Source organism: Polypterus senegalus, chromosome 1 (genome assembly GCF_016835505.1).
Source record: "Polypterus senegalus isolate Bchr_013 chromosome 1, ASM1683550v1, whole genome shotgun sequence".
In the NCBI taxonomy this organism is placed as follows: domain Eukaryota; kingdom Metazoa; phylum Chordata; class Cladistia; order Polypteriformes; family Polypteridae; genus Polypterus; species Polypterus senegalus.
This window is the reverse complement of record NC_053154.1, coordinates 259,329,025-259,473,203: the sequence shown is the minus strand read 5'-3', so window position 1 is coordinate 259,473,203 and position 144,179 is coordinate 259,329,025. Positions and strand designations below refer to the sequence as shown.

Below are 144,179 nucleotides of genomic sequence, written 5' to 3'. Positions count from 1 at the left end.
GTTAGGTCAGAGTTTCTGAGTTGCCTTTTTCTATTACCTTAGTAAGCTCATTTTGAAGTAGCAATCAACATTAATTACAATTCCTTAAATATTCAATGCACTCACCACAAAACATAATGCTACAGAAATCCTAATATTAAAACATCACAACACACTAGATGATCATGCATTTAAAGTAAAGCTGTTGCTTACATAGAATTTGCCAAAACACGAATGAACTGCTCAATTGTGAAACTCTGTTCTTTTTTAAGACAAAATGAATGAAACAGTGAGACAAATTTGCCAACAACATACAACAGGTAGAACGTTCTTTTTAAATGGTTTAAAATATCTTATTCCCTGTTTGGACTGTTCACTTTAGAGTTAAACACATAAAAGACACCTGCAAGTAAAAATGTTTCGGTTCCTGTAGATTTTATGTTCTTTTCAGAAATAAAGATGAGCAAGGCCTGTCATGCTGGTGATGTTTATTGCAACTGCTAAATTCCTTGTCTTATCTATACAATAGCTGCAAGACAGAAGTTTTATTTCTCAAATGACATTGTTTCGTTACTTCACTGTAGATTATCACCACATAAATGTACTTACTAATGAGCAATTAATGGTGCAACGAACACTTCAAATACTGGACATATCAATTTAATTAAAGCTTGTTGCTAATTTGCTTGTCTCATACATTTTAAAGACCTCCCACTGGATCTAGAAAAGGACCAGTAAATTGTAACTGTATTAGGATATTTTAGTTAAAATAAAAGCTGCACAATTTGTCTTCAAAGAACAAAATATAAGTTTAAACTATACACGAAACCTATAGAATGTATGTGCTGCAACTAAAGTCAATGTTGCTAACACAGAGCTATACTAAAATGTCTCTTTTATGTTGTCAATATGTTCTCATCAAACTCATATCTGTTTACTCTGTGTGCACAATAGTTCAAAAGCGTAGAGCTGCAACACTAAACAACTGAAGTGTTTAAGTTTTGTAATTCCAAGTATATTTGTTTGTGAGCAATGTAAATGACTTTGATTCCTCTTTAAGGTGAGCCTTGCAACTCAACAGACAGAACGGTAATGAAGAAGATGCACACCAAATCCAATAAGCCTGTCATAAAAACTGCCATAAGAATTTAAATGCTGTAATTAAAGTACTGACATAAACTCGAGCTGCTATCAGATGTCATAAAAGAATGTTAAGTAATGGACAAACACATGGCATCTTAGTGCCCAAACAAATCTAATTATTAGATGGGCTACAAGGCTAACAATTTTATATTAGAGCTGATAATGAAACTATCAAAATAGTCTGTCATAAAAATCAGAAAGAAGTGTGATTCTAAATCAGCCTAGTATGACTTTGGATATTTGCATGAGCAGCCCTGCAATGGACTATAGCCTTATCCAAGTTTATTCCCTACCTTCCCAGTGCTGATGAGATATGATCAAGCACCCACAAGTATTAATGGATTGAGTAAGTTTGAAAGTATTTATGTATGTATGTAAAATAAAATTTAAATAATTCAATGTAAAATAAGCAAAAAAATAGGTCTTGGAAGGCAATTGTCTGCCGTGTGTCTCTTTTCAAAATAAGATTAAGGTTTGAGAATTAGTTTATGTAAAGAAGATGCAATGAATTCTGTCTTAAGTCCAGAAATCAGCTCATGATGTCAATAGCATATTTATAACTCGGCCTTTGACCCTGTCACCTATAAGTATTAGAAACTCCTGCTTATAGAAGAAGTGGATTTGGCCATAAACTGCACATTGATTTATTGACTTAATTAATTTAATGCAACTGACAGCACTGAACACAAAGCAGCAATCAATCCTTAAGGGGTCACCAGTCCCTCACTAGGCACACTGAGTCACAAAAACATCCCCATGGTTACTCACACTGGCTTATTTTTGCAGTTGACAAATAACCTGCATGTTTTTAGAATTAAAGAGGAAAACTTAAGGACCTGCAGAAAAAAAACAAATTTCAATGATTATATGTATTACTATTCCACACTGATAATTGTGAATTTCCCCTTGGGATTAATAAAGTATCTATCTATCTATCTAATTTAAATAAAACTACTACAGAAAAAACAAGAATACGTTTGTACTAATTGTACCATTTCACCACTTAAATTAAATGGATTTCTTGTTGTACACTTTTAATTAATACAACTTATGATTCTTACAGCAGCAGGTTAAGTGACTTGCTTGAGGCCCATTTATGCCATTAATTACCAATATCTAGAACTGAATCCAGTTTGATGGCCTGGTTTCGGGTGTTATCCATTAGAATCAAGAAAAACAAAGAAGACTGTACTTGTGCCCTGACAAAACCAAATGCAGGAGACAGATAATTATTCACCTACCTTCATGCAAGATGTGGGATAAATTACTACTGTGTTAATTATAATTTCCACTGCTTTTTCTACTCTTGCTTTAGTTCTTATTTTTCTCTGCACTCTTTCTCACTGTGTATAATGCCTGTTTTTTCTGTCTTCAGTAATACCTATACACTTTCCCTTTACCGATAAATGCTTCCAAGTCTCATTTATTTTCATTATCTGCATAAACTACAATAAGTGTTTGCACTTTGTCTGCGGACTAGTGCAAGTATGACTCCAAGTCACAAAAAAAAAAAAATCATACATTACACAAAACAAACATCCACCAAAATACATTTATAAACTAATAAGTTAGTGTTTAAAAACTTCAGAGCATCAATGCTGACTGTACAGGTTTGTCATTAGAATGGCTATAGCATGAAAAAAATAAGTGAGAATGTAATCACCATTAGCTTTCTCAAAGTGTCCTAACAATTATGGGCTTGATTTATGGAAAAGGAACAAAGCAAACTACAAGAGTGGTTCCAAGCTCAGTTGCAGGCAAAGAAAAACAGTAGCAGAAATGAAACAAAAAGAGAAGTAGAATTATTAGGCTGCGGAAGGACATAAATCTACAATATTCTGCTCTCATTTCCAAGCTACTGGACTCAATACCCTGGTTAGAGCAATTTTTCTAGGGAATAAGGAGGAACTGGGATATGAACTTACAGTCCCAGTTTAAAGGTCATGTTCAAATCAAAAAGCTGCTGGGACTGGATCTGACCCATTATTGTTAAAAAAATAAATATTACATTTTTTTATTACTGCCTATACTCATACGCTTAGGTTTTCTGAAGGGAAATAGTGAGCTTGTGTGTACCTTTAGCCTGCTTCTTTATTTAAATCCAAAGGTGTATAAAGGCCAAGAAACTTCAATGTGTGAATGCCATTTTACTCACTTAGGAGACTTCAACCAAAAAATAGATTTAAAAAATGATGTACTTGCTGAATTGGACAAAAGTTTATTAAATCTTCAGATGCAATAAAATTACTAATATCAGTATATACTCTGAGTCACTACATCACCATAGATGCATCAGGACAGAATTAGGATTTTCCCAGATTTCAACTTTATTAAATTTAATAGAAACAAATAGTATGTTTTAGATAAAATAATAAATATATTATATACAAATTCAAAAAGATCAAATTGAAGCCGTGAAGGGTGCCTTGTGATAAGGGCATAGAAGTACTCTCACATTTGTGAGGTCACATTTGGAATATTATTACAGGTTTTCGTTTCATTATTGCATAAAGGACAAAACAATGTAAGAAAAATTACAGAGAAGAGCTAATGAACTAGAACTACAAACGATGTCTTTCCAAAAATGATCAAAGGAGTTAAAAGTCACCAATTGCTTTGACCCATATATCTTTGGTGGAAGTGTAAAGTTGCAGCACACTGAGAGAACAGACAATGGGGCTAGACGAGGGGAGAATATTCTGCACAAACAGCAATCAGACAATTATTCAAATACAGCAGTATTATTGCAGCATTAATAACTGTGCCATTATGATGCTCTGTTCATAAATCAGTGAATTATAAATACAAAGATCAAGTTATCATCAAGGCATGTACACGTAACAGATATTCAAATGGAAGCCATCGTCTATTCCAAAATCTATGCCTAAGAGTTATGATAATACTCAGATCACCAAAATAATGCTCCCAAAAAGGCATGCAGCAGTGTATTTACTTAACCTCAACACAGAGGAGACAGTGGACAACTGACACGACCCATGATCACTGATGTGCGACTGAAAAGGTTTGAAAAAATCATGTCTGTGGAACAGACCACTGAGGGGAATATTGAAAGAAAGGTACATGAAACCTTCAGAAGCTTGCCTGCTTCATCAAAAAAAAGACATTATGACAGGCAGTCTGCAAAAATTAAAATTGGTGCATTGTAGTTCCCAGAGTTAAAAAACTAGTTTCACTAATTACATACGCTTTTTAGTTTGTTCATTGTTAGTGTTAAAAATCACTAAAAAAGGAAGGAATGGATACAAATCAAATATATACACACACACGTATACTCTAGATCATAATACACTCATGAATGTCATAACAGGTAAGCAAAGTAACTCCGGGCAAGTCACTTAATCTGCATTAGTTCAACAGGTAATATAAAATAAAATATTTTGTCAGATATATTATCCTAATAGATTTCCAGTAAACTTCAATTTTTTGAACTCATTTTCAACTTGACTTTAATGTCACATTCTTCTCCACAAGGATGATACAATGAAATGTACCGTATATAACAAGTATTTTATATCTTAAAATTTTTTGAAAATGTTTCCCCATATGTATAGATTTTCTCTTTTCATGAATTCAAATTTACCTCTACATGCACACAGTAAGCTGGTGTGTGCATGTTTTACTCTTAAAGGGTGGCATGTACCATAGAAGCTACCAACAGTAACAAAGATTGTATCTCCTATCCCATCTTGACAAAGATTTCCACTAAACCTCAGGAGAGGGTGACATTTTACTCATAAGGAATGATGTTCTCAACAAAAGTTGCTATATAACAAATATTGCATTCATATACACACACCAAGCAAATTATTAAGACCGCTATACTAATACAGAGTAGGGCATTTTTTTGCTCTCAAAGCAGCCTCAGTTCTTTGTGGCATGGGTTCTACAAGATGTTGGAAACATTCTTTTGAGATTCAGGCCCATGCTGACATGATGGCATCACTCTGTTTCTGTGGATATGTCAGCTGCACATTCATACTGTGATTATCCAATTCTGTCAAATCCCAAAGGTACCCTATTGGATTTGAATCTGATGATTGGGAAGGAACTGAAGAACATTGAACTCAGTATCATGTTCAAGAAAACAGTTTCAAATTGCATTTGCTTTGTGATGTGGTGTATTATCATGCAGGAAGTAGCTATTAAAGGATGAGTAAACTGTGGCCACGAAGGGATGTATATTGTGAGGAGTAATGTTCAAATAGGCTATGATATACTAATGGGCTCAAACTAACTGTGCCAAGAAAACATTGTCTGCATCATAATACCACCTCCACAAGCCTGAACTGTTGGCACAGGTTGGGTACATAGATTTCAGCTGTTGATGCCAAGTTCTGACCCTGTCACCTGTGCGCCTCAGCAGAATTTGTGATTCATCAGACCAGGCTACATTTTTGTAGTGTTCAGCTATCATGTTTTGGGAATCTGTGCCCACTGCTGCCTCAGCTTTCAGTTCTTGGCTGAAAGGAGTTGAACCCAACGTGGTCTTCTGTTGTTGTAGCCTGTCTACCTCAAGGTTCAATATGTTATACATTCCGATTACTTTTCTGGCTCATTACAGGTGTACAGAGTTGTTATGTAAGTTACCATAGCCTTTCTGTCAGCCTGAACCAGTCTGCCAGTTCTCCTGTGACCTCTCTCCTTAACAAGTCACTTCTGTCCACACCATTCTGATTAAACTCTACAGACAATTGTGCATGAAAATCCCAGGAGATCAACAGTTACCAAAATACTAAAACCAGACTGTCTGGCACCACAGTCACAGTCGAAATCACTGAGATCTCATTTTTCCTTATTCTAGGCTTTGAAGTGAACATTAACTGAAGCTCCTTACCCTTATCTGCATGATTTCATGCATTGCACTGCAGCCACATGATTGGCTGATTAGATAACTGCATGCATAAGCAGATGTACAGTCTTCCTGATAATCTGTTCAATTCCATTCACACATTAATTTTCTCATTTTCTAAGCTCAAATTGTACACTACAGTATGGACACACATCAACACATTTTATCCAGAATGGGTGATGTTCACAATAAACAAAAATATAAAAAATTTTATATGCAGAACATCTTTTTGATATAAAAAATAGTCACATATCAATTTTCATGTTTGCTGAAATAAAAGTTCTCTCTGCAAGTACTACGGGGAGCACATTCTACTCATAAGGGGTAATTATTATACCAATGAAAATAAATACTATTTTAACTGTACCAGAAAGCCAGCAGATTTAAAGTCATTCGTTAAGTTCCTTAAACATTTCTTCGTTAAAGGTATAAAGGGAGCCAGAGCCCTATCATTTTGTATATGGCATGGCAGCAGACAAAATCAAAAGATGCTTGCGTCCCCTCCCACAATAATCCAAAAGCACGCTACCTATCTGTCAATGACGGGAGGCTTGAAACCCCAAGCAATGACAAAAAAAAAAGTAAGAAAGTACTGTATAGACAGCACCGCAAAAGCGAATTCAAACGGGATCAAGATGTCGACAAACTCAAACTATCCTGCCACCTTTACCAGACTCAGGAAGATACACAGTACCGTAGTTTAAGGAATCGTCATGCGCTTCAGTTTCCAATTTCGAGTTACTCGAGGTAACTTTTCAAAGACCAGATGGCCGAGAGAAGGATGCTACTAAGCTCCACGTTTAACTCTCCGGTCGCCTTGGTGGTTGACCGCAGCAGTCAGTCCTGCCCAGTAGGACTAAGCAGACTGCTGGAAAAGCGCCAGCTCCATTCCTCTTCAGATTGTAGCCGCTATTTAAGCGCACTGCTTTGCACAATTCCACTACAAGAACTTCTTGTAAACTCTGTTAGACACAATAAAGAAAATGTGTATTACAGTACAGCGTTCTGAGGACAGTAACTACACGTCTGGGCTGATGCGCGAAGAAAAGGTGAACAAAGCGCGAACTCCTCGAGAAGTAAGCGGCCAGGCGGTCACCACTGAGCGACGAGAATTCTTTCAACTTTACTCAGCGTCGAAGCGCCACCTAAGCGTTCTCCTCTCTCGCGAATAAACAGCGCACGACGCACCACATTCCGGGCAAGGGCGGGGCGGTTAAGCATTGCTGTTGTATCACGACATTAAACGCATCGGTTCATATCACTTACCTGCGTGGAGGTGCGGATTAAATGCTAATCCTTTCCGTTAAAAATTCTTGCAAAAATCCAACGACTGCCATCCCGTCTACACTGCCGAGTAGTGAAGTCGCTCACGGGCGCATGCGCGCTACCCGCCGGAGGAAAAAGATGTCTGGCATCTCGTGGACTATACCGGTGTTTTTTTGCGCTGACTGTCATAAACGGTTGTTTTCTTCCTGCATTTGCGGATTCTCATTTTTTTTTTCAAAATCTGGAACGCCCCATTTGGTTTGCCACATCTAACGCTCTTTCTTATCGTGCTTATTACATTAAACGAGCGTGTGTAGTTTTCTGTCAGACATCGGATCGCTTATCTTATTTCCGTGATTTACTTTATCAACATAGCGGCGACACGAAGTGTATTATGACTAAATTTAAAGTAATGTAGGAACCAGGTCTGGACTTGATGACATTCGAACACGAAGTACACACACACATTAGTACAGGAAACCTTGCTTTTGTGATTTGGGGAAGAAAGTGCAAACACCGCAGAGGGTCCTGGACAGAAGTCAGCACCACTAACCAGTAGACAGCCTGCCTCCTGGGGTGAGACGCGAGATCTTAAATATCGCATTACACTGTTAAATAGATTGTGATCGCATGTAAAGATCCTTTTCTTAAGTTAACAGGAGCATGTCGAAATGTCAGTACATATGCAGCTTAGGGGCAAAAGTCATTTTCAAAACCTGATTACAGATACTTCATATTTACATTTACATTTATTTGCTCAGCTGCCGCTTTTATCCAAAGGGACGTAAGAGAGGTCAAGTAACATCAGCCTTAAAGCTCAAAACAAAATATAAGCTAGTTACATTTCTCAGATTTACAAAACCTAATAGCTTTTACCTAGAAATTCACCAAGCATAGAGCCTTAAAATGCTTCTTGAACACATTGAAGAAGTCAGAGTTTCTCATTCCACCAGCTAGGAGCTACAGTACATATAAAAAGAGTCTGGACTGAGATTTGATACCACGCAGAGGTGGCATCCTCAGATGCTGTACATCAGCAGGCCTGAGTGGTCCAGCACCCGATCTCACAAGTGTCTCAATTTATATAGATGCAGACCTACTGACTGCTGTAGACAAGCATCAAGTATTTGAACTTAATCAGTGCCACTACAGGAAGTCAGTGTAGTGGTCTGAAGAGAGGAGTGACATGTACCTGCCTTGACTAGTTGAATACCAGACATGCTCCAGCATTTTGAATCATCTGCAGCAGTTTGTTGACACATGCCAGTGCTCCTGTTAGTAGAGAGTTGCAGTAGTCCAGCCATGACAAGACTAGAGCCTGGACCAAGAGTTGTGTGCATACTTCGTCAGATACAGTATGATCTTGTGGATATTGTACAGAGTGAATCTGCAAAATTGAGAGTAACAACGTGGTCCTTGAAGGACAGCTGGTCATCAATCACCACCCCAAAGCTATGTACCAGCTTGGCAGATGTCAATGATAATGAGCCATGTTGAACAGAGAAGGGGTGCTGAATTGACAGACAAGCATCAATAACAAGAAGGTCCTTCTTCGCCAGATTGAGCTAGATATGGTACTCCTTCACATTTTGCATTTATCTGTTTATCCCTTCAGGATTATTTTGGGCAATGTACATCAGGAGGGTCCCAGTACCATAGATAGCACAAGGAAGATTGCAGTCTTCATTGGAAAATGTTGTCAGTCCATCCACACAAAGTCTCACTTGAACAAATTTTGTGTTGAGGTGTCTGTCATGGGTCTGCAAAATTTAATTAATAAAAATGGTTTAAATTGTGAAGTTACTTTGATTTGCATTTATTAACACAAAAAATAATTCAAATGTTTTCATCATGCGACATTAAAGTACAAAACTGAAAAAAATAATTACAATTTAACAAATTACACAAAATATTCATGTGTAGAATATTATGCTACATCAATTTAACAGGACAAAATTTAGTCCATTTAATATTTTTAAACATTATCCTGTTAAATTGATATATAACTTCATTAGTTGTTGTTACTCCTTAGTTTTCTTGATCCAAAACTTGGTTTGTACAGTTTTTCTGGCACATCCCTATAAATCATCTAGCAGTAGCCCACCATCCTACTGACATCCCAACATCCCTGGTACCTTCTTTACTTGTCCTTAAAGTCCTGATGGAATGTTCTGCCCTGCTCTTGCCTCACCGCTTCAAGATTTTCAGAGAAAAAGTCCAAATGTAAATTAAAAAAAAATGAACTCCAAAACTAATGTTACCACCCATTCCCTTAAACTTAACTCACAACACTTTTAAATTTCTTTATTGTTACTTTAAAACTTAGAAAAGACTGCTATGAATGATACCCAAGCCTCTTGTTTGAGGTCATTCATCAATACCATCTAATTCTGTATCAGAAATCAGTTCTTTAATATCAAGTCAGGCATAAATACATAACACAGGCTCCAACCTTTGATAGGGATTTGACAAACTCATTTATTGGACCAAGCTTAATATGAAGCAGTGGTAGCAGCACTTTACCTGGATCCACCCAGCTAGTCCGATGATGATTTGGGCAACAAGCTGTAGCTTTTTAGTAGCTGACCATTCCTTCCAATCCCAGCATAAATTCTTGGCTCTGATGTTCTACTCAAAGAGAAAATGGGAATTTTTTTTTTATGTCCTGCCTGCTGACCCAGTATGATACACACAATTTCCAGGTCCCAACATATGATGTGACCTTATTGTCAAATAAAATAACTGTATTGTTTTGAACATAGATTTTTTTTTATATTAAGTAAGACTAAACTCAAACAAAATATCACTGAAATAAAATACTGATAATTAATTAGTTTTACGGTGGGCTGACGCCCTGCCCAGGGATTTGTTCCTGCCTTGGGCCCTGTGTTGGCCTGGATTGGCTCCAGCAGACCCCCGTGACCCTGTGTTAGGATATAGTGGGTTGGATAATGGATGGATGAAATAATTAGTTATAGTGCAAAAACAATTAACAACTAAAATGTAATTTTGTAAAAAAAAAAAAAAAAGTTTTCATTTTTGAATTCAGTGCCCAAAAATATATAAAAATCACATGAAATAATCAAAACACTTTTTTCAATGTATACCACATAGCACAAGTTGCTTCAGAAAATAACATGATACTGCATCTCAAAGCAGCAAGGTGATAAAGCACAATACAGTACAAGTTCATTTAAACATATGATAGATTAAAAGAGCAATAGTCCAATTATCCTATTCATTTTTGTTCCTTTGTCTTTTGGGCGACAAGGTGGCACAGTGGTTAGCTCAGCAGCCTCACTACTCAAGAATGCCAAGTTCAGCTCCTAGACACCACCTATGTTGAGCTTTCATGTTCTATTGGTTTTCCTCAGGGTACACTGGTTTTTCTCCCACGTCAGAAAAATGTGTCTATTACATTATACGACCGTTCTAAAATGTGATCATGTATAGTGATGGACTGGCACCATGTACACCTGGGGTGTCATCCTTGGATCCTGGAGCACCACAATGGCTACAGGTTTTCATTCCTTCCACTTTGTTATTTATCAGGTCATTTGTATTTCTAAGAGGACATATTTCTTTTGCCTTCAATTAATTGACATGCTTTTTAAAATTCAAAAACCTTAACCAATAATGAGATGAAAACAGAGGCAATAGATTATCAGATAACTCAGAGGTTGCAGACTTATTTCTTGTATGTGCTACCATTTCCACTCCAACCAATTTCAATTTAGAAGCCAATACTTACTGCTAATGAAACACCTTTTTTAATTCTATGGGTCCTTAGTGGGCTCATACAGGCAATTAAAAACTGTTGCTTTTTATTCTTTGAGAATACCACTCAATTCTTTGAAACAGGTGCAAATGGGATTAGGTTAGCTGGTAATTTTTTGCCATCCCATTATTGTTTGAGTACTGATTAAAGGAAAAAAAAGAAACAGTAAGTTCTATAATACTTGAAAAAAACATATATATTAAAACTGAAATAAAAATGTGTCCCACTACATCAGTAATTGGTTACAAATTAAGAAAGGAAATGGAACGGAACCCTGCAGCTGCTGCAGCCTTTCTTGATCTGAGTATAATTCACTTGCTCTACAGGACTGGTGTCTACGTTTCCCCTAGTACTTGGGGCATATTACATTTGCCTCCAAGACCATGAACTGAAAACGTGGGTTTAAAAATATAAAAATGGACCAGTGCTCTGCAAAAATGTTTGAATGCAACACTATTTTCCAATTAACACAACAAAAGAATGAAAAATATACCTTGAAATATACTGATAAATGCATCAATGTAGCCATCGGTTTATGAATGCACCTTTTCTTTTAGTGTTTTGGGGAGCGGAACCTTGTAATATATAATATATTTACTTCAGAGGTCAAGTGTACACTATGAGAAGTTGTAATGGTTTTAATAGCTGATAAAGGAAGCAAGGAAAACAAGAACTCCAGCTGATGCAGATCCTGTAGAAAATACAGACTTGGTGGTGGGGTGCTCCCTGAGGCAAATCAAAGTGTATGTCATTTCAGCCAAATGATCAAACAGGCTCTCCATGAAGAACCAACAATGCACTCCATGTCTTTAGTGGAATCAAACAGTGGCCTGTACTGGCATTGGCATTTCCCCCAATTCATTAGGAGGGTTTATTCAAATACCAGGACTACTTACTTGGTCAAAGTAGCAGTTGGTACCAAGTGCCACAACACAGTACCAAAAGGAAAGTTACAAATTAAGTTGGGATAACAAAAACTGGCAACTGTGATCAGCATATTTAGAATCTAGACATCTGAGTAACACTTTAGTTTAGGTACTGCAAACATGTATCTATTACTCATTTACAGTTATGTACCAAGACCTTAACAAAAGCTTCTTTTGGTCTTTATAAAACTTATAAAACATCAGCAGATAGGTTGTTCATTTCTGTGCAGTGTGGTATACTGTCATGATGGTAAAGTGAATTGTAAATAGGATTTACAGATCTTATACCTAAATATGCAATATCGAGATGCTTGTCTCAGTTATGCCACCTTTAACCCTTCCAAACTGACAATATTTTCGTAGGCCATATTGCAGGCACGAATAAACGCTTAATTTATGATTTGTAAGCATTATTAACACAAAAAAATAAGTATTTTTTACTGTCTTGTTACATAATAGTAAATGAGTAATAAATTAATTTTTGCAGTACCTAAACTAAAGTGCTACCGACATCTGGAATTGAGAGCTGGAAAAGGCCTGCAAGTCATAAAGTAAAATAAATTAGTTGAATATCCTAATATACTGTTAAGTGGTTTCTGTAAATGAACGGGCAGCTGTATACAGGATGCAATTAAGTATCACACACACATTAGCACACATTAATCAGTGAGAAAGTAAAATAAAAACAAGGATGAATGATGATTTTTATATTGTGCCTTTAAGTTAGCAGCCTTGTGTTTGTTGTGGATCATTCATGGCTGACACAGAACTCCACTAATAATTCATTACTCGGATACCAATCACATAGGCTATCATTCCCAGTCTCATCATGGCAAGTATCTTTGTCCTTCTTTGAGAAAAGTGACTGAGTCTTCTGTGACGATGCGGGTTCGCTGCATGCTCCCATCTTGCTTCCAGGAGCCCTTGAACCCGTCACCGTCAGTAATGTTACTGATGAGCTCGGCAGTAAGGAAACAACAATGGAGCAAAAGTGCAAAATGCTTTTATTTAAAAACAGCAAACAAAAACAAAGTGTCCAAATATATAGTGCAGTGATTTAAAAATCCTCAAATAAATAATTCAATAAAATGGGTGAAAGGTGGAGGTAAAAAAAAACACATAGAAAAATCCTTTAAAACGACAAGGTTTAAATGATGCTGGAAGCAGTCCCTTTAAAAATCCAAAGCCCGGTGTCCATTGCCTAGATACGTATATTAAGCTGGATTGATCCCAGACATATCTATCACCATTCTACAGACTTCTCCTTGTGGACGTGACCCCATGTGGAGGCACCACTCAGCTGTTTTTAATCTTAGACTAAAGAGTCTCCAAGACTTGGCTTCAGGAATGAATTCCCAGTACACTGTTCAGAATGAGTTTAGACTACATTTACTGAAAACCATTAAGAGGATCTTTGTTGTTCTGTTATAGAATTTGAAGTAGAGAGTTCTGGACACTTGGTAAAACAGAGATGCTTCATCATCTAATCATCACTTGGTTGTCAACTGGACAGACCTGAAGATTTAGATGGGTAGTGAGTGTGTGCTGGAGGCTGCCAGAAAATGCTTTGTTTTGTGATGAGTTTCATTCTTACCTCCAGATGAATTTCTCTTTCATCTCAGGATAAGTCAGGGACATGGAGGCAGCTTTAAAGAACTAAGACCATAAGGTGGTTGACTTCTATCATGGTGGCAATTCCTGATGAACTCCAATGGCGAGAAAAGCTTTAAAGTTTAAAAAGACACTTTCTGCACAGCATTATGGGAGCTTCAGATTTAACTAAGACAACAGCAGCTGGAGCAAAGCCCCATTCGTGAAAAGAGTTTGGTAAGACCATGAAAAATAATCTTACAGAGGCTTTTCCAAACCATTTGACAACTCAGAAAGGGAAGTTGAGGTGTTGAGATGTTACCAACCAGTAAAAGCTTTGTTTGTTGCCAGAATAGGTGTTGGAGAGGTCAGCAGGGGGTGCTTACCCCATGGACTGAATGTGGATCCAAATGCCCCAATGCAGTGTCCTTCTAATGAGCTATAAAATCAAGGTCCTGACTCTCTGTGGTCATAAAAGATCCCTGGCCATCTTTCATAAAGCGTAGGGTGTACCCCAATGTCCTGGCTAAATTGCCCACCACAACCTGGTCATTCTGACCTTTGAATCATCCCCAGTCTGTCTATTTGGCTAACTACCTCTCACACCTTCACCACCCAACAGCTAATGTGTGATGAACATACTGACTCAAAATGGCTGCTGCTGCATTAACCAAGTGGATACTGCACATTAGTGGTGGTTGCTATTGGATTGAATCCTACCTGGGAGGTAGAAAATTCCTTGTTAGTTGTGGTAATTATAACTCAAAGACACATGATATTCTATATGGTGTTCCAGAAGGCTCTATCCTGGGTCCGCTGCTCTTTTCAACTTACATGCTTCCATTAGGTCAGATTATCTGGGGGCACAACATGTATTTGTCAATAGCCCCTGCTGACCCCGACTCTGTTTTTTCACTAACATAATGTCTTGCTTGTGTTTCTAAATGGATGAATAGTATTTTTCTCAAGCTAAATAAAAAGAAAACAGAAATTTTAGTGATTGGCAATAATGGATCTAATGAGGTTATTAGAAATAAACTTGATGCATTAGGATTAAAAGACAAGATGGAGGTAAAGAATTTAGGGGTAACTATTGACTGTGACCTGAATTTTAAATCACATATTGATCAGATCACTAGGACAGCAATTTTTTACTTAAGTAATATAGCAAAAGTTAGACCTCTTATATCATTGTAAGATGCTGAGAAACTAGTTTACGCTTTTGTTTTCAGTCGACTAGATTACTGTAACGCATTCCTCTCAGGACTACCCAAAAAAGACATACATCGTTTGCAACTAGTGAAAAATGCAGCTACTAGAATCTTAACTAGGAAAACAAAATCCAAGCACATTTCTCCAGTTTTAATGTCACTACACTGGTTACCTCTGTCATTCAAAATTGACTTTAAAAGCCTTAAATAATCTCATTCCATCTTATATATTGGAATGTTTTACACCTTATATTCCAAATCGTAAACTTAGATCCTCAAATGAGTGTCTGCTTAGAATTCCAAGAGCTAAACTTAAAAGAAGCGGTGAGGCAGCCTTCTGCTGTTATGCACCTAAAATCTGGAATAGCCTGCCAATAGGAATTCGCCAGGCAAATACAGTGGAACACTTTAAAAAACTGCTAAAAACACATTACTTTAACATGGCTTTCTCATAACTTCATTTCAGTTTAATTCTGATGCTCTGTAAATCCAATTAATGGTGGCTCCAAAATCTGTACTAACCTTTACTTTCTCTTCTGTTCTTTTCCCGGTTTTCTGTGGTGGCGACCTACACCACCACCACCTTATCAAAGCACCATGATCTTTCTACATTGATGGATTAAAGGCCAGAAGTCCACATGACCATCATTATCAAGTCCTTCCATGAGAACCCTAAATACAATAAAGACAGATCATTTATGTTAGCTAGAATGCTCAGAGGGGGCTGGGTGGTCTCATGGTCTGTAACCCCTGCAGATTTTATTTTTTTCTCCAGCCGTCTGGAGTTTTTTTTTTTTCTGTCCTCCCTGGCCATCGGACCTTACTTTTATTCTATGTTAATGAGTTTTCTCTTATTTTTCTTATTTTGTCTTTTTTCATCAAGTAAAGCACTTTGAGCTACATTATTTGTATGAAAATGTGCTATATAAATAAATGTTGTTGTTATTATTTAGTGGCTCCTTACTTATCATGTCAAGGTCTTTGAGTAGTGAGAAAAGCACAATATAAATGTAAAGAATTACTATTATTATTGTTACTACTCGGACTGTGGTCAGCAATGTTGGGGAATCATTGACTTTGAATGGGGATATCATGAAGAGATGGAAAGAACACTTTGGCTAAGTCCTAAAGCTGTTGTATATACATTTAAATTTATTAGCTTAGCAGATACTTTTATCCAAAGGGACTTACAAGACAGTCAACATAATCGTGTATGGGGGATTGTTTGGGCACACGTATTACAGGACAAGGGTACAAAATTAATTTCCACAAATGAAGAGCTCAAAACAAAATATGAGCTAGTTACAATTCCCATATTTTAAAAACTTAACAGCTATCACTTAGAAATTCATTAAACAAAAAGTCTTCAAACGCTTGTTAAACACATTGAGCAAGGCAGAATCTTGAATGTAGACGAGCAGCTCATTCAACCAGCCAGGAGCTACACATGACTAGAGTCTGGACTGTGATTTGATATCATGCAGAGGTGGCATCACCAGACATTGTTCATCAGTGGATATGTATGGCCAAGAAGGAGCATAGGACCTTACAAGTGTCTCCATATATATATATACAGTAGGTGCAGTCTACTCTTTAGCCAGGTGTCACAACAGGAAGCAAATGCAGTTATCTGAAGAGTGGAGTGACATGGACCCGACTTGGCTGGTTGAACACCAGATGTACCGCTACATTTTGAATCATCTGCAGCAGCTTGGTGACACATGCCAGTGCTCCTGCCAGCAGAGAGCTGCAGTAGTCCACTCCTGACCAGACCAGAGTCTGAAGCAGAAGTTGTCCTGCATACCCTGTCAGATGTGGTCTGAACTTGTGGATACTGTCCAGACCAAATCTGCAAGAACAAGAGACCATAACAACATGGTCCTTGAAGCAACATAATCTGTCAATCACAACCCAAGGCTGCGTACCAATTTGACTGGGGTTAGTGATAATAAACCAAGCTGAATAGAGGTACTTTCTTCTTCTAAGACGGAGACATTTCTGGAAATGTTTGTTCCATTTTACTGGTTAGAAAAGTTGGGAATACTAGGTGTGCTGATGGTGTTTAGTTAGCACATCGCTTTGATTATGTGTGGAAGGCCAAAACAACTGGGGTGATGACCCCCATTTTGAAAAAGGGTATCTTAAATTACCAAAGGATCAAATTCATTAGTCTTCTTTAGAAAGCTTATCCCAGGATAAAGGAATGGTATCTCTAACCATGATGAACAATTTAGATTACAGCCTTACTCGGAAAACTACGCCAGCTCTTTAAGGAACCAGGCTGATCCTGTCTGTATGTGCTTTGTGGCCATTTAACACACATTCACTAAAACAGCACCAAATTAGAGTCGTTATTTATCCTAATACACACATCTTTGTAAATTTAGGAAGAAAAATGAATTTGCCCATGTTATTCCACTTACATCTAAATATTATCATGTTAACATGACATGACATTCTTTTTATACTAATTTTTGCCCAGAATTTCTTTTGATAAATCATTACAGAGAAATATCTTAGTGAATGTCTGTACGATAATGATCATGGCTTGTATTAGCTTCTTTACGTAATCTGGGATACTACATAATATAATATTGTTTAACACTCCACTTAATCCAATTCATAGTGACAGCAGGGCGAAAGCCTATCTTGGAGCATTTGATGCAAGGCTGGCACCCGCCCCAGACAGGTGCCACTCTATCATAATGTCTGCCAAAGAACATCCACCCAGGGCCAATTTAGGTTCCCCAATTAGCCCTAACGCACACTTTTTAATGTGGATTTTCTTGTAGTAGTTCCATAGTCAAATTCAATCATGGCACAAGTGTCTGCAGATGGAAATTCCACCCGCTGGGCTCCTTTCATGAAAGTGCACAATCATTGGAATAAACAGGATGCTCTGTGCTGATTTAGGTTATTACATAGCACAATTTAACTAAATGTGTCCAGGGCAGAGTAAAGGAAGAATTTGAGAAGCCGAATGGAAATACAGAGCCATCTTCAGTTTTGACAAGAACAGTGATATTGGTTTTCTAGCAGATGATTTTTAATTTCGTGTTCATTCCATTTTTGTATAAGTGGCAGTTCATTGTGAATGAGTCAAAAAGACAGCAAATGACAGGTCAGCTACAAAGAAAAGAGTTCAGCCTACTTCACAATCCTCAGACATCAGTTCTTAACTGGTGAGTTCTACACCATTAGGGTTCATGAAATGCAATATAAACATGGCTTCCAACTTTTCCTCTGTTCATTCTGCCCAATTGCAAGAAGCTGGTTAGTATGCCAGCAGCATTGTATACAAGGCAGGGGTCACCCCTGGATGAGTTGCCATTCCACTGCAGGGCACACTGACACACCCATTTACCCCACACAAATTGTATTATTACTTGGTTTATCCAAGGTAACTTACAACACTTGAGAAATACAATTTGTTATGTTTCCTTTGTATATTTTTTTCCAATTGGAGTACAGGCAGATGACATGACTTGCTCAGGTCACACAGTGTCAGTAATGGGATTTGAACCCAAAGCCTTATGCCACACTGCATGCAATTCACCATACAGGCAGGGGAGAGCACAAACTGTACACACAAAATGGACAAGCTTGGTATTGTGAGGTTTGTTAGTGTCCCACTCAGAGGCTTTTTATTGTCAGTATTAATGTTCATTTCATATATAGACTCTTTTACCTGAGGAGAGCTACAACATCTGAACTACATCAAATGGGTCTGAGAATATGTTTCTGTGTTAATCTGTTTTGATAATTAGTACCAAGATTATTTTTTTTTCTTGTAAAGCATCATTACCTATGGCAATGTGATGTTTTGTAGATCTGAAACCTTCTATTTGATCACCTTCAAAATTACTATACTTATGGGATTCCTCCACATGGCAAAAAAGTACACACTAGGTTAATTCAGTGAGTTGAAATCTGGCCCATCATGAACTGACGTCCCATCTGGGGTTGGTTCTTGCCTCTGCAGCTCCAAGACAGACTTCAGGCTGTCATGGAAAAAGCTACCCTGAAAAATGAGTGGATGGATAATCATCATTTGTATGCCAATTAGTCATGCACATATCCATGAAAGGCTAACTTGGAATCCCTAATTTGAATAACACATACATCTTTGGTATGTGGGAAGGAAGCCTATAAAGATGTGCAGAGAAAATGAAAACTCCACACAGATCTCTGACTAAGGAATGGTTAGTCAGCAGTGCTGACACAGCAACATCATCCTACCTTAGTAGACAGGATTATATATATATATATATATATATATATATATATATATATATATATATATATATATATATATATAAAATGCTAACTTGCTATTATATAAATGGTGAACCACAATATCAGAGTAAGACGTCCTGCTCCCAGATGCTGCCTGGGTGGAGATTGAACATCTTCCCTATACATGTGTGGGTCTTCATCCACATACATTCTTAAAAATAAATGTTCCAGAGTAGTTCTTCAGAGTGATGCTATAAGGGAATCATTTTAGTTCTCAAAAGACCTATCCACATGAAGATCCAGAAAAAGCCTTGATTTATTTCAGTCGGTAACAGGCTTTATACAGTCAGTACATAACAAATACATGGTTTCAGATTTGTGAAATACCAGTAAGTCATGATTTGAAAAAGATTCTTGCTGACAATAACACCGAGTAAGTCCAGATTTTCTTAATAGTAACCTATCATCCATTAAATACTTTTTCCTACATAGAAGTTTTTTCAAAGCACAAAGAACCAACTTCATATGCAAATAACCCCTCTCAGAATGAAATGCTCTATGAGGATCACAAATCCCAATAAAGAACCTTAAAATGCCATTAAAGAACCATTATTGTTAAGAGTGTATGCCATTTTTTCACCCATAGGTTAAATGATTATTGTAAACTGGCCTTGTGCAAGTGGACTGTGTGACAGATTTGTGCCCTCTGCTACTAAGTGAGGCTCTGCAACCCTAAACTGGATTGAGTGGGTTTCAGAATATTATGTCATGGAGTGTTATCCTAGAAATATGGAGTACAAAAACTGTACAGATCGTAAATATTTTCCGGAGTACATTAAGAAAAATAAATAAATAAACTGGAGCATTCTGAACGTTCACGACCATAATTTGGATCAAAAGGTTTCTGTAAATGGTTTGTTGATTTTACTCACTTGTTATTACATTTTAGGTTTTACGGTGGAGCTGGTATATTGGCCGTGCCTGACACATTTTATTTTGCTTCTTCGCAACGAATGGGGCTGATGATGGGGCATCTTTTAACTAGGGGAAAGAGATCAATGCATTACGAAATGGGCCGCACTTAAATTATTTCCTAGAATACGCATCCAAGTGATAATAGGAGCACTGATGTGCGACACGGATCGAGTCTCCGTGTTAAGGAGTCGTTGCGGGGAAGATCAAACATGCAGCAGACTTTTCTCGCGGTGCGTTTGCATAAATGTAGTTGTCGAAAAAAAAGAAAGAAAAGAAAAGAAAGGTGACGTCACATGGGCGGTGCCGAAGTTCCGTCGATACCGCACACCGGGGAGCCCTATATGCATATAATATTTGGGGGCTCAATCGCAAATAAAACTTCACCTGTGGACAGATCACCGTTTAAATCAGAGAACGTAACCTTAGATTTATGATGCACACCGTGCGGTGCAGGAGAATTAAAAAATGGTTACTGCAAGTCTGTTTGAAGTGGTCTATTTATCAATATGTTTCAATAAGTATTTGCAAAGTCCTTATTGATTATACAATAGCTGGATTATGTAAATGCAGATATTATCAATCGCTTCACATTTTCGTATAGCGCCTTTTATGATGAAACAATCAAAACGATTTAGAAACCAATTAACGAGGTAATAAATGATAAAAAATAAAGTAAAACGTGAGTATAAACACTAACACAGTAAAAAGCATTAAGGTAATGCATTAAAAAAACTAATTTAAGAGGTTCATGAGGCAGAAATTAGAGGACGCTACTTGAACTTGACGGCAGTGTTTGACCAGACTCGCTTGTAGTGCGATAATGCACACGTTGTAGGGTGCTATATAAAATACACGTTAACGAATTACAATAAATTGTTGTTGTGTTTTGTTTTTGTTACTGTGTTGTACTCTTTTAAAAGTTTAAGTGAACCCGTGAGCCATTTTCTTTAAGCAACTTAATTACAGACTCCTATTTAAACGGTGGGTAGACAGCTTTAAAGTAAGCACAATGATCAATTCCAGCTCTCATTTAGCTACTTCTTTTTAAATGTAAAAGAAAAACAGGTTAAGAAAACCGATTTGAGACATGAGATTTTTTTGGATTAATTACATTAGACAAAAATCACATACATTGCTAAACGCATTCATTTTTAAAGAACAAAATGTCAAGAGGCATGTCGACTTTAAGCGTTTAAAAAATGGCGAAGACAATCTAATAAATAGTGCATGCTTGAGCAGACTTGGCCATTTTTGTGATTCTTATTTCTGTACATTGTAAAAAATGACCAGCATTTCAGAGTGAACTGTACTTTTTCACAATAAAATGCTGTAATGAACAGTATATATTGTGTAATCAGAGCAGGCTAAGACAGCAGACTACGGTAAAAGTATAGTTGGACCAGTCCACTTTGCATTGTGAGACATTTTCAGTTTGTTCCTTTTCATAGCGTTTCACTTACTTGTGTGGTAAAATGACACTGATGGAGACATGTATGATATCAAACAAACATTAGAAGGTTTTCATTAACACAGAGGAACAGAGACACAAGCAATAGGTGACCAAATACTGGGGTGGACAGAAGGAGAAATAGTGTGTGAACCTTCAAAACTCTACTTGATGTACATTTTGAGGAAAATGGGTGAATACGCTGCAAATCCTGCAAAAATACATTACACTATGTATTTTAACAATCCAAAATCTGTAATACTGTAAACAGTTAGAGCAATGATTTTAAATAATGAAATGCACAAACTTAATTTTAAACAGTGTTTATCAATTAATAATTTCACGGTGCAAGACAATTTTTGTGAATAACTGCATTGCTGTAAAGTCACAAAGACACGGCAAACTAAATTTGCATAAAGTTAATATATTTACATAAGTAACGCCCCCTTTGCAGCGACACTGTAAATCGTTCCTGATGACTCCCTTACCTTTGCACTGAAAGAAAGAAATTTTTTAAGATGGCTAGCAAACTTATTTTTCTATATACTGAAGGTTATTTTTGTGTTACAGAAGATTTTTTTTTAATAAACTGGAGAACTTGTAGCACACCCTACATCACAAAAGCAACTGTTCCTGTTCCACGGGATGTCGTGAAATAGTTTTAATAAACATTGATGTCATTGCAATGAATAAATTTGACAGTCTGAATGTTTGACAGCAACATAATTTGTGACTCAATTGCTAGTAATTTAACTATTAGAGTACAAACACCATTTTTTTCTGTTTTTCCTGTGTTTTAACTAAATGTAGTAAATTACTGGCTACTAAATTGCATAACTTAGTACAGTTACCTTGTGAAAAAACAGCAAATTGCTTTAATTCAACAGCAGCATACTGCTACATTACATTAGGTTTGTGTTCCAGTTCACTATGAAGTTACGTTATTGTATTTTTCTTGTAATATACAGCAATATGATACAGTGATTAATACTTCGAATGTAATCCAGGTAATAGCCAGTAATTTACTGTAAATTTACAGTCAAATTATTTACAATGTAAGTATACACCTGCGTTGTTGAAAAATCATCCTTATCATGTAGATGGTAGCCTGTACTTGTATTTAATTTTTAAACACTTTTAAAATCTTGTTTATTAACAGTACTCGCATCAGACTTGAAAAACTGAGACATTTTAAATGCTGCAGCCAGCCACTGCGCTGAAAATCAAATCTGTCGAGCTGCTTATCTGACAAGCAATAGGTGTATTGGAAAACATCTGTAAATACACAGTTGATACAACTAATCATAAACAAACCTATCTGCTTAATCTGTGAACTTCAGGGGTAGGTTACTCTGTTTTGGTTTGTAATTTATCGGATATTATTGAGATAACCTTTGTAAATACGTGTCTGAGCCTTGTAAATCGACCGAACGGTTATCTGCAAGAAGCTTCATTACCAACATAATAGGCTTTGACAGGTCGATGACCATACAGGACGCATGCCAAGCTGCTTAGAGGTCCAATCCTGTTTGCTCAATATGCATTAAGGGGTGGGTGAACTGGTATAAAAGCCACCCTGACCTCTCCAGAGCCATGGGAAACTGTCATACACCTAAAGTTGTCGGAAAATGCATGTGCTCGGATTACTGTTCGCCTTTTTATCAACTCTGTGGACTGTATATGGGACACACCAAACTGAAGACGGATACTCACAGTCTACTTCACGGACGTCCTTGTCTAAGCGGTCACCTGTAAATCATTTGCCTCCTTATATGATGCATCTTTATAGGAGCTTTAAATCGACAAGCCCGTCGGGGACTTTCAAATCCGACCTTAAACCAGCAGCGAAAGTGGCCGATACCGTCAGAAGTATAATTGCGAAAAGTAAGTATATTTAGCCAGTAAGCCTCTCGGGATCATGGGGGCATTTAAGTGGGTGATTATTGATCTCTGTTTGCCTTTGGTGAGAAGTCTGTGATAAGGGTAAAGAGATACAATTTTTTTTATCTTTGTTTGTCATTGGCTGTTTGGAGAAACAAAACATTAATTAATTAAGGACCACGTTTGAATTCTGTTTCCTTCTCCTGCAAATATGTGGTGCTTTGTAGATTAAAATTAATGTAGACACGTTTTGCATAAAACTCATGTTAAACTTCAAAAGACTTTTCAAAGTAGCTAATGGATTATAGTTTGCATTTTAAGGATTACAGAGCAAAACGGCAAGTGTTACACACTTTTTAAAGTAATGGTTAACTTCAATGGCTCTTTATTGTTCTTCACTGCTTGTGTGGTTCCTCATAGCTCCATTGCTTGACAAAGAACCATTTCATTCTGGGAAGAGCTCTTTGCATGTGAAGTTTGTTCTTTGGGCTTTAAAAAACTCCCTAACATGAAAAGAGAGAAAAAAAAAATATCTTTAAAGTATGGTAGGCTACATAGCAGGACACTAACAGATTAAGAAAGTCTGGACTAAGCCTGTGTTATTGTCTGCAGCGAGAGTCATTTTATAATTGTGAGCCACTCTTATTTCGCAAATCTGTTACTCTGTTCAGTTATTTATTGAAAGGAGTCTGTTATAGATGTAAATATATAAAAGGTCTTTTGGAAACCAAATATGGCATCGATCTGAAGAACTAGTCTGGCACGTTTATTTTTAATTGTGCATTGTGGAAACACTTTTTTACATAAACACGTTTAAGCATGGGCGGCACGGTGGCGCAGTGGTAGCGCTGCTGCCTCGCAGTTAGGAGAACCAGGTCCTCACTGCGTGGAGTTTGCATGTTCTCCCCGTGTCTGCGTGAGTTTGCTCCGGGCGCTCCGGTTTCCTCCCACAATCCAAAGACATGCAGGTTAGGTGGATTGGCGATTCAAAATTGGCCCTGGTGTGTGGGTGTGTTTGTGTGTGTCCTGCGGTGGGTTGGCACCCTGCCCGGGATTGGTTCCTGCCTTGTGTCCTGTGTTGGCTGGGATTGGCTCCAGCAGACCCCGGGTTGGAAAATGGATGGATGGACGTTTAAGCATTACTTTAACACCAATGATTTGGCGGTGTACATTTTTAATTAACTACTGTCCTGTTTTTATATATATTTATATCTTCCAGGTCGCTTTGAGTAATATCTACGAAATTTGCAGTAATAACAGACAAGCTGACTTTAACCATTTTAATATGAACGTCAACATAGTACACGCTGCTTAACATACTGCTTCAGTGATTTCAAATGATATTATTAAAACGTTTTTACACGAGTGCATTACATGTATAATATCTGTAGCTATTACAGTATAGTAAAAAAAAAGATCCGAGCTGGTAAAAATGCGATTTCAAATAGTTTTAAAATATTACTATTCATAGATAAAGTCCCGACATAAGCTTGGTTGTGACAGAACTGTAAATGGATCGATGATCAATGTGATTAATATCAATAGATGCCCCTTCTGTATTATGTAGACGAACACTAATTGACAAAAGAGTAAACCTGCCTCCAAGAAAGTCCCAAGATTGTAAAAGGTACACCAACTGCAAAAAACGACTGTTATATTTATATACATATATATCTATTCAGAGGACGTTGTCTGTCCATAGTTTAAAATGTGTCAGTTTTTAAAACGCAACACCGTGCATTTGTGTGAAATATCTCGGAGATGCTTTGAGCAGTTGTTTTGCGAGATTGCCGGCATCTGCAGATCTTGATTTATAATAAATGTTGGCAAGCTGAGAACGCGCATAAAAACCTCGTTAATAGTCAGTTCCCAGCCAGTTATAATTGTTTAATTAAAAAAGGGGGGATTTCAGTCGTTTCCATTGATCAGTAGTCTTTTTTGCTTCTTTCACGAATTGGCCTTTCTTGGCTGTCAAATCTCTGTGCCAGACAGCTCAAGAAACTCCCAATCCACATCCTTCTCTTTGGATGAATAAGCATCGCCGAAGATCAGTGTGTGAAAAGGCCAGTCCTCAAAGCGCGCTCCTTTTTTGGTTAACTAGGTGATGTGGATTGGGGCTTGTGCCAGACAGAGCTATACAAGTCAATTGCATCTGAAATCAACATCTAACCCCGCACCCCCCGGCCTTTCACACTTCACTTGATTAGATTATCTCTGCCCCGCTTTTGCCCTGTCTGTTCTCTAACCTGCTATTATTTGAGGGTCCCATCTCCACCCCGGCTATTACAATTTACCAGCTGCAGAAAGTGCTTCTAAAGAGCAAGGACGATGTTTGAATGGTTTGTTTTCTGTTTGATAGGATGTTGGAACAAATTAACGTTTGCTATGCGCTTAACAGCGCTCATAAACATTAGCCTGTTCTGCTAGATCTGCCTAATGTAATATTAGTTAAAAATTTCATTCAAATCAAAGATTTAAGTAGTAAATCATTTAATCTGGCTAAGATCTACGATTCTAAATGCTTCCAAGAATGAAAAACAAAACTCTTCTAGCATAAGCCCCCTATGATAGTTAATTGTTAAACCCGTTTTTAAAATCCTGAACAAAATATCATGGAGATATTTCGAATCGCCAGCTTTTTCAGTTTCACTGTCTATTTTAATGATTTCAGCCACGTTTGGAGCTTTGCTTTGGTGCAAGTTAAATTACACTTTAATACACAACCAATTATTATATAGTGCAACTTATTTCAGTGTTCAACATTGAAGGCAAGAGATGGAATACATACAAAACATTCTTCAAAACGGACAAACCCCAAACAAAAAGTAAACGCAGGGACTTGAAACTTTAGACGCCATTCTCGTCGTTCCGACAATGTGGTGATTGGGTTAAATGGGCAGATAAAAATACAATTTTAAGAAATTAGAAAAAATACATAAATAAAAAAAAAACATGCGGCGTTACGCTCAGAATGGGTGATGCAGAAGAGAGAGCAGAGGTAAGAGAACTGTATTCAGTTGGAACACCAGAAGAATTTAGACCAAGGCAGGCAGGGCCATTCAGCCCAAAAATGTCGCCAGTGATATCCATCCTATTCCTCCAAAAAATATCAAGTCTACTTTTGAAGGTCCCCATGCCCTACTCTCCACCACCTTACTTGGTAGCTTTTCCCACGTATCTGTGGTTCTTTGTGCGACGGAAAACGTCCTTATGTTCTCGTTGAACTCATTTTAAAGTAACAGGCGTGGTCAGTCGCGTGACTCTCTCTCTCTCTCTTCATTAACTCGTGAACATCGAGGATACCTCATCTATGAGACTTTAAAGGCATCTACAAAGATGATAGGGAATCTCGTCGTCGAGGACATTGACGGACATTTAAAGGCGAATGCATTCAACGGGCCAGGAGCATGTCTAGTGGTGGGAGAAAATAACCGATTTTTACGATTGACAGTGGCAGCCTTGACAGCTTAAAATATATGAAGACCTGAGTGAGATACTGCAGTAACTATTAAACAAATGAGCTTGATGGAATAAACGGCCTCATCTTGAAAAAACACAATTTTCTCCTCTTGTTCTCTCTCTCTCTCCTATATAACGCCCTAAATGTGTGACTTTCTAGTCCTACAAGTTCTGAAAACCGAATCATTAGAAACGCCTGACTTTAAATCAGTATTATTTACCCTTCTGTTGGGCTTATTATATCTAGTAGTACAAGTAGAAAAGTGATTGTTCCACGCGAGAAAGTGTGCTTTCACGTCGGTTCATTGATGGGAACTGAACCTGCAAACCCGTACCTCAAAGTCTAAATCTTTTGGCTGCTGTGATCATGGAGTGCGGTATTTCAAACAAAAATAAATACTTAATTTGACGGTTTTGGAAATTTACATTCAAGTCATCTATCCACTTTCAGATCCCGCTTCCTATGCAATAAAGAAGCTTTCTAATACTTGGTGGTGCCGGGGGCGTGGGAGATTTCAAAAAGAGACTGGATATTTAGGAACTGTGCATAAAAACAACAGTGCCTTTGTATCTTTTCACTAAGATGTGTTTATCTATTCAGGGAAAAACATATTTAAAAATTAGCTGGCAGTGATGGGATGGTCCAACTGAACAACTATGAAATGTCCTATGAATTTAAAGTTTTGTTCATGTTTATTTTTTCCAACAAAACAGAAAATGTGGATTTTGTCAACATATTGATGACTTAATTGTTGAGGTTGAGAACTGTATGCAAGAGAGGCATCTGATATTAAATATAAAACATTTCAAAAAAAAAAAAAAGGGAACCATTGCTCAGATCATTCATTTGATGCGTGAGTTAGTGCTGCAGGTTTGTAAAGTATCTGATCATTTGTTAATGTTTTTCATTTGCTCTACTAGGTTTTGAACGAGTGGGCAGCCGCTGGATAGCAAACTTTGACTTGTCTTCGTTGCCCACTGACGAGGAGCTCCAAATTGCAGAGTTTAGAGTTAAGGTACCCAGATTCACAACTTCTGCAGACTTTACAGTGGAAATCCACCACCAACACGAACAATCCTGTAAGAAAAATGACACTTGCCAAAACCAGCAACAAATTTGTTTCTTCTCTGCCTCTTCAGCAATCAATTCATCCACAAGCTGGAAAGTGTACAATATTACAGATCTATTTATAAGTTGGTTTACCCTTGGACACACGAGCACCCCGGATCAACAGAACGTAAAAAAAGACAGGTATGTCCAAAGGAATTCCCAACAGCCATCCCAAAATCGTCCATTACCAGAAAGTCTTCAGGGTGCCCATGCTATAAACGACAGAGTCCTGCTTGTGATCTTTTCTAAGGTAAAACCGAAAGAAGGTCCACCGGCTACTTCCAGCCTTCTCCGTACAGCCGAACAGTCCAAATTCTTGCTTCCCGCGGAAGATGAGGAAATCAAACTACCAAAAAGGCACAAACGCAACAGGAAGCAAAGAGACCCTCCCAGGAAAATACAGGGGAAAACCATCAGCAAACCATGTCACAAAGTGGACTTGCACGTAGATTTTAATCAGATTGGATGGGGCTCCTGGATTGTATTTCCCAAAAAATACAACGCTTACCGGTGTGAGGGAGAGTGCCCTTCTCCCGTAGGAGAGGATTTTAATCCCACAAACCACGCATATATGCAGGTGAGGGGTTTTATACTAGTTTAAGAAATCTTGTTAGAGCTTAACATTACTTTTTCATTTGAATTCTAATACTTTCCACATGTTAGTTGTTCATCTATGAGTTTGTTAACTGTGCATAAAAAAAGACTCAGAAGAGAAGAGTACTTTTATGTGAACATACAGGATATAAAGTACTAGTCGCATTGTGTTCACTTTTTGAATTATTTTATCTAAATTCTTCCTTGCTTGCAAAATAGTACTGTTGCAAAGAAATTATATACTTTCAGCGACGTTAAATAACAAATTATGTAAGTTCAAACATATTACTTTACGTTTCTCTGAAGCCTTTATCCAGGGTAATTTAGTAGTTCAGGATAAGCTACTGCTGTTTGCAGTATAACAGCGGGGGTAAAGGCAGGAAAGTAACTGTGTGCCAGTCTGTTTGTGTCTATTCACTCACGCAGGGCCAATTTAGAAATGCCAATTAACCAACCTGCATGTTTCTGGAAGTGGTCAGAAAATTGTACCCGTGTGGTATGCTATGCAATACTCTTCAGACAGAAATAACATGCAAACTGCACAAAGGCAAGGACCCTGTGTAGCAGTCAAACACAAACTAACAGCACTAACCACTTGGCCATTGTTACTAAAACACAAACCATTTCGGATTGATATTTTTAAAGGACTATTTCAGTTTGATATCAAACAGTTCATTTGATATTGCAGAATTATGCCTTAACAATTTTCATGCACTCTTCAAAAGCTGGCTTGATATGGATAGAGAATTCTATTAGTTATGGATCACTTTTTTTTTTTTTAAATAAGGAGGGCCAAAGTCTTCAAAATTATTTTAAGTTCTGTTCTACACTATCAGAAAATATGATATGTACAGTATGAAAAATTATGCTGCCCTGAAAATACTTATTTATCAAGTACAAAAGAACACTGAAATCTGGCTGACCTGTATAGTCCAATTTATCCTCTGTGCAAATATTGCACGATGAATAACCATTAGACAAAGTCATAATTACAGTTTTATATTATATATATATATATATATATATATATATATATATATATATATATATATATATATATATATATATATATATATATATAAAGAAAACTAAAAAAGTCTTCTTTTCCTTTTCAGAGTCTGCTCAAACATTATCATCCGGACAAAGTACCTTCTCCATGCTGTGTTCCTACCAAAATGAGCCCATTAAGCATGCTCTACTATGAAAATGGTGAAGTGATGCTTCGACACCATGAGGACATGATAGTAGAGGAATGTGGCTGCCACTAAGAATTGATAAAAATAAGACCATCTTTACCAGTGGTGAATGACATTTTGAAATGAATATCAAATCTGGCTAACATCTCCAAAAGGCAATTGAGCAGTAAATTAAAAAGCTGAAAGAAGAGAGCTACATTCCTCAACGGAGATATGGACAAATATTCTATTTTAAATACAAGAAGATTGCAAAGGCACTAAAAAAAAAAAAATACTCAACCAACATACTTTAATTTGTGTTAATATTGGACTGTTTCTGACTACTTTTAGCGCATATTTATATTTTTTGAGTAAAGATTTATATATAAACATTTTACTATAAGAAAATTTTACTATATAAGAAAAGTCAAATTAAGGTTTTCTTATTGCAAAATTGTGCTATTTACCACCTTCCAAATGAACTACTGACTACAAGGAAGTTTACAGGAACTGGTTTTGAACAAGATGAATACTGCAAATGATTACACTAATATAGCTTTACCCTTTTGATGGATAATGTACCATTTTCAACAAAGGGAACTTGATTTTCTATTTCAATTTCCAAATGCAGAAACTACATGTTTCCATCTTTAATACATTTGTTTAGAGATAAAAGGAACTAAGGGATCAAGGGACTGATAAGTAACATGAATATATATTAGCACAAGTTAAATGTGAAATAACATTTATATTATTGTAAATATTGTATAAAGCCTAATTATTTATTGAAAATATTTTTGTATGAAATATTCAATGAGGATAAATAAATATAAAAATGTATGTATGCTGTAATTACTGCTGTTTAAGTGTCTTTATAACTCACAGTAATGACACTATTATGCAGAATAAATCTGCATGGTAAACTCTTTGAACAATTTCTCTACATATTTCATACCATTACATAATTATGCATTCTACTCAAAGTCAAGTTCTATAAAAAATAACATACCAAAAGATTATACAAAAACAAATTTAGTACTGAAATACTGAAGTTTGAGAGGGTCTTTTTCATTATCAGTATAAGGAATATGTTAAAACAAATGTTAGAATGTTACTGTAAATGCAGAAAACACATAAAAATTCATGTGTATGGACAAAAACTGCAAACACGCATGTTGTTATATCCTTATTAATAAGGATGTTTATTGATTTCTTTATAACAGTGATCACTGGCATTGGCATGACTGCAGGTACACTGTTTATTTTTTCCTTACTTTCTTTTTTATACAAACTTTTTGGAAGATAAAGAAAAAAACAAAAGAACCCCCTCCCCCCCACAAAAAGGGAGCTTAATTTAATGGTTGTTACACAGCATTAAAAATGAAATCAACAACTAATAGCCAAAACTGTTTAGCTCTGTAATTGATATAGGTGCTTTAAAAAAGCAATATTTTATAATGTCACCATGTCTTCACAGGACATAACGTCATACCCTCCAGCAATTAGATTATCTTTGTACTAGAAGTGCCGATTAAAAGTCTGTTCATTTATCTTTTAATCGGAAACATTAATTCACAACAAAACTGTTGTCTGTATCACGGTTTTAGGAAGGAAACAAATCTAGCTAATGAAAAAAAAAAACAACCCAATTCAGAGATACAAAGGAGGTTGACCATTTCAAATACTGTGCATATCAGAATCTGAAGCACAGAAAAATGTCAAATAAAGCCAAGCAAACAAATTTTGTTCCGCAAATAAATTAAGGTATTAATATTTGCTTAATTTAAGTGATAAGAAAAATACATACTGAAAATAGCAGCTATTTTACAGTTTTTCAGCATGCTTATTTTTAAATTTAAAGGTCTTTAATTGATTCAAGAAAAATGACAAGAAATGCTGTGTGAGAAGGCTCTTCTGAAATAAAGACATTTAAGGAAATCTTTCACTAGTTTTACGAGTATAAATGCATACCCTAACAAACTATTGTTGGTTTTCTTTACTCATTATTTGTTCATTCTAATATCACTGGCCAATGCAGTCTGGGAAATACACAATACAATTTTGTTCCTGGGTTTTACCAACTTAAACTAGGCCCACATTTAAATTATGTGAAATATTTTAAGACCTTTCACATACTAGGCCTGCAGACACAGCATTCCTAGTAACCATACTTTTGTTCGAATCCTAAAATAAAGCATTTAACATAATTCAGAATGCTTGCTTTCTACTTTTATATAAAATAAGCTCTTCTTAAGCGTAGGAAAAACAGGCTAAGCTTTTAATTAAGTTATCTTTATAACTGTTGGGAATAAAACAGCAGCACAAACAAAAATGTTTGGGTCTAAAATTTGGTGGCAAATGAACATATTAAGGCCTTAAGCAGCATATTTGCCCAACCTGACAATAAACAATACATGCAAGAAGAATAATTTAGACCTGCCTGTTTTCTATGGAAGTTAATTAAAAACAATTTTTTAAATGCTCACTGAGAATGATCTTTGAGCATTGTTTTTACACTTGCACATTGTTACATGCATACATCAGCCTGAAGTGCTTTTCTTCTGTTCAGTTACTTCCAAATGTGCAACAAGTATATTTTTAATTTCAATAGTATCATATTCTATACACAAAACAAGCAGTAAGACACTGTACATTCAAGTCAGAGACTTGAACTATAACAAGTAAAGGCAGATATCTTTGATTTGCTTCAATGCCACGCTCTTGGAAGGTAAAGATTGTACCTTAAAACTAAACTGATCCAATGTTGAATACATTCCTAATTAATGCCAATATGTGTTAGATAATCAAGAAAAAAAAAGCTGATTTGTAAAATGCCTTTCACAATTTAAAAAAAAATGTTTACTTCTGGGGGGAAAAACCCACTCCCTGAACACGATTTATATTTGAAGTATTACAGTTTTTTAAATTTATTTCTTAACTGCTTATATTATATTTATTAGTGCAATTTAAGTATGAAGGAACGCTCAATAAATAGAAAATGAGTTCTGGTTTATAGAAAAAAGTGATAGATCACAGTTCCCAAAAAAAAAAAAAATGTTACGAATGGCTGTGCCAAGAAATTAGAAATGAAAAACAGCTGATTTTCTGGTTCTTAAACTTTCTGGGGACAGATACATTCTAACTAATTTCAAAGAAAAAAAGCCTACTTTTCTCACAAAAAGTAAGGTTGCAGACTCTGTTTAATTCATTTTGTTTCATATTATCCATAAAACTGCAACTCCAAAATACTCAAAGTGAGCACAACCACAAGTGCAGCATGTGACTTAAAGACCAGAAAAACTGTGATAAACATATCACAAAAAATGCCAGTAGAACTGCTAAACTGTAATATATCAACAATGTGTAGGAATTATCAATTCATGAGGACAGAAGATTTAAGCTTCCTCACTGGCACAGTTGTTGAAACATTATTTGTAACGCAAAAACAATCTAAAATTATTTAAAAAGTACAAAAGGCAGCAAGCAATTAATTTGATTTTATCTTCTCCATGACAATAAAGAGGTACATATGAGATCTAGTTATTGCTCTCTGATAGTCTGCCTTTTTGTAACTGAATAAGAGATATTAAATCAAAGTATAAGCAAGTAAAGGTGATCGATCTTCTTCTGCAAAATGCTCATTTTACTTTATTTACAATGATTTATGAATATATCTCAATGTAAAGTATGCTACAGTATCTTTCCTAATCCTCAAAAAAATCCCTTCTTAGTAGTCTATGGAGTTGATAACCTTCTTATCAACCCCAATTAAAATGAACAAGTGGGGAAAAAAAATCTGTTGGCACAACCCAGTATGTAACCATTGGTTATGTGTTTCACTGCTGACCCAAAAATAATACGTAATAGTTTTTCCACATTACATATTTCCTCTCTGTACTCAGCAGCCAATGAGAAGGGGCAATTAAATGGAAGAGCTGTGATGATCCACAGCAGAAGCCAAGCCACTGGCACACAGGTACCACATGATGAAAGTTCTTCACTCTTATCTTCAGTTATATGTCAATTTCAAACTGAGCATCATCACCTTAAAGAAAAGAAAGGTTAAAAATAATTAATGACTGTTAAGTTTAAATTTTCACTTCTTGAGACATTTTAACGGTAAATCAATGTTCTATACACTACATGGGCACAGATGCAAAATATCACACTAAAACAATTTCAGAAAAAGTGAAATGCAGAAAACAAAACTGCTTCAGGCTTTTGATATAACATATTTTACTTTTAAACAGTACAGGAGACTAGGAAGTGGTTGGCAAAGATGATTTGGGATAGTCAGAGAGATGAAGGAAGTAGACAGGAGTATATGAAGATAAGGCATAAAGTCAAGAGATGTGGCGAAGGCTAAAGAAAAAGGAATATGATGAGTTGTATGAGAGGTTGGTCACTAAAGAGGGAGAAAAGGACCTGTACCGATTGGCTAGACAGAGGGACTGAGCTGGGAAAGACGAGCAGCAGGATAGGGTGAATAGGATAATGAAGGAAAAGTACTCACTAGTGAGGAGTGTGTGTTGAGCACATGGAAAGAATACTTTTGAGAGGTTGACGAATGAAGAGAGAGACAAAGAGAAGGTTGGATGATGTGGAGATAGCGAACCAGGAAGTGCAACTGATTAGCAAGGAGGAAGTAAGGACAGCTATGAAGAGGATGAAGAATGGAAAGGCTGTTGGTCCAGATGACATACCTGTGGCACAGAGTTGTTTAGGAGAGATGGCAATGGAGTTTTTAACTAGAATGTTTAACTTCTTTAACGTTACATTTTTCTTCCAAAAACATTTTTTTAAAAAAAGGCTACATTTTTTATCTTTAAAACTGAAATTTTTATTAAATCTTATGTTTCAACTGTAAAATGTGCAAAAACACTAAAAGTACAAAGTCAGAAGTGTAGAAAGTACTATGATACAAATAACAAAAATGAATATTAATAATAATGACTAGCCAACCCGCGGCGTACCATACGCCGCATAATCAGGCCGGTTTTTTAATGATTTTTCAGCACAGGGAGAAAATTAACATTTGAAAAATCGGTAATGTAATAAATCAGCAAGAAAAGCAGCATTGTAACAATGCACGGAACGAACCAACACACAATCGTCTGTGACTGAAAACTAGCGGACCGCCATTACTCATGTGCCCACCTACAACACGTCACTTGAGTCGTTGTCATCTTTGCACAGTCTACATGCACCTGTGACTCACATAGACTTTCCGTGTTCCTGCAGGAGCATCTAAGAAGACGCACGTTTGTCGCGGATGCATGTAAAACAGTTTTCTATGGTGCATGCAGTCGTGCGTCGTAACCGAAAACTCGGTTTTTAAAGACTGCTTACTTCATTGTGTTTTAACCTCAGTTGTAAAGAATTGTTTTAAGGATCCCATGAGATACCCGTCACAAACTGTTTTACACGCTGCATATGGCATGCGCCATAGGTGTCTTACTTGTCGGCGGCTTAGTGAATCCACGCCCCTTCCGGCGTGCTTTCCATGGTTGTCTTGCCTTAGTGAATTATATATATATATATATATATATATATATATATATATATATATATATATATATATATATATATATATATATAATACAAACAGCACATTACACAAGTGCGAGTGCCGCAAGCATTACTTTCGGATTCACTACAATCACTTTCCGTTTCATTGACCATTTCAGTTTCACTCCCTGAGGACAGATTCATCTCATCATCACTACTAATGAGAGGTGTTTTTTACAAGTTACCATTATCAGGCTAGGAGAAGATGCATCTACACCGCTGCCAGGGTAATGCTCGACACTAACACTGTTGGCACTTTTACGGTCCAAATGATCCTCGGGTCTTGGTTGAGACATATCTATACCACTGTCAGAGTGACACTTGGGACTCAAGCTTTTAGCACTGTTTTGACAGCCAGAGTGACACTCAGGTGTAACACTAAGGAGGTTAATGCAATTGGCAATGAGACCAGGATATTATATGGGTTGGAGATGGTGGCACTGACAAAAGACAGGAGACAGACCTGGAGGTAGCAGAGTTAAAGATGCTAAGATTTGCATTGGGTGTGACAAGAATGGACAGGATTAGGAATGAATAGATTAGTGGATCAGCTTAAGTTGGACAGTTGGGAGACAAAGTCAGAATGGCAAGATTGCGCTGATTTGGACATGTGCAGAGAAGAGATGCTGAGTATAGTTATATAGTTGGGAGAAGGATGCTAAGGATAGACCTGCCAGGCAAGAAAAAAGGAGGAAGGCCTAAGAGAAGGTTTATGAATGTGGTGAGTGAGGACATGTAGGTGATGTGTGTAACAGAACAAGATGCAGAGGACAGAAAAATATGGAAGAAGATGATCTGCTGTGGCGACCCCTAACGGGAGCAGCCGGAAGAAGAAGAATGATTTTTGTAAATCACAGTTATGTTGACAAACATAGGGTGTCAAGGAAATTAGGTAAACTGCAGACGGTCCAGTACTTGAGAAACGGTAGCTAAAAGGGAGGACAAAATGAGTTTAATTTTTACAATCCAGTTTTTATTAGACTGTTTGAAGATGTCTGGAAATGAAAATTGCAAAATTAAGATTAAGGCTATATTCAACAAGAGAAGACTGATGTGGAGCTTAGTTTTAGATTGTTCCAAGTTTTAGACAATAAGGAAAGAAGAGCAAAAATTTCTAAAATGCAGGAAGCAACTAACTTCTGTTGCCTATTCTTTATGTAATATATGTGGATGGGTTGCCTGGAGAGAGAAGGATTTATTGAAGAGATTATGCCATTAAGTGGCAAAAGCTTTCATTCTTAAACATACATGGACCATGAACAAGTTGCAATACCACCCTTGTCATGCATATACTGGCACATACTGATACATAAAGTAAATTCAATATACATTGATTTCTATATTAAATATTACATAGCTGAATTCATACGTTCCCTTAAGCTTCCTTAATGAGTCCATCCACACAGATGAATCAGCATGAATATTCAAATTTTGCCCTAAACCTTTTGGAAAAGGTAATGATAGTAGTTGACAGACTGATAAGAGGGGAAAATTGGGGATAAGACTAAAGTTAGCAAAATGCAGTCTGGTTTCATGACTGGGAAGGGAACAATAGATGTAATCTCTTTTAATAGTCAGGTAAATGCAAGAGAAGCATTTGGTGATGGGAAAGAAGCTACACTATGCATTTATAGATCTGTAGAAGGCATCAGATAGGTTGCCACAAGAAGTGGCGAGGTGAGCATAGAGAAAGTTAGATGTAAATGAATGGTTAGAGTGATCTAGATGTATAAGGAAGCATTAATGGTGGTCAGGACACAGATGGGGATACTGAAAGTTTCCAGGTGAAGATGGGGATGCACCTAGAATCCATCCTGGGCCCATGACTTTCATAATGGTGATAGAGATGGTGACCAGAGAAGTGCATTAAGTATTGCTATGGGAGCCCTTGTATACTGATGACCTTGTTTTAATGGCAAAAACTGAAGCAGAATTGAATATACTGAAATTGAAATTTTGTTTGTAAGTTAAAGGCCTCAAGGTAAATGCAGAAAAGACTAGAATGATGTCCAAAGCAAGAGAAGATGAATGCCAAATTAGGAGAAAGACTTAACAAGGAGGTGATAGGTGTTGAGCCAAGGAGAAACAGGCTAATCATCTAAAATAATGCAACAAAGAAATGTAAATTTAACATAGTAACCCTAAATTTGATATTTGTAAAAACACAGTTAACAATTAAAGTGAGAACTTTCATTATGAAATGGTTATCAACACAAGTTGATGCATATTTTATTCATTTTTAGTCATTCTCTAAACCAGGGGTGCCCAATACGTCGATCGCAAAGGTAGTGCAGGTAGAACGCATTGCATTCAAAAAAAAATTTGTTTTTAAACGTTAGTCTATCATATATCCTCCCTATGGCATTTGCCACTTGATTGACATACAGGGCGGACAGTCTGAGATCTCTTTTCTTCTAACACACTGGTCATCCCGCACGCACGATCGAACGGCTGTGATCTAGTTAGCGTTCCAATTTATATCGACTAAAGAAGAGATTTAAAAAAAAATTGTTTGTGGAGGGTATGGGCTGGATGTGGAATTGGAAGAGGATTTTTTTTCTCACAATGTCACAATCTAAGTGCTGATCTGTCGATCTATAATTGCTATGTATAAAGTAAACTCAGTATATATCATTTTTAAAGTAGGTAGATCATTTCGACCTGGTGATTTTAAAAGTAGCTCACCAGCCGAAAAAGTGTGGGCACCCCTGCTCTAAACCAATACAATGCCCATCAGAAGTAAAAATTACCTCAGTTACAACAAACATGGCTTGTTTAAGCCTCAGTACTCGTCCATTACTCTTCTCATCACTCCTGGGGTACCTGGCATATCCAACCTATCATCAACCTAAATTGATATTTAGTACAGTCGAACCTTGATATACGACTGGCCTGACATGCAAACAACTTGGTTTATGACCAAAATTTTTGTTTTGAATTACGACCAATGTCTTGAGTTACGACTCAAATACGTTCACGTGTATCCGCTTGTGCGATTGTAAACAAACAGCCGAGAGCATTCGTAAGCGTCAGTCGGAGCCCAGATAAATGTGTTTGTGGACATAATTTCAGTCAGTGCAGTGATTTATATCATTTATTTTGATAATTGCTATCAAAATGGCACCAAAAAAGCTAGAAAAGAAGCTAAGGAAGGAAGAGAAGGCAACAAAGGTAAAGAAAGCGATCACAATCGAAACGAAGAAGGAAATTGTGCGGAAATTTGAGAATGCCGTTCGTGTTACCGATCTCTCCAATATGTACAGCATGTCAAAATCCACCAACTCGACAATTTTACAAAGAAAAGATTTGTACAAGGAAGCTCCTTCCAAACAATAACCACCTTTCATTTCATTCTCCTCCTCCCTTCCTGCAAGCCAAAGATGTCAACTTAAATGGTGAGTACAGTATGAAATTGTTGTTTCTGGTAGGCTAGGCACTTTTTATAACTTTTTGGTTAGTACATTAGAAAAATTATCGGTGTTTTTGGTAAATTATGCACATTATACAACCCTTTTTTATTATGAAAAGGTTAAGCAAGTGTTGCTGTGGGAGGTTCGGAACGCATTATGGGTATTTCCATTATTTCTTATGGTAAAAACAGTCTTGACTTACAACCAACTTGAGTTACAACCAGCCCTTGTGAATGAATTGAGTTTGTAAGTTAAGGGTCCACTGTACTTAAATGGGTCTCAGCAGGAAGGAGATGTTTTGATTTCGGTGTGCTAGGATATGTTAATTGTTCCTTTTAATTCAATGATTAAGACCTTTACATTTCACCTTACAAGATGTAAAGTTTTATCCACTTATTTTCAAGATTTTGCAATTTAGAATACTAGGGGGCTTCGCCTGCCAACCCCCGTGTTTGTTTTTTTTTCTTTGAATTGTTGCTATTTCATTAGTTTCACTTTTATTTCAGAACTTCTATAAAAACAATATTTGGTATCTTGCGAGTCCCAATATGGTGAATCTTTCTAATGAGGTCAGTGAGACATGTGTTAATGACTCTGTACCATAATTCAGGATAGGTTTCTGTGTTTGGAATTTCAGCACAGACAAAACGATCTATATCATCATCACTAAAGAATTTTTTTTTTTTTACAAAGTAACCAATAAATGCATGTGCGGTAAACTCCATTTTTGAAATTCTCAAGATTCTTCATTTGTCACGTGCATAGTTACAGTATATAGGACAACACGCAGTGAAATGCATCCTGATCTGCTTATCAAAAACTGTGCAAAGTTAGAAGAATATCAGATTAACAAAAAGTTACAGATTGAATGATATAGTAGAACATAAGTAAAATTATGTGAATAAAGTAGAATTAAGTGTTAAGGTGCAATAGTGCAGTGATTATTGTGCAAAACCAAAGTTAGACAGGTGCATAGTTAAATTATGCAGTTTGTTTGCGCTACTGCGATCTTTACTTTCTTTTTTTTTACTTTCTAATTTTCCTACTTTCATATCCTTTAACTTTGTCCACATGTGTATTGCGCCTTTTTTTTTTTTTTTGAGCCTTTTGAATTCCACTGCTTTCGTAATCTCTAACCTACACTGCATGTGTTTAGATCCAACGTTTGTGAATGTCTTTATGAAGTTCTACATTGTCTTTTACTCTGTCTTGAATGTTAATTAATGTTGATTTATTTTGTTTTATAATTGTGTCTTTCATTTTTCTATTCTTTAATATGTAAAGCACTTTGAGCTACTGTTTGTATGAAAATGTGCTATATAAATAAATGTTGTTATTGTTGTTGTCTTTTAATTCTGATCCCGATTGGACATGCTTTTTTTTTCCCCCCAATTCCACTTGTTCCGGGCTGATAATTACTTTCCTTATTTTCTGAATTTGCACCTAGATTATTCTTTTTTGCTCTTTTTTCTCTCCAACGCTCGAGTCTCTTTTCTCCGCGCTGCTTTCTTCTTTGCTTATTCGTCCACATTTCATTTATAACGTACTGTCCTTATAAGCTTAATATGCGCTGAGAGCCCTGGATCGGTGTGTGCTCAAATCCTTTAGACAACTTAATGTTTTGCTGCCTATTGGCTTATTTGATATTGATTGTATGTCGGGTGTGTCTTGCAAGAATCCCATGTTCCACATCATCGCGAGACGGTCCAAGGTCAATCTCTTGGCACAAAGTCTTATGTCTAAGGTCCCCGCGAGACACTCTGTGGCTAATCTCTTTCATCTCCCATCTCTCCGCAACAAGTTTTTCACACCTGGATTTGGGGATCCTCTGCCATTACTCCTTGCAGATCCTCGCCAGTTCTGTCAGGTTGGATGGTAAACGTTGGTGGACAGCCATTTTTAGGTCTCTCCAGAGATGCTCAATTGGGTTTAAGTCAGGGCTCTGGCTGGGCCATTCAAGAACAGTCACAGAGTTGTTGTGAAGCCACTCCTTCGTTATTTTAGCTGTGTGCTTAGGGTCATTGTCTTGTAAACCTTCGGCCCAGTCTGAGGTCCTTAGCACTCTGGAGAAGGTTTTTGTCCAGGATATCCCTGTACTTGCCCGCATTCATCTTTCCCTCGATTGCAACCAGTCGTCCTGTCCCTGCAGCTGAAAAACACCCCCACAGCATGATGCTGCCACCGCCATGCTTCACTGTGGGGACTGTATTGGACAAGTTATAAGCACTGCCTGGCTGTCTGCACACTTACCGCTTAGAATTAAGGCCAAAAAATTATATATTGGTCTCATCAGACCAGAGAATCTTATTTCTCACCATCTCAGAGTTCTTCTGGTGTCTTTTAGCAAACTCCATGCGGGCTGTCATGTGTCTTGCACTGAGGAGAGGCTTCCGACAGGACACTCTGCCATAAAGCCCTGACTGGTGGAGGGCTGCAGTGATGGTTGACTTTCTACAACTTTCTCCCATCTCCTGACTGCATCTCTGGAGCTCAGCCAAAGTGATCTTTGGGTTCTTCTTTACCTCTCTCACCAAGGCTCTTCTCCCCCGGTAGCTTAGCTTGGCCGGATGGCCAACTCTAGGAAGGGTTCTGGTCGTCCCAAACATCTTCCATTTAAGGATTATGGAGGCCACTGTGCTCTTGGGAACCTTAAGTGCAGCAGAAATTTTTTTGTAACCTTGGCCAGATCTGTGCCTTGCCACAATTCTGTCTCTGAGCTCTTCAGGCAGTTCCTTTGACCTCATGATTCTCATTTGCTCTGACATGCATTGTGAGCTGTATGGTCTTATATAGACAGGTGTGTGGCTTTCCTAATAAAGTCCAATCAGTATAATCAAACACAGCTGGACTCAAATGAAGGTGATCTCAAGGATGATCAGAAGAAATGGAAAGCACCCGAGTTAAATATAGGAGTGTCACAGCAAAGGGTCTGAATACTTAGGACCATGTGATATTTCAGTTTTTCTTTTTTAATAAATCTGCAACAATTTCAAAAATTCTTTTTTTTTGTCTGTCAATATGGGGTGCTGTGTGTACAAATGAGGAAAAAAATTAATTTCAATGATTTTAGCAAATGGCTGCAATATAACAAAGAGTGAAAAATTGAAGGGGGTCTGAATACTTTCCGTACCCACTGTATTCAGTCCTGCCTTAGACAGAGCATCTCCAACAAAGACTGCAGTTTCTATGATGGCCTCAAGAATTTTACACTTTATCAAGGATGATAAATTGTGTGACTACTGATATTTCTTTACCTATATTTAAGCCAATAACCGTTGTCTTCTTCAGTGCATCAAACCCATTCACATTAAAAGATTTTTTTTTGTCATTAAGAATAGTTTTTCTGACCATGTTCCTTTTCTCCTGGAGCTTTGAATCTTCAAATATACTGTTTTAAGTATTTAGGTGCATTAAAGTAAGGCTATTATGAAAGACTTATTTAAGATGAATTTGAAATGCCAAAGTTTAATAATCCTTTACAAACAAGCTGGACAGACTTTATAGAATGAGAAAACAGTAGTGCTAGATGGATGCATAAACAGTATATTATACATAATCAATACTAATCATAAACAAGTCAATTAGTGCAAACGTCAATTTGTGTCTCTCAAAAATAAATATAAACCCTCTATTTTCATTTTTCCAGGTATACTGTTAACTGGAGTTTGTCAAACAGGCATATCTCAATTATGTTAATTGGTTTACACTGTCATAATTTAGTGTTAATCAGGTTGAAATATCCCATGCTTTACTGTACTCTTGACATAATTTGTGTATGCATGACTCTATATGATGTATGGCTTAATTATGTTATAATTTCTTTATAGTGGGGAAACTTGTATGAAATCTCAATGAAGAGTTCACAGAACATAAAGAATCTATATATTTTTTAAACTTTTCCCTCGCTGTAAATAAAGGTTTATTTGATTTGCAGAAAGTGGAGTGTGCTAGGGTCAGGTGGTGGTTACTATTAAAAGGTGCGATATGTTCCAGTGCCAAAGTGTGGCAGTAGCATCTTGCTTCAGCAAAATATGCCAATAACTATTAAATTGAACTGACAAAAGAATATTTAGGTAGCTCTACCACACTGTCTACTCATAAAAATACTAACCAAGTTATGCAACTAATTCTCTGTACCATAATGATGGAGAGCATGATCTTTGAATGAACTGGTAAACCAATTGCCTACTGCATATGATATAGTAAATGGGTCTAAATGTACATTTTCAAAAAGTATATAACAGTTTGTATTAATACTAGACAAAATGTTTCAAGAAATAGACTTGTAAATGCTAGACTTTTTTGAGGTAAATGTAACACAATCAATAAATATGTATCTATCAAAATACTATGGTACTAGGGTGTTGTACCGTGTTAGCCATTATGAATGAAGTGAAAAGTCAAGCAAAATGACACCTTTTTGTTTTTTTTATTTAGTGCTTTTTTTTTTTTTAAATATTTCACTGCAGTTTTCCTTAATCTTTGCATATAGCTCATGGGTTAATATTCCCATGTATTAAAAGAAAGCAAATGATTGAAATAAACATCTTCTTGTCTTTTATTTAGACTAAAATTGTAAAACAGATTATGAAAACATTTTTAAAAGAGAAACTAAAACCTGCTTACCCACAGATGTTTTCCCATCATGATTATTCAAATTGTTTTTTTCAGCAGTCCCATTTTCAGTGGTTGCATTGGGACTTGTCACTCCAGGAATATCAGGAAGGTGGGGGGGTGGTGTCTGAGTTAGTGGGGAATTACGACGATCCAAAAGAAATTTGCGATCATATATAATGCGGGTACCTGAATAACAATAAATAAGGTATAAAATAGATTAGTATGTGCAACAAAACATTTAAAAAAGGGATCTAAATCATGTACAAAGGGCAATTACATTATGTTGGAAATAATCTATATATTGAAAATACATATTCTAGTTTTGTAAATCTTCACAAGACATCTAACATTCAAACTCACAAACTATACTACTTCAGATTTAAATACTGATGAGTACTTCCATTAGCTCAGTATTACAACAGTGAAGTCACTGTGTATATCAAAACATTCTATAGAATTAGAGTAAGTGTTTGATTGGGCTATCCACATGTCAGAGGCCTGGTAGAAAGAATCAAAACTAAAGAGGAGGATGTGTTCAAAATGTGCAGAAAAAAAAATCTATAAAGGAAATATTATACCATTGTTGAGGATTACTTATAAAATAGTCATTGTTAAGGCTTTGCTAAAAACAATCATGCATCCAATTATGCTATTAAAGTAAATCATTTTTACTATCCTTAACTTTTAATTTAATCTGAAAATCGAGAAACATAGTAAGATTATAAATAGACAGTAAACTCTACCTCTCAATTAGATCATATAGCACTCTGCCCTGTAGGGAATAATCTTAGTTGGAAGGGCTCCTCAAAACAGTGCATTTAAATTGCCATGCTAGGGTGGAATATAATAGTTCAGCAAATTTAATCAAAATATGCTACTGTGATCAATGTTTGAAATGATTATAGATTAATCGTTATAGTATTTCTGAAATCTAGAAATGCCATGTTATGTGAAATGTCAAACAAGGTCATCTTGAGATATAAATGTACACAGATGAACTACAAAAAATTAGAGGAGGTGGTCAGGCACAGTATCTTTCATATAGCAAAGAATGTTCTGGAATATTCTAGTTACAGAGACAGAAAATAATGGGTTTTGGCAAAATTTAGCTTTTAATGAAAACATTTTTGTATATTAAATTTGAATAAGATGATAAGGCAGCCAGGTACTGCTCACCCACAATGTTTTAACACAAAAGACACCAAAACTCCCAGCTTTTGAAACTTCTCTCCAAACCAAGACATCTAGAGATGACTGGACAGTCATCTCTGGACCTCTGCCGCAGACAATAAATGTGCCTGGTTCCTGTTGCACCAAAGAGCATTATTAAAGAATAAGTATATATATATATATATATATATATATATATATATATATATATATATATATATATATAAAGTCTAAGTTATTTATTCACAAAAATATGCCACACACAAGTCCTGTTACTACCAGTAGGGATCCTACTCCATTGGGCCCTTGAGCAAAGTCCTTGACCTGAAAATTGCTCTCCCCTCAGGGATTAATATAGTACATTAAATAAAAAAATAATTTAAAAAAACATTAATTTGCCACAAAATAGTTGTGACGCATTTAAACAATATGACCATGCTAGCAGTTTAAATTGGGTTTCAAAAGAAAAATTCACATCATGGCATAACATTTATCAATTTCAATAATAGCACTTGGTACACATTTTTCAAGGTGAAGTATAAGATAGAGGAACTAAGCTCCTGAGGGTATATCAATAGTTAATTACAATTTTGGTTTGAATAACGGACATACTCAACAGGGTTTTTGGGTTTTGTGTATGAGTTTGGACTTCTGTGCCTTCAGCTCCATTTTAAAATGCAAGAACAGAATAGGTTTTTTTTTTAGTTTATATACAGTGCATCCGGAAAGTATTTACAGTGCATCACTTTTTCCACATTTTGTTATGTTACCGCCTTATTCAAAAATGGATTAAATTAATTTTTCTCCACAGAATTCTACACACAACACCCCATAATGGCAACGTGAAAAAAGTTTACTTGAGGTTTTTGCAAATTTATTAAAAATAAAAAAAATTGAGAAAGCACACGTACATAAGTATTCACAGCCTTTGCCATGAAGCTCAAAATTGAGCTCAGGTGCATCCTGTTTCCCTGATCATCCTCAAGATGTTTCTGTAGCTTAATTGGAGTCCACCTGTGGTAAATGCAGTTGATTGGACGTGATTTGGAAAGGCACACAACTGTATACATAAGGTCCCACAGTTGACAGTTCATGTCAGAGCACAAACCAAGCATGAAGTCAAAGGAATTGTCTATAGACCTCCGAGACAGGATTGTCTCGAGGCACAAATCTGGGGAAGGTTACAGAAAAATTTCTGCTGCTTTGAAGGTCCCAATGAGCACAGTGGCCTCCATCATCCGTAAATGGAAGAAGTGGAAGAGCTCCAGAGGCCCTCTGTGCAGAGAGGATAACCTTCCAGAAGGACAACCATCTCTGCAGCAATCCACCAATCAGGCCTGTATGGTAGAGTGGCCAGACAGAAGCCACTCCGTAGTAAAAGGCACATGGCAGCCCGCCTGGAGCTTGCCAAAAGGCACCTGAGTGTGAATGCCAGGTGTCATGTTTGGAGGAAACCAGGCACCGCTCATTACCAGGTCAATACCATCCCTACAGTGAAGCACGGTGGTGGTGGCAGCATCATGCTGTGGGGATGTTTTTCAGCGGCAGGAACTGGGAGACTGGTCAGGATAAAGGGAAAGATGACTGCAGCAATGTACAGAGACATCCTGGATGAAAACCTGCTCCAGAGCGCTCTTGACCTCAGACTGCGGCGACGGTTCATCTTTCAGCAGGACAACGACCCTAAGCACACAGCCTAGATATCAAAGGAGAGGCTTCAGGACAACTCTGAATGTCCTTAAGTGGTCCAGCCAGAGCCCAGACTTGAATCCGATTGAACATCTCTGGAGAGATCTTAAAATGGATGTGCACCGACACTTCCCATCCAACCTGATGGAGCTTGAGAGGTGCTGCAAAGAGGAATGGGCAAAACTGGCCAAGGATAGGTGTGCCAAGCTTGTGGCATCATATTCAAAAAGACTTGAGGCTGTAATTTCTGCCAAAGGTGCATCGACAAAGTACTGAGCAAAGGCTGTGAATACTTATGTACATGTGATTTCTCAGTTTTTTTACTTTTAATAAATTTGCCGAAACCTCAAGTAAACTTTTTTCACGTTGTCATTATGGGGTGTTGTGTGTAGAATTCTGAGGAAAAAAATGATTTTAATCCATTTTGGAATACTGTGAATACTTTCAGGATGCACTGAAGCTTTGAGTCGTCTTGGATCTCTATAAGCTTTGCAAACATGGACTTGGGAAGTTTATCTTAGTCTTCCTGGCAGATCCTCTCAAATTCTATTTGGCTGCACACTGGAAGCATCTGTAAACTGCCATCTTCAAGTCTTTCCAAAGACATTCTATGGGTTTTACAAAGTCTGAGGTTTGGCTGGGCCACTCAAGCACAGTCAGTGACTTGTCCTGATGTCACTCCAGAACTGTCCTGACTGTATGTTATGGGTCATTGTTGTGATAAAAGGTAAACTGTCACCCCAGTGTGAGGTTGCACGCAGTCAGGAGCAGGATTTCTTCAAGGACCTGTCTGAATTTGGATGCAACAACCCTTTAATTCTGACCAGTCTCCTTGTCCATGCTGCCAAGGAGCAACCCCATAGCATGATTCACCCACCTCCATGCTTCACTGTTGGAATGACATTAGGCCAAAGAGTTCAATTTTTGTCTTATCACAGGAGAGAATCCCTCCAACCCCCCTTGCTCTCAGAGTTCTCCAAATGCTGTATGGTAAGCTTTAGGAGGGCTAGCATATGTTTATATTTAAGAGTTGCTTCTCTATAGCCACTCTATCATAAACACATAATAGAGTGCTGCTGAGATAATCCTCCTTCCAACAGTTGCACACGTCTCAGCAGATAAATTCAGAAGCTCTGTTACAAATACCATGAGATCTTGGTCACCTCCATCACCAGCTACTCTTGCAGTAACTCAGATTGGCCAACTCTAAGGAAGGGCCCTGGTGGCTACATTTCTCTTCTATTTCATAACTACTGAGGCAACTGTGTTCCTGTGAACACTCAGATTTTTAGAAATGGGTTTATACCTTTGTCCTGGATCTATGTCTCACCACAACTTTATTCTAGAAGTCTACAAAGAGCTCAATTGACCTAATGGCTTGGTTTTGGTTGTGACATGCAGTGTGAATTGTGACCTTACGTAATTAAAAAAGTGTGCCTTTTTTAAATGTTGCATAATCAATTCAGTTTGCCACTGCTGGACTCTAAGTTCTAGATACACCTCAAGGAGAATTAAAGAGATTGGGATATACTTGGCCACAATTTTTGAGTGCCACAGCACTGGACCTGAATACTTGTATAAATTAAGAGATTTCAGTTTTTTGATTTTAACGAACTTGCAAACATTTCTAAATACATATTTTCACTACGTCATTATTGGCCAAGTATAAATTGATGGACACAAATGGCAAATTTACCCATTTAAAACTACATTTACAACATGATAAATTGTGCATAAAGTTTGAATACTTTCTGAATCCACCGTAAATTATGTTTTTGCTTATTTTGTATTTATTTTTAGTTTAAAACAGTGAAATGATAACTTTAAATCTTTGATCCAGACCATATGTGAATAAAAAAGTGCATTTTATTTGCCCTGTAAACAGGAAGCATAAAGTCAGAACCACTTGCTGCAAAACCAGACAGAAAATGGAGCATCCAGTCTGGGAGAAGATCAAATAAGTATAATTTGGTGATTAACAATGTCAAGATTACAGAGGCAGATTACAGAAAGCCCCCAAACAAGTGAATCACTAATCACTGCAGAAGGCTGCTGGCAAAGCAAATCTCTTTCTGGAAATAAACACCCAAGATTAGGTTATCCACAGTTTCACCAGTACAGAGAAGCCTTGAATCACAACATTAATGAATGTCCTACCGTTCCTTGGCAGGTAAAAATAATAGTTAATGGACAGCTGATCTGTTCAAGCCATTCAGGAGCACATATGCTACAAGAAAGGCTAAATTAACGATTAACTTTGAAAAATACAAGTAAAAGAAAAGCAAATGCAAACACACAAATGCAGTCAACATTAAATGCAATGTTATTAAAGTCACAAGGACATTTTGTGTGGCAGCTAAAAATATTTATTCTACAACTACATTTTCGTATTCCGTCCTCTTAATTACAACTAAAATGTGTTATTTATGGGCCTGCTGTAATTGGCAACACAGCAACTGCCATTTAAGTAAACAAATAAGAAAATAGCCAAAGATAGATTGAAATGAGTTTAGTATTGCAATCTCTGTCGTAAAAATAATAGGCAAGCTTTTCCAACTACAACACAGAATACACCATTACACCAGTATATCCATAAACCATTACACAACCATAAGATCCAGACCCACACACACAACATATAAATTACAACATAACAAAATATAAGCAAATTCTATTCTCATGCCAGTGGGTCTATTATAACTACTTGGTATGACTGAAAGGCTTAATGATGGCTGCATTATACAGTCTGATGGCAGACAAAAAAGCATCAGCAGCAGTGCCACCAAGTAAGCAGTGATGGAATAAACTGGTAACAAAGAATGCTCCAGGACAACAGATCAAGGTAAGGAAGGGCAGCATCTTGCCTTTCAGTGTTAAGTCTTGCAATGCAGTTGGCATTCCAGATTAGCATATTCAGCCACTTTACATCCACGAACTAGATGTATAAAAATCCACACTGTATGTATGACTGAATCTGGACAACCTAGATCCTTAGGTTTCCAGGACCAAGGTAATCTGTAGGTATGGTAGGAATATCGTTTTGCATGTTAAAGCATGTTTCAATGTATTATATATGAAAATTATAAGTCACTAAATGCATACCATTACCGTGAAACACGATGAAAAATATTTACGTGTGACACATGAATTTGGAATTTTTTTTAGCAGACCGCCCAAAATTTATCAGTTGTAAAAAATCTAAAAAAAAAAACACCACGTAATGAAAATGGCAGTACATTTTGAAGTGTGGAAGATTTTACAAATCAATTTGCAGCTGCCTAAATCGGTTTTATAGAGGTTGTTTCACGCGTCTGTCACCAAGAAAAAGATTATGCAACAGAGAAGGGGGAAGTAAGTGAGGAAAAACAATCTACTCTTTCCCAGTAACTGTTATGATGCGAAATAAACAGTTGAGAAAAGAGGCGTCAATGGCAAACGTGTTTGCTAATATCACATTTGTTAGGAAAAAGCTGCTGTCACACTGCAACTTTACTGTTTTGGACAACTCGTAATTTCAGGCGTGCACCTAGAGCTCCAATACAAAGTAAGGGGCGGAGCTACTTGGCATTGTTTCGGATTTAAGCTACATAAAACACAATAATTAAAACGACTTCGTCAGCGCAACGAAATAGATACGACTACAAATATACATATAGACATAGGGGCTCCGCGGTCTTGTTACCTCCAGGAGTGGTGGAAAATAAAGTGCCCCCAGGTGTGGTGCAACAGTCATGAGGTAGCTGCGTTGCGTCGTTCACCAGCACCATCCTGGTCGGTATGGCCCGGCTTTCACTGTGCTGACGACCGGCGGACATTTCACCTGAACCTTGCTGCTCGTAAGCCTTGGAAAAGCAAAGGCGAAGGGGAGGGCTTTGAAATTCCCCACTCTGAGATCCTTCTCTCCTTTCGCTCGCAGCACAGCTTTCCTACTTTTCTCTCTCCGTCTTGTCCTCCAGCCGTCAGCACGGTCCCCGCCCTCGGCCAGGAAACACAACACAGTCCCAAGCGGAAGTGACGTTAGCGCGGCACGGCGGACTGTACGTCAACGACGCACAAAGATCATGTATATCCATCCATCCATTTTCCAACCCGCTGAATCCGAACACAGGGTCACGGGGGTCTGCTGGGGCCAATCCCAGCCAACACAGGGTAGGAACCAATCGTGGGCAGCGTGCCAACCCACCGCAGGACACACACAAACACCAAGCACACACTAAGGCCAACTTAGAATCGCCAATCCATCTAACCGGCATGTCTTTGGACTGTGGGAGGAAACCCACGCGGACACGGGGAGAAAATGCAAACTCCACGCAGGGAGGACCCGGGAAACGAACGCGAGTCTCCTAACTGCGAGGCTGCAGCGCTACCACTGCGCCACCCTCTCTTTAAATATTCTGATTAGCAAATGTCGGGTTGTAGCTACCTTATTTTAATCAGTAACTATCAGCCTAAAATTAACACAGTTCATGCAGTAAAATTGTAATTAGCTACTGTTCATGGACGTGATTGATGCGCGTCACTTCGTCTTAATGACGCCCTTCAAGATATTCCCCCACCCGTTGTATTTTTTCTTTAGGTTCTTGCAAAGTATTTTCCTTGTTTTTATTTTAGGGGAGATGTTAAAAAGGTTACCGTAGAGGTCAATATAATTACTTTTCTCGATTTAAGAGTTTTAAGAGACTCAATGAAAGACATTTAAAAAATAAAAAAGAGGTTGCGTTATGTCTATATTTTCATTTGTGTATAGTGCCTATAAAATGTATTAACCCTTTGAGATTTTCGCATTTTATTGTTCTACAGCATTGAGTCACAGTAGATTTAATTGGTTCATTTTTGACATTAATCAATAGAATCTGAATGTGAAAATGAAAACAAATCACTTCAGAATTACCTAAATAAATTACATGTCAGGTTGCATGGGGATCATAAATGAACTCCAACTTGACCACACTAGGAACTTGTTTTTAAGCCATTCCTTTGTAACTTTGGTTTTATGCTAAATGTTGTTTCCTTGCTGAAAAACAAATCCCCCAAAAGCACAGGTTTCTTGCAGGCTGCGTCAGGTTTTTCTCCACAATTTCCCAGTATTTTGCATCATTCATTTTACCTTGTACCCTCACAGGCCTTCCAGGACCTGCTTCCGAGAAACATCCCCAAAGCATGATGTTTTCATCACTGTGCTGCATGGTGGGATGGTGTGTTTTTGATAACATGCAGCTTTTGGCTTCTGCCAATCATGGCATTTAGTCTGATGTCAAAGAAACTACATTTGTGTCTCATCAAACCATTGAAGCCTCTTCCAGCTGTCCTCAGATTCTCCCATGTGCTATCTGGCAAACTCTAGCTGAAATGTAATGTGTTTTTTTAATATTTGCTTTCTCTTTGTCACTCTTCCATAAAGCTGCAGCTTGTGTAGCAACTAGGCCACCATTTTTATCATAGGTCACTTGGTGTCCTCTCTTGCTAATCAACTTCTTGCAATATCACCATTTTTGTGGACAGTCTACTATAGGAAGATTTATTTTAATTTCCTGAAGACTGATTTAACTGTATGAATCGAATATTTTCATGTATCCATCCCCTGTCTTGTCCTTTTCACAGAGTTGCTTGTATTGTGCTCTTGCTTGTTTTATAGATTAGACCATGATACTAGCTCACCACAAATTGGCAGACAGTTAATCTCTGTTTAACTAATTATGTGACTTTTAAAACCAGCTGGCTGCCCCACTGATGATTTAAGTGTGTCCTATGACAGGGTGTGAATACTTGCGATCAGATATTTTTTGTCCATGTTGCAGAGATCTGTTTTCACTTTGGCATTAAATAGTCTTTTTTCTGTTGGTGAGTGTCAAAAAAGGCAGATTAAATCAATCGCGATTCAATGCTGTAATTTAATAAAATATGATACTTCCAAGGGATGCATACCTTTTATAGGCACTGTTTATGATATTTTCACAGTACATTACAGATTTCAAATTGAAATTAAAATAAATAAAAATATCTTTATATTGTATGACAAAACAGTGAGATGTTTCATCATAAAAATAATTAGTTCAATTGTGCCAAAAGTTGCCGGAACGGGTTAACAGCAAATGCATTAAATATTTATGAACTCTATATATATATATATATATATATATATATATATATATATATATATATATATATATATATATATATATATGATATCAGAAAACATAGATAAACTCTGCTTATAAGGGTCAATGTTGTGTAGAATTCTTAGGTACTCTTCACAAACTTTATTAGCAGTACAGAATTTGAAAAGCAACATCTAAGTCTTATATCAGAAAATGTCTCATATACGACATATATACATTACAGAAAAGTTTTTCTTGAAGGACTAGTTCCTTTTTGCTATGTAAAAAGATCCCTAATAAATTTGTTAGATAGAAAACAGAGACTCATAAAGTTTTGGGGAACCCACAGGCAAACCCTATATAATTTTAATGAACTAAAATGTGTTTCAGAAATGGAGTCAAGAAAAAATTGTCTTCTCAGCCAAGTCTAATTGATGAATGCACAAGATGGTGAATCTTCCATTTTTAAGGACTTCCAGCAGTAAGAGGAGAATCCAAGCAAGTTGATCGATAGCAGAGTTGATGACGTTGGTGTTAAAGCTGTCAATCATCCGGTCTGCAGTGAGAGGAAGAGAAAAGGTGTTAGTAAACAGCAGCAACCTGTGGAGTGGTGGGAAATTACCATCATCAGAGCACTTAAGCTTTCTCCAGTGTGCAAGTGTTAGACATAGTATATTCGTGACTCACAATATCAGCACCATTAATATATAATAATGGTTAATACTGTATATTTCTTGTATATTATATATAGTAAAAATTGCATATGGCTTTTCATTGAATGTAAAATAGCTGGCTGTATTACCTTCATTGCATTATCAAAATCTCTGAATTTGGTGGGAAAAGATTTTTCTTTAAAAAGCCTTCATATGATAGTAATTGGCTAGATTGGCAAAGAAGATCAGCAATCAAACAGATATCTCTTTCTTTCCAGTGGTGTAGATAAATAGATTTTTTTATACTTCTACATTCATTTTTCCACTAATTTAGTTTATGGGGAGAAAAATTGTGCACATACATTTTTCCCATGCCAAAAGAATTTGGTAGACTATTAAAATAGTAGATACTGGTTAAAAAAGTGCAAGCCACGAGGCTGACTCTGCAGTGTGTCAAAAGGAAAATACTCCACCACTAGCTTGCTGCTACAAATGTGATCCACTCACCAACTGCCCCTATCTGGACAAACCAATGGAGTACAGATGAGTTTTCCATAAACAGTATTGTTTTTTGGGGCTGTATGCTGTGGTGAATGGTTGTAGGATTGTAGGGTGTAGGGCCTGATTGACTCCTGCAGTAACATAACCATTGTTGCTCACTTTTTCTCCAGTCGCAACAATATTTTTCTGAAGAGACCAACCTTACCTGCATACGGGGTAGGGATGCTAAGGACTATCCACTTGCAGAATGTAATATCACATTACAAAGACATCAGAGAACTCTTCTAGAGGCAGCTCATCTGGCCCTCCCATATATAGTTATTATAGGTAGAGATTTGTCTAATTATAAAGCTGGGTGAGAGAATATTCTTTGTGAAAACTGGTAAAAAAAAAACAAAACACCCAGAAGTCTTAGATCCCTGTCCTAGGAAAGACTCACCCTCTCCATTTACAGAATTCTGAATGGCAAAAAGAGACATGAAGAGGGTAGGCATGCAATGTAATGGCTCCTCCTCATCTTCCGTACCTGAACTGTTGTCAGAGAATGCAGCATCCTATACTCCCACTGATGCTCTTAACAGCCCATCTGCTCATTCTTTACAAGGTCTGAATTTTCAGTTTAGAGAGTTTCCATCATTGTTTAACAGTGAAATGACAATTTCCTAAAGCATATCCATTATTGTATGATAATGATTCTTCTGTGAATTGTGTCTCCATCTCTGATTACAGACTACATGGACCACATTTTATTACAAAAAATGATTTGTTGTACCATGTAGCAGAACACAAGGGAAACAAAATGCCAATCACTACTAATCCTTCACTTGTGCCAATGTGTCTTATGAGAATTAGCTCATTCCCATTTTATTGGCAGACATTTAGGACCTACTGAGATACTAGAGCAAATTAAATTATGCTTCTGCTGGTCGGGAATTAATAAGGAGGTCAGACATTTCTGTGCCTAATGCCCAGAATGTCAGTTATGACAAGTACTTCTCAAACAACACCCTCTCTTTTTGTATTTGCCCATAAATGACATTCCATTTGAACATATAGGCCTGGATATTGGGGGACCTCTCAAATCATCAAATGGCCATTAATACATTCTCGTACTTGTAGATTATGCTACTCGGTATCTACCGTAGATAGATAGATAGATAGATAGATAGATAGATAGATAGATAGATAGATAGATAGATACTTTATTAATCCCAAGGGGAAATTCACATAATCCAGCAACAGTATACGGATACAAAGAAACAATATTAAATTAAATAGTAATAAAAATGAAAAAAAAAACGAAAAAAATTAAAATAAAATTAATGTTAGCATTTACTCCCCCGGGTGGAATTGAAGAGTCGCATAGTGTGGGGGAGGAACGATCTCTTTAGTCTGTCAGTGGAGCAGGACAGTGACAAAAGTCTGTCACTGAAGCTACTCCTCTGTCTGGAGATGAAATACCCGCATATAGGACGATACCATGTATAGGACGCAGTGGATTTTTGATCCTAAAAACCATGGAAAAACCTGTGTACCTGTTTATAGGACGCATCCTGATTTTGAGTTACTAATTAAAAGCTGCTGCCACCAGCACCAGTGATTGTATCCATGCATTTGTGTTAGGCAGGAATCTCTCTGAACAAAAACAAAGAACGAGAAACATACTAGACAGCGAAAACGACATATCAGTGACGTGAAAATTCAAAATAAAAAAATTTCCAAACATCACAATAAGGTATACAGGTAGATGTATTGTAAAATGAGCTTTCAAACGCCGTGTCATTCTCCAAAATCGATACAGTATTAGCGACGATACACCTGAAAAATACTTTAATTTGAAATGGTGTGAAATGCCAGTGCGGGGGCAACGGCTAATCGCGTGCGGACTGAAGCATACCCCGGTAGAATGCACAGCGTAATAGTAAACTAAATGTAAAAACATTGAATAACACTGAGTAAACCTTGAACAGAGAAAAGTAACACTGCAAGAGTTTGCGCTATAGCGCTACGAACCGCTCGCTAAAAACACTTTTTTTAATGAGTTTTAAGCACAGGGAAAAAAATGAACATTTGAAAAATCCTTAATTTAATAAACCACCAAGAAAAGTAACATTGCCACAATGCACACTATGAACTGAACGCTGAAAACAGAACTGAAAACAAAAACAACCCTTTTCTACCTTATGAATCCAGCCTTCCCTCTCTCGCTCTTTCGTGTGTGTGTGTCTCTCTTTCGCGAGCCTGGAGCACCTTTGTGTGCCTCTCTCTAGCCAGCGCCTGTGTGTGTGCCTCTTTCTTGCCGCGCGCCTGTGTGTGTGTGCCTCTCTCTCGCAGCGTGCCTGTGTGTGCCTCTTTTGGGCGCCTGTATGTATGTGCCTCTCTCTCCTGTGCCCTCCCGCGCCTGTGTGTGTGTGTGTCACACTCTCTCTCTCTCTCTTGCTCACTCGCTTGCTGCATAGGAAATGCACAGGGAGAGACTGAAACAACATGTACAAACAGAAAGGGAAACTGGCTTGTTCGTATACCGAGTATGTGGTCGTGAACCGAGGCAAAAGTTTGGCAAACTTTTTGGTCGTAAACCGATTTGTATGTGTACCGAGACGTTCGTGAACCGAGGTTCCACTGCATCCATGTATAAGACAAACCTGGGTTTTTAGGCCTACTTCTTAAGAAAAAAAATGTGTCCTATATACGGGTATTTACGGTACTCTCTTACATTTGACCAATGCTAAAACCATCAGACAGGAATTACTAGTTTTTTTTTCCTGTGTGTAAGGGTGCCTTAAGAGATCCTGACAGATCAAGGCACTCCCTTTATGTCTAAAATTTTTAAAAACACATGGTTCTTTTCACATTAAACATATTAAGACAATAGTATATATTCTGCAGACGAATGGGCTGGTGGAAACATTTAACTAGACATTGAACCAAATGTTGAAGAAAATGGTATGACTAGACAAAAGAGATTGGGATCACCTTATCCTGTTCATTATTTTTGCTTATTGGGAGGCACCTCAGGCCTCCAAGGGTTTTCCCATTTGAGCCCCTGTACAAGAGGCAGTTGAGCAGAATTTTGGACTTTGTCAAGGAGGCATAGTAAGAACAAAACTACCAACTGGCAAAAATTTTAGAATATATCACCCAACTACTCAAACATTTTGCTCACATCTGGATTATTGTGTGTTCCATTTACAGGAGGCTCAGCAGATGCAGGCTTGTTTATATGATTGCAGAGCCAGCCAACCAAGAATTCCAACTGCGGAATGAGTAATGACTAGTGCCCATATCCCAATCTAGATTACATGGTGAAATAATCTCTACAATGACCTCCAGAGAGAAACCACCCTTGCTCTTTTTATGGAATTGCTCCACTTTGGGGACAAATTATTACCTGACCAAAGAGGTCAGTTAAGACGAGTTATTTCACAAGTGGATAGTTTTGTTGATACCCAACCAGGTAGAAGCAGCCTGATTATGCACAACAGCATCACTGAATCTGGAGTCACAGTCAGCAAGAACCCCATTGGATTCCCAAGGCCAAACGAAATGAGTCTGAGCAGGAAAATGTTAAAAAGGGGCATTATAGAAGAGAGTGCCCTTGGTCAAGCCCTGTCATTGTTGTACCCAAGCCTGATGGGTCTTAGCAGTTTGGTAATGACTTCTGCTGACTAAATCAGGTAGCTTGCTTTGATGCCTACTCAATGCCTCAACTTCACTGAGAAATTTGGTAACGCTCATTTCCTAATGACATTAGACAAGGTAATGAAGTTTTGGAAAGTCCCTCTAGCCCCTGAAGCTAATGAAAAACTGAACAGAGACCCATTGACCTTCCACAGCGTGGTGGACAAGCTGCTTATTCCTCATTAAGCCTTTAGTGCTGCCTACCTAGACCACATAGTCATCTTTTCCCACATCTGTGAAGAACATGTAGAACATGTCTTCACTGTGCTTTGCAAGTTGCATTCCACAGGTCTCCAAATAAATCCAAAGAAATGTTTTTTGGCTTGATTAAAGGCACATATCTAGAGTATGTGGTGTCAGGTCAAGCCCCAGTTGATCAAAATAACAGAAATCCAAGCATGGCCCTTATTGGTCACCAAAAGGCAAGTACAAGCTTTTTGTGGATTGACTTGGTACTATAGAAGATTGGTACACGGATTCTCTGACTTGCAAGTCAGTCCCTTTCCAAGTGGTCTGGAATCTGACCAAAGAAATTGCATTTAGAGACCTTAAACAGGCCCTAGTCACTGCATCAATTCTGATTGCTTCTAACTTTTCATTTTCATGAAAGCCATGTTGAAGCAGAATGTCAACATTGTGAAACATCCTGTATTCTGTCAGGGCTGGAGACTCTTGGAATAGGAGACCAGGTATGCTGCGATGGAGTGGAAGGCTTTAGCCATAAAAAGGGCTATCACAAAAGTTCAGTATTGCCGCTTGGGTTGAGTTTATTCTAGTTATAGATCATGCACCATTCCATCGATGGCAATCCACAAAGTGGGCAATCCAAGAGTAACTCCTTGACCTCCAGTGGTATAATTTCAAAATAGTCCACACTCATGGCCTGCTCCATACCAACACTGATTGATGCCTTGTCTTGGGTCTACGAGCTCTTAACCAGTACAAGTCCTCTCAGCAGTAAGAAGCTGAAGGTGGGTTGTGGGGTGACAGGGGGGCTTGATGGGTTGTTCAAATATTTTAGGGAAGAATTTTAAGATGACACAACTAACCCAAGTTCTGTTTTCTCTACAGTGGAGGAGGACAATCCAGAGGACTGCTGACATCATTTCCACCAGTAGCTGTGATATGACCTCACCTGCCATTTTTACTCTGCTACATAAAGCTGCCGACCATCAGAAGAACTTATCATTCCTGACATGACCTTAACTCTGATTACTTCTTGGAGTGGAAAATTATATATTGAACTAGCAAAATACCCGCGCTTCGCAGCGGAGAAGTAGTGTGTTAAAGAAGTTATGAGAAAGAAAAGGAAACATTTTAAAAATAACATAACCTGATTGTCAATGTAATTGTTTTGTCACTGTTATGAGTGTTGCTGTCATCAAGGATTTGATTATCATTATTTCTTTCAATCAGATTTGTATTTGGAGGACGTGTTGTTATGAAGTTAGATTCCGTGTTTGTCAACCGTTGTAAAGATAACAGGTTTCATTCATTGAAGTGTTCACTACGCAAATTGCTACTCATGAATGTAAGATGTTTAACAGGCATTCCCGGTATTAACTTGTGCTAAACGTACCTTGGTGTGATGTAAGGGTAGCAGACTGTAAAAAGGCAAGGAGGCACGTATTTTGAACGAAAAGGGAGAAGACAGCAAAGGAGCAGAAAAGTGAGAAGGAAAACTGTTTAAATAAAGAGCTAGGAAGGTAAATGGAAAGAAGCAGCCAGCGGTAAAGCAAGGAAGACTTCGTAATAAGGACGGTTCGGTGCACGAAGAAGGTGTAACAATAAGATTGTTAAGCCTTATGATAATGTTCCCGCATGGAGGATTTAGAGAGACGAACTGGGAGAAGTATAATCTGAACCTCTCTACAGTTTCGTCTATTTTCGGGTTGTAATGTTCATCAAATTTACGTATCATCTGGTCCAGTGGCGGACCGTGCATCTCACACCTAGGCCTTTAGTAGTACTCTGTCTGAATCAACCCCCCCCCTCAAAAACTAATTTATGGTTATAAAAAACATCTTAATATGCAGAAATACAGTATAAAGAGCCGCTGCATTGCAGATAGATAACTCCTGTAGCCATAATAAATGCCTTTATTGAATAGACAAACCAGGGGTGAACAGGTTCCTTTCTACTGCAGCTACAGCCGCGACACACATAAAAACCATCAATAATAACTCATAAACTTGCAATATTATTTAGGAAAATCACAACATTTTACTCACCAAAAATTTGGATTATTTGTAAACAAAATCCATCCTCCTCTCTTTCCTCAAAAACAGTTCAATTACTCTGTCGTACAGATTATCCGTGCGCTTCAGTTCCATCAAAAAGTCCCTTTCTATCGCCATCGAAGCTAATGCTGAAAGTCGAACCTGCCCTGTCGTATTTCTGGCATAAGTTTTAATTCGCTTTAGGGCTGAAAATGTCTGCTCGACAGAAGCAGTGTACACGGGAATGGTCACCGCCAAATATACCAATGTGAACAGCTGCCCCATGCTCTCATTCAGATTTTTCTGATGAAGAAGTCAAGGAGATCAGTGGGAGATTTTCCTGCAAAATCATCCATGGCATACATTACAGTCAGTTCTGTTTTTAGCCGAGACAGATCAAAAACTGCTCCGTGCCTCTTGTGTTAAACTGGAGAAGGCTGCATGCGGAAATTTTTCTTGTATTCCCGAAACTTCTGGGGGTCGAGGACCGTGACAAACATCCGTTTTTCGTGGTCTTGAAATCTGTGTCTGTGTCTGGCAAATAATATTGTCCAGAATCCTGCCATGGAGTTGCCGGTAGTGCGCGCGAGGATCTTGCGCTTGGAGCACCTGCAGTGCATTCAGTGGTCTTGTAGAGTTCCTCATATCGGCTTCTATCAAGTCAATGGGTCTGAATACGGTGACGTTGCCGTACGCCTGCTAGAGGCCCCAACTGACACCAACTCAAAATCTGATTGGTTGAAGCAACAGTTTAATCGACATTTATTCTGTGTTAGAGGGCCTGCACAATGGATTGTGAAGGCCTCTCTGCCTGGCAACAAATGATGGCTGAAATGTGATTGGTTAAATGCTTTAATACGAAAATACATGTCTGGAAGCAGCACAACCATCGGAAAAGCTATGAAAGGAAGCGGACAGACTATCTGGAATTATTTAATAAGTATTCATGGACAAAATATAATTAACATCAGTTTGTGATTAAGATATTTTTTTAGGCCAGCAGAGAAGGCATGACTTCGCCAGGTCTTTAGCATCGAGGCTTGATACCCGGCATCTTCTCATTAAACTTGTATCTCATGAATATCTTGTGCGATCTTGCGATGTCCACGGCTTTATTTAATTTTAGCTCAGACCCGGCACATAAAGTTTCTCTCGCACTTTCGCTGAGTTAGGGTTTCCGCAGTAGCTGCACTTATGAATATGCTAAGCACAGTCCTTCACCCGCGAATATTTACCATATATGGGCAGACACTCAATTATGTGGGAGGCATGATGATGCGAGACGCAACTCTGCCTCACACAGCGACTGAGCTGCAGGCTATTACAGTATATGGACAAAAGTATGTTCCAGTTATGCCATGCTATGACCGTTACGCATAGAATTTTGAAATGAAACCTGTCTACCTTTTGTAAGTAAGCTGTAAGGAATGAGCCTGCCAAATTTCAGCCTTCCACCTACACGGGAAGTTGGAGAAGTAGTGATGAGTGAGTGAGTGAGTGAGTGAGTGAGTGAGTCAGTCAGTGAGGGCTTTGCCTTTCATTAGTATAGATTATTTCTGCAATGTCACCAGCAATGTACAGTATATAATTACCTGTTTTTTTTTTTCAAACCCAATACCATAACATTAAATAGGGATATCTGGAGGTACCCCAATATTTCATCTTTTCTTTTGATGTTAGTGCTTCCACCTCATAGCTACAAAGTGCACACGTTCTGCATATGTCCATATAGGTTTTCTTTTTTTTACTTCCCCATGTATCATATAAAAGAGTTAAAGATAAATTAATGAAGATAATAGTTATATTTGAGGGATAAATTCTTCATAATTTCATTAGTGAAAAAAAAACAAATACTCAGTGGCCACTTTAGAAGGTAAGCCTATATAATACCATTCTGCCTTAAAAGCAAGTGAAAAAGACAACTGGAAAAAAAAGTTGTAGAGAAAAACAAAGCAATTGTCAGTATAAGGAGATCAAAAAACACCCAGTTACCAAAGTCAAACACAGAGAGATCAAATCAAAATCAAAAATGATTGTCAGGTGCAAAATCAGTTAAAAATCAAACACAAATTCAAGAAAATAAAGAGCAAGGAAGGGTTTTGGAATCTGAGTAGTCAGATAAGGAATAACTCTTTTAACTTGTTGTCCCATGATTGACAGGCTCACAACCTCTGAATTCACGTAACCTAACAAATCCTGACAAAACAGCTGAAATAAAAAACAAAAAATTGGCTGAAAATAGCTCTAATCATAAAATAATTTTTAAACGAAGCACTGAATCGAAACACAAGTGATTCCATCAAGTTATTCAGTGCTACAAATCCCAATAATTAAATGAGGCTCAATATTACAGCAAGACCTGTAAATAATTTACATAATGTCCCAGCATCGTGATAAATACCAGATAGAAACCCCTTTTGCCTCCTGAATTCTTTAAGGCATGGATTCTCTCAGGTGCTGCAAGCATTTCTTAAGGATTTTGATTTGTGTTGACTTAATGGACCATACTGTTCCTTCAGATTTTATTGTGACTCATTCATGCTGTGAACCCCTACTCCATTTCAAGGCAAAGTTGCTAGGGTTAAAGTCTGGGGACCGTAGTCTTTGGACAGTCAATTGGAGTAAAGTGAATTAAACTGAACTGTAACATTAATGGAATCACCCTAAGATGATGTATGCTTTTTGACATGACACACTCATTTTTTATTTGAGAATGAGTAGACTATGGACTTATGGTGTGCAACAATGCTTAAGTACATTGTGGCATTCAGATGAAACCTAAGTAGCATTAAGAGACCTGACATGTTCAAAGCAAACATTCCCACCACCATTACACTACCAGCACTTATCTATACTGTTGACACAAGGCAAGATGGATGATGGTATAATGCTATTTTCTCCCCCTCCAACATTGATGCAGCATTAGAAATTCATCAGGCCAGGCAACATTTTTCCAATCTTAAGTACTTCCAGTTTTGTTGATTACATGTCCTATTGTATCCTCATCTTTCTGTTTTTAGCTAACAAGAGTGGAACCCATTGTGGTCTGCTGTAGCCCATCATTTTCATGGTCCTATACGTTGTGAGCTCAGAAATAACATCCTACACAAAACACCACTGTTGTGAAGAACTGATCAGTATTTGTGACCTCGATTAGTTTGAGCAAAGGAGAAAATTAACCTTTGCTTTCTATTATTGATAAGGTGTTTTGTTCAAGGAACTGTCGCTCATGGATGCTTCTTGTTTCATCATGTCACTCCCTGTCAGCTCTAGAGTATATAGTGGGTGAAAATCTCCAGAAGACAGCTGTTTCTCAGATGCTAGAATAATCATGTCTGACACCTGCAATAATACCACAACCAAAGTTGCGTAGATCACGCGTCCTGCCCATTGTAATGTTTAGTGTGCTAAATTTATTCAGTAAATGTGCTGTTTGAAGCTATTTGCATTCATGAGCAGGTGTAGCAGGTGTAATAAAGTGGCAACTAAGTAAAAAGTTACAGTACAACAGTATGAATGCTGCAAGCCAGAACTGGAGGAATTAATTTTAATAGCAAGAGAATGTCAGGTAATGAGGCAAAGTAAATCTAAATTTAAAAAAAAAATAAAAAGTTAGAGGAAATGATTCAATCAAGGAATACACTGCATCCTCAATAAACATTTTGAATTCTTTGGTAAGAAACAAGATTACCCTGCCAAGAAAGAGGGACAAACAGACACCCTTACCAAAATAATGACCACATAAATTCTGTCACAATAAAGATTCATCACAAAATGATTTAGGCTTTCTTTATAGTAGTTTCCCCTCCCGCACCCGATAACTAACCGATTGGAATAACAAGGAGATGTGACTAATGCTAAAATACTCTCAATATGGTCAGCCTTATTACTGAACACTATCTGACTTTAGCACTGAAATTTAAAATTATAGTAAAGTTGATAACGTCAACAAAGCATTATCACTCATGACAGATTAACCTAAAACAATCGCGCTGACGCAAAACTAGACAATCAGACAATCATTTTGGTTTTCAACCCCATCAACCCCGCCCATTCTTTTGCAAGACCCGCCTATAAGGCGAGTTTGAGGACTTCTGATTGGCTGTCCTTCTCTCGGAAGTGCAGCTGTTGCCGTTCTTCAATGTGCAAGAGACATAGAGAGAGAGCGACAGGCTTTTTCAAAAGTGGTTTGTAAGTATGATCCAGTAAGAGATTTACTTTAATGATACTACCGCAAAAGTAAAGTAACGAATGCTTACACGATTACAATACGGTAGTTACTAGTTAGCATTGTTAAGGCTTCTTATTTCCAAATGTTTTAATCTTTATTGTATCTGATTGACATCTTTGACGACACATTCATTTTGTGGCAATTTCTTATTCTTCATTCATTTATGCATGATGTACTAACCCTTTAGGATGTTCCTGAGTTTCGTCTGAAATGTATTTCATTAATGAATACAATACAGGCTATCAAATACAGCTCCCTAGTTGTATGTTTGTAGTGCTTTAAAAACAAAGCAGTCGCTGCATGCGTGTGGTTGTTTTGCGTTCGTTATGCTCAGCGCTTCTCATCATTCACGATGTCTTACCAAAATAGCACCAGTTGCTGAGTCATAGAACGACTACACACCTATTAACCCAACCGCACACTCCTGCCTGATCTCATCTTCCCCATCCACGTCACATGCAACTGCAGGCGAGCAAGATGTACAGTATTTTATTGGACATTGAGGTTAAAGAATTTGTTGGTCAGAGTGGTCCCCTTCTACCTAAGTATAACAAATGAATTAAGAATATATCCTCTGTTCATAGGTACAAATGAAAAGTCTTTTTCGAATAAACGTAAATATTATGGTCACGTGGTGTCACGACTGTCAAATCTGTGCTAGTTGAGAGGCGCTTACCAGTACAATAAGAGGATCTCAGTTTTTAAACCAATTCCTGAAATGTACGTATAATATAGTAAGAAACTAAGTATTTAAAAAGTTAATTTCCTATCAATGTGCAAACGATGCTTAATAATTTCTCCGTGAATATCATCTAGAGAAGTGATATCAAAAAAACGATTTAATAATTTGGCAATCTTTTTAAATTCCTTGGTAGATTTATAGGTATCCACGACCTTCTTTCTGAGAGCTTTAAAGAGTTCTTTTGATTTTGGCATAATGACATCACATACATCAATAGCAAAGAGAACACAAGACACTACATATATGTTGTTGAAATAAGACTGGTTCCACCTGCATACTTCCTTAGGAGGTTCTAATCATTGACACATAATCTAAAATACCTGACTCTTAATTTTATAGATTTGAAGTAGAGATAAATATAGTGGTGTACTTATTTTTTGCACTTGACAAATCTGTATTTTTTGAAATCTAGATTAGTAGAATAAATGCACCAGGTAAACTTTATGTGTCATTTGTTTTAAGTATATCACCATTACCTCTAGGCATTGTTTGCAAGAAGATCTATAGTTGCTTGTTCAAATATGCTGAAAATGTCAGCAATGTCTGTGTGTGTATATACTGTGTATATATATATATATATATATATACTGTGTGCACAATTATTAGGCAAGTTGTATTTTTGAGGATTAATTTTAATATGGAACAAACACAGTGCTATCAGTCAATCAAAAATGTTAATAAACCTGAAACCTGAATGTTTCACAATGGAAATGTGAGTGTGAACATCATCAGGGGAATACATATGTGCACAATTATTAGGCAACTATTAGTGTGCAGATTTATTATGCAACTAAAGGAAAAATGAAAAGTTTCCCATCTCACTTGTTTATTTTCATCTGTTATAGTGAGAATAATAAACAAACACCTCAAAATTTACAAATAAACATCTCTGACATTTAAAAAAAAATCAATCAATCAATCAATGACCAATATAGCCACCCTTCTTCCCAATAACAGTCATAAGCCTTTCCATTCATGGAGTCTGTCAGTTTCTTGATCTGTTGACGATCGGCTTTTTGTGGAGCAGTGACTACAGCCTCCCAGACACTCTTCAGAGAGGTGTATTGTTTTTCTCCCCCGTAAATCTAGCGTTTAAGAAGTGCCCACAAGTTCTCGATAGGGTTTAGGTCAGATGAGGAAGGGGGCCATGTCATTATTCCTTCATCTTTAAGGCCTTTACTGGCTGGCCACGCAGTGGAGAACTTCGATGCAAGTGATGGAGCATTGGCCTGCATAAAAATCATGGTCTTTTTCCTGTATAATAATAATAATAATAATAATACATTTTATTTTAAAGCGCCTTTCAAAACACTCAAGGACACTGTACACAGTAAAAAATAATAATAAAAGTAAGAAAATTAAAAAGCAGGCAAAAGAGCAGGTAATTTACAAGATCATAAAAACATAAAACATAAAACAGTTCCAAGATAGGAAAATGGAGAAAGTTATGTGGGATAAGCTATTTTGAATAGGTGAGTTTTTAGTCTAGACTTAAAAAGAGAGAAAGAGGTATGTATCACTGTTTGAAGAAAGTGTCTTCGAAAAACTGGCAGTAGGTTTGGGAGTTGATTTTGAGTTCATCTTCAATGCAAAAAGGTCCAACTAGCTCATCTTTAAAAATACCAGCTCATACCAGTACCCCACCTCCACGTTGGAGTGGAGCTCTGTGCCCATTACTGATCCACAGGTCCATCCATCTGGTCCATCAAGAGTCACTCTCATCTCATCGGTCCATAAAACCTTTGAAAAAAATCTGTCTTCAGATATTTCTTGGCCCAGTTTTGACGTTTCAACTTATGTTTCTTGTTCAGTGGTGGTTGGGTTTCAGCCCTCCTTACCTTGGCCATGTCTTTGAGCACTGAACACCTTGTACTTCTGGGCACTCCAGGTAGGTTGCAGCTCTGGAATATGAAAGTACTGGAGGATAATGGGTTCCTGGTAGCTTCACGTTTGATTCTTCTCAAATCTTTGGCAGCTAATTTGCGTCTTTTGTTCTCAACACGTTTCTTGCGACCCTGTTGACTATTTGCAACAAAATGTTTGGTTCTGTGATCACACACCAATATCTTAGCAATTCCAAAAGTGCTGCATCCCTCTGAAAGACTTTTTACAATTTTTGACTTTTCAGAGTCAGTTAAATCTCTTTTTTGGCCCGTTTTGCCCGAGGAAAACTAGCTGCCTAATAATTCTGCACACCTTGATATAGGGTGTTGATCTCCTTAGGCCACACCCTCCCTCATTACACAAATACACATCACCTGATGTGCTTAAATCCAATAAGCATTCAAGTTAATACAGCTTGGAGTTGGAATATACGCATAAAAATGATGATATGGTCAAAATACTCACTTGCCTAATAATTGTGCACACAGTGTATATATATACAGTATACACACACACACACAGTCATATGAAAACGTTTGGCAACCCCTCTCAGCCTGCATAATAATTTACTCTGCTTTCAACAAAAAAGATAACAGTGGTATGTCTTTCATTTCCTACCTATTTGGGTACCCTTGCAATTTTATTGATTTGAATGCATGTAACTACTCAATACTGATTACCTGCAACACCAAATTAGTTGGATTAGCTCATTAAGACTTGAACTTCATAGACAGGTGTGTCCAATCATGAGAAAAGGTATTTAAGGTGGTCAATTGCAAGTTGTGCTTCCCTTTGACTCTCCTCTGAAGAGTGATAGCAATGGATCCTCAAAGCAACACTCAAAAGATCTGAAAACAAAGATTGTTCAGTATCATGGTTTAGGGGAAGGCAACAAAAAGCTATCTCAGAGGTTTAAACTGTCAATTTCCACTGTAAGGAATGTAATAAGGAAATGGAAGGCCACAGGCACAGTTGCTGTTAAACACAAGTCTGGCAGGCCAAGAAAAATACAGGAGCGGCATATGCGCAGAATTGTGAGAATGGTTACAGACAACCCACAGATCACCTCCAAAGACCTACAAGAACATCTTGCTGCAGGTGGTGTATCTGTACATCATTCTATTGTACAATTCAGTGCAATTTGCACAAAGAACATCTGTATGGTAGGGTGATGAGAAAGAAGCCCTTTCTGCCCTCACTCCACAAACAGAGTCACTTGTTGTATGCTAATTCTCATTTAGACAAGCCAGATTCATTTTGGAACAAAGTGCTTTTGGACTGATGAGACAAAAATTGAGTTATTTGGTCATAACAAAAAGTGGTTTGCATGGCGGAAGAAGAACACCACATTCCAAGAAAAACACCTGCTACCTACTGTCAAATTTGGTGGAAATTCCATCATGCTGTGTGGCTAGTTCAGGGACTGGGGCCCTTGTTAAAGTTGAGGATTGGATGAATTCAACCCAATATCAACAAATTCTTCAGGATAATGTTCAAGCATCAGTCACAAAGTTGAAGTTACGCATGGGTGGATATTCCAACAAGACAATGACCCAAAACACAGTTCGAAATCTACAAAGGCATTCATACAGATGGAGAAGTACAATATTCTGGAATGGCCGTCACAGTCCCCTGACTTGAATATCATCGAAAATCTATGGAATGATTTGAAACAGGCTGTCCATGCTTGGCAGCCATCAAATTTAACTGAACTGGAGAGATTTTGTATGGAAAAATGGTCAAAAATATCTCCATCCAGAATCCAGATACTCGTCAAAGGCTATAGGAGGCGTCTAGAGGCTGTTATATTTGCAAAAGGAGACTCAACTAAGTATTGGTGTAATATCTCTGTTGGGGTGCCCAAATTTATGCACCTGTCTAATTTTGTTATGATGCATATTGCATATTTTCTGTTAATCCAGTAAACTTAATGTTACCTCTGAACTACTATTTCCATAAGGCATGAATTATATTAAAAGGAAGTTGCTACTTTGAAAGCTCAGCCAGTGATAAACAAAAATCCAAAGAATTAAGAGGGGTTCCCAAACTTTTTCATATGTCACAAACTTGCACAAGAGCCATAGCAAGGTTTGGGGCAGCCACCCATATATAGTTTCCCTGGCTGCTAAATTGCAAACAAATAATAGCACCTATGTGCACAGACCGAGTCCAAAACAGAACTGAGGGAATAGGGGAAATGTGGAGGTTTTTAAAGGTCAGTGTAGGAAGTGACGTCATAGGGGCCGGGACCGAAAGGGTCTTCAACCATAGGCTCGGGCCCGGTCATGACATCAAGGGGGCCAGAACCGGATAGGTCTGCATCCATTGGTTCTGACCCTGAAATGACGTAAACAAGGCCAGGCGGAATTTCCAGTAAATGGTCTGCAGGAAAGCGAGGAAAAGAATCGGTGCACTCTGCCATGTCCCGGTCTGATTCGGGGTTGCCCACCTTATTCCAGCCCCTTAGCTGCCTCCCATGTGCACTTATGTGACAAGATATATATATATATATATATATATATATATATATATATATATATATATATATATATATATATACACACACACACACTAGGATACAGAGTGTTGACAATGCAGTAGGTGCAAAACCGAAAAAAAACAGGCAAAACTGTTTTATCATTTGACAAGTTACTTTTGATTGACAGAATTAAGGTGGTACTGCTCAACATTTGCCCTTGTAGAATGTTACATATTTTTTGAAGCAAGCTGCCAGAAATAGCTGCAGTACTATTTCTTTAGAAATACAACAGTTTGCTCTTTCAGAAACGTATCTTCTTAATAAATTTGGCAACAAGAAAGCTGTTTTCTGTTTATAGACTTTCCGAGATCCATATCTTATTGCTAGTAGTTTACTGTCATAGTTTTTACTGTGGGCAGCATCTGCTTGTCATTATGTTTATTTCTGAATACTCAAGCTATCATTTTAGTATATCTTAAGACATGGTATACCAACAGTAAAAATGCTTGTTCCAGCTTAGATTACACCATTGTCTCAACAGCTGAATGCAGCTCACCATTTTTAAGGCCTTGGTTAAAGGGCAAAGTGAGTTTGGTACATATTAATATGCGCAGAGGTATGATTGTTCAAAATTCTGAACAATATTGCTCTTCAGAGAAATGTCTTTGTAGATTACAGAAATTAGGAAGCTATCAGAGGACCCCCCCCCCTTTAAATTGCTCACTAAACTTTTTTGATGTAAAGACTATTGACTGTCTTAAGCAGGTGCTTATTAAACTGAATTAAATGGCATATCAGATTAAAATAATAAAAAATGTACATCGGTTATACATAATAAAATTGTTTTTGTCAAAAATAATTTAATTATGCTTAACGCACTAAATTAGTATATCCTAAAACAAAATGATATTTTTATATAAATTGAATTCAATTTTTGAATTCTCTGTTAAATTAATGATATTATGTTCAATGAACAATTGTTTTAGAAACTTTTTTAAAAATGCACCTCACTGAGTTACTTAGCTATATAACCTTTTTAGGTTGTGAATTATACTTCTTCCAGTATCATTTTATAGTTCATGTTCAAAGTTATTAATAAGAAATTAACAGGTTTGCTAACACCAAAACTAGTTTTATTTGGTAAAAACAATACAAACCAACAAAAAATGCAAAAGATTAGTATTCAAAAGCTGAAATGTACAACAGTTGTACAAGAACACTGCTTCTTTGGCTAAGTCAGAATGCCATTACCAATGTATAACTAAATATGAATACAAAATGCACCTTGGATAGAGTGTTATATTATAAAATGCACATATTTATATTTATGTAACTGTATATATTATAAAATAGATGTTATATATTAGTAAAATTATAAAATGCAAAAATTGCTGCTTGGCACCTTCTTTCACAAGAATTTTTTTTATTTTTAAACAAGCAAATTTGGCAACTGCAATCATGCATTGTTTTTTTCCACTATTTCACTAACCTTTTGCTCTTAACCGGTGACAATAACTCAAACATACAAACTGTTGCTTCTTTGATAGTCACATGACTTTACTGCCAAGTTATCCAACTTCTGCTGACGATGAATCAGCTTGGTGCGTATTAATTTCCAGTGAGGACTAAATATAACTATTTTGACTTCTACCTAAATGACTGAAATTAGTATATTGTACATCCCACAAGATTCAATAAATTAAACGTGATCGAGTTATGTTCAGGGCGGCACAGTGGCGCAGTGGTAGCATTGCTGCCTCGCAGTTAGGAGACCCGGGTTCGCTTCCCGGGTCCTCCCTGTGTGGAGTTTGCATGTTTTCCCCGTGTCTGCATGGGTTTCCTCCGGGCGCTCCGGTTTCCTCCCACTGTCCAAAGACATGCAGGTTAGGTGGATTGGCGATTCTAATTTGGCCCTAGTGTGTGCTTGGTGTGTGGGTGTGTTTGTGTGTGTCCTGCGGTGGGTTGGCACCCTGCCCGGGATTGGTTCCTGCTTTGTGTGCCCTGTGTTGACAGGGATTGGCTCCAGCAGACCCCTGTGACCCTGTGTTCGGAATTAGCGGGTTGGAAGATGGATAGATGGATGGAGTTATGTTCAAAATTGGAACATAAACAATACATGTAATATAAAGTAAATTCATTTTTGTAAATGTAACAACCTGCCATCTCCCTTTTTTTAGTGTAGTAGTTTAAATTCTTTGCAATCTCTTTCAGCACACTTAAAAAACCTGGTGGCTTTCAGCCCACATCCTTGATAGTTGCATTCAACCCATTTAATCTGATCCAAGGATTCAAAGGGTATCAGGTTCTTTAACACATTTTGTTAAGGCCTGGAACAGAGATCTGCTTTGAGCAGTGGAGTGGGTGGCAATTGGTGGCATTCTATGTTCCATGAAAACGTCAATTACACCTGGGGTAAAAGTTGACATTTCATCTTGTCTTTGGGTAGCAAATTCATGGTAGTTTACTTGGGAAGTTGACTTTTCTGTGAAGTGAGGTTTAAAAAAAGTCACATCCTTACCAGATAGAAGTTTTGAAAGATGTTGGATTGATACCTTTCTTGCTTCCAAAATGTCTCTGTCTTTTGCAGATGTTGTTTTGCATGCGTAAAGGGTAATCTTGTGATGAGATCACAAGTAAAGTTCCTTGTAGCTTTTCCATGAAGGCCATGTCTGTGAAAGTAATGCTACACAGTAAAACTTGTCTGTAAGTCTCTTGCAGTCGTATGGGGGTTTGGTTTGCCTTCCTACAAACAGTGAAAGTGCAACAGTACAGAATAAACAAATAGAATTTATCAATCCTACTGCATCTTTAGGCATACCTGCACCAGTCAAAATATGTCGGTTGGTCTGTCTGTCTGTCTGTCTCTCTCAAATAAACCCTTCTTTCATCTCTCTTTAAGTGCATAGCCATAGACTGTAAAATATTTCTTTGCAGTGAAAATGATAGATAGAATGGAAACCGATGAAAATATAGAACACATTTTCAATTGAAATAGGTAGAATTGTTATTTTAAAAAATTAAATTTTATTTGTAGAAAAATTATAGTCCCAGTGTATTGATTTTGTTTAGTAGGATGTTGTGTTTCAGAATTGCTAAGAGGTAAGGTTGGTCATAATTACTTGATCAGTTCAGCAGCAATGTACACCACATAACATACACACGTAGACAGACTTCACACTAGAAATGGTCAAATTGTGTTCAGCGATGCCTAAAATGTGCAAATCTGTCAAAGAATGACACTGTCTATAATAATGTGAATGCAATATCCGTGTAAATTACTGCATTGAAATACTCAACAAATAATGGTTGCTTAGAAATAACTTGAGACACCTAACTTGGAATAGATAATGGCACGTTCTCTTGACATATAGTCAGAAATAATATTCAGTAAGGGCCCCTGATTTTTTTGTTTTAGAATATACTTTAATTAATGCTGTTTATATAAATAAATTACTGGAAATTATTAAAACATAGTAACAATATATGATAACAATGGTGTTAGTCACTCGTAAGATGAAAACAATATTAGTTGTATACCGTACTTCATATTAAATATGTTTGTATTATTTATTTTTTATTTTGGTGGAGAAATGTATAACAAAAAGATGTAAAAATCCCCAAAAGAAACGATTCTCAAAAACATAAAAGAAAAATGTTCTTTATGTGCCATTTAAAAAAGAGAAACAAGTTTTATTCTTCCATTGTGTAAGGTAAGCTGGCAAAGTTTTTAAGGCTTTTTTGAGTGTTTTGTAGATTTTCTTTTAAATTGTGAGCATGCAACATGAACATTACTAATCTAATCAGCAACAAATTAATTTGATTTTTACATGTTTAATACAATCAATTGCATTATACATTTGTTACTTTACATTTGAAATCTTTTGAAATTTTCTGTTTAATTGTTCTGACTTTTAATGTTTTGTACAGATGCACATATAAAAAAGTAGAATGGGGGAAGCTGTGGCCAACGTTGCAAGAAGGATTAATGAAACTGTGGAGAAAGGAGCAGATACTCTAGGTACATATTTTTGTTTGTATTAAATGTAGTAAATTCAGTATGTTATCATAAAAGTAGCTTTTTGATGATCATGCACAAAATAACTGCTCAGCTGCTGCTCAGTTGCATTTCTGAAACAGCTGCAGAAGCATTTTTTAAGCAATGGGCAGTTCGTTTCATTATTTGCATAATTTGAATTTTTTGCAGAAAAAGAAAAGCAAAATAATTTTATTTGTCATAAGATTTTTTTTTCAATTAGTCAAGGTTTCTGTCTCAACTGCATTACTTAGTAGTTCTAGATTCCCACAACCTTATGTGAGAAGAAAACACTTCCCCAAGTCTGCTGTGTTTTCCTAGAGTATGCGATTCATAATTTAACTGTAGCAGTTCTACTAAAATCCACTTCATTGATGTTTTTGATAATTTTAAAGACTTGGTGTAGGTCTCAAAGAAGCCTTCTTTGTTCTATAATGAATTCTCTTAGCCTGTTAGAGTTGGATGAATGCTATAGTGCATGGATGATTTTGATTGTTCTTTTCTGCGCAGCTCCAGCATTAGCTAGGTCTTCTTTTGTACTGTGGGGGCAAAAATTACACACAGTACAAGGGTGCTGAATTTAAGAAGGTATTTCTAAAATTACTAGTATGAATGCAGTTGTAAGGCGCAGATTTTATCAATTGGGCCTTCACACTCTTGAATGTCTTATTTGGCTCAATTTTTTAAATCATGATTATTTTAGCTTAATATACTGTTAATACTTTTGAAACAGCTGCTGCTAATATGTCAGTATTTTTATAATGGAGATAGTCATTTCTATTGGAAGTTACTAATTCTTTCACATTCTGTTGCATTTTTGGTGTCTTTGTATTGCACTAGGAGTTGCTGGCATTTTTCTTAAATATCCACATGTACATGAGCTAGGAATCTTCTGGAGTTTTATGTTGTGAAATGCTCTGACATCATTAAACTGCGTAGCCACTGTAAATCTAAAAACAAGCATGAAGCCTGTGAAAATTTTCTTGTGTTTTATAAACAAATTTACTCCTTCGTGTGCTATGAAGTAAATAATATCCGTCCTCTTTTTATGCCTTTTGACCTGAGCCCCAGATTTTATTGTTGAAACATATCTATAGCAAATAGCTCGATGAAAACTAGACTGACACTTTGTTAATGTTTTTTGTTACACTGGACGGCACACAGCACAATCTTTTCTGCTTGGTTGTGCGATTGAGCCCAGATAATATCCCAGTATGCAAGCTTCATACCTTACAGCTAATGATGCTGCTATAATAATTAAGTATTTTTACATCAATAAAATAAGTATTGTGTTAGCTTGCTTGTTACATTAAAAAGTTAAAAGACAACATAATGTATAATACCTTTAATTTGCTATTGCTAATGAAACTGTGAGGACTATAGAATTCTTAACTGAACCCTGGTTAAGGGTTTATATGACCATATAACAGGTTTATTAGTGGAGAAATGTACCTCTGTAAACCAGGTTTCGTGAAGACCAATAACACAGTTTCTCTAACCAGAATATGAGATGACATGTCACTTTATGGCCCATATAAATGCATTGAAAAGCAAAGGTAAAATATGTGTCATAATTGAATTGCAAGGGTAAAAGTGACGTGGCAGCACACAAAGAGATCTGCAAAACTATTCTTATTTATTGTCACCCTCCTAAAAATATTTAAATCTTAGGCAAATGAGCTGAAATAAGGCACTTAAAGATCAAAACTTTTGAAAGTAAGTAAAACAATAACGTAGTCTGTTTATTTATATCTTGTATTCTGAAATACATTAATTCCGAGCTTAGGAAAATAGGCAGGTTTTCAAAAATTAAAGTGCTTTGTAAACTTTATTGTATAAACATTAATCCAGATAAAGTTTCAGTTCTGTTTTTATCCCTAATATTTTTGAACATTATAAGTCTTGAATGGTTCTTTTAGTCATATAATCGCAGTGTAATACGAAAAAGTGGTCTATATTTAGAATGCATTGGCTCTAATGATCATTTGTGACCTTAACAAGAAGTATTGTATTTGTTTAACTCTTCCTAGACAGTTGTCAACAAAAGTTGACATCGTGGGGGTAGAATTCTAAACATCGAGAGAAGTGCCTAGGATTTATTATTTAGTTTTGTCCACAAGATGGCAGCAAAGACTGTGTGATAAAGTTGAATCACTATTCATTCATCCATCTTCTTAACCTTCTTATCCAAGGCAGAGTTTCAGGGAGGTTGAGGTTCAGCAAGCATAGGATGTAAGGCAGGAAACAGTTCCTAAACAGGGTGCCAGTCCATTACCGGTTGAACACACAAACACACACTAGGGCTAATGTAACATTGCCAGTTCACTTAACCTGCATGTCTTTGGACTGTAAGAGGAAACAGGAGCGTCTGGAGGAAACCTGACTGTAGTTTTACTGGCTGTCTGTCTGCTTAAATTTACAGGAAAACATATCTTCTAAAAAAGTGTGCATTATAATTTTCTCATCTCTTTTCCAATTTTTTTTCACCTGCCACCAAAACCATGTACTTGCCAAATGCCAGTGTGGTCTGCAACAATGAAAAACCCCTCAAGCTTAGACTTATCCATCCATAATACATTTTTCGAGTCATCTTATGTGAAATGTCTGTGCTCTTTTGCTCATATTAATCTTTTCTCTTTATTTGTTAGTGTACTATTTAAGAAAGCAGTCAGATGAGGACCTGTAAGGAATCTGTGTTTGGGACCTCATATTCTTGTTGTTTGGTACAGTTGTAGATTTTATTCACATTTTATGTGAAGATCTGGATCCTCTGCTTCTTTTTCTATCCTAGTTAGATCCAGTGTGCCCTCTTCTCTCAGGACAGTGGTGGATTCCTTTTTACGAAATCTTCAGTATTTTGGCAATCAGCTGCAGAGAATAACATTCATTGCACAAAACAACAATATACTGATATGTTTCTTGAAAAAACTGTTCCATTTTGGCAATTTTGGAGCCTAGAGTTAAAGTTTAGGAATACCCATGCCTTGGATCCCAAGGAAAGGCAATATACTTTTTTATTGAAAAGAATAACAGGTTTCAGCTGTGCTAACACAATTATGAAGATTTCTGTAATAATCAATTAACATTTTAGTATTTACACATGATTAACTAAGGATGAGCTAAGATAGTTTATCATTCTTTGAATAATAAATTATAAATCAGTCATTTAAGTGGTAATACCCATCACTGTTTAAAAACATTTATGGTATGTATATAATGATGCTATTTTTAATAAGTGCATTTACCCTTAGAAGTTACATTTTTGGGTCAAGTTTTGATTTATAAAATATTTTGTTTTATATGGCTGATTTCTTTATCCAATTTATAGTGTTAGAGTAGGCTATGTCTTTAAAGATGTATTCTAGATTTGGAGTGGGGGTGAGATAATTGAAATGCACAGGGTCAAACAGTAAGTCATAGCTCAAACTGTGATATGTTAGCATGCACACCATATTTCCTCGGTAATAGCCTTGTTCATCACAGAGATGTGCTTGTTAAGTGATTTGATATTTGTAAATTGGCCACATATGAGTGACAGTGGATTTTTTTATGTGTATGTTTGCCATGAAGGCTTGACCTTTCCTTTCAGACTGTTTGTTACCTTGTGCCCAATGCAGCCAAGATAGACTTCATTCCCATGTAAAAATTGAAATTACAGTAGTAGGTTTAGAAAATGAGTAGAGAGATGAATGCTACATCTTAATATTAATGTCATAAATGCAAAACACACCACCAAATTAATGTCTACATTTAAAAATACAAAAATGATTAATTTAGACCTATTAATATACCATATTAAAATTTATCTTACTGGGTTTAGGAAATGTTACCATGTACAAGAATACATTTTATTTCCTTTTGTAGGTTTTTGCATATACATTTTTGTGACATTTGAATGTATTTCCTTTTTGAATTTACAAGGAAGTCTATTCATGCAATTAGGTAGTCTACAGTATAAGTATTAGGTATCTTCATTCATATTCAATTATTAAAAATCACTAAAATGGTGTGGAATTTTAAACTATAAATGTACTGAATTAAAGTGGCCTCTAGATGGGGCAATCATTGTATTAATAGTTTTTAGTGAACTGCTGACATAAAGAACAATGAAGTGTTACTGAAAATACACTGTTTTTGGTGTATTGATTAGAGTACCACACAATACTATTCCTGTGTTTTAGCAGAAATGTATTTTTTTTACAGCATTCTTAATCAAGGACCCCCAGCACCCCCATTTTCATGGCCTAATATTGGGCCCATCAAACACTTAAGCAGATGAAAGGAGGACAATAAGTACATGAGTACAGATTTATAGCCTACTGCTGTTTTCTGGAAACATGTTCAAAGACATACTCTGTATAAGAAAATCTTTCATTATTCAGTTTGTTTACTTGGCAACAACAGTCATTTTCTATCCGGTTGAAATTGTCATGTTTACTGATGTTTTCCAGTGTAACAGCATAGTGGCTTAGGTGCTGTTTCACCGTATTGATGACTAGGTTTAAATTTCAACCTGATCTAGCCTTTTTATCCCAAAGTATTTGCCTAAATGTACCTTATATCTTACTGGTGCTCTGCTCAGATTTAGTTTCTCTGATGCTGCCTTAATTGGCTCTAACCTCCTGTAACCATAAATTAGTTTAAGACGGTCCAGTAAAGGATGAATGTTTCAAATGTAAAAATTAGGGTAAACTTCTGATTGGTAAAAGTGACATTTCTGTTAGTGTTTTGAATAAAAAAAAAAAATAGACATGATAGACTGACCTGCGTAAGAAAGTGAGTGATTTTAACTTTCCCACTCCAAGGGACAGCAAAATAACATAGGAAAGAAGAAAATTCCAGTAATTAATTAAATAATTTAGTAAGGCTCCTGCTTCATTTTCCTTACTTTTGTCTGTTGGAGGTGGTCTCCAGCCATTATACTTATATCAAGGTACCTGAAGGACACTTGTTTTAAGAAAAAGAGTAATACAATTTATTGATAAACATAATCATTATAGAGATGATATGATGACTGTATTTATATCGACATAGAAGACAGATGAGACAGATGAACATAACATTGAAGAGGCTGGCTGTTTACTGACTATTTTGAGTACTAATTTATCTTGGTACAGATAAACACTCTTATGACACCAAGGCTTTAAGGATTATGTCCAATGCTGTGTGGAGCTGTTGTTGTTGTTCATCTGGGTTCAAGGGGAGGATTCTCCTTACATTTCTCTTTGTGACTGGTGTGCTGTGCATTTGTGTTAGGCCATTTACTGTGGCATCTGCAACTTAATAGGGAAAGCATTACTCTTTCTAGCACAAGAGTTTGCAAGTGGAAATTCCCTTTGTGAAATAATGGCTGCTTCCCAGTCTTCTCAGACTGGGCTCAGTCACTGGTACAAAGCTTGGCTTGGCAGATTGAATCTCTGCTTACAGGTCCACAAAGAGAAGAGATTGTCAGCGTTCAGCTCCCCAAAGTGAGAATGATTCATCAGTTTTTAGGTTTTAGGGAGTGGTTGTTTCAGAGAGTGCAAGAGATTTTAGAGAGTGTGACATGTGAGTCACCGGCTTACACCCCAATACACGAGGCTGAGTCTTAGTACTTTAGCAAAACCAGCTTTACTCAGCTTGAAACAGGAACAGCACGGTTATTTATAGTAACGGGATTTACCACTCTCCTATACATGGGATCCTGAGTTGGTTTGTCATGTGGTGGGTGTGGCAATGCACTGTATCAAGCTCATGCTCCTAACCTCCTCCTCCTATACATAGACACAGCAGTGAGGCAGGGCCGTGGCCAGGCTAGTGGCCAAGTAATACTGTTTCCTGCATGTATAATGTTCCTTGCATCACTCATCGAAGACAGGCGCTTATAGCGTGACCGCGATCGACTCGGAGTTGATTACACGGCGCTCCACTGTAGCGCTGTAAGCCTGCAGTTACTCCGGCAATGGACAAGCAATCTTCCACAGACATGACAATGGCACTTTGGGATGTACATCGCATGTTGTCCTGTGGGGGATTGGGGGTGTTTGGTCACCAAAAGAGTTTAGAAACCTCACAAGAGATGAATGCAGCTAATTTTTAAAGGACAATGTAACCTCAGATAATTAGATTATTGTCCCTTCCAGTTATAGATCCAGGTTATGCTTATAGGATGTGGAAACCAGCCTGGACACCAACACAGACAGACAAAGGAAGTCCCAAACACACACTTTTAATCACTGTATTTACAATATTTATAGTTCTGCACCCAACAAGATGCCCCCTGCACCAAACACCTCTCTAAAGTCCGGGCTTCTCAGTAGTCCTTCCTTTCAACGCCTCTGCTCCTCTCTCCTGAGCTTTGTCTCTTCCTCCCAACTCTGGCTAATGAGTGGAGGAAGGCGGCCTCTTTTATATCCACCCGGACGTGCTCCAGGTGCCCTCTGGCAATCTTCCTGCGGCACTTCCTGGTGTGGCGGAAGTGCCGCATGAGCACCTGGAAGCACTCTAGGTGTCCCTGGTAATCCTTCCGGCAGCACATATAGACCAGGGTGGCTGCCCTCTCATGGCCCGGGGAGATATAATCCCTCTCCTGGGACCTCATACATAACGCTGTGCTTAGAATTCGCACTGTAACATGACGTATGCACAAAAGCCGAAATGTGCTTACGCACATAAAAATCTAGATGCAGGAATCTCTGCGTACACATGTGTACGCGCCTGCTGTCCCGCCCCAATTCCTTGCAGAATTACGCCTCTTTGAATATGCAAATCAATATAAATAGCCCTTAATCTCTTCGTTCTGTGAAAAGACAATGGGAAAAGCACAGGGGAAAAGAATTTCAGGGAATACCAAGTGGAGGCATGGAAATACATACTATTTGTTGATTTAAACAGTGGTATAATCAACAAAAGGAAGTTGATCGAGTGACATAGCGTGTTGGAGAAACTTGAAAGCTCAAGTTCACAAAGTCGCACAGTGCCCGAAATAAAAAAGAAGTCACATATCAAAGTCGCCGTGCAAAGGTGAGTTGTAGCCCACTGTCTGAGTGTCATATGAAAGCTTATTAGGGTACAGAGAAAAAAAAGGTACACAGTGGGGAAAAAGCACGAAATGTCAACTTTAATGTCGAAATTTCCACTTTAATCAAAGTTAGTTAATTTTGTCATTAAAGTAGAACATCATAAACTTCATCTTAAAATCGTTTAATTTACTAGTTTCTCAAATCCCATCGTAACTAAAGTAGCACTTTAAATGCTTTGTTTTGTATTTGATCTTCTATGTGCTCTATGTGTGTGAATCACTACGTGCTTCCGTTCTTTCTCTTTCTTCGACAGGACACAGAATCCATTACATTCGTGATATTACAGCTCTCTGAATATTTAAAATACTGAGATGTATACGTGATATCATTTTCATGATGACTGGAATGAAAGCATGTTATTAAACATGGGAATATGGTGGCACAGTGATTGTTCATGTCTCACACAAGATGCTGCTGCACCATGCGTGACCGATGAAATAATTTATTGTAGCAGTACTGTCTCTTTCAAACTTACTAACCTCCAATTCCTGTCCTTACTTTTCTTTCTCCAAATACCCAATCACCACACAATCAGCTCTGTAATAGACGTTAAGCCATCTGTAAGCTTATAACGACGATTCTTCAAAACTTTTAAGGAACATTGAAATATTTTCATAGTATGTGTTTAATTATTCTATCCATCTATCCTTCCTGTGTCACGCCAGCCTCCGCAACTATACAGCGCGAGGCAGGAACAATACGTGAACTTGCTAGCGCTGCGGCACTGTGTTCTCACATGTTTAATTATTAACAATACAGATTATTTAAATTAAGTTAAAGTTTTATCTGTATAATATAATCAACATATTTTGGTGCAATTTATCTTAAAAATGATATCGTCATCATATGTAAATACGCGCTTTATAAAGTGGCGCAGGTTGTGCAATATTATAACTGTAGTGCAAGTTTACAGTGGGGTAATTGTACTTATAATTACAAACAGTTCTACAAGGAGCAATTGATTGAGTGTGTTTATAGTTCTTGGGATGAAACTGTTTCTGAACTGCGAGGTCTGTACAGGAAAGGCTTTGAAACGTTTTCCCGTGGTTGAGGCAGCACATGCTTGATGCTGTAATACCAATAATTCTCTTTCCAATCAGCTGCTGCTGTGATTCCCCACTCAGATACAGTGATAAAAATACTCTGAGTGGTGCAGTGAGAGTAACATGGAAAAAGATAATCCACTGTGGCAACCCTTAACACTAGAATTACCAGAGTCTATGAAAAAACTCGTAGATCCGTTCCACCTTAAATCGCTTCTTAAAACCATTCTCACCTCTCCGCCGGCCTCCTTTGTCCTGTAAATGTGCCGATAAAAACAAACTGCAAGCAGCTGGCTATTCCATCCCCCCACCGACTTGGAACGTGCACGAACTTCTCCCAGCTCATGCCTCTATTATGTGGGAGTGAAGTGGAGTTTTAGCGTGGAAATAATAGATGTTATTTGGAACACACACGTTTCATGTGTGTTCCGTTTCTACATTAATCTGTGTAAACACAATGTTAAAACAGAAACTTTTTCATATTTTACTAATAAATGTTACAAAATGTAGGCATAAACTATAAAATGTGTGAAGCCTGAAAGCCAAAGATCAAATAAACACTTTCATAAACACTTTCACCGTGGCGTACTGGTAAGATTTCGTCACTTAGAGTGCAGCAGACTTGGTGTACCTCAAAAGATCTGAGTTCAATTCCCTGCTGGGGAGAAAATTTATTTATTTATTTATTTTTAACCTTCGCCATTCTGCCTGCCTGAACTCCCTGTCTATCTATATAGTAATAACAGTAATTTTATTATTATATAGGAGCTTCCCTGTCTGCCTATCATATAGTGCCTTTCCTTCCTATCTATCTATATATCTATCCCTTTAGCTGTTTTTTTATATATCTATTATACAGTGCCTTCCCTGTTTATTTATATATCTAGTGCCTTCTCTGCCTTTCTGTCTGATTGCATATAGCGCTGAACTTACTGCTCTGTACTATTCTGTCCTCTGCATGTCCTGGAGTACAAAAGAAACACCACCATACAGCAACATGTGCACACTGGCAAGATCAGGGGAAAAAACACGTGGTCACTGATTACAAACCGCAAGATGAATGAAAGAGTCAATATATGTAAAAACATCATCGCAGTAATGCAATACTATTTGAAAGCGAACAGCGTCAGATCGGGTTTGAATATGCGCCAGATCTGATGCTGTTTGTTTTCAAATTAATATTGCTTGTACTGTGCGTTGAAACTGCTGCACTGAATAAGCTGACGCCTTCTGTAATAGCGTCAGCCTGTATTCAAACCCGATCTGACGCTGTTCGTTTTCAAATAATATTGCATGTACTGTACTATTTTAGAATAAAAACATATATTTGATTTCAGTCAGTCTGTAAGAGCCAGTGTAAATGCATGATAATTGTAAAGGTTAGCTTTTTTTTTTTTTAATTCAGTTCCATTCTCTCAGTCGCGTTCATAATCCCCTCCTCCCCATCTGACACTGCTGTCTTCACATAAAGACGCGCTATAGCTCGAATGTTGTTTATATAGGGAAAAAATACAGTGTCAGGTGCTCATTCAGTGTAATGGGAACCATAGCACAGAGAGATGTGTACACTGCAACAAGTACACATGTTGTAAATGTAGGAAGGGTGTGTGGGAACTGTTAATATTTGAATGTGATGATTTTATATAGCACGAATTGGAAATCAGCAGTTCCTAGCATTGCACCATGCAAGCTGTCATATCAACCGCCTACTGTAACTTGCTTTATTTTTTCTTCACTTATAATCTAGAATAAAAGTGCACTTGTTTTGTTATACTTGTACACCAACATATGTTCCTGTGTTTGAGCGACACGGGCATGCTCAAAAAATAGACGTGTAATGCCACAAAAAGTGCATGCAGGCACTTCATTTCGCAAGCATTGGTACGAGAATGCAGTCACAAGTACGCTGCAGAGCTATAGCGCATCTTTATGTGAAAACAGCAGTGTCAGATTTGGGGGATCCTGAACACGACTGAGAGAATGAAAAGTGAATAAAAAAAAAACAACTTAAGAAGCGATTTAAGTTGGGATGGATTTACGAGTTTTTTCATAGGCTCTGGTAATTCTAGTGTTAATGGGAGCAGCTGAAACAAGAAAAAGAAGGTGTAGTGAGAGTAACAATGCTAAAGCAGTTATGGTATTTGGAATACTATGGCTATTCCCTGGACCATTATATTGTTACAGGTTAATTACAATCAGATACATTACACTAATAAACAATATGCAGTCAATTTCAGTGTATTTATAAAGCCGCATCAGGAATGTGGATCTAAGAAAGAAAGGGTAACCACACAGGAACAGTAGCACTGCTTTGATGCTGGGTGCCACCAGTCAACCGAGTGGAGAACTTGCGTATAACAGGGTATGAGGTACCCTGTGTGTGGCTTTATGCCAAGTTTAGGTTTTATACATTGTGATTTGAATGTGGAAACATTCTTACGCAACATTTCTGTGCGTACACACCGTTTATAAATGAGGCCCCTGGTCCTTCCAGACGTCCTGGCTGGGCATAAGCCCTCTGCCGACCATCACAAGGAACATTATTTTGTTCATCACATGCAGGCAAGTCCAGTTCTCTATGAAAATCCAAAAATAAATGTCCATTTAGCGCTTCATTGTCACTATAAAGATTTACACTTTTGTTATCAGATGAAGACTAACTAATATGCTAATATGTTAAGAACTGTTTAACCATTCATTCATTCATTTATTTAGGAATTGCAGGTTGGGTTTAGGATGTGCAGCTGAATTTCTCCATTTTTGTTAAATCTGCCATCTTAATAAGCCTTGTGTGCTACTGAAAGGTCTAGCAGAATGGGCAATACACACTTTGTCCTACAGTGATAAAGCAATAAAGTATTAGCATAAAACTAATCAATGTGTGCTGTCTGTGCTATTTTTATTTTTGTTGAAAAAAATCAAATCTGGTTTCTTTATTGGAAAGGCCATTGCTAGAGGAGGGAAATGCTTGACTTTCTTTATTTTTATGCTTTTTTTCAGATTTGGCTGCCTGTAAATTGATTAGCTTTCCAGAAGGAGTTTATAAAGTTTTGAGGAGCGTAACGGACAATATTCATGTTATAAATTTAGCTGATAATGAACTTAAGGCAGTGACAAGCAAGTTCATTGCTACCTTCAGCCAGCTAAGAGGTATAGTATTTGCTTTTTGTTAGTTGATCATCTCTCTTATTTATTATACCATCCAGAACTTTAGTATTATGATCTGATCTTCCTGGTGGAAGTGTAGAATATACTATTTTTAACATTATATGTTTTCTTTTTGTTTTTGCAATTTATCTGTGATTTTATTTTTTTTTACATAGTTTATATAATTTATTCCCTATAATTTTTATAATCTATTTATTATTTATAAGTGTTCATTAGCACAAACTAGATTTAATGGTAAAATCAGCATGTGGAACAATGATTTATGTATTTGAATATCTCAATTTTTGAATCCCTGCTATTACCAAGTTAAACTAGTTTTACAATTATTTTTTTTCTTTTTTTATCTATTTTTTATTATTCACAAAATATTATAATGCATGAAGTATTAAAATAATGCAGTTAAGGAAAATATATACAGGTAAAATTCCATTACAACGAACTCCCAGTGACCTAAAAAATATTTCTTTGTAACGAAAATTTTGTTGTAATGACATTCTGTATTTGTTACTATAGTGCTTTCTTTAACTTGCATCCAGACGTTTGCAATCATTTCAATACTTTCTTTCGCGTTAATTTTAATCTCCTCCTGCCTTCAAGTTATGCTGACGAGAATTTTTCTCAGCATTTCCTTGCGATAATACACTTTCAGGGTGCGGATGATGCCCAAATCCAATGGCTGAAGAACTGCAGTGCAATTGGGTGGGAGGAATTCAACGCGAACATTATATAAATGTAGAAGCATGTTGTGGGCAACATAGTTATCAATCAGGGACCGAATCATCCTTTTCTTCTTCATATTGTGAGGTTTCTGAACTCTTTTGAGACCCCCCCACACTCCTGAATGACACGCTGAAGTGCGTCCCGAAGTGCGATTGCAGCGTCTGTGGAAAATTGTTTGTCTGTTGCCAGTGGCAGGGCAACATCAGGCTCATAGCGCTGCAGTGAAGTGACATCGTGCACCCCAAAACACGAGGCTTAGTCTCAGTACTTTAGCAAAACCAGCTTTATTCAGCTTGAAACAGGAACGGCACACTTATTTATTGTAGCGTGATCTGCCACTCTGCTATACACAGACACAGCAGTAAGGCAGGGTTGTGGCCAGATCAGTGACCAAGTAAACCTGTTATCTTTACCTTGCATTACCCACCAATATCTTTTCTGTTTACTTTGGCGGAGAGATGCACCATAGCTGAGAGACACAGCATAGCTTTGAGCCTGCTGTTGCCCCGGCAACAGATAAACAGTCTTCCATAGATGCGGAGATAGGACTTCGGGATGCTTTTCTGCATGTCATCCAGTTGTGGGAGGTCCCAAGAGAGTTTACAAACCTCACATTTTCTTGAATGAGTGCCGCATTAATAGGAATGTTTCTTGAATGAGCATCACTGAACCACATAAAAACTGCTTTTTCAACGTCTTCAAATGCAGCAGTTCACATACGTTTGCAATCCAAGATTTTTCTTCTTTTTAGAAAAAAAAAAATTACAAAGTTTATGTTTAGGGGATCATTGTGCAAAACTAAGCTGCGGCCAGAGAACTAACTGCTCTGTGGATGATTCATTCAGGCATTTCAAGGACTTTTGGGCACTTCGTTGTAATGAAAGTATCTGCTGAATGTACTTCGTAGTAACAAGATTTTTATAGTCACCTCATATGGGGAAGCTGTCGGGTCCATAAAAATACTCCGTTGTAATGAAAATTTTGTTGTAAAGATATCCGTTGCAACGGAATTTTACCTGTATTAATATACACAGGGAAAAGAACACACCATCTCAATAAACCTTCTCTAACCAACCCCCTCCCTGTAAATCCCCTCTCCTACCCAGTATTTTAGAACACAGATCAATTAATTTGTTGAAACAGAGATAAAAAGAAAGAAAAATATCATATATAGCAAGAATGTGTTAGAAGTATTATACTTCCTCAGAAAAAAATCAAATTTCAGGTATTATTTGTAAGAGTTTTCTAAGCTCTGATAATTGAAGGAGCCCTTTGAATGATTTTCATTGTTAAGTATTCAAGGGAGAATATGTTCATAAAAGGATAATTTCCATTGAGTTAGAGAAAGAGACAGATTTTCTCTCCAGCAAGAAGCCAGAATTAACTTTGCTGCAGTTATTCCCAAAAAAGAATACTCTCTGCTTGAAGATAAGGGATGGGAGCATTAATCTAAAAGAAGTAAGATAAGATGAGATAACAGAATTTTGAAAGAGAAAAAAATAGATAAACAGGAGGCTATGGACATCTGGAAACTGGAAAATGATTAACCGAATCCCAGAACATGCTAATAAATCCCCTTGAATTTCCCCTTGGGATTAATAAAGTATCTATCTATCTATCTATCCATCTAAAAGGTCTGAAACTTTCAGAGTAGAGAAAGAACAGAAGAAGCAACAGAAAAAGACTATGAGGCAGCATTAAAGGGAAGTGATGTTGAGTCTGTGAATAATTTGATACTGGGTATGTTCATAGTTTTTAAGAAAAGAATTCGAAAAAACAATACATTTTCATATGCATCACATATCCCGATAGAGTTTAAGTGCAAAAGGATGAATATAGAGAAGAGACCTGTCATATCAAGATTTAGTGTGGAATGATATTACTTATAAAAAGATGCATGCTGTCTATGAATGTGTACACTGAGCTATAATATTTTTGGTAACACTTTTAAAAGATGGGTATTTTGTTTAACAATATAGACAACATTAGAAGTTTTGGTACATTACACATAACCAATATGGTGTACTACTGAATATTCTGAAACCCCTACTTTACTTAAACTATTGCAAAATGGTGCAAGAGGCAAGTGATTGCCCGACTGAAGGCACCACTAAGATTATGTGCTGCAATGGGATGTCCTTCATGCAAGCAAGAGAGAGAGCGAAACACTTTGGACAAAGGAAAGATTTTGTATATGGTAGTGGTGGAAAACATGGGGCACTATGGGACAGAAGACCTTGCCAGCTGTGGTACCATGGATGTACACTGAACAGGGATGCAAATATAAGAAAGCCATAGTGTTGAACTAGAAGGATTAAGAGGAGAGGCATAAAGGTGACAGTTGCTATAGAAGCCATGCAAGATACCAAACACCCTGCAAGGTGCTAATGGGCATGTTCTCTTGTGTGTTAGGCAGACAAGAACATTTTGTTTCTTTTAAAAAATGGGCAGCCAAGCATTTGCACTGGAAATCCACAACATCGGGAGCATGGTTAATAAACATTAGGGACCACTAAAAGAAGTTATTGTTGAGTGTTATTGTAGAAAAAGAAGAGCTAGCTTGACCACATTAATATTTGTACTTAATGCTGTGGCAAACATCTGAAATTTTCAGCTATTTGTAAACAACAGTTTTTTTAAGTAAACATTATTTTTGTATACATTCAAGAAACTAATTGAAGGCAAATCCATTTCCTTTCCAAGAATTGATTCACATTTTTAAGTCTGCATAGAACAGTTTTTCAAACCTTAACTCTAACTGTAAGATGGAAATTGCCTTTCATAGTATGTTATGCCATTGGCAAGCAGTTCTTTTCTTATTTAAAATTCATAGATAATGATATGACAGTGTGGGGGATTTTATTCATTTGGTATTCAACAAGCGTACCATTTGTCTCTGTAACTCTGTGATGAATAATGTTTGTCGAACTTTTGCTCTTTTGGCTGGTAGTGCCTGTCATTTAAATCTACAGGGAGATAAAAAAAAGTACAGCTGTTGGGCACAGGGACAAATGGCTCACTGAAAGGAGAGCCTGGAATGGGAAGTGTGGGGTGGGTGATCACATAAGTATATGCAGTAGGTGTTTTGAGAAGCAATAATTAGAGTGTTTAGAAAAGAAATACAGACTACCTTGTCTAGATACGTATTTAAACTTTTTTTTTAAATATTAGTACTTGTTTTCTAGTATCCCATATTTTTCACTCAGACAAAGTAAGCTAGAACTACTAGATTTCTTTTTAAGATTGTAGGTCAACAATGTTAACTTTTCCAGCTTGTCTATTAGAAATGTTTTATTGAGACAAAAGTCCATGCTTAGGGCATTAACAGAACCAGAAGAAGAACTTTTTAAAAAAAAATTCAGTAATAGAAATAACAACATTTATTCATATATAGTAGCATATTTTCATTCCCGAAAAGTAGTTTGGAGTTCGTTACAATAATAATTGCAAAAGAACATTTATTTATAACAGTAGGGAATCATAATGTCCTAATTAATAACAAAAGGAAGATCAGATGATTAAAAAATAAATAAATAAAAAATAATAATAATAAAAACCCGAGTTGGTGGAATGTTGGAGAAAATAAACCTGAAAGACTGCCCAGCCCCCTCTGGGCATTGCACAGTCCATTAATGTATCATCATTAACAGGACACTCATCTCAAGTGGCTGCACCATACTTAGACCGGGGGCAAAAAAGAAAATAAGCAAAAGTACTGATTAGTGACCTGCCTATAAAACAGCATAGAATGACATTTTATAAAAAGAACCAATTCCTCTTCTCCTCAATATAAAGGAATGTTAGTGATGCTGATAATTTGTTAAGTGATTAAGAGAAAATAGATTAAAGAGTTTTTTGAAGTGTTCAGATGTACTGGTGTGGTGTATGTCTAACGGTAAAGCATTCCAGATTTTGGTGCTCAGAAAGAGGCTGCTGCTAGCTCTTTTACACGTCACTCTCAGAATGCTGAGCAACCCATTGGTAGAGTATCTAAGATTACGATTGTATGATTGATTATGAATGTAGGAAGGAGAAACATTCCAAAATATAGGAAGGTGCTAGATTGTTTAGAGCAGCGCTTCCCAAACTCTGTCCTGGGGGCACACTGTGGCTGCAGGTTTTTGTTCCAGCCAGATTCCCAATCAGTGAGAACACCTGATAGCACTGATCTCATTTAATTAGCTGGTATTATTTTTCTTATATTCTACATTCAGAAAAGCACAGCAGCATGATTTTTACATTTATAAGACATTTAGAAATCTATCTTCTTTTGCTATAGATTTAATTGCTTAACTCTCTTTTTTTTGATTTCATTATATTTTGCCCTTTCTCTGTGCAGTTTTTCCCTTTCATTGTATCTTAATAATGACAATTAGAAATGAGCAGAGCAGACATGCTAGCAAACAACACTGAATAATCAAAGGCTGCAAGTACATTAGCATCAGACCCACAAATTAGTAAATAATTGATTAATTAAACAATTAGAACACCTAAAAAAGTAGAATAAAATATTGTTAAAAAGATAAAAAAACATTACTCCCATATAACTGCTTGCTACATTTTTATATATATATATATATATATATATATATATATATATATATATACCTATTCTAATAAAAGGCAAAGCCCTCACTCACTGACTCACTGACTGACTGACTCATCACTAATTCTCCAACTTCCCGTGTAGGTAGAAGGCTGAAATTTGGCAGGCTCATTCCTTACAGCTTACTTACAAAAGTTGGGCAGGTTTCATTTCGAAATTCTACGCGTAATGGTCATAACTGGAAGCTATTTTTCTCCATTTACTGTTATGGAGTTGAGCTGGATGGCCGTGGGGGGGCGGTGTTTCGTGTGCCATCATCACGCCTCCCACGTAATCACGTGAAATGACTATCAACGCAGTACGTAGAAAACCAGGAAGTGCTCCAAAAAGCGCTAAAGAAAACATGCATTATATAATTGAGAAGGCAGCGAAACAATAAGAAGCGAGCGACTGACATTTACAGTGAGTGAGTGCTGCTACTTCGGAAACAAAGCACGGTGTAAACTTAAAGTTTAAATTAAGTTCATAGACAGGCTGCCACTGGTGTTTGTCATGCCCACGGTAATGCGGGATACAAGTTTAATCAGAGGACGCAGGATATAAACGAGAGTTTTGATCACTTTGTAACTAAGTTAAAATTGCAGGTGAAGAGCTGTGCTTATACAAATTCCGAGAGACTGTGTTTGTGGGGGATTGACAGTTAAGGGGTGGGGAGTCACGTCATCAACTCCCCTCCCATTCACCTCATTTCGCTCTGAGCTGAGCTCCACGGCTAACGCTGTCTTCCGAAGCAACTTCGTCACACTGCCACCAAATACTCACAGAAAAATCCACAAGTTAATACACACCCTGTCTAGAGTTTCTCCACACTCAATGTATTCCTCATGTCCCCTTTATCCCCTCTGATCTCCCATTTCAATTCAGATGCCTCCAATTTCCAGTAAGCCTCTGCTGTGCGATGACAAGTAATAAGGCTCAGGGACAGACCCTACAAAACGATGCCATTGATTTCAGGCAAGATTGCTTTTCTCCTGGACAACTAGTCTTGCATTCTCAAAAGTGACCTCGCGCAGCTTCGTCATATTACAACAGGAGTGCAGCCATAAACTTTTAAGTGCCGGGTCTTACTTAACATTAAATTAAGCCGTGGACATCGTAACATCACACGAGAGTAGCTCACGTGAACTTACTGAACACAGTACGAGTAATCACTTCCATGCATCAAACCTGTTCAAAAAACGCATTACACAATTGACAAGGTGATGGCTTTATATGGCGTTCGTTTATAAAGCAGCGAAGAGGCCGTGTGAAGGCAGCTACACAAAAAAACAGCAGAGCGCCAGACTCTGAATGTATTCCTGGCATCACCGTTATACCCCCTGATCTCCCATTTCAATTGAAATGCCTCAAATTTCCAGTAAGGCTCTGCTTTGCGATGACAATTAATAAGCCTCAGGGACACACCCTACAAAAGGTTGCCATTGATTTGAGGCAACATTGCTTTCCTCCTGGACAAAACTATACGTTGCATTCTCAAAAGTAATATATATATATATATATATATATATATATATATATATATATATTGTGGACTCTGGCCCGGACACAGGCAGACGGACATCATATTTTCACCACACACCGTTTATTTACAATAATATTTACAATGTAACGTGCACTCACAACCCCAGTGCCTCCAGCACCGATTCCCCCAATGTCCAGGCCACACAGTCCTGTGCCTTTCTTTCTCCTGGCCGCCTCCAGTCCTTACCTGGAGGCGGCCCCTTTTATAGGAACCCGGATGGGCTCCAGCTGCTTCCTGGCAATCAGTCCTAGCCACACCCCAGTGTGGCGGAAGTGCCGGCTGCGCACCCGGAAGCCGTCCGGGTGTCCCCTGTTGTCTTCCCCCCAGCACTTCCTGGTGTGGCGGAAGTGCTGGGCTCCAGGGTTCCTCAGGCACCTGGGCGCCGCCTGGCGGTGGCCACGGGCCCCTACAGGGTTGGGCTTCCAAGCCCTCTACCCGTGGCCCCCAACATAACCAGGACGGACGCCCCCTCGCGGTCTGGAGGATGCACAAGCCCTCCTCTGGTCCTCCCGGCTGGGGACCACAATATATATATATATATATATATATATATATATATTTAGCGCTGATGTCTGAGGTTCGATTCGCAAGAGTGGGTGCAGTGAGTGTGTACTGCCTGATGAGCCCATCAGGCAGTTGGATTTAGTCTTTAAATTTCTATGGTGAAGAAAAATTTATGCAATGATGATTATATTTAACTTTCATTCCTACTAAACATATTTCTGTCGACCAAATAAAAATTACTTATATTTAAAATTTAAATAGAACTTGAACAAATACGATAGTTCATAATACCCACGCAGCACTAAGTGTATGTAAGATTAGGAGTCATCAGTTTTAACAAGCAGCGTATTGCACTGATACGAAATAGCCTGCCCATTTAATTATTTAGGAATGTATAGATAAATTAAGATTTTGTACAAATAATGTTTTTAATTTTTCTTCCTCAATGGATTCTGGCACAGAAGATATATATATATATATATATATATATATATATATATAGAGATAGATATATATATAGATAGATATATATAGAGATAGATATATAAGTGTATGTAAATGTGTGTATATATATATATATATATGTATGGAAGACTGCCGGCTTCCGCGGCCGGTCCGCACCCCCAGGCCGACAGGAGGAGCTCTCCCGACAGCGGGATCATGCCCGAGGTCCAGCAGGGCCTTATGGACTCTGTGGTGTTTATACACAGCCCTGCTGGATACCTTGGGCCACCAGGAGTCGCTGTAGGGGACTTATGGGCTCTGTTGTGCCTTATGACCCGGGAGTACGTCACGGTCACGTGACAGGAAGGTATGGCGTGCTCCCGGGCTGAAGTAATAGACTGATTGCCCTGACCCGGAAGGAATAAGGAACTGTGGACTGCTGGGACAGGAACACCTCCGGGTCAGGGGCTATAAAACGACGCTGCCTCAGTCCAGACACTGAGCTGTGCTGGGTGGGAGAGGAGCAAAGTGTCTGGGTGAGGAGGAGAGGTTATTGTGTGTTTATTATTAGTGGAAAGAGATTTGTGAGGAGTGTGGGAGGTGCTTGGTGCACTGCGAAAAATAATAAAAAGGTCGTGGACTATTACCTGGAGTCAGGAGTCGTACCTGAGGGTTCAAGGGTGCACTACTGCCCCCTACTGCCACAATATATATATATGTATGTATATGTGTGTGTGTGTGTGTGTGTGTGTGTATATACACATATATATATATGCCAGCAACACATGACAACATGACAATGACAAAACAATTACATTGTTAATCATGTTACGTTATTTTTAAAATGTTTCCTTTTCTTTTTCATAACTTCTTTAACACACTACTTCTCCGCTGCGAAGCGCGGGTATTTGGCTAGTATATATATATATGTCACAATAACGAGACATAAACAGATAAAGGTTTGGGGCAGCCACCCGTATAATATGGTATCCCGGCTGCAAAAGTCGTTTTTATCAAATAATCCACACTGAAGTGCATACAACTGAGTCCAGAACAAGACTGAGGGAAAAAGGAAAAAGGGCAGGCTTTTAAAGGGGAAGACAGGAAGTGAGGTTATAAGGATCGGGCCCACGTTCTTCATTAATTGGATCGAGCCCGGACGTGACATCACAGGGGCCGGAGCCGGTAAGGTCTACTTCCATTGGCTCGGTCCCTGAAGTGACGTCAAGAGAGCCAGGTGGATTCTCTCGGGAATGGTCTACAGAAAAGGGAGAAAAAGAGTCAGTGCACACTGCCACATCCCGGCATGCCTCAGAACTACCTTCACTCAAGCCCTTTAGCTGACTCCCATACGCACGTGTGTGACAAGATATATACAGTGCATCCGGAAAGTATTCACAGCGCATCACTTTTTCCACATTTTGTTATGTTACAGCCTTATTCCAAAATGGATTAAATTCATTTTTTTCCTCAGAATTCTACACACAACACCCTATAATGACAAGATGAAAAAAGTTTACTTGAGGTTTTTGCAAATGTATTAAAAATAAAAGAACTGAGAAATCACATGTAGATAAGTATTCACAGCCTTTGCTCAATACTTTGTCAGTGTACCTTTGGCAGCAATTACAGCCTCAAGTCTTTTTGAATATGATGCAACAAGCTTGCCACAACTATCCTTGGCCAGTTTCACCCATTCCTCTTTGCAGCACCTCTCAAGCTCCATCAGGTTGGATGGGAAGCGTCGGTGCACAGCCATTTTAAGATCTCTCCAGAGATTTTCAATTGGATTCAAGTCTTGGCTCTGGCTGGGCCACTCAAGGACATTCACAGAGTTGTCCTGAAGCCACTCCTTTGATATCTTGGCTGTGTGCTTAGGGTTGTTGTCCTGCTGAAAGATCAACCGTCGCCCCAGCCTGAGGTCAGGAACGCTCTGGAGCAGGTTTTCATCCAGGATGTACATTGCTGCAGTCATCTTTCCCTTTATCCTGACTAGTCTCCTAGTTCCTGTCGCTGAAAAACATCCCCACAGCATGATGCTGCCACCACCATGCTTCACTGTAGGGATGGTATTGGCCTGGTGATGAGTGGTGCCTGGTTTCCTCCAAACGTGGCGCCTGGCATTCACACCAAAGAGTTCAATCTTTGTCTCATCAGACCAGAGAATTTTGTTTTTCATGGTCTGAGAGTCTTTCAAGTGCCTTTTGGTAAACTCCATGCGGGCTGCCATGTGCCTTTTACTAAGGAGTGGCTTCCATCTGGCCACTCTACCATACAGGCCTGATTGGTGTATTGCTGCAGAGATGGTTGTCCTTCTGGAAGGTTCTCCTTTCCCCACAGAGGACCTCTGGAGCTCGGACAGAGTGACCATCAGGTTCCCCAGATTTGTGCCTCGAGACAATCCCGTCTCAGAGGTCTACAGACAATTCCTTTGATTTAATGCTTGGTTTGTGCTCTGACATGAGCTGTCAACTGTGGGACCTTATATAGACAGATGTGTGCCTTTCCAAATCATGTCCAATCAACTGAATTTACCACAGGTGGACTCCAATTAAGCTGCAGAAACATCTCAAGGATGATCAGGGGAAACAGGATGCACCTGAGCTCAATTTTAAGCTTCATGGCAAAGGCTGTGAATACTTACAGTGGGATGCAAAAGTTTGGGCAACCTTGTTAATAGTCATTATTTTTCTGTATAAATCGTTGGTTGTTACGATAAAAAATGTCAGTTAAATATATCATATAGGAGACACACACAGTGATATTTGAGAAGTGAAGTGAAGTTTATTGGATTTACAGAAAGTGTGCAATAATTGTTCAAACAAAATCAGGCAGGTGCATAAATTTGGGCACCGTTGTCATTTTATTGATTCCAAAACTTTTAGAACTAATTATTGGAACTCAAATTGGCTTGGTAAGCTCAGTGACCCCTGACCTACATACACAGGTGAATCCTATAATGAGAAAGAGTATTTGAGGGGGTCAATTGTAAGTTTCCCTCCTCCTTTAATTTTCTCTGAAGAGTAGCAACATGGGGGTCACAAAACAACTCTCAAATGACCTGAAGACAAAGATTGTTCACCATCATGGTTTAGGGGAAGGATACAGAAAGCTGTCGCAGAGATTTAAGCTGTTAGGAACATATTGAGGAAATGGAAGACCACAGGCTCAGTTCAAGTTAAGGCTCGAAGTGGCAGACCAAGAAAGATTTCGGATAGACAGAAGCGACGAATGGTGAGAACAGTCAGAGTCAACCCACAGACCAGCACCAAAGACCTACAACATCATCTTGCAGCAGATGGAGTCACTGTGCATCGCTCAACCATTCGCGACTTTACACAAGGAGATGCTGTATGCGAGAGTGATGCAGAGGAAGCCTTTTCTCCGCCCACAGCACAAACAGAGCCGCTTGAGGTATGCTCAAGCACATTTGGACAAGCCAGCTTCATTTTGGAATAAGGTGCTGTGGACTGATGAAACTAAAATTGAGTTATTTGGGCATAACAAGGAGCGTTATGCATGGAGGAAAAAGAACACAGCATTCCAAGAAAAACACCTGCTACCTACAGTAAAATATGGTGGTGGTTCCATCATGCTGTGGGGCTGTGTGGCCAGTGCAGGACTGGGAATCTTGTCAAAGTTGAGGGACGCATGGATTCCACTCAGTATCAGCAGATTCTGGAAACCAATGTCCAGGAATCAGTGACAAAGCTGAAGCTGTGCGGGCTGGATCTTTCAACAAGACAACGACCCAAACACTGCTCAAAATCCACTAAGGCATTCATGCAGAGGAACAAGTACAACGTTCTGGAATGGCCATCTCAGTCCCCAGACCTGAATATAATTGAAAATCTGTGGTGTGAGTTAAAGAGAGCTGTCCATGCTCGGAAGCCATCAAACCTGAATGAACTAGAGATGTTTTGTAAAGAGGAATGGTCCAAAATACCTTCAACCACAATCCAGACTCTCATTGGAACCTACAGGAAGCATTTAGAGGCTGTAATTTCTGCAAAAGGCGGATCTACTAAATATTGATTTCATTTCTTTTTTGTGTTGCCCAAATTTATGCACCTGCCTGATTTTGTTTGAACAATTATTGCACACTTTCTGTAAATCCAATAAACTTCATTTCACTTCTCAAATATCACTGTGTGTGTCTCCTATATGATATATTTAACTGACATTTTTTATCATAACAACCAACGATTTATACAGGAAAATAATGACTATTAACAAGATTGCCCAAACTTTTGCATTCCACTGTATGTACATGTGCTTTCTTAATTTTTTTATTTTTAATAAATTTGCAAAAATCTCAAGTAAACGTTTTTCATGTTGTCATTATGGGGTGTTGTGTGTAGAATTCTGAGGAATAAAATGAATTTTTGAATAAGGCTATAACATAACAAAATGTGGAAAAAGTGATGCGCTGTGAATACTTTCCGTATGCACTCTGTGTGTGTGTGTGTGTATGTACTGTATATATATATATATACACACTGCTCACAAAAATTAAAGGAACACCTTAAAGAAACACATTAGATACATCAGACCTCAATATGAAGTTGGATATCTATACAAATAACGACAGGGCAATGTCTTAGGAACAAAAGGATGCCAAGTCTTTTAATGGAAATAAAAGTTTTCTGCCTACAGAGGGCTCAATTGTGTAGACACCCTAAAATCAGAGTGAAATGAAGATGTGGCAGGCTAGTCCATTTTTTCAAAAACTTAATTTCTGCTACTCAAAATGCTTTTCAGTATCTTGTGTGGCCCCCACGAGCTTGTATGCATGCTTGACAACGTCGGGCATGCTCCTAATGAGACGACGGATGGTGTCTTGTGGCATTTCCTCCCAGATCTGTATGAGGGCATCCCTGAGCTGTTGTACAGTCTGAGGAGGAACCTGGCGGCACCTAATGGACCGAAACATAATGTCCCACAGATGTTCTATTGGGTTTAAGTCAGGGGATCGTGAAGGCCATTCAATTGTTTCAATTCCTTCATCCTCCAGGTACTGCCTGCATACTCTTGCCACATGAGGCCGGGCATTGTCGTGCATTAGGAGGAAACCAGGACCTACTGCACCAGCGTAGGGTCTGACAATGGGTTCAAGGATTTCATCTCGATACCTTATGGCAGTCAGAGCACCATTTCCTACGCAGTAGATGTCTGTGTCCCTCCATGGATATGCCTCCCCAGACCATCACTGACCCACCACCAAACCTGTCATGTTGAACGCGCTGCAGGCAGCATATCGCTCTCCTTGTCTTCTCCAGACTCTTTCACGCCTATCACAGCTGCTCAGGGTGAACCTGCTCTCGCCTGTAAAAGTACAGGGCCAGTGGCGGACTTGCCAATTCTGGTGTTCTTGAGCAAATGCCAGTCGAGCTCCATGGTGCTGGGCAGTGAGCACAGGGCCCACTACAGGACGCCGGGCCCTCAGGCCATCTTCATGAAGTCTGTTCCTGATTGTTTGGGTAGAGACATTCACACCAGTGGCCCTCTGGAGGTCATTCTGTAGGGCACGAGCAGTGCTCAGCCTGTTCCGCCTTGCACAAAGGAGCAGGTATCGGTCCTGCTGATGGGTTGAGGACCTTCTACGGCCCTGTCCAGCTCTCCGAGAATAACAGCCAGTCTCCTGAAATCTCCTCCATGTTCTGGAGATTGTGCTGGGAGACACATTAAACCTTCTTGCTGCAGCACGTGGATGTGCCATCCTGGAGAAGTTGGACAACCTGTGCAACTTCTGTAGGGTTAAGGAATCGCCTCATACTGCCAGTAGAGATAATTACTCAAGCCAAAACTAGCACGAGTGGAAAACCAGCCAAAAAGATCAAGAGGGAGAAACTTGAAATGACCTCCACATGTAAAACCAGTCCTGTTTTGAGGGTTTTCTAATTGTTGCCACTTTAGTGCACCTGTCGTTAAGTCCATGAACACCAATACAGCTGAAAGTGATTAACAATGACCTCAGCTGCTTAACCAACCAGAAAATTATCAGACAGGTTTAATTGATTTCATGCCAGGCCCAATAAAAAAGTGTTCCTTTAATTTTTGTGAGCAGTATATATATATATATATATATATATATATATATATATAGTTTTCTAATTTCTATATTGTTCCCAAAACACAAAACTTGGGAAATAACACATCACTTAATTAGCCCAGGAGTCCAATTAAAAACAGAAGCTTGTTGGAACAAAAACCTGCAGCCACAAGGGGTCCACAGGACCGAGGTTGGGAAACACTGGTTTAGAGACTTATAAACAGTTAAATGCATTTTAAAATCGGGCATAAAGGACACAGGCAGCCATATAATTATGATTTGTGAGATACACTCAGTTTTTCTCTTTTTAGTTAAAATTCTCAAGTAGTATTTTTCTTTTAGATGATCCTGATAGGAATGCATTGCAGTAAACTAGACAGAATAATATATTAACTTTTTAGCAAAATTAAATAAAAGATCTAACTTGTGTGATGTCTCTTAAATGAAAGAACGCAATGTTAGTAATATGCTTAATGTGTGATTTTAAGTTTAGCTGTGAACGTAAAACGATACTTACTGTAGATTCTTTACTTATAGCCTTATTTGTAAAACCAAATGGCCTAATTTATTTATAAGGTCCTCACTTTTTGTCTGCTCTACCTATAATTAAAATTTCTATTTTTGCCATGTTAAGTTTAAGGAAAGTAATACTAATGCATTTGAAGATGTTAGTAAAACACTGTTTCAGAGGATTTAGAGCCTCAGGTTCATCTGGTGCTATTGATAAATAAATTATGTGTTGTCTGCATCACTGTGGTAATTCAGATTATGCTCATGCCTAATGGGAGCATGTGGATTAAGAATAATAAGGGACTCAAAATAGATGCCAGTGACACGCCATACATAATATAATGGATCTCTAACATATAATTGCCACAACAGGATGTTACATCAGAGTGAAACCAACTCAAGGCACAGCGAGAAATGCCAATCCACCATCTAAGATGGTCAATAGGATTACTATGATCAATGGTATTAAATGATGCACTCAAGTTTAGTAGAACAAGAATTGATATATTATTTGAATCAGCAATAAGAAGTTAGACATTAAAAACTTTAACCAAAGCACTTTCTAAACTATTATTTGGACTGAAATCTGAATGCACCTATCCAGAAATTAGGTTTTATTCAAGTAGTTGAAAAACAACTTTTTATAGAATTTTTTTATTTAAAAAGGCAGGTTTGAGATTATCCATTCATCTATTTATTGTCCAACCCGCTATATCCTAACTACAGGGTCATGGGGCTCTGCTGGAGCCAATGCCAGCCAACACAGGGCTCAAGGCAGGAAACAAACCCCAGGCAGGGTGCCAGCCCACCACAGGGCACACACACACACATATGGGACAATTTAGAATCACCATGCATGTCTTTGGACTGTGGGAGGAAACCCATGCAGACACAGGGAGAACATGCAAACTCCATGCAGGGAGGACCCTGGAAGCGAACCCAGGTCTCCTAAGTGCGAGGCAGCAGCGCTACCCATTACGCCACCGTGCCGCCAGGTTAGAGATTAGAGAGGTTTAAAATTGTTTAAGACAGAAATTTTAAGATTATTTTTCTTAAGTAGTAGCTTAACTACAGTAGATTTTAGAGAATCCAGGAAATGCCCATGTCTAATAAAAATTAACTACTGTATACCAAATATACTGTCAATTGGAAACTCAGACATGTCTTTAAAAAAGCCTGTAGGGACTACATCAAGGACACATGTGGTAGGTGTGAACTGAGTAATTATTCTATGAAGATTAGTTAGGCATGTTTTAGTAAATGAGTTTAATTGACTGTATTTACTATGTTGGTGTTCAATTACTGTAGATTTGTGTTTCAGGTCTTTGGTATATGTTGTCTTATAATATATACTTTACCTGAAAGAATGTGGCAAAAGCGTCACATTTGGCCAGTGATGGTTTAAACCATCCACAGAATGAGCCAGGTGCAAAAGGTGGTCAGTTGCTGAATATATGATTCTTGGGCTTTTTGCAGCATTGTTTATAATTTTGGAGAAATAAGACTGTCTCTAAGATCAAACTGAAATATTGCATTTGTTAATGTGAGCCTTTAGCATTTCATTGTGTCTTGTTTTTCTCCATTTATGCTCAGCCTTGCAGCATTTCCTTTTAACTTTACAAACTGCTTTTGTCTTTGTGGGTATTACATCTTTTTTTTAAGAAGTTTTTCAAGGGCTATAATGTTGGCCACTGCCTTCAGTTCTGGGTTAAAATTGTCGACCTTAGTATTTATGTTGCTGGCTGTATTAGGGTGGATACTAGAATAAAACGGATTATTTATAATATTAGAAAAGGAAGAAAAAGCTGTGGCATCAAAAAAGCCTCTTAAATATGTACTTCTCTTTAGTCCTGGTAAGTGCCATGGTTACATCAGAGAACATACAAGAATGATTAGACATACCAATATCCATTATCTGAGTCACTTCAATTCTAAACCCATATTAGATGCCTTAATTCAATGCGTGCTGAAGCATTTAAAGCAAGAGTTCCCAAACTTTTTTCGGTCGCAGACCCCTTTCCCAAAATCTTTTAAAACCATCAACCCCCTAGTCATTTACTTTGCTTACTCAAATTAATAAATTTGTACAGTACTCTATATTAAATATTTCACTAGATATCAAACTTTTCATTTTAATCACTTTTAAATAATGACTGGAAAAGATAAAAGGACTACGGAATATGGCATTATCTCGATTTAATATCGAAACCTGCACTAACGAAAATGAAAGCAAAAAATACGAGCAGAGTTTTTTTTTTTTTACATTTTTGACATTTATGAAATAAATATCCATCCATCCAACCATTTTCCAACCTGCAGAATCCGAACACAGGGTCACGGGGGTCTGCTGGAGCCAATCCCAGCCAACACAGGGCACAAGGCAGGAACCAATCCCGGGCAGGGTGCCAACCCACCACAGGACTGAAATAAATATGCAAATTCAAAATAAGTACAAATAGTCCAAGCTGTACTGTCTGCATTTCTTTTTAGGTTCAGTCATATTCTTATCTGAAGAAATAAAAACTTGTATTAACAAACAATTTCGACAGCCCCGTGATAAAAAAACAAAACAAAACAATAAAGTATGTATAGGCAGTCCCTGGGTTACTTACGAGATAGGGATTGTAGGTTTGCACTTAAGTTGAATTTGTATGTAAGTCGGAACAGGTACATTATTTTAATAAATGCTATTGTTGACCCACCTCTCTCTGACCTTTTTATTATTTCTACTTTATTTTCAATGGTGATGGTTTTTCTGTTCTTTACTATATCACCAGCACTTGCATCAGATTTGGGTTTCAGAGACATTCTTGAAGGGTGAAGACAAAAGGTTAAGATGAACTCTTCTGTACAGCACAGTACATGCTTTCACAGTAGGAAGGCACCAGTCGTCAACATGTCTGATGTATAGGGTGGTCCAGATCTAATTATGCAATTTTCATTATGCTATAACTTACTCAGTTTATTACATAGAAAATCACCTGAAAAATCCCGGACCATCGAGAAGTGTGTGAACTGACAACATGAAGAATCGTCTTTGCGCCGAACTTGAATCGTCCTTGCATAAATCAAAGTCATCCAGACGATCTGGATCTGCATAATTAGATCTGGACCACCCTCTACTGACAAGAGACAACTTCCTGCTATGTGCGTACCAGTACAAGCAGGCTTGCTGTTAAGAATGAATGGGGGCAGCAAGGGGCCGTTCATCACCAGCCACAACAACAACAACAACATTTATTTATATAGCACATTTTCATACAAAAAGTAGCTCAAAGTGCTTTACATAATAAAGAATAGAAAAATAAAAGACACGGTAAGAAAAATAAAATAAGTCAACATTAATTAACATAGAATAAGAGTAAAGTCCGATGGCCAGGGTAGAAAGGGAAAACAAAAAAAAACTCCAGACGACTGGAGAAAAAAATAAAATCTGTAGGGATTCTAGACCATTAGACTGCCCAGTCCCCTCTGGGCAATGAGCAAAGACCTGAAGTCCTTGAGTCTGGCACCTTAGACCACTCAGCCATCTAGACATGACGCCCACCTCAAAGTCACCTCCACTACAGTATGCTGCCTGCAGTGTCCAACGCACCACTGCCCTCATTGAACACGCATCCATCCGAGGCACACTACAATGCTACCCCCCGTCGCCCTATTCACCCTCAATGGCCTCTGTTTAGCCACAACCAGGTCACCATTTGCAGCATTACCAGCTGCCCACCGAGAATGAATGGGCAGCTATGTGTGGTGGGTGGGCAGTGAAACCTCTTGCTGCCCGAGGGATGCTACACTGCGCGAGCAGCGAAATCACCCCCCTCCAGCCTCCATCCAGCCACCGCTTGCAGCGTCCCCAGGCCGAAGGTGACGGAGCAGCAGTTACTGAGGCGCATGCGTCACAGCTGCGGCCTCATTTATATGTCATATGTTGGATGTCCGTAACCTGGGGACTACCTGTACTTACTTGAAACAGAATATTTTTGTTCAAGCTCAAATAAATAAACTGTGTCCTCTGATTTTCTTTTTCGTAGTACTGCTCCTTAATAAATAATTATAATCTAAGTTCAAATCACAAATAAGTACATGTCACATCAAACGAACCAATTTATAGTGTTTTATGAAAGCATGACCGTACAAGACTGATATTTCTGCTAATATCGAATATCCGTCGTCTCGTCCCACCGCGTGCAAGTGCAGACACGGTTTTTCATGTCCACACTTGCTTTGATACGCTCGATATGACAATGCACAGACATGTTTGTGCTACATATATTTTCATGCATTCTTACATGTGACTGTTTTAATGACACATTTTACGTTTTCGTTCGCAAGTTTGGTATGTAATGTGTTTTTATCAAAAAAGTGTTTTTTTTTAATTATTTTACCTCTTAATTAGGTACCTAATGGAATCATAGGTATTTTGAAGTAACAAACAAATAGCAGTAGTAAGGGGGTCTATTTTTGCTGTCGTCGACCCCCAAATTTTTTAATTGAAACTGTCAACCCCTAGAAAGTTCAAATCGACCCCAGGGGGTCGATATTGACCACTTTGGGAACTCTTGATTTAAAGGATCCATAAATTTTGTAGCTTTTAGATCACATTGTTTATGTACATGAAAGATGAAATCACCTACTATTAAGAAATTATAACTAGTGATAAATAAAGATGATAAATTCAAAAATTCATTAATAAAATGAGGCATTATATTTTGGCAGTCAATTAATAGAAATGCATATGTAGTACTTCTTTAATAGCAACAGCAACAAATGCTCAACAGATGTAAAATTGCTAAGGCTAGAAAATAATTTTGTAAGCCACCTTCTTTCTTCTGTTCATGGACTGACTGTAGTTAAAGTTTGGTGGTGTTTCTTCAATAAATACTGTAGCTCTGTAACCATAGAGCAGTATTTCATATAGACTTAAAAAGTATCTTTTCTTATCAGTAATAAGATCATTTACATAAAATGTCCTATTAATTAATGCAATAATATTAAGTAAAAAGGTTGTACAATCAAAGAACACAAACACTGACACAATAGCCTACCAATAAAAATTCATACAATATTTAACATCTACTCAAGCAAGTTCTAATAAATGATGCCTTTAGTCACTCAGTTTGGCACCATTAAACCTTATAAGATTTTAGGTTTGAGGGTAGAACATGCAAATTCCACGTGCTAATTGGGCTTGGAGTCAAAATCAGCGCTCTTGTGTCATGTTAGGGCTAACTATGGTTTTTCATGATTTGATTTCATAATTGAATAATTTAAGTTGAAAACTCTAAAATTACATTTTAATCTCTTATCAAAAGATATCTATATCTATACATTTTAAATTAACTTTTTAAAAATAGTCATCATGCTTGTTAATTTCACATTACTTATTCTATGTTAATTAATGTTGACTTATGTTTATCTTTTATTGTGTCTTCTATTTCTTTATTCATTTTGTAAAGCACTTTGAGCTACATTTTTTTGTATGAATATGTGCTATATAAATAAATGTTGATTGATTGATTGATTAGTTGTTCATTGTTTGATCTTCTGAGGTCACAGGAGGCCAAAGCCTTTCACCAGTAGAATAAATGTATATTTCTCCAGAGAAAAATATATTTTGGATGCTAGGAGAAACTGTTGAGATATCTTCAAACCTAAATAATACAAAAGAAGTACAACAATGGAGTAGTTATCAACTCAGTCCACTGACAGACTGAGGAGATCGTTCCTCCCCCACACTGTGCGACTCTTCAATTCCACCCGAGGGAGTAAACGTTAACATTATACAAAGTTATTGTCTGTTTTTCCTGCATTTTTATCACTCTTTAATGTAACATTGTTTTTTTATCAGTATGCTGCTGCTGGAGTATGTGAATTTCCCCTTGGGATTAATAAAGTCTATCTATCTATCTATCTATCTATCTATCTATCTATCTATCTATCTATCTATCTATCTATCTATCTATCTATCTATCTATCTATCTATCTATCTATCTATCTATCTATCTATCTATCATAAGAAAGGGAGCAAACTCAAAATATAAAATAAACCAAAGAAATCAATACACATGCTGCCCCTCAGTAAGTCTGAATGAAAGGCTGTGATCCCTGTCTTCCAGGTAGGATGCCTCATACACTTCCCACCACCATGGTAACATTCCTTTATCTGCCATACCAGTCTTTCTAGAATTTTGCTCTGTCTTCCTGTGGCCAATCAAACGTTTGTCTGATTCTCCTCTTGACTCCATGTTTCCTATGTTTCTGGCTGAAAGTCAGTTGTAACTACAGTCTGCAGCTATGGTGTTGTCTCACATTCCCCTAAGATTTAATACTTAATGCACAGTTTGGTATGCCACACTGTTGAAAAATGTATAGACAAAAATGAATAAGTCTGGTAAATGAAGCTAATTAAGATGTATGCTAAGTCAAAACCAGGAAATCATGAACATAATCTGCCTTATTAAATCTAATCAAAAATCAAAGTTGAAAAAGAAAGTTAAAGTTTTATAACATCAATGACAACACAACCTCCAGGAAATGCATTCTGCCTACAGGTCATTGAGTCATAGCAACCATGCTACAAAACGGTGGTAGCTGTCAGAATCAAATATTTGCAATTCAAAAAAAGCGAAAAACACCCAAATCAAAATGTACTGAACAAATATTTCCAAAATATTCCAGGGCATTTAAAACCTCCAAAAATGTGCGAGAGAAATCAGGAAAAAAATTATATCACCTAAAAAAAGTAACAAAAAATAACTATCTAACAACAATTAGTATTCAATGGTAGATCTAGAAGATGAAAATCACATTAGAGGAAATGGTAATGCAAGTTAGAATAGTAACTTTGGAATAAAGAATAAAGATTAGAAACAAGAACTGGGTTGGTCAAGCCAGTAAAGCAAACAAGGCTGAGCGCATGCCATAACAAAAGTACACTATTGTAGCCCACCCCTTGTTAACATGTCTGCCAAGCCATCTGGCAAATTTACCATCATCATTTAGAATAGAAAGTATAGCAACTTTTTAAAGACAGTGTTAGATTTTTACATAGGTACTGCAGTAGTTTACTTAAATATACTGTATGATTTTACAACCCTAAAATGCAAACCCTAACACATAACTTGTATGTAAAGGATTATTATTTTTATACACTATTAATTAAATCATATTTCTTATAGTGTTAAACTTGGAGGGAAACAGCCTGACACAGCTTCCTGAAATCATAGGTTCAATGATGCATTTGACGTCTATCAACTTAGCCAGAAACAAATTCACTGTTTTCCCTGAGAACCTCACTACCATCAAGACCCTTCAGAATATTAATCTGGAGGGAAATGACATATCTGGTGAGTATGCAATAAATGATTAAACATTATACAATATTTTGGTGTGAAATATTTATAATCCTTTCTTTTGTTTATTTGCTTCATTTTGTAAGTAGATATGGTATTAGGACAATTGTATTAGTTTTTTTTTCTGGTGTTATTTTACTTGGAGGTAGAATGAATGCTATTGTTTTACGACTTAAATTTGATATTTTCAGATAGCATTCATCTATGAGGTTTACTTTTCTGAAGGAAATTGAATCCTATTTAAAATTATCAGTTGTTTACATTCTCACGTAGTACAAAAACAATGAATTACATTAAGATTTGCATATCTACAGTATGTAAAAAAACAAGTGTGATTTATAAAACTATATTATATCAATAAATTAAGGAAGTTCCAAAAAAGTAAGTCAATACTAAGACTGTTAATCTTCAGCAGAAAAAGAAATCTTGGCAGTTTTCTGATTTACTGTATACTTATGATTGCCTTTTCATATAGAATCCGCCTGAGGTTTGAGTTATACTTTTAGTGATATGCCTTTTTTAAGTAAAATAAAGATGTATTTTAGTCCTGACATTTGTTGTTGTTAATGTAGCTGGCATCCTCTTTTGTGACTGCTTCCAGTCAGAGTTAACCTTGATGCTGGATATGGTCTGTTGGCATAGTCTACACAGAAAATGAATATTAGACAGAAAAGGCAACATTTGGAAGGGTTCTGTTATATAATGTGAAATGCAGTATGTCCAAATTTCATATCAATTTAGGCATAAACCTATGAAGATTTAAATGGTCGAGTTGTATTATTCTCCACTAGGATGGCTAAAATTGTAAAATAAATAAATAAATCAATTAATTAAATTAATTTTAATTATTAATGAATTAAATATGAATAATGATAAAATAAACCAATAAACAAAGAAATATAACAAATATAGTAACTTAAAGAAACAGAACACGAATAATAAACAATTCAAAATAACTCAAACTGAAACTCAAAGAATATGACTAATGAACAAAGAAGGATGTTGAAAAGGAGAAATCCAAAAAGAAAATGTTAAGAAATTAACTAAAACAAAGAAGGTGGTCAATAACCAAATCCAGGAAATTTTAATACCAAAGATTAATCTCTGAAATCAACATATAAATGTAAACATTTTGCAAAAATATCACAAAGGGGGTCAAAGAACACAGCAGTTTATGCTAGTTAATGTTCCAGCATGTTAAAGATGAATGAGGACCTACTAGAATTCTGTCAGCTGACAGTAGAACCTGAGAGTCCTGCAGACATTAGGCATAATTTATAGTAAGTGACTAGAGGAGGAGGAGGAGGTTAGGAGCAGGCACTTTTAAAATCCTAACGGGTGACACATAACTTGCGTCCTCTTCTGTTGACTACTACTCACCTTTTTCACCCCTCTTTCCAGGGCATTCAGTGTCCCTGCAATTTTCTGCTGTACTCCAAGCATGCAAAAAAGTGACTGCTGATGTTTGCTTATAAGTGGGCCCTGCAATGGATTGTTAAAGTGTTCCTCTCCTGGGATATGCTCCACTTCCTCATGACCCTGAACTGGATTAAGTAGGATTTCATAAAGTTATCTCATGTAGGTTTTCATAGGATTTTTTAGATGGCATAGCATTCATTTTTATTTTTGTTTTGCTCCAGATGTTTTAACTATTAAGATGAATGTAAAATATAGGCATAAAGTATTCTTCATATCATTTTTGTTGTGTTTTCTAAAGTTGGTTTAGTTTTTAAAAATATTCCCTCTTACTGTAAATGACTTTTTAAAAGGAAAATAATTGCAACTAAATATAATAACAAGGTGCAAAGAAGCAGTCCCCCATTCCTTAATGTTTTTCAAAGGACAGCTTTGATTATGCAGTGTAATTAGTTGGCTTGGTTTGGATCTTTGATTGTGTTGTTTATTATACCTGCAGTATTCCAAACAATAATTTTCTATTAAAATGTACTATTTTGCTTGTTTAGATTTTTTTTTGAAACTCTAAAACATTTGCCAAGTACAAATTTAAATGGATATTATTTTGCAAAGAGTATCAATAGCATGTATAAAAGTTTTAGAAAAATGAAAAATTCAAATTATGAGATTTAATTATTCTTGTGTCCACTTTATTTTTTATGATGAAATATCTTTTGCTTGGAAAGCCTATCAGTATGCTTACAACCTTTTGTTTGAATTTTCAGCAGTTTATCCTCTCTCTCATTCTCTTTGTCTTTGCTATTTGTCATCTTTCTTTAAATATTTTCCCAATATTATTTCTTGATGAATGATCTATCCTTCTTTAAATGGAAATCTACTGTATTGGATTTCCATATTCCATAATATAATTTTAGCTAGAGTTGTGCATTCTAAACTCAGTTTTGTGTGGTGTAGGAATACATTTAGGAGCAGCGAAAACATGGCCAGTTAACCAATATCCAAGTGTATTGCTGAGAAATGTTACTTTTAAAAGTAACTTAGTTTAAGAAAATGAACTAAATATGTAATATAGGTACTTATTATAAAATGTAATGCTCTACAAAGAGAACATTTCTTTTGTGTTACCTTTACTTCTTTTGCATGAAAAACTGCAAATTTCACTTGCCAGCATTTGTTATCTGACCCTAAGCCCATATGTGAACCTTTATGAAACTGATTAGAAACACAACCAAATTTTATGGTTTTCTTGTGTTTTATAAATAATTCCAGTCATTCATGTGCTGTAAAGTATGCGTCCATCCCCTTTATCACCCCCAATGCAAGGCCCTGAAGATTTGTGTCATGAGCACTGGCTGTTGTGCCAACCCCTAACACTGTTTAAAAATATCTGTAGCAAATAGATTGATTTAAAATTAACCTAAATACAACAGCTGGATTATAACTAATAAATTTAGGCGCACCTCCTTTGGAGAAAAAAATGACTAGTATATACAAGCTACCATTTTAGATTTCTTTTGAGGAAGCACTTTAATCTTTCACAAGTCCATATGAACTTACTTCTTGTATTTGCTTATCTGCAGAAAATCAAACCAGAGCATTCCGAGAATTTTTGTTTTCTTATATTGTCTTATAGTGTGACAGTGAAATACTGCAATATACTGCAAGATGCATCCCAATTTTAAGTTTGGAAACATATGAAAAAAGTATATCTTAAATTGCAAGCAATATATTGTGTGTGTGTGTGTGTGTGTCTGTGATACAGTATATGAGAGAGCTATTGTACAATTATAGTCCATCCATCCTTCCATCCTCTTCCACTTATTCGAGATCGGGTCGCAGGGGCAGCAGCTTCAGCAGAGATGCCTGGAGTTCCCTCTCCCTGGCCACTTCTACTTGCTCTGAAGAGCCAGCTTCTGTAGCCGAGGATCGGACCCCCAAGGTCTCCACCTTCGGCCACCACCCAACTCACACTGCACCCAACCTCCTTGGCCCCTCCTACAGGTGGTGAGCCCATGAGAAGGGGGATCCACGTTGCCTCTTTGGGCTGTGCCTGGCCGAGCCCCATGGGTACAAGCCCGGCCACCAGGCCCTCGCTATCGAGCCTAACCTCCTGGCCTGGCTTTAGAGGGGGGGCCTGGTGACCCACGTCCGGGTGAGGGAAAATGCCATCCAATGTTTGTATGCATCATAGGAGCTTTCCGGAACCGCTCTTTGTCACATCCCTCACCTAGGACCAGTTTGCCTTGGTTGACCCTACCAGGGGCATAAAGCCCCCGACAACAGAGCTCCTAGGATCATTGGGACACGCAAACTCCTCCACCATGATGAGGTGTGGCGGCTCGAAGAGAGGACAATTCTAGTTTATCATCAATTTACTAATCAATACTATTTTGCTGCAAAAGCACATGAAGTCATCAAAAATGACTGAGAGAGCATACATACTGTATGTCTTCTATGATGAAGTGGCATCTTGATTTTTTTTTAAACTGAATTTTCAAATGGACTATTAAACTAATTTCGGTGCATATTTGTAACAGCTTGTAAAGACAGATGCACAATAGTGAATGCTGGTATTGTCCCCATTCCCTGCCTTTTAGAAGAGTTAGTTCTGATATTAAAGAAGGATTTCATAATAAAAATGTAACTGTTTACTATACTTTGAAATGGGTTCACTTCACAGACTGTCAGCCGCCTGTTATTTGTTTTAGTATTATCTGAAAATTTTGAATATTTGTTTTATTTACACGTTTACATATCACTTTTGATTGTCATTATCATGTCAAGACAGCAGTATTATCAGTTTTGGGAATAACAGGCAAAGAAGGGAATTATAGACAATGAAGTACAAAAAATGTTGCATTTACCAAACACTGAACCAAAACCTTTACAGAAATGTTACGTTTGTTTTCATTTCACTATTTTGAATTTGATTCCATAATCTTACCTCAGCTTTAGTTGTGCCTTTTAGATTTTGGTAAAAGAGAGATTTGTATATGGCCTAGTCTTGCTTACCATGTATAATCTGAATCTCTCTGTTACTTCCATATTATGAAAAACAAATGCTTTTAAAATGCATTGTAAATTCCATTTAAAGTTTAGCTGTTATCTTTAAATGATAACTTGAATCTAGGATAAAACAAAAATGAAGTATGGTTTTACCTTAAAAAGCATAGTGATTGAGTGGTAAGTTTCTGTCTCATAGCTTCAGGGTCCTAGGTTAAAATTCTGGATAGTATCGAGTGGAGTTTATACATATATGCATACAGTAGTTTTCCCCTGGTTTGATCCCACATAAATATATGCGCATCAATGGGCAACTCCAAAACTAGTCTATTATGTGAATCTGCATGAGTGTGCCCTGTGATGGACTGTCGTATCATTCTAGATTGGTTCTTACTTTCCTACTGCTTTCTACTGCTGCTTTAATGGGTTCTGACTTTCATACTATATTTCATATTATATTTACTGAAGTGAGTTCAGAAAATGAAAGGATAGATGGTTGATTTCACATTATAAACAACTTGTTCAGGTAGTGTGGCATAGCCTATTGCACTGATCCTTAAACCACAAGGTTGTTAGTTCAGTCCCTACCTCACCCTGAGCAATGCACTTATCTGTTGGTTCTCTGTCAATGTGGACTACTTAATGGGGCTTTCTCTGAGTATTCCATCACATTTCACTTATTTTGGTGCCACTGGATTGTCTCTTACCAAGGTACCTTATTTGCAGTCCTTGACAAGTCTATTAATTCTTGGGTCTAAAAAGAAAAAGTGCCAGTAGCTCAACTACTATGTCTTCTGAATATGGTTAGGCTTTCTCATTTAAATAATGCAACATAGTGACAGTCCTTCCATTTGGGAAAACTGCATTCTGTTGCTTAAAGAAATGCAATGAAGAAAGAACTCCGTTTCAAGGACCAAAGAGCTATAATTTGCCTGCCTAAAAGTGGAGTTAAGAGTGGAGTCTCTGTGACAAAAGAAAACATTTGTAGATGCTGTAAAGTACTTATTGATATGCTGCAAAGTACTAGTTGAATGTTCACAATCCTTCAATAAATTGAAATGTTTATTTTCAAATACAGGAGCAATTTTAAACTTCAAACACTTGGGCTAGAAATGAAACTATGTTGATAGGCTTAGTCACTGGATGCAAGGGAGAAAATGATGACATTGTGTTGAGGAACTCTTAGCACCTACTATAAAATGGCATATTGCAACCTTGCTGTCTGGCAGCACTAAGGAGTCACTCTTCTTGGTAATCTATTTTACTGTTTGGGCATTATGACATTCCAGTCTCATTTCCATCTTTCTCATTTATCAATTTCCTTATATTTGCAGCTCAGATTAGTGTTCAGGGCATGTGGCATCTCTTCATCTGACACTATTTATTCACATCCTGTTTTTCCCCTTTTTACTCCTTTTCTCTTTTAAAGAAGCTAGTCATCAGTCTCTATTTTTTTTCTCTGTAAATCAATGAATAAAACCTTTTTCTTTAATTTCACAGTAATGCTATGATTTTGCTCCACTGATTTCTTTCCTATTGATGGAAATCTCTTGAGGTTATTTTGTTAGAGAATTGGTGATCTTCTTTTTGTAATCTAATTCTTGTAGAATGGTCTGCCTCTCAGATTAATAGAGTATGCTTAGAATCACAGTTACAGCACCCTTAGGTTCATCTTGTGGTGTGCTTTGATGCTTTTCTTGCCTAATTATTTTACTCCTCTTTTTCAGTATGTATTGCTTGTTTTGACTCTGCTTCATGGCTCCATTTTTGGGACTTGGGTTTGATTTTGTTGAGTTTGGAGTGCCATGGGGAAGGGATACCGTGTGCCACACTGAATATATAGTTTTTCTTTTTTTCAACTGACCCTTTTTGTGTGTGTGTTAAATTCCTCAAGTCAATCAGTTACATATACTTAGAGGTATATTTCTAGTTTTCCTCCTGGTGCTTATCTTATATACTTCTAGTTTTAAATGAAGTACTTTTTACCTTCTGCCTTCATAAATAAGTACAGTACATTTTATTATCTGCATTTGCTGGATTATATTCCTATCTTGTGGTGTCTTGTATTGTGTTCTTTTTTGTGTGCTTTCACTCCAAAGGGTGCTGTGCTTTACCCGCATAAAATCAGAAAATAGGTACCCGAAACTACAACCATCAGCCTGATCCTCTCGCCATTGTTACATCTCATCAAATTGTTATACCTTACTAAGAACTCAGCTCAAAGTAAACACATAAATAGATTTAAAGGTGAAATGGTTTACCATATGTCTAAACAACAATATTTCCTTGAGTTTGTGTTTACAGCCAGAACCAAGACACAACCTTGACTAAATAAAATAGAGAGTATTTTGCCAAAAGGGACCTAGCTTTAATTACAAGTTTCAGGACCCTTTCATACTATACAAGAAAATGCAAATATCCATGTGGGCTTTACACTGTAATGAGTGTAAAAGGTTTGTTCAAGATAAATTGCATGGTTCTGGAGTGAAGCCAAGCACTAGCTATTTTTGCCATCATTTTATTTAATAGAAAAATAATTAACTGGAACCACTATTTCCCCACTTTATTTAACATTAATGATTATTTGTCTGTAAGACAAAGGTAAAAGAAAAAGTAAAATAATAGCATTGTGCAAAGTCTGCTTTAAGCCAAAGTTTGCGTGACATACTGTGAAACAATGGCAAATTCTTTAAAGCAGTGATTCTTAACCTTTTTTGAGACATTAACCCGTTTAAGAATCTGATGAAAGCTATGAACCCCCTTCCCCAGAAATATTCACATTAACACAGCTTTGCATGCAATGAGTATAATGTACTTTATCGAGATTTGATTGTCTCATACATATATGACATACACAAAGTATTATTAAATTTTAAAGTAAACAATCTAAAAAAACACTCCTTTTTATGCAGAAAGTAATGATCACTCATTATAATTATGAAATACAATCCTATTGTGCAAATTAAAACAGATCTACTACATTTTCTACTACCCTTACTACTACAACAACTACTACTACTACATATACTCTAAATCAACTGTACTGGGCTGTATAGTGAATATAAATGTTAATATTTATCTGACCCTCAAGAACCCCCTGAAATCCGTCCATGTCCATGGACCTCAGGTTAAGAACCTCTGCTTTAAAGGGTCTGATTTCAGTTGCAGCAGAGGGGAGATTTCCACACAATCTAAAAACTGATGGGGAAAATGTTGTTGACTTTTAGGGGAATTTCAGTGTAGGGTTTACAAATAATTATTTCTACATTTATATTTACTTCAATAACCATGTTAGTCACAGAAACCAGAAAAAGCCATGTAAACCCATATTCTGGTTAGAGAAATCAGGGTAACAGAGGTAGATTTCTCTGCGAATAACCTGATTATATGACCTTTTAAACCTGTTGCACTCTTGTCATCTTGAACATGTATTTGATTCACACTCACTTTCAGCAGCCTCCGGCAGAAATGTCCCTAAATATATTTCCAAAGGCAAATGTGCAGGCGTTTGCATTTTCCCTTGTACTGGCTAAAATAATCCGTGTCTATATTTCAGAAATGGATGAGTTTATGTTGATAAGCTGAATGTACAGTGCTAAATTCAGCAACGCAATAATGAGTGTAGCAGGGTAACACGTTAAAAGTAATCTGTGTTCAAACATGGCTTTTTAAAGTAACGAGTAATCTAGCACAATTTTACCTTACTGAAGTAAACGTACATGTGCTGGGTCCTTTGAAGGGCTCAATTACATAGTTAATCGAAAAAGAATGTGCTATGTGCATTCCAGTGACAGAAATGTAAAAGTAAAGTGTCCAATCAACTAAACATATTTATAAAACACAAGACAATTATCACATACATCATGCTTATTTTCGCATGCAGGGTGGTCAATGATGACATTTAACTGTTTTTCTGCATGGTTTAATAAGGTTGGAGTATTTTGATAAAGGAGAATTCCAGGAGAATACTTGCACATGTCAACCTAGATTTTTGAGAAACCAAGTTCTTGCCTTAACCACCTTATTCATTTTAGTCCGGTTATTTTTGTGCATGTATTGTAAATGCGCTGATGGCATCATGGAGTGCTTCACTAACCTAATCATGTATATAATCAATACTAAAAAGTAAAGATTCAAACATGACTATTTAGGCGAATTATCGGGTGCTGTTATTTCTTATGCCGATGTACTAATCTAGGATTAAATGAACTGACTTTAACTGAATTAATTACTCATAACCGGAGAGTGTGTCATGTTCATATTCATATCATTCAGATGTGTGTCTTGATAGCTTTCATTACATTAACCAGATTTTAGTTGTTATACAAATGTATATTGCTTTGGCTTCAAAGACCCAATGAGCAACACAAATCTTGTGTTTGCGGATTCATTTTCAGTGAGGAAGAATCCATTTTTAGCAGCCCGACTAATTATCTGTCTCTGTGATTATGTGTTTTCATTAAAAAATATGGTTTTATTAGAGGGAATTATCTCATGCTTCAGAGCATTATGAGCAGAGCCATGCAAATGTCTGGTTAAAGTGAATGTTTTAAAACACTAAATTAATTTTATTTTGGAATTAGCATACAGACATGCCTTATTTCAGCAAAATTGTAGCCATGTCCAATACAACCAGTGGATGTATATGAAACCTTCCTTCCTTTCTTTAACAGGGTTAATTTATTGTGCTGCATTAAAAAACGGTTAAACTAAAAAGACTCAAAACAAGCACAGATCATGCATACTGGGATAAAATTGGTGGTAACAAAAACCTCTTTTTTGCCTTTAAAGAGTGACAAGGTTTAGTTTAGCCATACAGCAAATAATATGTGTGATTTCTGCAATTCCTCATTGAAATTATTATAATTCTGCTTAATCAATAGCTTTATTAAGTGAAGCTTAGCTTGTGAAAATATTTTACGAACATTAATCTGTGCAGCTTTTCTCTTTAGCAATCATTTAAGAGTAGAGATTGTATAACTTGTGAATATTTATCACTACAAATGCTATTTTAAATTTGTAAGGATTAGGACTAAAACTATAATTAACATGTTTTACAGTTACAGTAGAACCTCGGGTCACGACCGTAATTCGTTCCAAAATTCTGGTCGTAACCCGATTTGGTCACGACCCAAAGTAATTTTTCCCTATAGGATTGTATGTATGTACAATTAATCCATTCCAGACCGTACGAACTGTATGTAAATATATTTTTTTAAAGATTTTTAAGCACAGAAATAGCTAATTATACCATAGAATGCACAGTGTAATAGTAAACTAAATGTAAAAACATTGAATAACACTGAGAAAACCTTGAACAGAGAAAAGTAGCATTGCAAGAATTCACGCTATAGCCTTACAAACCACTCGCTGTAATTACTTTTTTTGAAATTAGTTTTAAGCACAGGGAAAAAAATGAACATTTGAAAAGTCCGTAATTTAATAAAAAACTAAGAAAAGTAGCATTGCAACAATTCACGCTACCAATCGCTCACTGTAAACACTTTTTTTTATGAGTTTTAAGCACAGGGAAAAAAATTAACATTTGAAAAATCCGTAATTTAATAAACAACCAAGAAAAGTAACATTGCAACAATTCGCAATATGAACCGAAAAATGAACATTTGAAAAATCCGTAATACAAAAACTAACCATAAACTAATTTTGCATAAGAAAGTGAGGAGGAACTGGGTGGAGAGGAGATTACAGTTTTGAGGTAAAGTCTGTGACAATGCGGGTTCACTGCATGCTCCCATCTTGCTTCCAGGAGCCCATAAACCCATCACCATTGGTAATGTTACAGATGAGCACTACAGTGAGGCACTACTGTACAATGGAGCAAGGGGATGGTGCAAAAAGTGCCAAGTGCTTTTATTAAAATCAACAAAACAACAATCAAAAACAAAGTCAAAATAAAGTGCAGTGCTTTCAGAATCCTTCAATAAATAAATAATCCCATAAAAACAGAAGTGAAGTGGAGGTTAAAATCCAATAGGAAAAAGTCTTCATTAAATACAAGTCGAGGTTAAAACAATTCTGGAAGCAGTCTCTTTAAAAACAAGCCCGGTGCATTCTTTAACTGTTGACCCCCGCTGCCTTCTCGGTCTTACACGGCCAGCCGTCCTTTTTCTGGTCACTCCCGCTCCTTGATCACTCAGCTGGAGCAATCTCCCCTGGTTTTGCTTACTGTCCAGCTGCCTGCCTGCGAGCATGAGCTCGCTCGCTCGCGCACACCGGTTGTTTCCACACTACTTCCTGCTTACTTCCTCACTCCGCAACTTCCGTCTTTCTTTTCTTTTTCCTCCCTTTAGCCACCTCGCAGTTCTATTTATGAAGAGGATGTGGCAGCTGTAGTGAGGCGATTATTTATTTAAATCTGGCCTCTTGACGTGAGCTGTGTACTTACCAAGTCCTTCTGCGCGATGCACGTCTGACCGAGAACAATGTACTTTACAGGGAGAGACTGAACAAGTGCTTAAATGACCAGCGCGTATGAACCAGAAGGGAAATGAAATAGAGCACAAAGAGTTCACAGCGAATACACAGTGAGAGACTGAACACGTGAGGAAATCCTCGCCGTGTACAAACCGGAAGGGAAACTGGCTTGTTCGTCACCCGAGTGTGTGGTTGTGAACAAATGCAAAAGTTTGGTGAACTTTTTGCTCATAGCCCTATTTGTACGTGGTCCGAGACATTTGTGACCTGAGGTTCCACTGTGCGTGTGAAGCTTTTTAATGCTTGCTTGTAATTTTTTTTGTTTTTCATTGTGTATTGTTTGGTTAGTGATTTTTTTTTCATAGTTTAAAGGATCTAAGAAGCGTAATTCTGTGATGTTACAGGATTGTGATTACGCTGTGCAACCTGCATGATCACGTGAGTCAGTGTGTGAGATCACAGGGGCCAATTTTTTATCTTGCTATAAAATGGAGACTTGGATATCTGGTAAGAGTGTCCGCTCTTCTTAATTTGTTTTGGTATGTATTTTTGCACATTGTACGTCAACCCTTTTCAGAGCACATGTGTTTTTTTGTGCTCCAGTTTATTTTCTTTCGGCTTTCACATTTTTATCAGATCTTTGACATTTTTTCTTTACTGTTTATGGGCTGGGCTTGTTTTTGTTGGATGGGTTTTACCATCTCTCTAGTACGAGCTCCAGTCTAGTTATTATTAATATTTGAGCTTTCAAAATGAATTAAAAAGCAAAATTACAAGACTTTTAAGATTTCAGGCTGCAGACTCATTTCATCAGCAGATATTTTTATTTACACAATCTATAACCCAAATATTTATCATAACAAAATGAACTGCTAAACTTGTCACATTTATGAAATCTTTAATTGGCAAACTTCTAGGGACTGAAAAATACATTGCTGCCAGATTTTACATTTTGATTGACTTTTACTCCAATTGTTTAGAACAATAATTTTAATAGTAATATATTTGCTTGTTTCATTAATGTATTACAGAAAAGGAAATCGCAGTTTGTGCCAAGTGCATATTCTAACAAAGTTTTTCAAAAATTATTTTAATTTTACATGTCAATGATAGACAGCACAATGCCACTTCCATGGAAGCCAGTGACATATTTGTCCATTATTTCCTTTTGCAGATTCTTCTTTTATTTCAGATTAGTAGATGATCGGGTTTCCTTTAAATACCTTGGAGTGCAGTTGGATGGCAGGCTGGACTGGTCCATTTATTTTACTTTGAGATTTAGTCACTTTAGTATCTATCACTTTGATATTATGTGCCACCTGTCACTTTGGTAGTAGTATTATGTACCATCTAGTGTACTGTGATTGCACTATTTGTACAGTATTTGTTATTTGTATAGTAGTTGTACTTAAATGTTTGTATTTAAGTTATTAATTAAAGTATAATTAATTTTAGGCTACTGGTACTTGAATTTCCCTCAGGATGAATAAAGTATCTGTCTGTCTATTTATCTATCCATCCATCCTGAAACAATTGATTTCAGATATTTAGGTAGGTAACAAGACTAAGGAAATCGTTTGATATTGTCTGAAGTATACCTTGTGATAAGCCAAGTTCAGTGGCTGTTGAAATAAAGAAAATATAGACACAGTCGCTCCGCTTATCACAGAGATGGGAGAAAAAGTTAGAAATAGTTTTCATTTTCCTGTTTTAGCGGCCCTTTACAGATTAGCACATTCAGCGGCACAAAGTTTCACCGGTGGTTTGATTGCCAGGATACCGGCACCTACTGGTGCTCCAAAAGTAAGCCGTGGGGCTCGAACTAGACAGAGCTAAAGCATATGTCTGAGGCCATTTTTCAAGAGCGCTCATGGTTTCTGGTGGCCGAGAATGGAGGCATGCTTCCATAACTGCTGCAGGAGAGAGGGCTAAAGTGCAATATTTAAAGTCACAGAAACAGCTCAGAAGGATAGAGAGCTCAGTTTCAGAATAACTGGCAAAGGGCATTCACACGTGTGGCAACGAATGTAAATGAAAGCGAGTGGAAGTGCACAGCACTCACCTAATGGAGACAGAACTGGCACGGTGGAGAAGCGGTAGCGATGAACTGGTGCCTCGTTTAGGGATTGGTCCTGCCTTGCGTTAGATGCTTGCTGGGACTGGCGCGACCCTGGATGAATAGATGGATGGAATAAGTAAACATTTAGTACAATGATATTTCAATGTTCCTCAACAGTTTTGAAGAATTGCCATTTTAAGCTTATAGCTGGTTTGACATTTCAGAACTTATTGTGGCGATTGGTTACATGGAGAAAGAAAATGAAGGACAGGAATTGGGAGTTGGTATGTTTGGCAGACATAGTACTGCTGCATTAAATTATTTCATCAAGTATTGTGCATATCCCAGCAAGCATCTGGCGGGAGGCAGAAACAATCTCTGGAAAGGGGGTGCCAGGAGTTGCCACTGCACCACTGTGTCCCTATGTTTAATACATTCTTTAATGCATTTCATCATGAAAATGATATCAAGTATAGTATTCTAAAATGTTCAGAAATCTGTAATATCATGAATGTAATGTACTATAAATGGAGATCAGTGCCATAAGATGAAGCTCGTAAGCTCGTTGAAGAAGCATGTAGTGATTCACACAAATAGAACACATAGAATATGAAGCATTTAATATGCTACTTTAACTTACGATGGGATCTGAGAAACTCTAGTAAATTAAACATTTATTTTAAGATAAAGTTTACAACATTCTACTTTAATGACAAAATAAAGTATGAGATTAAAGTGGAAATTTTGACATAAAAGTCAGCATATTAACCTTTTTTTCTTTACTGTGTCCCTATCTTTTTTCTTTTCTCTGTACTCTAATATTCTTCCGTATGACACTAAGACGGTAGGCTACGAGTTGCCTTTTCATGGCGACTTTGATATCTGACAACTTTTTTTGTTGAACACTGTGTGACTTTCTGAACTTGAACTTTCGATTGTCTCCGCCACTGTGTATCACATAATCAACTTCCTTTTATTGTTTACTAGCAAAATAACCGCGTTTTGCAGTGGAGAAGTAGTGTGTTAAAGAAGTTATGAAAAAGAAAAGGAAACATTTTAAAAATAACGTAACATGATTGTCAATGTAATTGTTTTTTGACTGTTATGAGTGTTGCTGTCATCAAGGATTTGATTATCATTATTTCTTTCAATCAGGTTCGTATTTGGAGGATGTGTTTTGTTTAAGTTATATTCCTTGTTTGTCAACCATTGTAAAGATAACAGGTTTCATTCATCGAAGTGTTCACTACCCAAATGTTTAACAGGCATTCCCGGTATTAAGTTGTGGATTTGCCTGCGGATATTTAGCAGCAGCGTGTCTATGAACTTAATTTAAACTTAAGCTTTACACCTTCACCAGCAATTTTAACTCCATTACAAAGTGATCAGAAGTCTCGTTTATACCTTGCGTCTTCTCACTAAACTTGTAACTCGCGAAAATCGTATTCGTCTTAGGCATGACAAACTCCTCGTAGCGGCAGTGTGTCTATTGGATTGCTGCTGACGGACAGCCTTATATGTGCAGGCACTCAATTACGTGGGAGGCGTGAGTATGGGGGACACAATCTAGGCAGGCAGCCAACTACGTAGGAGGCGTGGTGACGGTTTGGCGCAACTCCGCCTCACACGGCGACTGAGCTACAGCCTATGGCCGTATATATGTACGTAAGTAGGATTCAGTTATGACCGTTACGTGTAGAATTTCGAAATGAAACCTGCTTAACTTTCGTAAATAAGCTGTAAGGAATGAGCCTGCCAAATTTCAGCCTTCTACCTACATGGGAAGTTGGAGAATTAGTGATGAGTCAGTCAGTCAGTGAGGGCTTTGCCTTTTATTAGTATAGATGCCACTGCTTAAGCCAACAAATAGTACATTTTTCCTTGTCTCCACTTTGCATTTGCTGAAATTCTGTTTTTTTCATGTGCTTTTGTCATTGTCTTTTAACCAAACACTGAATAGGAAAGGTGATATATATATTGATTTGCATATTAAAATATGCAAAATTAATGGAGGAGTTGGGGTAGGGCGACAGACTTATGCACATTGTACATTTCACGATGACTAGGATTTCTGTAGTGGAAGAACGTGGAAGTTGACTTGCGCACACATTTATGCAACTGGATTTATTTGTGTGTACACATATTTCTGTTTTTATCCAAATGCCATGTTTTAGTGTGAATTCTATGCACGCCATTATACATGAGGCCCCAGGTCTTTGGCAATAAGTGTACTGTAGATCTGTGCTACTGATTTACTTAGTTTAGTAATAGAGATACCTACCTTTGTGCATGTAATATTTGCTTAGTTTTTCATTTTTTGATTCATTTTTCGGTGTCCTTTGTGACCTCCTTTGTAGCTCGACGAAGGAGGAGGAAGAGGATTTTTTTTTCCATTGTTGGTTTGTCCTCACTTTTGTTTTGGAAGTGTCTTTGTATTGGACTTTGTAAATATTTTTGGAAGACATTTGTTTATAAACTAATTTGGACGCTGCTGGAATAAAACAAAATCCTGTTTTTAAATAGTCTTTTTCAGTCTGAGTCTGTCTTACTCTCCTGGTTGCTCGGTCTCATCTACTGGCACCCCAAGTCAGGAATTGTACAACAATGTCCATACCTGGTGTGTCACACACCTCTATATTGTAGGAAGTGTTTTAAAATGTGTTTTTAATTTTTTGAAATTAGTTCTCCAAAAATATATGAAATGGTGTTGTGGAGGACTTTAGCTCATGTCTTAGGTTTTGTTAGGAATTTTCTCTCAGTATAGTCATTATGTTTGTCACCTCAGAGTTATAACAATTCACTGTCCAACACTTTAAAGTCCTGAAAAAGGTTGGACAACTTCAACTCTGGGAGTGATATTTATAGACAGTGTGTACCCTCCTGCCTTGCACTTATATCCATCCATAATCCACCTCGTTCTACATTTCTGGTCAGGAGTCTCCTGTCTCTTCACGTTGGGTAAACACAATCACCCCAAACGATGCCTGGACAAAGTCTTATAATTCCTTGTTACAAAGAAATCTAGCCACTTCCTCCACAAATTAATCAACCCTACGCTTGAAGTGTTGTGTCAGCTTCTGCAAATGTAAGCCGTTCTTAGGAGCACACTATGTTGAAGCCAGCCTTCAAGAAGTCTAACATCAAATTGCATTGTATTGGCCTCATATTTAAAACTTCTTTTAAATGACAGCTCTTTTAAATTTAAATACGAAATAAGAGAAATGGGCGGAGCTGGCCAAGGGTAGGTGTGCCAAGCTTGTGGCATCATATTCAAAAATACTTGAGGCTGTAATTACTGTCAAAGGTGCATAGACAAAGTATTGAGCAAAGGCTGTGAATACTTATGTACATGCGATTTCTCAGTTTTTTTCTTTTTAATAAATTTGCAAAAACCTCAAGTAAACTTTTTTCACATCATTATGGGGTGTTGTGTGTAGAATTCTGAGGAAAAAAATGAATTTAATCCATTTTGGAATAAGGCTGTAACATAACAAAATGAGGAAAAAGTGATGCGCTGTGAATACTTTCCGGATGCACTGTTTATGCATTGTTGAACTATGGCCAGTTGACAACGGAGGAGAGGAAAACAGAAACTGTCAGCAGTAAATCTCTGGGTGGTCAACAATCAATTGTAAGAGATAAATACATAAAGATAATTTCCCTTTGGGGTCTGATAAAGTGTACCAAATACAAAATAAAGTCAAAAGACAATGTCAGACATAGTCACAGACAGTTCTAGAGACTTTGGCCAATTAACTCCCCAACCCCATCAGGGCATTCTATAGTATAGCCTGTACTGGACATCCTTGCTGGTGAAAGAACCTTTCCATCTAATGATTCTAATGCTCGTGGTAGCTGAGATGGCTTTTCCATGCACAGGATTCAGTAGAGTAGTGGCATCAAATGCCACATTAAGATACAGGGAAGAGAAACAGAACTGAGGAGGGTTGGTAATGTAATGTAATATTGTATTGTAATATTGCAATACATACACAGCTAATTAGTAGCTCTAACTAGGGTATGATAGTCTAAAGTAATGAGCCCTTCAGCCTGGATTTAAATGCTAAAAATGAAGAAGCATCTCTTGTATTTAGCAGTCTGATCATTACAGTTTTGGGGGTCCTGTAATTAAAAGTTCAACCTCCCACTGTTATTTTATTAATCCTTGGAATCTTAAGTAGGCCAGCTTCTTGAGTTCTTAATGTATGTTCTGGTGTTTAAGTAATAAAAGGTTCAGATAAGTAACCAGGGCCTTGGCCATTTAAGGCTTTATATTTAAATGGAGGATTTTGAAGTTAGCCCTAAACTTAACTGGTAGGCACTGTAAGAGCATGTGAACCAGAGTTACTTGCTCATACTTTCTGGTTCTTATATAGATTCTTGCAGCAGCATTTTGAATTAAATGAAACTTTGTAAAGAATGTCTTGTATAGCCACTAAATAACATATTGCAGTGGTCAATACTACTAGAAATACAGTTAGGTCCATAAATATTTGGACAGAGACAACTTTTTTTCTGAAATAAAGGGATTGTGTTAAAAGAAATACTTTAGTTGCCTCACATTTTTATGCAATCTTTTTGTTCAACCCACTGAATTAAAGCTGAAAGTCTACACTTCAACTGCATCTGAGTTGTTTCATTTAGAATTCATTATGGTAATGTACAGAACCAAAATTAGAAAAAAGTTGTGTGTCCAAATATTTATGAACCTAACCATAAATGTATGAATTAATAAATACAGTAATTCAATACAGCAGTTGTTTAAATGCTCTGTACCTTCTTCTTCTAGCACCAGTACTTACTGGTTTGCTTGCAACATGCATGGCTTAACTAGCATTCATTTTTTCTTAATGGGAAGTTGATTTCCTTATTTCATATTAATAGATATAAATCTGGTTAATTATTTACTTGCAGTCCAACTGTTTAACTGTGCTATGTCTTCCACCACTGTCCTACTGCTGAGCTGTGCTACATCTGCTGGCACTGCTTCACCTGCGCATGCTGCCTAGATATACAGACACTCTACTTTCACAATGTGTCTTTGTTTCCTGGCAGCAAAAAAAATCCTAAAGGTGAAAACATCAGCAAAATGTAATTCCTGACCCTTTAGTGGCAACTCAAAATTAAGTTTTAGGATGCATTGTGTTTATCCCTGGAAAAATGAAACAAAAATATTGAATTTTTCTCAACAAGAAAAATGTTATTACATGTAAATGAAACATGTAAATACCAAAACGCCATCATAAATACAGTAGGAAATGTATTTCTAGTGCCCACTGCTGTATTGATGCAGATGCTGTATCTATCCAGTATACACCAATATACAGCCCAATGTTACAATCAGGGCAGTAGAAGCTTGTTCTGTTGTATGCACATGAGCAGGTAAAATAGTGCCTGATCCATACAATCGATGTGTCCATTGTGCTTCAAGTCTTAGTGGCTTCCACATTTCCCCTGACACAAACATTGAAGCTCCACAAGACTGAATTTATCAGGCATATCATGGTTTGGTTGTACAGTGCCATATGAAGCACTTTCATTTTCCATGTCAATGTCTGAAGACTAATTCACATTGTCATCACTATCACTTGATTCAAGTAATGGTTCAGTTTATTTTGTTCAAGAACTGCCGTTATGACTTCTCGTTTGCCATTTTGTATTTGGTTAAAGGCTCTGCTCCACTCAAGTATATTGATGAGGTACCGTTGAGTTACTATTAAGTGGCAGTTGCATAGAAATATTCATGATTTTTTCAGCATAATGTAATTTCATCCACTAGATGGAAGAAGAATACTGTCTCGAGAGTTACACTGTGAAACCCTGAGTCTGATTTGGGTTTAAACATATTTATATAGAATTCTGGTTAATGCCATGGAGGTTAATGAAGTTTCACGCACAAACATCATGCAGCACCCAGCTCTCAACACAATCTAAAAATACAACAGAAAACAAAAAGATGAAAAATATGTGAATGCATTTTAGCCAGGAGGTAGAACACAATAATGTGATTCTAGAACAACAAAAACCAAAGATAATGGCTTGATTCAATTAGCACAGATTCCTAAAAAAGGAACAGATGATGACTGTTGGTTAGTGTAGATACATGTTTTAGTGAATAACACTTTCTCATTGGACTTGGAATTCCTTTTAACTGTTTTTTTTATTTTAGTTTTGTTAGTCTCCAGGAAGGCAGAGCTTTATTGTATCTTCAGTTATTTTATTTAGAGGCTTGACCCTTTATTGTTTGTAGAAAAAAAACAGTAATAATCTTTTGAACTGGTCATTTGTTTTGAAGACATTATTCTTAACCTTACATAATAAGAAAATAACAAAATTTTATTCCTAATTCTCCTTGTCAAACAGTTATCACTTCTGCTGTTTACTGCTGCAATTGTCTTGCATTAGGATGTATTAACAGACTACAGCTCTTTTAAAACATGGCTGCAAGACTCCTGACTCAGGCTATACTCAATAATTGTATTCCCCTAGTCCAAAAGCTTTGACTTCCTGTCAAATATAGAATCAACTGTAAACCTCTGCTATTAACTCGGAAAGTGGCACTAATACTATAGAATATCAATTCACACATTGCTGTTTATTGTGCATCAACTTGTGAAGCAACTAAGATCACTTGACACCACTTTTCCTGCAGTATTAATATTTTTCTGTTTCAGCTCATGTTGAATGACTTTTAGCTTTATGGTTTCTAGATTTTTCAAGTCTTGATCTAGCTCAATGAACTGTAAACTTTAAATTAAATCTAAAATATCGCCATTTGCTATATGATATAAGTTGCCTTGGGTAAAGGCATCAGCCAAGTATGAATACCTGTATAAATTTCTCATTTTTACATATTTTATGTTGTAGTATTATCCTGTAGTGTACAGTACATTATGCTATGATTTTCACATCATGTTTTATGTTATGCTGCTTAATTGGAATTATTTTTACATTTTCAAAGCTAAAAGGAAATATGTGAATAAGAACTCTGAAATACGATTGACAAAAAGTGAACGTGAACGTTTGAATGGAGTGGCACTTACTCTTTGCACCCCTATGACTATGCACAGTGCTATACATGAAGCTTAATTCTTTTTCACTTCAGAAGTCTAAATATTTTTAGGCTTTAGAGACTCATAATCATGTCCAAGACTCCATTGCTAATGGGTAAATGTACAATTGTTAGCATTAATGGAGTACCAAATGTGTTTAAATAAAGGATCGCTTATTAGGAGCTTGTACGTGGGAAGTGTTGATAGAATTGCAGTATTTCAAATAACAGTGTACTTCCTATATCCTCTGTGGTTATACAGTTACACTTGGGTAAATTTTGCTTCCGTCTGACTTTATTGCATGTTATGTATGTCGTTTGTGCAACTGCAAACAGTCACATTGTGGGCAATGATATATTAATTATGAAATATCATTAGAAAAGTGATGAGGTGTGGTGAACACTTGGAAAGAACACTTCATTGTTGCCTTATATTGTGCAAGAAGGGCTTTTAGTTCAAAAATGCAAAGGAGACCTTTATAAGCAATAAGTAATGGGCAGTTTAATTTACTTCTTGAAGTTCATTATGTTTATTCAGTATTTTTTAAAGTGCAGGGCTTTCTGTGTCTAAGGGCAACAGATATTTTCCTTTTGAAAAACTTTCTATGACCTATGAAACATTTGCAGAGTCTGACATTACTTCTCAATCTCTGATGACTAAGTACTCTCAGAGTTTCAATATGTCTAATTTCTACAGAGAAAAAATATTGTGTTACCAAAAGATTATACAGACATGGACATATTGATCAGTACCCCTCCATGAAAAAGGAAGAACCTGGAATTGTCTCTGAAATAACTTGAAGCTGACAGATGTAATTATCACCCATCGTTGTTTATGCACATTTATACTACCATTTCTAAACTTGAAATGGCATAACTAACCTTAGTCACACATTGATTCAGACTATTGCCATTACAATTTTCAAAATATGCCAGGTATTTCTGTTATTAAATGACCAAAATTTTCTCACTGTGCATATGTTAATGACAATCTATAATACCAAAGCAAACTTGTGCTATGACACTCTCTTCTTAGAGTAAATGCCATGTGACTCACTAGAGTGGATGGTATACAGTATATACCTCATTTAACCATATGATTCGGCTACTTTAGCACCATAGACAGATATGCCTCATTGGAGTTACTTAATCGCTGTGTAACCTGATATGATTTGTTAGCAGCACTTACTCTGATCACTTGGTGAAGGTTGCAGTTTGTAAACATCAGTGGCCTTTTGTACACATCTAGATGTGTAGGTAGTAGAACATTTCCACACCTACTTAGTTTAGCTCAGGCACTTGCATGTGAATTCTATCCTGTTAGCACTGGGGACAGTCTTTTCCACCACAGGACTCACTCATGTACTCCACTATGGGGCTAAGCTAGAATAGCCACTTAACTTAGCATGCAAATCATTGGGACATGAGTGTAAAACTACAGCATCTGAAGAAATTCACATGCAGACACAAGGATAATGTGGAGACTACTGCAAAAGCAACCAGGCACAGGATTTTAAAAACCGAATGTGGGATCTGTGATTAAGTAGTGCCAACTAATATGCAAATGTGCTGCCTTCTAGATATGTACAGTATATGTACGAAAATAATTAAAAATACCAAGCTTGTTGTGCTACTTAAAATGCAAATATTTTTTTGAAATAATATTATGTAGTTTGTGGTTAAATATTGTCTAATTATCTTTATTTTAGTAACCAAAAATTTTCATAAATATTCCATATATGTGTGGTAGATATTTATTAGGTTTATTTTCAAAGTGAAGGGCATGCTTTGTATCATTTACTGTATCTTCCATTTGAATGAAAATTGTTGTAAATTACTGTCCGATTTTACAAATATGAGCTTGAATTATGTACCATAGCAATATATGTCACTCATCACTTTGAACGCAGTGTTGCAGCCTTAACAGTGATTGTAAGCAGTTTGAAAAGAATGCTAAGGGTCAGTGTGACTTATGTGGAAGCAGGATATCACAGTCTTTCATCAGATGCAATAAACATATTTTTAGGTTCAGAATTGTTGTATTTTAAGTCTGAAAGTTTGGGGAAGGCAATTGCTGGAATCAACATGGTATCTAACCTGAAACCTGCCATATAACAAAGAATGTTTAAATTTTGTCATTGCCTGTACAGAGCACAGTGAAATTCTTACTTATTTGTTTAACCAAAACAACAATACTCTCCGGTGCTAATATTTTACAAGTATATTATTAATCAAACATTCACTTGTATTTGGGTTGGATGTAGGTGCCTCTATGTTCATATTCACTGTAGGTAAATGTAATAAATACAGGTAAGGAATCATGCAAATGTCTAATTTAATGTTATCTGTTTTTCTTCAGAACTGCCTCTAGAGAAGCTGACTGCTATGACAACCCTTCAGTGCCTAAATATGAAATCCAATCCACTAAACAAAGAAGCGAAGTGTTTCTCCCAGCCAAATATGACATTTGAGCTTCTAACAACTGCTGATAAAGAATAACATTTAGGCTAGACATGAACAGTTCTATTTTAGTAAATGTTAAGTGTAACATATATTTAAATGTTGTATGCAGAGGTGGCTTAATTATACTGAGATTAATTATTATTGAAGTCAACATATTTCTTACGCAGGCAGTATAATTTACTCAAGTGTGTCTGCTATCTGTATTTCATGAAATACACAGGATAATCATGAGGGTTCCTGATTAATTGATAAGTAAGGCTTTATCATGAATAATTGCATAAAGATTTTATTGTATGACTAATTATACTTGATAGCACTCAAACTACAGTTAGCTCGCAATTATTTATTTTTAAATGAAATTATGCAAATTAAACAAATATGAACAATTCATAAAGTGGTGAGGGCAATAATTCAGAGAGTTTTAAGCATGTGTACAATTATGGAAAAAAGGAAAGATGTGATACTTGTGAAAGTGTTGGTTGCTTAGAATTGTTTAATGATTTTATATTGAATATTCAAAGACAAAAATGAAAAATTGAAGAAAAATGCATTATAATTTGTGCCTGACAATTGAATCTACTGCAGCAGGAGAAAAATAATGCAGCATGAAGCATCAAGTCTGCATCTAAGCAGATTAATGTGATTGCCTTTTTCCTTTTTAATACTTAAGTGGCGTTTGTTAGCTCCTACTGTCAGTCTTATCTTATGTGCACTGTGTTTTTTTCTTCTTTTGAAAGCTCATCCCAGCGTTCATTTCCTGTGTTATGTGTTTATACAATCTTGAACTGTACTTTGTTACCATGTTGTCCTGAATTGTATTTTTCTGTGATATGTAATGCACCTTGTGATGGTGTACACTGTGAAACCCAATGTGTAAAATAAAGATCGATTGATTGAAATGTCACAGATGAATAATGTTTTGGCAGTTCTGCCTAGCTTGGTGAAGACAAATCTGGCCTTTTCCAGTGACATTAGGTTACTCTTAATCTTTATAAACTGTAGTTATAGTAGTAAGTAGTTGTTTGAGGACATGATATATTGTGCTTGGTACACAACAGAAATATCACTTAAACAGTTTACACTCACATTTAAGAATGATTTTGTTATAATTGACATAGCAAACATTTGAAGACAATGTTTTACTTTATTAAATTGTGGGGTCCACTGTTGTAAACTGTATTTATAGATGCATCTGTGAACTTATATTTTAGAGTATATATTACAGATTGTTTTTTCCATTTATTGCAGGTAAGTTGGACTTAGGCTGGTGCTGGGCTTCGGCTTCATTTACTAACTCAGCAAGTAAAGACCACCTGAAATCCAGTCTAGGAGAGGAAACAGTGAAATTTACACATATGGTGGGCAGACAAGGAAAAGCATGTCAGGCTGTAACTTAGTCCTGTTTAGTTGCAAGCCACAACTTGTAAGCATTATCGGAATAGCAGAAAAACTATTTTAATTTTTAAAAATATACACCTTAAGGCATTTGCTATGTTACTGTTGTTATGTTACTTGATGAAACAGTATAGTTTAAATGGTCTAAACTAGCTAATCAGACTGACCCCATTTTCTGTTTTATATGGAAGGCCTTGTGCTAACAGCACAAAAGAAATCTTTTTTACTGGACATGGAAGACAGGAATTTTAGTTTAATTACATCTTTATGAAATTAGTACAATATGGTGTAGAAATGTGATGAGTTGCCTATGTGAGGTAAATATTAATGTTAGCATATCTACAAGAAAAAATCCATCTCTATATATAAAAAAAAATCCTGGAAAGGAAATTTCCAGGGTGACAATACGTGATCTTCTCAGAAGACATTTAAAGGACATGTGAGACAAAAAAGACTGGCCATGGAGTGTCTCGCGGGGACCATAAACATGAGACTTGGTGCCAAGAGATTGTCCCAGGGCCGTCTCGCGGGGACATGGAACATGAGATTCTTGAAAGACACGCCCTTCTTATCAAATAAGAGCACAGCCAGCGGTAGCACACACAGATCTTGTGCTGTCAGCAAAGAAGAAAGAGCAGCGTGGAGAAAATGTCAAATGTTTCATTTCAAAAAATACACAATTTGGTCAGGTGTATATTTCTGATCACGGAGAAGTGATGTAAATTTTAACAGGCAACAAGAAAGGTAATGTATATATTCCATGAATAACAATAGACACCAAGGGAGATTGTGATATAACATTCGTATTAAAATGTTTACAGTTTACTGTGAGAATAGCATTTGCTATGACAATTAACAAATCACAGGAACAAACATTAGAAAAATTCAGATTATTTATTAGAGAAATAGAAACAATATTCACTCACGGGCAATTATACGTTGCGTTGTCACAATGTGTCTCCAAAGACAGAATCAAAATTCAGTGCAATATGGAAGAAAAGGTAATTCCAAAGTATTGTTTTTAATGAAGCTTTAAAGTAAAAGCAGAAAAATTCGAAAGTATTGTAGCATCCCAGCCAAGTTCAAGCCTCTTTTGTTTTAAGTGACTGTTACGTCCGATTGAGGGAGGGCGGAGTACAGCACAGAAGACCGATAACAGGGTATTGATTGATGCGGTAAAGGGGCGAGACCCGGGGGATTAGGGGTTGGAGAGGGTGATAGAAAGTTGTGTTTGGGGTTATGAAGTCGGTGATTGTTCAAGTGGAACTTTTGTGACACTTTATTACGTCAGTCGCTACAGTATCAAAACAAAAGATAGTAAAGATTGCATTAGCGCAAACAAAAGGTAAATAATCATCAGAACCAGGTGTAATTGAAAAAATAGCAGGACAAAGCGACGTCAGAAATAAAAGGCAAAGAGCACAAAACAAAGTCTTTTTGCCTTTGTTTCATTCAATGCACAAAACGTAGATTTACACAATTATGGACCATACACTATGAGATTCTGTGGTCCCGCAACAGTTAAACCAAGGATTCCAAAGAAGAAAAAAAAGCTTTTAAAATTGTATATCCAATTAAACAAACATAGGGGTTGGCGAGCTAAGCCCCCTAGTAATATAAATGAAAGACACTTTTGTTACCGTAAATACCAGCATATAGGACGCTTTTTTTTTTTTAAGAAGTAGGCCTAAAAACCCAGGTGCGTCTTATACATGGATACAGTTTCTCTTTTGGTTTGTTCATGTTCTGTTTCTCCCTGTGCATTTCCTGTGCAGCAAGCGAGTGAGCGAGAGAGAGAGAGAGAGAGAGAGAGAGAGCGAGTGAGCAAGAGAGAGAGAGCACGACACACACATACACACAGAGGCGAGCGAGACAGAGGCGCACACACACACACACAGACGCGCATGAGAGACACACACACACACGTGAGAGACGCACGCACGCGAGAGAGGCACGTGCACACACACACACACACACACACACACACACGTGAGAGACGCATGCACACACACACACACATGAGAGAGGCACGCATGCACACACACACACACACACACACACACAGACATGCATGCACGCACACACACAGGCGCATGCTAGAGAGAGGCACACACAGGCGCTCCAGGCTCCCGAGAGAGGGAGGACTGGATGCATAAGGTAGAAAAGGCTTTTTTTTGTTTTCAGTTCTGTTTACAGCGATCGGTTCATAGCGTGCATTGTGGTAATGTTACTTTTCTTGGTGGTGTATTAAATTACGGATTTTTCAAATGTTCATTTTTTTCCCTGTGCTTAAAACTCATTAAAAAAAAAGTGTTTTTATCGAGCGGTTCCTAGCACTATAGCGCGAACTATTGCAGTGTTAGTTTTCTCTGTTGTTCAAGGTTTTCTCAGTGTTATTCAATGCGTGATGCTGTCGCCGCATAGACGGGAGCGTCCATTGGACTTTATGATCGCGTGCACGAGTGTCACTGCCTCTCCTTCACCTTCGATGGCTGTGTGACGGGGACGGAGAGGAGTGGTTGAATCCAATTTGAATTTAAGGGTTTGTTTTCAAGCGACAGTCAGTTAGCAGTGCTGCAATTGTAGCTACAAGGGTATGCCTCAGCCTCCGCGATTAGCCATCGCCCCTGCATTGGCATTTCACAACATTTCAAATTCAAGTATTTTTCAGGTGTAGCGTCGCTAATACTGTATCGATTTTGGAGAATGACATGGCGTTTGAAAGCTCATTTGACAATACATCCACCTGTACGCCTTATTGTAATGTTTGGAAATTGTTTTATTTTGAATTTTCACATCACCAATACGTCGTTTTCGCCATCTAGTATGTTTCTCGCTCTTTGTTGTTGTTCAGAGAGACTCCAGCCTAACACAAATGCATGGATACAATCACTGGCGCTGGTGGCAGCAGCTTTTAATTAGTAACTCAAAATCAGGATGCGTCCTATGAACGGGTACACAGGTGTTTCCATGGTTTTTAGGGTCAAAAATCCACTGCGTCCTATACATGGTATCATCCTATATGCGGGTATTTATGGCAATCTTCTTAAGCCTCCTGCCAGCCAAAACATTATAGTGTTATGAATTTACTTTTACCTTTTTGTTTTTGCCATTTTGTTAGTGTTGCTTATTATGATTGACTGACTGCTTTTCACATATTCCTGCCAAGCATGCTGTATTCATCTTCATCTTTAAATTTGAAGTGACTTCAAATATTTGTTGTTTCTTGATTAGTCATATTCTTTATTTTGACTTCATTATTAACTCCATGAGAGGCTGAAGTCCATCTTTTTTAATATAAGGAGTGAAATTTCATGTTAAAAGTGCAGCATCTTTAAAGAATGAAACAATATAGCAGTGATTTTTAACAGACTGTTTTCTCTGAATGTATTTTAACTTAATAATTAAATATAATTTAAATTAATAATGGGCAGAACAAGCAACAGTGATCACTACAGAACTATTTAGGATTGGAGTTACAAACATGGCAAAAGGGTGTATGAGACCTCCAAAAGATGTAGAAAGCTGGCCCAGACCGTCACTCACCTGCATGGAAAGAAAAGATTCTCCTAAACTCAGCCTGGCCCCAAATGCTACCTGCTGACGCCGAGTGGAGCAAGGCCAATCCCAGCCAACACAGGGCAAGGCAGGAAACAAAACCGGCAGGCGCCAGCCACCACAAGAAAGAAACAAGATGTATGAAATTACAAGATAATGAAGATAAAACAGTATTGCATTTTTGTTTTCACATATTAAGTATTATGATTAACCTCTGCACTATATAAGAAACTTGTTATGTTACTTGATGAAACAGTATAGTTTAAATGGTCTAAACTAGCTAATCAGACTGACCCCATTTTCTGTTTTATATGGAAGGCCTTGTGCTAACAGCACAAAAGAAATCTTTTTTACTGGACATGGAAGACAGGAATTTTAGTTTAATTACATCTTTATGAAATTAGTACAATATGGTGTAGAAATGTGATGAGTTGCCTATGTGAGGTAAATATTAATGTTAGCATATCTACAAGAAAAAATCCATCTCTATATATAAAAAAAAATCCTGGAAAGGAAATTTCCAGGGTGACAATACGTGATCTTCTCAGAAGACATTTAAAGGACATGTGAGACAAAAAAGACTGGCCATGGAGTGTCTCGCGGGGACCATAAACATGAGACTTGGTGCCAAGAGATTGTCCCAGGGCCGTCTCGCGGGGACATGGAACATGAGATTCTTGAAAGACACGCCCTTCTTATCAAATAAGAGCACAGCCAGCGGTAGCACACACAGATCTTGTGCTGTCAGCAAAGAAGAAAGAGCAGCGTGGAGAAAATGTCAAATGTTTCATTTCAAAAAATACACAATTTGGTCAGGTGTATATTTCTGATCACGGAGAAGTGATGTAAATTTTAACAGGCAACAAGAAAGGTAATGTATATATTCCATGAATAACAATAGACACCAAGGGAGATTGTGATATAACATTCGTATTAAAATGTTTACAGTTTACTGTGAGAATAGCATTTGCTATGACAATTAACAAATCACAGGAACAAACATTAGAAAAATTCAGATTATTTATTAGAGAAATAGAAACAATATTCACTCACGGGCAATTATACGTTGCGTTGTCACAATGTGTCTCCAAAGACAGAATCAAAATTCAGTGCAATATGGAAGAAAAGGTAATTCCAAAGTATTGTTTTTAATGAAGCTTTAAAGTAAAAGCAGAAAAATTCGAAAGTATTGTAGCATCCCAGCCAAGTTCAAGCCTCTTTTGTTTTAAGTGACTGTTACGTCCGATTGAGGGAGGGCGGAGTACAGCACAGAAGACCGATAACAGGGTATTGATTGATGCGGTAAAGGGGTGCGAGACCCGGGGGATTAGGGGTTGGAGAGGGTGATAGAAAGTTGTGTTTGGGGTTATGAAGTCGGTGATTGTTCAAGTGGAACTTTTGTGACACTTTATTACGTCAGTCGCTACAGTATCAAAACAAAAGATAGTAAAGATTGCATTAGCGCAAACAAAAGGTAAATAATCATCAGAACCAGGTGTAATTGAAAAAATAGCAGGACAAAGCGACGTCAGAAATAAAAGGCAAAGAGCACAAAACAAAGTCTTTTTGCCTTTGTTTCATTCAATGCACAAAACGTAGATTTACACAATTATGGACCATACACTATGAGATTCTGTGGTCCCGCAACAGTTAAACCAAGGATTCCAAAGAAGAAAAAAAAGCTTTTAAAATTGTATATCCAATTAAACAAACATAGGGGTTGGCGAGCTAAGCCCCCTAGTAATATAAATGAAAGACAATTTTGTTACCGTAAATACCAGCATATAGGACGCTTTTTTTTTTTTAAGAAGTAGGCCTAAAAACCCAGGTGCGTCTTATACATGGATACAGTTTCTCTTTTGGTTTGTTCATGTTCTGTTTCTCCCTGTGCATTTCCTGTGCAGCAAGCGAGTGAGCGAGAGAGAGAGAGAGAGAGAGAGAGAGAGAGCGAGTGAGCAAGAGAGAGAGAGCACGACACACACATACACACAGAGGCGAGCGAGACAGAGGCGCACACACACACACACAGACGCGCATGAGAGAGACACACACACACACGTGAGAGACGCACGCACGCGAGAGAGGCACGTGCACACACACACACACACACACACACACACACGTGAGAGACGCATGCACACACACACACACATGAGAGAGGCACGCATGCACACACACACACACACACACACACACAGACATGCATGCATGCACGCACACACACAGGCGCATGCTAGAGAGAGGCACACACAGGCGCTCCAGGCTCCCGAGAGAGGGAGGACTGGATGCATAAGGTAGAAAAGGCTTTTTTTTGTTTTCAGTTCTGTTTACAGCGATCGGTTCATAGCGTGCATTGTGGTAATGTTACTTTTCTTGGTGGTGTATTAAATTACGGATTTTTCAAATGTTCATTTTTTTCCCTGTGCTTAAAACTCATTAAAAAAAAAGTGTTTTTATCGAGCGGTTCCTAGCACTATAGCGCGAACTATTGCAGTGTTAGTTTTCTCTGTTGTTCAAGGTTTTCTCAGTGTTATTCAATGCGTGATGCTGTCGCCGCATAGACGGGAGCGTCCATTGGACTTTATGATCGCGTGCACGAGTGTCACTGCCTCTCCTTCACCTTCGATGGCTGTGTGACGGGGACGGAGAGGAGTGGTTGAATCCAATTTGAATTTAAGGGTTTGTTTTCAAGCGACAGTCAGTTAGCAGTGCTGCAATTGTAGCTACAAGGGTATGCCTCAGCCTCCGCGCGATTAGCCATCGCCCCTGCATTGGCATTTCACAACATTTCAAATTCAAGTATTTTTCAGGTGTAGCGTCGCTAATACTGTATCGATTTTGGAGAATGACATGGCGTTTGAAAGCTCATTTGACAATACATCCACCTGTACGCCTTATTGTAATGTTTGGAAATTGTTTTATTTTGAATTTTCACATCACCAATACGTCGTTTTGCCATCTAGTATGTTTCTCGCTCTTTGTTGTTGTTCAGAGAGACTCCAGCCTAACACAAATGCATGGATACAATCACTGGCTGGTGGCAGCAGCTTTTAATTAGTAACTCAAAATCAGGATGCGTCCTATGAACGGGTACACAGGTGTTTCCATGGTTTTTAGGGTCAAAAATCCACTGCGTCCTATACATGGTATCATCCTATATGGGTATTTATGGCAATCTTCTTAAGCCTCCTGCCAGCCAAAACATTATAGTGTTATGAATTTACTTTTACCTTTTTGTTTTTGCCATTTTGTTAGTGTTGCTTATTATGATTGACTGACTGCTTTTCACATATTCCTGCCAAGCATGCTGTATTCATCTTCATCTTTAAATTTGAAGTGACTTCAAATATTTGTTGTTTCTTGATTAGTCATATTCTTTATTTTGACTTCATTATTAACTCCATGAGAGGCTGAAGTCCATCTTTTTTAATATAAGGAGTGAAATTTCATGTTAAAAGTGCAGCATCTTTAAAGAATGAAACAATATAGCAGTGATTTTTAACAGACTGTTTTCTCTGAATGTATTTTAACTTAATAATTAAATATAATTTAAATTAATAATGGGCAGAACAAGCAACAGTGATCACTACAGAACTATTTAGGATTGGAGTTACAAACATGGCAAAAGGGTGTATGAGACCTCCAAAAGATGTAGAAAGCTGGCCCAGACCGTCACTCACCTGCATGGAAAGAAAAGATTCTCCTAAACTCAGCCTGGCCCCAAATGCTACCTGCTGACGCCGAGTGGAGCAAGGCCAATCCCAGCCAACACAGGGCGCAAGGCAGGAAACAAAACCCGGGCAGGGCGCCAGCCCACCACAAGAAAGAAACAAGATGTATGAAATTACAAGATAATGAAGATAAAACAGTATTGCATTTTTTGTTTTCACATATTAAGTATTATGATTAACCTCTGCACTATATAAGAAACAGACCATGTATTAATTTATTACTCCTAATATAAGAACAAATCCTACAATCAATTCTCCCGATACTCAATTCTTACTTTTTTTTTTTATTATTATTGTGGGCATCCATTTTAAATATCTCAGTAGTCTGCACAGTAAGACTAGAAATATTCAGCATACATATCTTTCTCATAAGAACATAAGGACTCTAACAAATGGAAGGAGGCCATTCAGTCCATCATGCTTGTTTTTTCCAGCTAATAGATAAGCTGCCCCATTATCTCATCTGCTTCAACTACTTGTCTTGGTAGTTTGCTTCAGATTCCCACATCTCTTTACATAAAGATGTACCTCCTGGCTTTAGTCCTAAATCCATTTCTCCTTAATTTCCACTGGGTTCCTTGCAGGCGTGATTCATCATTTAATTGAATCCTTGCCAGCACAGGATCTATGTTTGTAGAAGAGCTGTCAGCAAGTAATTGAGATTATATATTTCATATTTAGTATTAGAATATATGCAAATATGTGTAAATTGCCAGAATGAATTCTAGATAATTAGCTTTCTTTTATTAGTCATTTTCTAGCCCACTTAATCTAGACCAGGGTCATGGGGTTGGAGTCTATCCTAGCCCAGGTAGGACATAGCACAAGGCAGGAACAAACCCTGGACAGGGTGCCAGTCCATCGCAGGGCAGACACATACACACACCCCCACAAATGAGACACACATTAGGGCCAATTTAGTGGTTCAGGAAACTCACACAGACACAGGGAGAACATGCAAACTCTGTGCTAGGAGGACCCAGGATGAGAACCCTGGTCTCCTTACTACAAGGCAGCAGTGCTACCACTGTCCTGCCCTGCTTTTAATAGTGAATTATTACTTTTGTACACAAGCAGAATATTGAGCACTATTTATTTCTCAGTTATGTATTGGAAGTTTCATTTTAATTAACAATAGGGGTAGTAGGAATGGTATGATGTTTTTTGTTGCTTTTTAATTTTACGTTATCTAGTTTTTCTTTTGCATGCAGTGCTTCATTGCAATTCTAGCCAAATATAATATGATGGACTTTGGCCAGTAAGGATGGGAGCAAACAAACAACCAAACTTTGGTGTGACCGCTTCAAATTCACTATAAATCCTTCAAGTGTTCCAGCCAGCTGTAGTTACAGAGGCAGTCCTGTTTTATTGTTGTTCTGCCAACAGATAGAAAATTTGGCAAACTATGTGGGGAAAAAAAGAAAAAAGGACTAGGAGATGGAAACTTTAACCAAAAAAAGAAAAACCAAGTTGTTGTGGGGTACAAAATCTGTAAAATTTGTTTTGTAATTTCATTATATTTTGTACAAGACAACAACAGATGAGCTAAATTTAGGACACATCAAAGCATATCGTCTTCCCAGTTGTACCTCACTTTAAAAACAGCTGTTCCAACAAAGGAAGGAAGACATGCTTGTGCCTAAGGTTATCACTTACTTTATAGCCTGAGAAAGGATGGACACCTGGGACAATAAGTTGCTAAATGGTTTTGCAGCCTGGGAAAGAAAGACATGCCAGTAGATATTAAGTAACATCAAAAAAAGTTTTATTGTTTGGGGAAAATGGACAGTGAATTAATTTATCATATTGACAACCAGTCAATCGGAATATCTAACAATCACATCTTGCAAAACCCCCAGTAGAATTTTATAATAAATTTGCATTGTCTGAAGAGCAACATAGGAGAGAGGAAGAAGAAGGGATAAAGACGTTAGGAGAAGAGAACAAGGTGTAGATTGCGCCAGCAACATACGGTCATTTCCATTTGATCATCAGAAAAGCATCTCATGAACAACTACAAATGCTAGATCACAAGCCGCCTGCAGGATTCTTCCTTGTCAAATTTACATTTTCATAAGTTTTTCCTAAAGACTATATATATCCAGACTTTACTGTCAGTCCTATTTTCTATTATTCTTTGTTCCACTGGTATTGTTATCCCTGTAATAAATACCATGCTGCTTTTAACTTTCTATGCTTTGTCTTAATTTCTAGAGTGATAGAATTATTAAGGTAGATTTCTTTGAGCACCTGGTGCAGCTGGAGATTTGTCATTACCTCTGTGCTGTGAGGTTTATTAAGGCTGCGGGTTTGACCTCCACCCAATAGTAGAGAACAGTACGTAAAGTAATGCATTCTTGGCTGATAAATGGCCTATCGTCAAGGATGCTGAGCCTTTGTATGTTTAAATGTATTCTTGGAGACCAAAAGTAATATTTAGGTCTGAGATATCTTTAAAACAGTGCTAGAGGTTAACCAGCTTTGTGTGTGTCATTCATGGGGCACTGTTGTGATTAGGGTCTGTGCCGGCACATGTCAGCTTGAATCAACAGCATCTCAAGTTTTTTAGGTGTACGGTAGAATCAGCTTTTACAGCTGTGTTTTCTCCGCTAAAAACGGAGGCAGCAGCAGTAGCTGCAACAGCAACTTTAAATGTAGCAGCAGCGGGCTGTGTAGAGCATTGAATCAGAGGCTATTGTGCTTTCTCCGTGGAGGGCGGAGTCAGCTGCAGCAGCTGCACTAGTCATAGATGCAGATAAGCCGTCTCTGCATAAAACCGAGGCAAAGGCTGGTCAGACAGGTTGCATATTGTTAATCATTATAAAGCAATTAGATGAGGAGGCAAGAGAGATGAGAAATACCTGCCTACAAAGCGGAATGAATAGCTAGAAAAAGACGACAAGCAAAGACTAAAGACAAAGACATGAAGAAGAACTGAAGAGACAGCAAGAAAAAGACACTTACTGGGGATCAAGTGAGTAACAAGTCATGCAATTAAAGAACTAGTCACAATAGCTATAGTTTGAAAAGAAAGTTTTCTTTCATTACTGCGGGAAATTTGTATTCCAAGGGGTGGAAACTATGGAAACCAGTTAGGAATGCCAAAATAAGGGGGTTAATTTTAGGTTCATAAATTGTAGATTATGGGTATTAATTCATTAATCGGGATAATTAATAAATATATTAAATAATAGGTATACTGAGCAAATTGAGTACATTTTTCTAAAGAGCAGGTGCAGCTGGTACATTTGCAAGTCATATGGGCTCCAATGTTTAGGAATAGTCTAATTGGTAAAGTATGGAAGCCGTGCTGCGGTTGTCAGCTGTGGTGCAGGCAAAGGACCAGTGGGCCAATTCTGAACCGAGGTGCTTAGCACAGCGAGTATGCATATGGTGAGCAAACAACTCTAGGGGTGGTCTACAGGGGGAATGATGAGAGTTGCATAGCTATGACATCTCATCGTGGTAATGCCAACCTAAACTGGTAAAGGCTGATGACAGTGAAGGGTTACACCATTGGTAGAAAAGCACAAGCGGCAACTAAGTCAACCTCAAATTCGTGAAGAGGGTCCACAAATGTTGGTTTGTGAGCAGTTTATGTAGTGGCACATGTGCTCTGACTTGGGCAGAAGTGGCTGTACTGGTTCCTGTGGTATGTTACCCTTCAAATTGTGAAGTTAATAGTACAGCTGCATATGCTTAAATGGATAGTTTGGTACAGGGGTCTAATTAGCATTTAGACACAAAACCAGTTCAGATTAAGAAAAGAATTTACAAAATAGACTTTAATTGCTGTGGGCTAGTTTAGTGGAAGGGGAGGAATTGTCTTATTTTGAACCACCAGGTCTGATGACAAATGAAGACTGCAGAAAGCTAAAGAAACAGGTGAAGCAAGCCGGAGCAGATATAAGTCATTAGGAGCGCATCCAAGTTCTTCAGATTGTCTTTGAAATACAGAAGATAAATAACGGACAAATGGTCATGCACAAGTTTTTAACATTGGGAGAGAGCACAAGTTGTTCAATGGACTCTTCAAACAATTAAGACTGTTTAATTATAATATAAAGACATTGTACAAAACATTTATCAGGGTGGAGTGTTGTGGTGTGAAATTTTGCATATAAGTTGATAAATACAGTATTTTGTATGTCTTTATTTGTAACTTAGACAAAGCAATGTAATATTAGTGTTACATTATTGATAATAACAGCAATGGTTTGATGGTTAAGAAACCCTTCCCCCCTTTAGGACTGAGTCTTTGTAATTTTACAACAGGGTTGGGGGAAGTGCCTCAAACAAGTTTGGCAAGTGATTCTCTGCAGGACTCTCTCAGTCAACCCCACAGGAAAGCCAGACTACTTAGCTGGCAAGCTTCAGCTCAACAAACACATGGTTTTGGGGGCAGATGTGAAGGTATTTTGTGACCCATTGGTCTGAAGTTTGGCTGTTTGGAATTGGCTTCTATCAGACGCTTTAAGTAACATGATGCCCTATTGGCTGTAGGGTGTGGACAGAAAATCTATAAATTTGCTTGCTTTACACCTCCCTCTCTTTCTCTCTCTTACCAACATCTGATGAAAGAGCATCTCACACACCATGAACTGAAAAGGACAACACAATGAAGAGCACAGCTCGGCAGGCATATTAAGAATGAAGATTTAACTGGACACATTTTAAGTAACTAACAAGTCTGTGTGCCGCCTGAAACTACACATCAGCATTTACTTTGCATGTTGTTATTATTTATGAATATTATCATAGTCAAGGTCATAATCAGAAAGACAAATAATCTTTCAACAAAGCCAAATACATAACAGTGGAATTGTAGTCATAGAAACAAAGCAAAGATTTCTGCTAACACCTGCTTATACACTCCTATGCCAGAGACATCTTATGATAGCTTTTGAGGCCATGCCACTGACAACAGACAGTTGTGTCCTAATGATGGGAATACAAAACTTTGATATTCACTAAAGAGAAGATGACATGGCAATTCAGAAAAATTAAAAATAAAAAAAAGAATGAGAGAATAATTATTAGAAAAAAATTAACAAAGAACTTGGAATAATACAAATAGTGTGCTGAAGTACTTTAATTTAATATGACAAATACTGCAAATATTTGAGCTTCTTTTTTTTGCTGTAACATTGTGAAATCCAACATTAACCCAAAAGCTTCACTTTAAGGCTTAAATATGTTATACTCCTTTCTTTGTGCATAATTTATCAGTCTACTTTGTACCACAGCCTTTCTCTCTGGGGTGTCAAAAATGGAAGAGAATTATGTCAATAATTCTATGGATCTCTACAATATGAAGTATTGCTGTTAGAAAAGGCAGAAGTCCATTTTAAAAGTCTTCTTATTAGAAATGGAATTATACATGTAAACCCTACACTCTTAAAAGTAACAGTTCTTTAATGGCATTCTGTGTTTTGTTACTAGGTTGTATGGTTCCTCAGAGAACTATTGCTTGACAAAGCACTATTTAATTCTGGGAAGAGTTCTTTGCATATAAAGTTGGTTATTTGTGCTTTGAAACACTTCCTAATATGTAGAAAGAAAAAAATGATTTTTTTTAATGTATGGTAGGCCACCTAGCAGGACACTAACAGATTAAAAAAACCTGCACTTACACCATGTTGGCGTACATATGCAGCAAGAGTCCTTTTAAAATCATGACCCCAATCTGTTACCATCTTTTCATGTTTATTTATTGTATGGAGCCTGTTACAGATCTGAATAAATATGTGGTTAATTCTGGAACCTTCATTTGGTGTTTTGGAAACCAAAATTGTTCCTCTATGACACTCTGAAGAACCACCGTGGCACCTTTATTTTTATGAGTGTACAGTTGTTAAGGAGCATTGCTAAAATTCAGTTATACTGTCAGTTGACATTGATGCAAAATTAGGGTTTTATTTTGGGTTTTATTTTAAACTAGCAAAATACCCGCGCTTTGCAGCGGAGAAGTAGTGTGTTAAAGAAGTAATGAAAAAGAAAAGGAAACATTTTGAAAATAACGTAACATGATTGTCAATGTAATCAATGTAATTGTTTTGTCACTGTTATCTATATCTATATCTATATATCTATATATCTATATATATATATATATATATATATATATATATACCCTTTGGGGTGTGAGCAGCTGTTGCTGGGGGTGCCAGAATCCATCGAGGAAGAAAAATGAAAAACATTATTTGTACAAAATCTTAATTTATCTATCCATTCCTAAATAATTAAATGGGCAGGCTATTTTGTATCAGTGCAATATGCTGCTTGTTAAAACGGATGACTCCCGCTCTTACGTGCACTTACTGTAGTGCTGCGTGGGTATTATGAACTATCGTATCTGTTCAAGTTCTATTTAAATTTTAAATATGAGTAATTTTTATTTAGTCGACAGAAATATGTTTGGTAGCAATGTAAGTTAAATTTAGTCATCATTGCATACATTTTTCTTCACCATAGAAATTTAAAGACTAAATTCAACTTACATTCCTACCAAAGATATTTCTGTCGACTAAATAGAACCTACTTATATCCAAATTGAGCTATTGAGCTGTCGCCTGCCTGCCTGGATAAGTCACCCTCGCTTCGCTCTTACTTTTTTACCGTTCATTTAATCATGGCTAGTCGCGAAAAAATTAGAATATGGAAGGAGGATTACACTGAGTATGGCTTTACCAAAACAATTATTGATGGCGAATAAAGTATCCATTATTCATAAATATTCAATTGGTGATCTGTTTTTCTGCGTTAATCTCATGTTTTTTCATAGTCCTTCTCAAACCAAGGGGGTGCGAGGGTAAAATGAATCTTTAAGCGCTGATATATATATATATATATATTGAATATATTGAAATAGTTTTACTGTCAAATAATACAAACAGTATGCAGCACGTGTTTCGCCCTAATTCTGGGCTCATTAGGCGTACACACTCACTGCACCCCTTCTCGGGAATCGAACCTCAGACATCAGCGCTAGAGGCGAAGCCTCTCGTGTTGCACCACAGCATGTGGTTCATTTATTTGACAGTATTAGATCGGCTATATATATATATATATATATATATATATATTGTCACACACGTGCGCATGGGAGGCAGCTAAAGGGCTTGAGTGAAGGCAGTTCGGAGGCATGCGTGTGGCAGAGTGCACTGACTCCTTTTCTCCCTTACCTGTAGACCATCCCCGGGGGATTTCACCTGGCTCTCCTGACATCACTTCCAGGACTGAGCCAATGGAAGTCAGCCACACCAGCTCCAGTCCCTCTGATGTCACATCCGGCTATGAACCAATGGTGGAAGACCACGCGCCGGATCCATATGACCTCACTTCCTGTCCCCCCCTTTAAAACCTGCCCCTTTTCCTTTGTTTCCTCAGTCTTGTTCTGGACTCTGTTGAATGCACTTCATTGCTGATTGTTTGATAAAACGACCTTTTGCAGCCAGGATACCACATTAT

At 37.3% G+C, this 144,179-nt stretch overlaps 4 protein-coding genes across 4 annotated transcripts in view; 2 read left to right on the top strand and 2 right to left on the bottom strand.

Moving 5' to 3' along the window:
* Positions 1–7,372, bottom strand: part of LOC120541300 (paladin-like) — a 237,715-nt gene extending 230,343 nt beyond the window's left edge. Inside the window, exon 1 of the mRNA XM_039772806.1 lies at positions 7,259–7,372. The gene's annotated coding sequence lies outside the window, so the exon portion shown is untranslated. The remainder of the gene's footprint in view (positions 1–7,258) is intronic.
* A 15,673-nt stretch (positions 7,373–23,045) lies between these two features.
* On the top strand, positions 23,046–29,898 carry ndr2 (nodal-related 2). Its single transcript, XM_039742170.1, has 3 exons — positions 23,046–23,305; positions 27,683–28,449; positions 29,582–29,898. Exons 1-3 carry the CDS (start codon positions 23,050–23,052, stop codon positions 29,732–29,734), a joined length of 1,176 nt encoding a protein of 391 aa, XP_039598104.1. The 5' UTR covers positions 23,046–23,049; the 3' UTR covers positions 29,735–29,898.
* Positions 29,899–30,819: 921 nt separating this feature from the next.
* Positions 30,820–50,086, bottom strand: eif4ebp2 (eukaryotic translation initiation factor 4E binding protein 2). The gene is made up of 3 exons (XM_039772790.1): positions 49,778–50,086; positions 43,246–43,422; positions 30,820–33,686 (listed from the first exon to the last, which is right to left on the bottom strand). The coding sequence occupies exons 1-3, from the start codon at positions 49,908–49,910 to the stop codon at positions 33,655–33,657; spliced, it is 342 nt and encodes a 113-aa protein (XP_039628724.1). The 5' UTR covers positions 49,911–50,086; the 3' UTR covers positions 30,820–33,654.
* Positions 50,087–63,341: 13,255 nt separating this feature from the next.
* Positions 63,342–128,929, top strand: lrrc20 (leucine rich repeat containing 20). The gene is made up of 5 exons (XM_039772776.1): positions 63,342–63,438; positions 72,511–72,601; positions 83,721–83,870; positions 105,425–105,592; positions 127,922–128,929. The coding sequence occupies exons 2-5, from the start codon at positions 72,532–72,534 to the stop codon at positions 128,059–128,061; spliced, it is 528 nt and encodes a 175-aa protein (XP_039628710.1). The 5' UTR covers positions 63,342–63,438; positions 72,511–72,531; the 3' UTR covers positions 128,062–128,929.
* Positions 128,930–144,179: the final 15,250 nt, after the last annotated feature.

Excerpts from the sequence above, each read along its gene's own strand:
- ndr2 (XM_039742170.1), top strand. The coding sequence starts at position 23,050 with ATGCATGTGCTCGGATTACTGTTCGCCTTTTTATCAACTCTGTGGACT. Across the intron at positions 23,306-27,682 it reads CAGAAGTATAATTGCGAAAA|GTTTTGAACGAGTGGGCAGC; the intron begins GTAAGTATATTT and ends TTGCTCTACTAG. Across the intron at positions 28,450-29,581 it reads CAAACCACGCATATATGCAG|AGTCTGCTCAAACATTATCA; the intron begins GTGAGGGGTTTT and ends TTTCCTTTTCAG.
- eif4ebp2 (XM_039772790.1), bottom strand. The coding sequence starts at position 49,910 with ATGTCCGCCGGTCGTCAGCACAGTGAAAGCCGGGCCATACCGACCAGG. Across the intron at positions 43,423-49,777 it reads ATTTTCCACCACTCCTGGAG|GTACCCGCATTATATATGAT; the intron begins GTAACAAGACCG and ends ATTGTTATTCAG. Across the intron at positions 33,687-43,245 it reads TGATGGGAAAACATCTGTGG|GTGATGATGCTCAGTTTGAA; the intron begins GTAAGCAGGTTT and ends CTTTTCTTTAAG.
- lrrc20 (XM_039772776.1), top strand. The coding sequence starts at position 72,532 with ATGGGGGAAGCTGTGGCCAACGTTGCAAGAAGGATTAATGAAACTGTG. Across the intron at positions 72,602-83,720 it reads GAAAGGAGCAGATACTCTAG|ATTTGGCTGCCTGTAAATTG; the intron begins GTACATATTTTT and ends GCTTTTTTTCAG. Across the intron at positions 83,871-105,424 it reads TACCTTCAGCCAGCTAAGAG|TGTTAAACTTGGAGGGAAAC; the intron begins GTATAGTATTTG and ends TATTTCTTATAG.